Source organism: Bombina bombina, chromosome 4 (genome assembly GCF_027579735.1).
Source record: "Bombina bombina isolate aBomBom1 chromosome 4, aBomBom1.pri, whole genome shotgun sequence".
Lineage (NCBI taxonomy): Eukaryota > Metazoa > Chordata > Amphibia > Anura > Bombinatoridae > Bombina > Bombina bombina.
Window position 1 is genome coordinate 453,320,856 of NC_069502.1, and position 144,179 is coordinate 453,465,034.

A 144,179-nucleotide genomic window follows, 5' to 3' on the forward strand; every position below is an offset into this window, starting at 1 on the left:
ATCTAACCCAAACACCCTTAAAAAACCTAACACTAAGCCCCTGAAGATCTCCCTACCTTATCTTCACCACGCCGGGTATCACCGATCCGTCCAGAAGAGGGTTCGAAGTCTTCATCCTATCCGGCAAGAAGAGGTCCAGAAGAGGGTCTGAAGTCTTCATCCTATCCGGCAAGAAGAGGACATCTGGACCGGTAGAAATGTTCATCCAGGCGGCGTCTTCTATCTTCATCCATCCGGCGCGGAGCGGGACCATCTTGAAGCCGGCGCGGATCCATCCTCTTCTTCCGGCGACTCCCGACGACTGAAGGTTCCTTTAAGTGATGTCATCCAAGATGGCGTCCCTCGAATTCCGATTGGCTGATTCTATCAGCCAATCGGAATTAAGGTAGGAAAAATCTGATTGGCTGATTGAATCAGCCAATCAGATACAAGTTCAATCCGATTGGCTGATCCAATCAGCCAATCAGATTGAACTCGCATTCTATTGGCTGTTCCGATCAGCCAATAGAATGCGAGCTCAATCTGATTGGCTGATCCAATCAGCCAATCGGATTGAACTTGAATCTGATTGGCTGATTCAATCAGCCAATCAGATTTTTCATACCTTAATTCCGTTTGGCTGATAGAATGTCTACAGGTCCGGATGTCCTCTTCTTGCCGGGTAGGATGAAGACTTCGGACCCTCTTCTGGACCTCTTCTTGCCGAATAGGATGAAGACTTCGGACCCTCTTCTGGACGGATCGGTGATACCCGGCATTGTGAAGATAAGGTAGGGAGATCTTCAGGGGCTTAGTGTTAGGTTTTTTAAGGGGTGTTTGGGTTAGATTAGGGGTATGTGGGTGGTGGGTTGTAATGTTGGGGGGGTATTGTATGTTTATTTAAACGCAAAAGAGCTGTTTTCTTTGGGGCATGCCCCGCAAAAGGCCCTTTTAAGGGCTGGTAAGGTAAAAGAGCTGTTAACTTTTTATTTTAGAATAGGGTAGGGAATTTTTTTATTTTGGGGGGCTTTGTTATTTTTTTAGGGGGCTTAGAGTAGGTGTAATTAGTTTAAAATTCTTATAATTTTATTGTACCTAGTTAAAATAAATACAAAGTTGCCTGCAAAATAAATATAAATCCTAAAATAGCTACAATATAATTATTCGTTATATTATAACTATATTAGGGTTTATTTTACAGGTAAGTATTTAGCTTTAAATAGGATTAATTTATTTAATAAGAGTTAATTTATTTTGTTAGATAAAAATTATATTTAACTTAGGGGGGTGTTAGTATTAGGGTTAGACAGCTTTAGGGGTTAATACATTTTTTAGAGTAGCGGCGAGGTCCGGTCGGCAGATTAGGGGTTATTACTTGAAGTTAGGTGTCGAAAATGTTAGGGAGGGCAGATTAGGGGTTAATAATATTTATTATAGGATTTTTGAGGCGGGAGTGTGGCGGTTTAGGGTTTAATACATTTATTATAGTGGCGGCGAGGTCCGGTCGGCAGATTAGGGGTTAAAAAGTGTAGGTAGGTAGCGGCGACGTTGGGGGGGGGCAGATTAGGGTTAATAAATATAATATAGGGGTCGACGATGTTAGGGGCAGCAGAATAGGGGTACATAGCTATAATGTAGGTTGCGGCGGTGTCCGGAGCGGCAGATTAGGGGTTAATAATATAATGCAGGGGTCAGCGATAGGGGGGGCGGCAGATTAGGGGTTAATAAGTGTAAGGTTAGGGGTGTTTAGACTCGGGGTTCATGTTAGATTGTTAGGTGCAGACTTAGGAAGTGTTTCCCCATAGGAAAAAATGGGGCTGCGTTAGGAGCTGAACGCTGCTTTTTTCCAGGTGTTAGGTTTTTTTTCAGCTCAAACTGCCCCATTGTTTCCTATGGAGAAATCGTGCACGAGCACATTTTTGAAGATGGCCGCGTCCGTAAGCAACACTGGTATTGAGAGTTGAAGTGGCGGTAAATATGCCTGTACACTCCCTTTTTGGAGCCTAACGCAGCCCTTCAGAGAACTCTAAATACCAGCGTTGTTTAAAAGGTGTGGGGGGGAAAACACATGCGTAGCTAACGCACCCCTTCTAACGCAAAACTCTAAATCTAGGCGTTAGGTAGTTAAAGCATTTTTATTCATTTAAAGGGCCAGTCTACTCCAGAATTTTTATTGTTTGAAATTTATCACCCATTTCCCAGTTTTTCATAACTAACACGGTTATATTAATATATTTTTTATCTCTATGATTCCCTTGTATCTAAGCCTCTGCAGACTGCCCCCTTTAATTCAGTTCTTTTGGCAGACATGCATTTTAGCCAATCAGTGCCTTCTCTTAAGTAACTTCATGGGCATGAGCACAATATTCTCTATATGGCAAACATGAACTAACACCCTCTAGCTGTAAACTGCTTGTGCAATGCCGCTCCCTGCAGATAGCTAATCGGCCGCTAGCAGAGGGTGTCAATCAGCCTGATAGTTTAGGATCGGGTGGATTGAAGACCGCAGCCTCAGAGGCAGCGGACAAGTTATATAGAGCGGTGGTCTTTAGACCGCTGCTTCATAACTACTGTTTCCGGTGAGCCTGAAGGCTCGCAAGGAAACAGGGACATCAAGCTCCATTCGGAGCTTGATAATTCGGCTCCTTAGACTGAACTTCAAATGAGTAGTGGCAAATGTCAAAATTATGTATATTTCTACTCCTCCTGTATCATGTGACAACCATCATCCAATCACAAATGCATATACATATTATCTGTGAATTCTTGCACATGCTTAGTAGGAGCTGTTGACTCAAAAAGTGTAAATATAAAAAGACTGCACATTTTGTTAATGACTCAAGTATCCCTTTAAGGGCATTTCCTGCATGCTTCACATCAAAGAATAAAAAACAATCGGCTAGATTACGAGTTTTGCGTTAGAGGCTATGCGTTGCTAACAAGCAGTTTTCACTCATCGCTCACTTACCTACAGCGCTGGTTTTACGAGTTTTTACAAACCCGTCGTTAAAGGGCAAGAAGTGAGTGTTGAGCAAAATTTTGCTCTTTACCGCACTCCAATACCAGCACTGCTTAAGTCAGCGGTGAGCTGGTGTAACGTGCTCGTGCACGATTTCCTCATAGGAATCAACAGGGAGAGCTGGATGAAAAAAAGTCTAACACCTGCCAAAAAGCAGTGTAAAACTCCTTAACGCAGCCCCATTGATTCCTATGGGGAAATAAAATTTATGTCTACACCTAACACCCTAACATGAACCCCGAGTCTAAACACCCCGAATCTTACACTTATTAACCCCTAATCTGCCGCCCCCAAAATCGCCGACACCTATATTATAATTATTAACCCCTAATCTGCCGCTCCGGACACCACCGCCACCTACATTACACTTATGAACCCCTAATCTGCTGCCCCCAACATTGCCGACACCTACATTATATTTATTAACCCCTGATCTGCTGCCCCAATGTCGCCGCCACTATAATAAACATATTAACCCCTAAAACGCTGCACTCCCACCTCGCAAACATTAGTTAAATATTATTAACCCCTAATCTGCCGTCCCCAACATCTCCGCCACTATATTAAAGTTATTAACCCCTGAATCTAAGTCTAACCCTAACCCCCCCTAACTTAAATATAATTTAAATAAATCTAAATAAAATTCCTATCATTAACTAAATTATTCCTATTTAAAACTAAATACTTACCTATAAAATAAACCCTAAGCTAGCTACAATATAAAAAATAGTTACATTGTAGCTATCTTAGGGTTTATTTTTATTTTACAGGCAAGTTTGTATTTATTTTAACTAGGTAGAATAGTTACTAACTAGTTATTAACTATTTAATAACTACCTAGCTAAAATAAATACAAATTGACCTATGAAATAAAACCTAACCTAAGTTACAATTACACCTAACACTACACTATAATTAAATTAATTCCCTAAATTAAATACAATTAAATAAAATTATCTAAAGTACAAAAAAAACAAACACTAAATTACAGAAAATAATAAACAAATTACAAGATTTTTAAACTAATTACACCTAATCTAATCCCCCTAACAAAATAAAAAAGCCCCCCCAAAATAAAAAATAAAAGCCCTACCCTACACTAAATTACAAATAGCCCTTAAAAGGGCCTTTTGCGGGGCATTGCCTCAAAGTAATCAGCCCTTTTACCTGTAAAAAAAATTACAAATCCCCCCAAAATTAAAACCCACCACCCACACAACCAACCCTACTCTAAAACCCACCCAATACCCCCTTAAAAAAAACTAACACTAACCCCTTGAAGATCACCTTACCGGAGAAGTCTTCATCCAACCGGGCCGAAGTCCTCAACGAAGCCGGGAGAAGTCTTCATTTCAAGCCGGGTGAAGTGGTCCTCCAGACGGACAGAAGTCTTCATCCAGACAACATCTTCTATCTTCATCCATCCAGCACGGAGCAGGTCCATCTTCAAGACATCCTCTTTAAACAACGTCTTCTTCTACAATGAAGGTTCCTTTAAATGACATCATCGAAGATGGCGTCCCTTCAATTCCGATTGGCTGATAGAATTCTATCAGCCAATCGGAATTAAGGTAGAAAAAATGCATTCTATTGGCTGATTGGAACAGCCAATAGAATGCCAGCTCAATCCTATTGGCTGATTGGATCAGCCAATAGGATTGATCTTCAATCCTATTGGCTGATTGCATTAGCCAATAGGATTTTTTCTACCTTAATTCCGATTGGCTGATGGAATTCTATCAGCCAATCAGAATTGAAAGGACACCATCTTGGATGACGTCATTTAAAGGAACCTTCATTGTAGAAGAATACGTCGTTTAAAGAGGATGCTCCGCGTCGAATGTCTTGAAGATGGACCCGCTCCGCGCTGGATGGATGAAGATAGAAGATGCCGTCTGGATGAAGACTTCTGTCCGTCTGGAGGACCACCTCGCCCGGCTTGAAATGAAGACTTCTCCCGGCTTCGTTGAGGACTTCGGCCTGGTTGGATGAAGACTTCTCCCGGTAAGGTGATCTTCAAGGGGTTAGTGTTAGGTTTTTTTTAAGGGGGTATTGGGTGGGTTTTAGAGTAGGGTTGGTTGTGTGGGTGGTGGGTTTTAATGTTGGGGGGGGATTTGTAATTTTTTTTACAGGTAAAAGAACTGATTACTTTGGGGCAATGCCATTTTAAGGGCTATTTGTAATTTAGTGTAGGGTAGGGATTTTGTTTTTATTTGGGGGGGCTTTTTTATTTTGTTAGGGGGTTTAGATTAGGTGTAATTAGTTTAAAAATCTTGTAATTTCTTTATTATTTTCGGTAATTTTGAGGGGGGTTTTGTACTTTAGATAATTTTATTTAATTGTATTTAATTGTATTTAATTTAGGGAATTAATTTAATTATAGTGTAGTGTTAGGTGTAATTGTAACTTAGGTTAGTTTTTATTTTACAGGTCAATTTGTATTTATTTTAGCTAGGTAGTTAAATAGTTAATAACTATTTAGTAACTATTCTACCTAGTTAAAATAAATACAAACCTGCCTGTAAAATAAAAATAAACCCTAAGATAGCTACAATGTAACTATTAGTTATATTGTAGCTAGCTTAGGGTTTATTTTATAGGTAAGTATTTAGTTTTAAATAGGAATAATTTAGTTAATGATAGTGATTTTATGTAGATTTCTTTTAATTATATTTAAGTTAGCAGGGTTAGGGTTAGACTTAGATTTAGGGGTTAATAACTTTAGTATAGTGGCGGCGACGTTGGGGCGGCAGATTAGGGGTTAATAAATGTAGGTAGGTGTCGGCGATGTTAGGGATGGCAGATTAGGGATTAATAATATATAACTAATGTTTGCGAGGCGGGAGTGCGGCGGTTTAGGGGTTAATATATTTATTATAGTGTTGGCGATGTCCGGTTCGGCAGATTAGGGGTTAAAAAAAATTGTGTTTGCGATGCGTGAGCGCCTCGGTTTAAGGGTTAATAGATAGTTTATGGGTGTTAGTGTACTTTTTAGCACTTTAGTTAAGAGTTTTATGCTACGGCGTTGTAGTGTAAAACTCTTAACTACTGACTTTAGAATGCGTTACCAGTCTTGACAGGAGAGGGTCTACTGCTCACTTTTTGTAATACCAGCGCTATGTAAGTCCCATTGAAAAAAATAGGATACGCAATTGACGTAAGTGGATTTGCAGTATTTCCAAGTCTGGCCAAAAAAGTGAGTGGTACACCTGTACCTTCAAGACTCGTAATACCAGCAGGCGTTAAAAAGCAGCGTTAGGACCTCTTAACACTGCTTTTTAACCTAACGCACAACTCGTAATCTAGCCGAATGTAAAATAAGTTTATATTATAGGCACCCGTGAAGGTCTTAAAAACCATGGTTATCAGCTGATCCTAAGTGATATATTCCTTTCCATAACACATTATTATTGTTTAGCACTTGTATTATAAGGACATTATACACTTTAAGCTTATAATATAAAGGGCTAGATTACAAATGGAGCACAACCAATAGCGGAGGGGGAATTATACTCGGTTCAACCCTGAGTAAGAATAGCCTGTTAAAACCTTCAACTATTATGAAATTATGAATACTGTAGTATTCTCTGCAAATGCTATGTAAATAAGAAGCAGTAGCAGAAATCAAATTCCCAGTGGGTGGGAGAGAGACCATCCCATTTAAAAAGGTGTTCCTGTAGCTGCTTGAAATACAAAAACTCTAATCAGCTTCTATATCAACATAATATTCTTAGGCTTATATTTGCATTGAATACATCCTTAAAGGACAACTCAATGCAGTAGAATTATATAATTAACAAGTACATAATAAAAAGACAATGCAATAGCACTTACTGAATTTCAAATAAGCAGTAATTTTTTTCTGACAAATTTATTTTTTCTCCTATTTTCTAGCCCCCTGTATCATGTGATAGACATCAGCCAATCACAGACTAGTATATGTATACCCTGTGAGCTAGTTCCCAAGAAAGTGTGAATATAAAGAGATTGTGCAAAAATTGATAATGGAAGTAACTTGGACAGTGTCTTGAAACTGCATGCTCTTTCCGAGTGTCCCTTTAAATCTTGCATTTATTTATTGTTTAATGTTCATGTTAATTGGATTCAATGTAATTAGGGCCTACCATAATTAATGCCCCCAACCTTGAATACCCCAGTATATTTTAGATCATGCTAATTAGCCACTTACCACAAATACTACATTAGTTCCACATATGATATAACCATGCACTAATCTATATCCTATCGTAATCAACACTTACTAAAATTACTTTCCCTACCCTAATTACCCCTATTATAATAATAGCTAGGGATGTGCATTCGGAATATTCAGGCAAAAACTAATGCCAAAGATGGTGGCTGCAAGCCACATTTGGCAATTTCCGGAGATGTATTTATTCTTGTTAAAGTGCAACACACTAAGATCTGTGCAAATCCACACACAAGAATAAATCTTCACAAAAATTGCAGAATGTGTCTTGCAGCCACCATATTCGGAATTTGTTTTTTGCCAGATAATCTGAATGCACATTCTAATAATATCAATGTTTTAAAGGGACATTCTAGCCAAAATTGGAAAGCACATGGATGCATTTCAGTTTTGAAAAGAAGCATTTTTGCAGTATACACATATTAGCAAGGCAAAAGGCTGTTTCAAAAGTGTATTTAAATATGCTCTGTGCACCAGCATTTTAAACACAGCACTTGTACCATCCGGTACAAGCCTCACTGTCTTCCTGAGCAGCTGCAGCATTTAAAATGCTGGTGCACTGAGAATATCTAGCTATGCTTCACATGCACATGCAGAGAAAAATGTTAACAGTAAAACAGTTATAACTTTTACTAGAATTGCAAATATGTTTCTATTCAAAGATGTTATACATCTATGTGCATTTAAATTTTGAACGGAATATCCCACCTCTAATTCATTTTTAGTGCCCCTGCCTAAACTATTCATTCTCATGATTATTTCCATGTCATAGTTATACCCTTCTATATTTCCTAACCCTATATTAATTAATATCCACCTTAATTACACTACTATAAGAAAATGCTTCACTATTGTCACATTTAAACTATGCACTAGAGGGGGGCAGAGCCAACAGCCGAAGCAGCAAGACGTGCCATCTCAGAGCTCCTGGCGTTTGATCTTAAAAATTCCTCTTTAGAGCACGTTAAGAATTCTTATATCCCTATATTTGGCTCTCAACATGTATCAGAACACATGACTTGGGACAAGGATATCAAACAATCGATACCGTAATTGTATAAAGGCCTTCTAGCTTGCTGAGACTACGGCATGGTTTAAACCGCCATACTTGAGGACGCCTACGCATCATCTCTGTTACCAGAGACACAACTTCTACACTATTACTATCTTTTGAGCTTCCTAATGGAGAAGCACATTGTTTCTGCGCTGCACAAATTAATGCTTTCTTTGGATTCCCATCAGCAAGCTCTTATTGCAGATCTGAGAGCTACTGTGGACCCACCACAGACTACAACGCTGATAGGGGAAGTTACGGAGGTGGCCGGTTGGTGTGAACCTGACCCACCGCACTAGAATGAAGATCCGCCTCAAGATACAGAGGAGGTGTGCAAGACAGAAATTGGAGGTCCCAGTCTCGAGATAGTGGAACTGACAGACATAGGTGAACGGAACAGTGCCCTACAGCCCTTCTCCATTTACACAGGGCTGGTACAGCATAACACAGTTCAACTAGAACTAACACAGATACTGCTGATCAGGTCGAATCGGATGTGCAGCCTAAGAGCGACAGCCCATTCTCCTTTCAATACTACAATGGCTGACTTTCCTGGAAGCCCCCCTGCAGCTGCTGAGGCTCTGCCAAGTGTGATGTTAGAGTCAGTGGATGAGCGGAGCGCTATATGCCCAGGAAATACAGCACTACAGCCAGCAGTGAATAGCAGGTTTACCAAAAAAGGAGCTGCAGCGCGAACAGCTATGCACTATTTCCAGAGTTGGCGCAACACACTCAGAGTATGGAGCCCCATTAGGTACACAGTGAGTGATCCCAAATCATGCTTGCAAACACCTCCACAAAGATAGCTAAGTGGACTTATTCTTACCTGCATGTACCGGGAAGGTCGATATGGGATCCAGGGAGGTTTACCTACCATTGCTTGATCCACAGGCTACCCTGAGCTAACGAAACAAGAGGCTCACTACTGACCGGATCCTGCAAGCTACTAATAAACACCTAGTATGACTCATGTACTGACTGTTTATAGTTTGAACCCTTTTTTCTCTCTTTGTTTTTTAATATATATACTCTCAATCTGAGGCTAGTATTTCATATCTTCGTGCTATTGATAATTGGGCATGTATCCCAATTATAATGGGCCTGTTATTGCTTAGACAGGCTGACTACTATTGATCAGTCTTCTTTGCTAAGTTATGGATATTAGGTTGGGGTGACTGTTGTGTTACTAATACTATCTATAAGTTCTTTGTACCTCTTTGTTACTACTGGGGAGTGTGAGGGTTATATTATAATTGTAACATGTTCAGTTACATATATTTGATCCCAAATGTCCATGTGCCCATTAGTCTGTTACATGGGTATAGGGCTTATGCTAAATTTAAGTTTTCCTTGTGCCTCCCCCTGAGCTTACATCTTACCTCAGACATTTTGTCCCTTAATGTGCCAATGGAATTGATCATAGTGAGGTTATTTACAGTAACTCTGTGTAATAGCCCACGGGCCTCACATCATGTCATATTGTACCTGCTCTTGCACTGTTCAAAAATTATGGTCTCACACTGGTAGAGACTCTTTAAATATATTTTTAAGCATACATTACCTTAAGTCTATATACCTTCACAAACTCAGCTCTGTTTAAATTTGCTTCTAAATTACTAGAGATAGGTAAGCAATTAATCTCCTAATAATTTTGTGCCTGAGGATTACGTCACAATGCCCTTTATAAGCTTGCATATCTTGAACACTAATTCTAAACACAGAACACAAACACGCCGCCATTACTAATATGATCTTAACCTGCTCAAAGATTTATTACAATATTCTTAGAAGAGTAATCTGGTCTAACTCTAGGGTTAAATATGCACCCATCACTTGTGTTAAGCAGGGCTTAGGATAATATTATATACACTTTAAAACCTCTATAGACCCACATATAAGAATTTCCCCCTCAAGAAACAAAGACCAGTACTTATCCTAAGAATCCACCAAGCAGGGATGGGATAGTAGCATGCTCCTTTTAGCCCAAATACATAACTGTAGCTAGTTTGTAGGTGTGTTATACTAAGTCACCATAATAGTTTCACAAGCAGTACTGTTGTACGTTTCAAGGTCTGTGATAGCTATAAACGTTAACTAGCTTACAGTTTTATAGGGTTAGGCAGGAGTCTATTGAGTTATTACATCACTGTTAAAACATGAAAAGTGACAACGTCATAGTTAGACTATATCTATATGTTCACTTTTTATGTTTTCTTGAGGATGTTCAGCATTTTACCTTGTTTTGTTACCTCATATGTTTTCTTCTACAATTTTAGGAATATTGCACTAAATACTATTGTTATGTTGTTATGTTATGTTATTTAAAATACACAGGTATATAGCACCTCCTATTGGTTTATGTGTGGGGGCTACTGATAGGTTCATGTTGTTCATCCCTTTATATGTTTATACCACTTTTGGAGGGGTCATGTATGTATGCTTCCCCATACGATAGTGCCTGAACAATATTACTCCTGAGTGTGAATATCCCCAGATAGGGTTATCTGGAAGATTTACCTACATATATTAGGTACAAAATGTACTTATCCCTTCTGAGTAATGGGCTTGTTATACTTTAAAGAAAGCCTCTTCCTTAGACGCCCTACGTATTAAGCTTTGAGTCTCACTGGTGCCACAGGTCTATACACGGAGGCATTCCTACATGCTGCTTCCCAGTTTGAGGTGTATAACCCGCCGCTATATTAGTCTACACTCTCAATTACTCATGCTACTAACCAGTAAGAACAGTCTGCTATGTACATATCTATGTTCAGGACATTTTTCACTGTGGCAGCTAATTAACTGATGTGAGATAGTATACTTGGTCTCAGTTTATATAACCCTAGCTAGCGTTTTTCTAATAGACAGGTTCCAACTCATAACAATGAGTTGGCACAAGATCTGCTCAAGATGCAACAGGCTGAACATATACAACTAGTGTTTTTCTATTTTTCCATAGGCTTACCAAATAGTTTCATAAGGGTTACAACAATATACTATCATTTTTATACTCAAACGTTCAGAGGACCAAAAGTATTCACTTGTCTAACATCCTAACTGGCTCCGCCCTCCCATTCCCCCCCTTTTACCTTACTTAGAGCGGCTCTCGCCCGCTGAATTTTCCTTCCCCAAAAACCATAAAGTCAACCCCCCTTGTTCTAAACTTGTTTGTATAGTTACTCTAATGTGTGTTTTCCCACTGCAATGCGAGGACCATCTGTATTCTTCATATAATATAAAATCGAGGTTCCATTATTACCTATACAAAATTTCCACGGACATACTAGCCCAATTTATTCTAGACTGTTACTCCTACTTACTAGTTACATCGTGTAGATTACTACATCCTCTCACAGATAGTTGGAATAATAGACTAAGCTATATGCTATATAGGCATAGTGTTTTCCCTGTTTTAAAGATTTCCAGAATGTATGCCTAGAGTTATTATCGCTCTGCAGTTGTACTATGTTTATACGTTAAGAATGTATGTCTTATCACAATGTTATTATTGTATATTGATGATTCTTTATGTAATATTTTTCACAATCTCAATAAAAAATGTATTAAAAAAAAATACTAAACGCTACACGCACCTGAAGTAAGGAAGAATGGGCACCCCTATATCACAACCTAAGATCTATCAACCCCCGTAAGTAGTGGGCCGGTTGAGCCGTCACGCTGCAGGGAGTTAGGTACATTTTCTGATTTCAGCCATAAGATTCGGTCTCCCGATTGAGCCCTCATGTTTATTTGGGGTTAGCAGGGCCAGGAATAGAAGATCTGAAGCAAAGGCCCTCCTCATCCCAAAAATGGGGCTCCTAAATACAGCAGCTTTAATGTTTTGCCACTGCAGCATTTTCCCACTCGGGACTATGGTGCTTTGGGGGTTCTTTGGAGTATAACGGATTATTGTGTTTGCACACATAGGCCTCTATGTATGAAGCCGTCTACTTTCCTGCATTCGCCAGCCCAATACGCTCGCCTAAGCTCGCCTACCATTGCTGCCGCGGACCTGAATACGTTTGCCAAAGTTATCAAGAAAGCTGTCAAGAAGCTGCGCACCAAGTACGGGGCGATGAGCAGCAGACTGTTGTTAACTGATAGTCATCGATCTTGCTGCTCATCAGCTTCTTCGCAGCTTTCTTGCTAGCCTGTCACTAAGCACCCACACTAAACTATACTGTTTTACCCCCTAAACCGCCGCTCCCGGAGCCCCCCGCACCTAAAGTTATTACCCCTAAAGGATGAGAAAAGAAAGAGAGCGCAACCCACTCTAAGGGTAAAAATGTTTTAATATGACACACAATGCAAACAGTGCTGGTAATGCACGTACAAGATAAAAAATCAAACAGGCACAATCATATCACCACAGTCCGGTTTATCCGCGTCAGCATGTGTCTCGATGTTACAGCAGTCCGTGATCTCCTTCCTACACTCTCCGGAAAGTTTCAGGGTCTCACGGTAAATGCAGGACCGTAGCTGAATCGGGTGGTTTCTGACTGTGGCGGATGGAAGTGCTCACACCTCTACGCGTTTCGTCAAGCTCCGGCTTAACTTTCTCAAGAGGATATGTCAAAGTTTCAATAGTCCGTGATTTTAAATGTTCAGAGAAAAGCGCGCCCCTGAAATCTCAACTTCTCATTGGGCTGACGCTTCCCTTTGTGATTGGCTCATTGTCCAGACAACTCCCATGTGAAATGGGCCAATAGTAACAGTCCATTAACGTCACTGGAAAAATAGGAAAGAAATAGCACAACGAACAACTTAAAAAGGAGATTGATAACAATTTAAACGATACACAATTACATATATATATATTGAGAGTGCTCTGATGCAAAATATTGATATAAAATATCTAATCCTAAAATCTTTTGGTAAGTGGAAAAAGGAAGCACTTGAGAATTCACACACTCAAACAAAACGATACCTATATATGCTCATATCGAGAAGTTAGTGTAATTCTTTAAAATTCTATAAATTCATTTTGGACAAATAAATAAATATACACGTTAAATAGGTTAAAAATAAATAAATATCATTGCTAAAAATTATTTAGAGTTGCTATTAAAAATATTTTATATGTTCCTATTTGTGGATACAACTATATTAAAACTACGTTAAAAAATAGATAAAAATCACATGAATGCTTGTAGGTCCAAGTCAATATTTAGGCCTTTTCCGCTAATGTTATTTAAGGTCTGTAATTCGTGAATCCAAAAAGTTTCACGTTGTCTAAGACTTCTAAGTCTGTTCTTGGAGCTATTAGGAGGTATCCAATCAAGTATCATAATTTTTAATCCCAGTGGGTCTGCTCCATGATGATTTAGGAAATGAAGGGGGACACTGTGGTTTTCTATTTTATTCTTTATATTGTTAAAATGTTCATTGAACCTATTTCTCATAAGTCTTTTTGTACACCCTATGTAATAACATTGGCAATTACATTTAAGTAGATAGACTACAAAGGTGGATTTACACGTAAATTGGTGTATCTCCATTTTGTTTATTGGTTTTGGGCATTAACATTGTGGTTCTATCCATTTGGCTAACTTTTTCTTTTACAGAGGATAGAAGACTCTCTTTGTAACCTTTCTCTTTAAACCTGCAGTCTAGGTTTTCTGAATCTTTATTAAAGTTTTCCAGATATGTACAATTTCTTCTAATCCTTTGATATTGCCCAAGTGGAATATTATGTTTCCACCTGGGCAAATGGCCACTGTTGGCACTCAAAAAAACATTTTTGTCGGTTGGCTTTCTATAATTGCGTACAGCAATATTATTGTCTGTATCAATATATAGAATCAAATCTAAAAATTCAATACTTTCATTCTGTATATTACTGGTAAATTTGAGGTTCATGGGATTGTTATTAATGTGTTCTATAAAATTATGTACAGATTGTTCATTGACTTTCCAAATTATAATAATATCGTCAATATAACGAAAATAACTAATGATATTTTTTGCATAAGGATTATTAGACCAAATAAATTTATTCTCAAACGAACTCATAAATAAATTGGCATACGATGGGGCAAAAGTGGTCCCCATCGCTGTGCCTTGTAACTGTAAATAAAACTCAGAATTAAACTCAAAATAATTATGTTTTAGGATAAAATCTATTCCTTTTAAAATGAAATCTATTTGTAATGATGATAGACTACTATTATTATTTAGGCTTTCTGCCAAAGCTATAATGCCCAGATGGTGCGGGATGCAAGTATATAAGGAGGTGACATTGCATGTCACCCAAAGATAATCACACTCCCATTTTTTACCCCATTTTTTACCCTCAAATGTTGTAATAGTTTGAGTAGTATCCTTTAAAAATGATTTGGTGCTTTTGACCAGTGGTTGTAGAAAATGGTCAATATAACTAGAAAGGTTGCTGGTTAGTGAACCAATTCCTGAGATTATTGGCCTTCCTGGTGGATCCACCAAAGTCTTGTGGACTTTGGGGAGATGGTAGAATATAGGGATAGAAGGGTCTCTATCCACCAGGAAGTGATATTCATCGTTGTTGAGTATACCATTGGATTTGGCCTCTGTAAGAATGATGTTTAATTCTTTGACAAATTTATTTGTAGGATTGTATGTTAGCTTTTTATATGTTTCCTTACCATCTAATATTCTATTGGCTTCATTGAGGTAGTCAGCTTTGTCTTGCACTACCACTCCACTGCCTTTATCGGCAGATTTGATTATAATATCAGAGTTATTTCTTAATTCCTTAAGTGTTTTTCTTTCCTGGATAGATAAATTATCATTGTATCTGTTAACCCATTTGTCATTTTTCTCATTCCACAATTTGGATAGATCTGTACTCACCATTTTGTTAAAAAATTTTATGTGTTCCCCTTGTGTCCCAACTGGGAAAAAATTGGACGGTCTCTTAAAATTAGTATGTTCCATTAAATCTTGCTCAGTTGTATCCTATAGGCTGTAATTGGCTAGTGTATCTTCTTGAGACGAATATGTATTTGTTAATGATTCTAAATTATGTAAAGTATCTTTATCTTGTGAATCTAAGATATCTACAGTTCTAACTGGACTTGTTGTACTAGGCTGTTGTTTAAGAAAGTAACGTTTGAGAGTCATCTTTCTAATATATTTTTGGAGATCTATATAAGTCTCAAATTTATTGGGTGCTTTTTTGGGGGCAAAATTCAAACCTTTTGCAAGTAAATTAATTTCTTTGTCACCCAATTTTTTGGTCGTTAAATCAAAAACATTTTCTCTATTTTTAAGTGTATTTGTTTTTTGTTTTTTTAACTTCTGTACATATCTGCCCCCTCTCTTTCCTCGCTTATTCGTTTTCTTTTGGCGTTTGTATGTAATTCCTTTTCTTCTATGTGTCCTTGTACATGAGGTGGTATTGGGTCCAATGATCTGTCTGTTCTTGGATATAAAAAATGTGACCTCTGGTTGTAATTTGATTCTATTGTTTTTTCTTTTGGGGTTCTTCTATAGTGGTCTTGATTATATGAACCATTCTCTCTTGGTCTTGCTCCCTGTCTATAGTATTCATCCTCATTCTGATGATTGCTAAGCACTTGATATCTATTATTATGTATATGGAAATCCTCTCTGTGTGAGTGTCTTCTACTATGAGGATGTTGGTATGTGTAGTCAGTCTCTTTTTTATAGTTATAATTGTCTCTCGCGGGATAATATCTATCATTGTATATATAAGATCATTTCTCTTTATGTTGGTAGTTAGTCCTAGTATCACAATTGGGTCTTTGTTGTCTATCATTAGTCGTTCTCACTGTCCTATCTATATAGTTATCTCTATGTTTATTACTATTTGGATTATTATGTATATCCTTCTGTACCTGATGTTTATCAACAGTTATCCCCTTATTTTCATTAGTTTTGTTTGAGTTGTGAACTTCTCTCTCCTTCTGTTGGTTTGTTTGTCTTGATTTTTTATAGCTATAAACCCTGTTATTTTTATAATCATCCAAATCTCTCTGAAATTTTTGTTGTTTAGATCTAGCCAGGTCATCATTTAATTTATCATTACGAGCTTGTATACTGTTATTTAAAATTTTCCATTTTTCTTCTTCTTTATATGGTTGAATTTTAGGTAAGATAGTATCCAAAGCTATTTTAACTTTCTTGAGTTTCATTTCTCTATATCTAATGAGGATTTTAATCATAGTCATGGAGCAATCCTGAAGGGCTTTCTCCCAATCAGTAGTAAATTCGATTTCTTCCAAATCGAAAGCAGGGTATTCTTAAGCCCCTAGGGATGACTTCATGTAAGACATAATTGTCCAATAACAGAAGGTCTTGCCATTCTTTGGCATCACTGTTTAATAATTTTTCAAGATCTCTAAACAGTTCATTAGGATTATCAGCAGACTCACAAGTAGTATTTTTAATATCTAGATTTAGAATGTTTTGTGATCTTTGTCTGTTGTGTCTTGATTGAAAATCTCCAAAATTAAAAATCTTATCTTCACTAGATGTTTCCATATTAGGTCTAAAGTATTTGCAAACAATCTCTCTCAAATGATTTATAGTTGTAATCTCACAAATACCTCTTAGGTAATATAAAACCTTTTATTTACTTTCAGAGGAATACAATATGTCTAAAAATATATAATATATCAAAAACTCTGTGTAAGATTTGCTGCTTTAAAACACAGTTTAAAGGAAAAACATACCAGTAGCAAAGTATAAGCTGCGCTTCTTTGCACAGAGTAAAAAATTAATTTAATAAATACTTTTATGTTCAAACATAAAATATAGATATATAATGGAAAAACAAAGGTTCCCAAATGTGTGCTAAAATTATCTAGGTGAACACTTGTCATATATATGCATTGATATTCTGAGCACCAAATAACAGTTAAACACTATCTGGAATAAATGAAATACTTCCCAGGTGTAGTTGGTAGGTGGGTGCTGCTCTCAGAAAAACAATCAGGGCTGTGTTCCTGATATAACGATACACTGCAAGGATGAGAAAAGAAAGAGAGCGCAACCCACTCTAAGGGTAAAAATGTTTTAATATGACACACAATGCAAACAGTGCTGGTAATGCACGTACAAGATAAAAAATCAAACAGGCACAATCATATCACCACAGTCCGGTTTATCCGCATCAGCATGTGTCTCGATGTTACAGCAGTCCGTGATCTCCTTCCTACACTCTCCGGAAAGTTTCAGGAGAGTGTAGGTAAATGCAGGACCGTAGCTGAATTGGGTGGTTTCTGACTGTGGCGGATGGAAGTGCATACACCTCTACGCGTTTTTTCAAGCTCTGGCTTAACTTTCTCAAGAGGATATGTCAAAGTTTCAATAGTCCGTGATTTTAAATGTTCAGAGAAAAGCGCGCCCCTGAAATCTCAACTTCTCATTGGGCTGACGCTTCCCTTTGTGATTGGCTCATAGTCCAGACAACTCCCATGTGAAATGGGCCAATAGGAACAGTCCATTAACGTCACTGGAAAAATAGGAAAGAAATAGCACAACGAACAACTTAAAAAGGAGATTGATAACAACTTAAACAATACACAATTACATATATATATATATATAACACTAACTTCTCGATATGAGCATATATAGGTATCCTTTTGTTTAATAGCAACTCTAAATAATTTTTAGCAATGATATTTATTTATTTTTAACCTATTTGACGTGTATTTATTTATTTGTCCAAAATGAATTTATAGAATTTTAAAGAATAACACTAACTTCTCGATATGAGCATATATAGGAATTCTTTTGTTTGAGTGTGTGAATTCTCAAGTGCTTCCTTTTTCCACTTACCAAAAGATTTTAGGATTAGATATTTTATATCAATATTTAGCATCAGAGCACTCTCAATATATATAAATGAAATTGTGTATCGTTTAAGTTGTTATCAATTTCCTTTTTAAGTTGTTCGTTGTGCTATTTCTTTCCTATTTTTCCAGTGACGTTAATGGACTGTTCCTATTGGCCCATTTCACATGGGAGTTGTCTGGACAATGAGCCAATCACAAAGGGAAGCGTCAGCCCAATGAGAAGTTGAGATTTCAGGGGCGCGCTTTTCTCTGAACATTTAAAATCACGGACTATTGAAACTTTGACATATCCTCTTGAGAAAGTTAAGCCGGAGCTTGACGAAACGCGTAGAGGTGTATGCACTTCCATCCGCCACAGTCAGAAACCACCCGATTCAGCTACGGTCCTGCATTTACCGTGAGACCCTGAAACTTTCTGGAGAGTGTAGGAAGGAGATCACGGACTGCTGTAACATCGAGACACATGCTGACGCGGATAAACCGGACTGTGGTGATATGATTGTGCCTGTTTGATTTTTTATCTTGTACGTGCATTACCAGCACTGTTTGCATTGTGTGTCATATTTAAACATTTTTACCCTTAGAGTGGGTTGCGCTCTCTTTCTTTTCTCATCCTTGCAGTGTATCGTTATATCAGGAACACAGCCCTGATTGTTTTTCTGAGAGCAGCACCCATCGATCTACCAACTACACCTGGGAAGTATTTCATTTACTCCAGATAGTGTTTAACTGTTATTTGGTGCTCAGAATATCAATGCATATATATGACAAGTGTTCACCTAGATCATTTTAGCTCACATTTGGGAACCTTTGTTTTTCCATTATATATCTATATTTTATGTTTGAACATAAAAGTATTTATTAAATTAATTTTTTACTCTGTGCAAAGAAGCGCAGCTTATACTTTGCTACTTGTATGATTACCCCTAAACCGCCGCTCCTGGACCCCGCCACAACTATAATAAATATATTAACCCCTAAACCGCCGCTCCCAGACCCCGCCGCCACCTACATTATACCTATTAACCCCTAATCTGCCACCCCCTATACCACCGCCACCTATATTAAAGTTATTAACCCCTATCCTGCGGATCCCGGACCCCGCCGCAATGAAATAAATTGTTTAACCCCTAAACCGCCGCACCTGGAGCCCACCGCCATCTCCATTACATTTATTAACCCCTATCCTGCCCCCCACTACACTGCCGCCACCTACATTAAACTCATTAACCCCTAAACTGCCGCTCCCGGACCCCGCCTCCACCTATATTAAACTTATTAACCCGTATCCTGCCCCCCTATACCGCCGCCACCTATATTAAACTTATTAACCCCTAAACCTAAGTCTAACACTAACACCCCCCTAACTTTAATATTATTTTAATAAATCTAAATAAAACTTACTATTATTAACTAAATATTAAAACCAGGTACGCTGGGCCGGAAAAGTGCCGAGCGTACCTGCTAGCTCTTTGATAACTAGCAAAAATAGTCAGATTGTGCCGAACTTGCATTCGGCACATCTGGAGTGACGTAAGAATCGATCTGTGTCGGACTGAGACCGGCGGATCGTATCTTACGTCACTATATTCTACTTTTGCCGGTCTCTATCCTTTGATAACTAAGGCGAATCAGCCTCGCCACAAATACGCTGCGGAATTCCAGCGTATTTGCGGTTGACGGCTTGATAACTAGAGGCCCAATTCTCAATAAATCTCGGGAATAAATGAAATATTGACATAAAAATATAAAGTAAAAAAATGTATTCTTTAATTGCATTAAAACATTTAAAATTATTCTGAAAAAATAGTTTTTCATGGAAAAATTCAAATGAATTTAAAATTATGAAGGGTAAAAAAAACTATTTAAGGTACACAGCAGAAATTGTAATAAAACTACACAGCATATGCAAAAAAACATTGTGAAATTTGATTGACAGGCTGTTGCAAAAAGAGTGAATCAGTACATCAGGCATAGGCAGTGTCATGAGCCAAATCTGGTACCTTGCACAGGAGCTTTCTCTCACTTTTCCTGGATGAGGCTTGTAAATTGACTTGATTAAGGGCTAGATTACAAGTGAGGTGCAAGCGGTTGTGTGCAAGCAGTTTTAATTGCGCTGATATTAATGTTACGCTTTAATCCTTATCTCAGAGCTGTGGTTAACTGCTTTCCAAAACAAAAAGTGTCACAAAACACATCAAAAATACATTACAAAGTACAGTTTCACTCATAATAAGACCATCTAATAAAAATTATGTTAAAAAAATATTGCACAAAAAAGTTATAAGGGCTCAAACATATGAGATCTCGGGTGTTAGGGGAGAAAAAAATTTAACATAGAGATACATACAGATACATTGCTAAAGATGTATTTTTATGAATATAGATATGTTTAATTTTGTATTTTCTGTAAAATATTTGACATTCCAATGTTTAGCACATAGCAGAATATGTTCTACATATTTTTAAATAGATATTCCTATATAACACACAAATTGCTAATCAGCCAATCACATGGAAGCAACTCAATGCATTTAGGCATCTAGACGTGGTAAAGACAACTTGCTAAAGTTAAAATTGAGCATCAGAAATGGGAATAAAGGGGATTTAAGTGACTTTAAAAGTGGCATGGTTGTTGGTGCCAGACAGGCTGTTCTGAGTATTTAAAAAACTGTTGATCTACTTGGATTTTCATGCACAACCATCTCTAGGGTTTACAGAGAATGGTTAAAAAAAGAGAAAATATCCAGTGAGCAGCAGCTGTGTGGACGGCAATGCCTTGTTGATGTCAGAGGTCAGAGGAGAATGGGCAGACAGGTTCAAGATGATAGAAAGGCAACAGTAACTCAAATAACCACTCGTTACAACCGAGGTTTGCAGAATACCATCTTTGAACGCACAACACATGGAACCTTGAAGATGGGCTACAGCACTCCTGTCAGCTAAGAACAGGAAACTGAGGCTACAATTTGCAGAGTCTTACCAAAATTGGACAATAGAAGATTGGAAAAATGTTGTCTGGTCTGATGAGTCTCAATTTCAACTGTGACATTCAGATCATGGTAGGGTCAGAATTTGGTGTAAACAACATGAAAGCATGGATCCATCCTGCCTTGTATCAATGGTTCAGGCTGGTGGTGTAATGGTGTAGGGGATATTTTCTTGGCACACTTTGGGCCCCTTAGTACCAATTGAGCATTATTTAAATGCCACGACCTACCTGAGTATTGTTGCTGACCATGTCCATCCCTTTATGACTACAGTGTACCCATCTTCTGATGTCTACTCCCAGCAGGATAATTCACCATGTCACAAAGCTCAAATAATCTCAAACTGGTTTCTTGAACATGACAATGAGTTCACTGTACTCCAATGGCCTCCACAGTCACCAGATCTCAATCCAATGGAACACCTTTGGGATGTGGTGGAATGGGAGATTCGCATCATGGATGTGCAGCGGACAAATCTGCAGCAACTTGTGATGCTAAGATGTCAATATGGACCAAAATCTCTGAGGAATCTATGCCACAAAGAATTAAAGCAGTTCTGAAGGCAAAAGGGGGTCCAACCCGGTACTAGCAAGGTGTACCTAATAAAGTGGCCGGGGAGTATATATATATATATATATAAAATCCCATCAGTTGTACAGTGTTACCCTCCAATGGTCATCTGCCCGGGTGCCAACATGCAATTAATATTCCAGAAAAAAGGTCGCACTCTCAGGTCTTTTAGTGAAAAATCGTAGATAATTTTAATGAAACGTTTTCGGGGCATTCCTCCCCATCATCAGCATAAACATACAGTGCATCAAACAAACTTAAATAGAGGCATATTGCTCATCAAACAAATACGAAATACCTGTGTGTGAAAATTTTCTCAGTGTGGTGACGCCAAACAGTGTGTGTGTGGACCGCATATTCTGCGTTCCACTGTGAGGGCCGGAAGTGTTAAGTGCAGTATTATATCCGGTATCCTCAGTTTTACAGAAAAAACTTATAATAGTGTTTTATGCACACAAACTTGCGGTGTTCATTTATAGTTAAGTTACTAAGTATGCCATAGTGCTTCATTATCTGTGCCATTATTGACAGTGCATCACATTCTTTGTGAATTATTCCAATTACGTGAATTTATTTTACCAATGCATTATCCACTACTCGTAAACTCTTATATATGCACATTGTTCCCTATTATCTTAAATTACATCTCCCTTTCTGAAGTATTACTAATGTCCGTTACGATGATCTCTATGACTGGTTCTATAGGACTCGCTGTCATATTCTGGTTGTCATAGAAACCGTTTGTTATGCCGGTTCTACTTGGGCGGATTGATCTATTAATTTACCTTTATCAGATTCAACTCTATCCTATAACCAGTATAGGCTAACTTCGTGCCTTGCTATTAACATGGTTTTATGGTCTTCATTCATTTATGTATCTCTTTTGCTTGTCCTAGAATATGCCTGTTAGAGGTATATATAGGGGCTAATGAGTATTCTCTGGCACTTGTTATGTGTACTATCTATGTATCATCCCGGTTATCATACGTGTACTTCTAAGCTGTCAATGTGGATTGTGTGTTTGGTCCACACAAATGGACCTAGATTACAGTGACAATAAAAGCATCAAACAATCTAACACAAATAAAAAATAAATAGCAACCTAAACGCTGTTGCTACATTATACACTTAGCATTAGTAATGTATAATTGGTTTCGATTTTGTTCTAAATTATATCTATCCCTCTTATGCCTGTATACACTTTACGTATAATATACACATCTTGGCTCTCTTATTGTATATTAGAGAAAGCTATTGTTGCCCTATTAGTCCATATAGTTATTCTGTGTCACATTGCTATATAGTGACTTCCATCCGTGATTCAATCTTTGGTTTTATCATAGTTAGATAGTCCTAGTACAGTGTCCCTAGTTTTTGGTGTTAGCACAACCTGACCCTGGGGTGTATGGGGTGTCATCCTCAATTTAATGGTTAATGTCATCTCTGTCATGGTTGTATGTCCATGGTTCCTAGATCTGTGGCTTTTTTGGTGTTCCAGTCGGTTAATTTCTACACGTTGAGATTATCACCTTGGATTGGTGCAGATGGATGATCTCTATGTAGTTGCCATGTATTTAAAGGAGGCTCAGTATTTTAAGACTGCATGAGAACTTGTTGGCAATTGGCATTAATATACCGAGTGCTGCTGCATTGGAGGGAATCATTACCATGACTCCCCCAACAGCAGGTAGTGCGCCCTGCACTAGATAGTCTACCCCCCAAGAGGTCTGACCCTCAGTGCATTGTCACATATTACTCGAGGTGTATTTGCCATGCCCCAGTATGTATCTCTGCTTAAATGAGCGCTTTAAAATCTGGAGGTGAGTTTAACCCTCCTGGGGCTACAGTGCCCAATCTGTATATCCATTCAGCCTCTCTTTTAAGCAGGGCCTTGTTTCTATCACCACCCCTGTCAAGGGGGGGGATGTGATCAATCAGGATATACCTGATAGTGGACACCTGGTGTCTCATGTTGGCACAATGTCTAGCCACTGGTTGATCCGATCCTCCTTGATCCAATGCCAGCCGTATTGCCCGTCTATGGTTAGCCATCCTGTCGCGGAGTGTTCCGCTCGTCTTGCCCACATAGAACCGGGCACATGGACAGAATAACAGATAGACTACAAATGTTGTGGTGCAGGATATTGAGTGCTTGATCTTGAATACTTTATTCGTGTGAGGATGGTGAAAGTTCTTAGTTGTCATGAGACCATTACATGTTGTGCACCCTAGGCACCTGTATGAGCCTTTGATGTTAATATGGGCAGTGTCCATGTAGCTTGATTTAGGGTCTGTGCGTACCAGGCTGTCCTTAAGGTTAGTTCCCCTCCGGTATGCTATCATTGGTGTCAGGTTGTGCGTAAAGGTCAATTTAGGGTCAGACTGTACTATTGGCCAGTGTTCTCTTAGTATGTTACCAGCTTGTGTTGTGTTAGGTGAAAACGTTGTTGCCATTATCAATTTGTTCGGTTTCTCTGTCAGAGTCCCCTTATATATCAGACTGTCCTGGGTGTGTGGAAGGACTTCTCTTAGGGTACTATCAAGTATCTGTTGCTTGTATCCCCGCTGCAAGAATTTGTCCCGCATGAGCTGCAACTGTGAGACCCCTGTAGCTTTGTTGGAATTATTGCGCACAACTCTAGTCATCTGTGATTTGACTATCCCTTTTAATAAGGCTGGGGGGTGGCAGCTTGTTGCACTTAAAATGGAATTTTTATCAGTAGGCTTACTGTAGAGTGTGGTGCCTAAGGTATTTCCCTCTATGTAGATATTGAGGTCTAGAAATTGTATCTCCTTGTGATGGTGCGTGATCTTGAATCTCACTGGTGTAGGGGTATTGTTCCATTTCAAAAACCACTCTAACAGTGCCTGTTGTCCGCCACGCCACACCATGAACACATCATCGATGTATCTTGCGTAGAAAACAACCGGCGATGTGTCAGTGCTCCATAGGAATTGGTTTTCAAATTGAGACATATATATGTTGGCATACGATGGGGCCATATTTGACCCCATCGCAGTGCCCGTAAGTTGCAAATAAAAAGATGTCTCAAAGCGAAAGTAGTTCCTAGTGAGGCAGTATTCCATTAGTGTCAAAAAGTAGTCAATAGGGGGTCCCTCATATAGTGTGCTGTCTATGAGGTGTTGTTTGGTAGCCATGAGTCCTGTATCATGAGGGATGATAGTGTAGAGACTGTTGACATCCAGGGTGACCAGGATGTCCCCAGTCTCCACACGCACATCCCTCATCTTCCTAATTAGGTCATTGGTGTCTGAAATAAATGATCTGACTGTCTTAACAATGGGTTGAAGGAAAATATCTATTACTTGTGCCACTGGCTGTGTGAGTGACTGTACTGCGGAGACTATGGGCCGCCCTGGTGGGTGGTGTAGGGTTTTGTGTATTTTTGGGGTGGTGTATAGTATTGGGATTCTTGGATGTGTTGTGGTGCAGTACTCAAAGAGTTGTTCCGTTAGGTGTCCTTGTTCAAATCCTAGTTTAAGGATACCATCCAGTTCTTTTTTGTATTTGACCGTAGGGTCACCTAGTAGCTTTCTATAGGTGTTGTTGTCAGTCAATTGCATAAGTATATCTTCTTTATAATCCTCATAGTCCATTAGGACTATTGCCCCGCCTTTATCCGCTGGGCGGATGACCAGAGCATGGTCGTTTTGTAGGGTTTTAATTGCTGCTCTTTCTGTGTATGTGAGATTATGTCTCCATTTGTTGGACTTTCTATGTGTTTCCATGTCTTGTGCTACTAGCCTTATAAAGGTCTTAGTGCTAGCACTGCTGTTTGTCGGCTCAAATGTACTAGGCTTTTTGCACTTATAGATAGGATTAGTAAGTTCTGGTCTTATTGGGGCGTTTTGAAAATATTCTTTAATTTTCATTGTGCGGTTCAACTTATGCAAGTCTAACTTAAGGTCCATTTCATTAGTATTGTGACTAGGTATAAATGATAGACCTTTATTCAACATGGAGCTCTCTGCTGTTGTAAGGACATGCTTACTAAGGTTGATCACTATATCCTCCGTCTGTTGCGGCGTGTGGGTCTGTGCCTGCCCCCTTGCCCTCCTGATGTGTGGTCTAGAGTGCCTCCCCCTCCTCTGCGTGACCTCGTGGTAACCCCTAAAAAATGATGATCTGGGGTGGATTGTCCCCTATGTGTATATGGGGGATGGTATGGAGGTTGCGTCTGGTATGTATTTGGTGATGTGGGTGTGTGTCTTGTAATGCTAGTGTCTGTTTCTGACGAATCAGCACCGCTGGTGTCAACTGTTGTAAATTGTACTCTCCTAGGTCGGAAGGGTCTCCTAGCTCTACCTTCTAATGAATTGGTTAACCACTTGTAAACTCTACCATTAGTATAGTCTGCTTTCACTGACTCCAATTTTCTGTTTTTAAATACTGCTAGTTCAGTTTTATATTTGTCAACTTGTTGCTGTAGTTTGGTGAGCCAATTCTCTTGCTGATCTGTTACAAGTGTCTCATTATGTATTTGTTCAAATGCCACTATCTCATTTTTGACCTTATTAAGTACTGTAGTGACCTCCTCTGTTACTAGTAAGATAAGATCTAGGGAGCACTTATTTAATATATGACACCACTTCCTTCTAAATTCAGGGTTATCTCGACCTATTGTAGGGATGTTTTTTACCCTAAAACCCCTAGGGATATGATTCAATCTGTGATATTCTGAGAGATAGCTACCGTGTAGTGTTAGGTCTATCTCTCGCTTTTTAAGTTTCAATAGGTTATGGTATAGATTAACAGGGGTCTCACCAGTCGTTGCTCTGCTGATAGGGGCGAACAGGATTCTTGCCGCATCGTCTGGGGTGTATGTGACTGTGCCAATCTGGGCCCCGCGGGCTTGTGCTCCTGCATCCGGGTCTTGTTCAATGGTAGTTGTCCCAATAGGAGGAAGGGTCAAAGGAGTAAGAGATACTGGCTCCATACCTGTGCTTGCTGTTAGTTATAGAAGTGCACAGCGTAAATCCCAATATATTTTAGTGTATGCACTGACAGGGAAATTCAAAACCAATTCCAAAACTATAGTTCACTGAGTGAAAAAATCAGACTGAGGGGGTACACTTGTATATAAATATCAAATCCCATCAGTTGTACAGTGTTACCCTCCAATGGTCATCTGCCCGGGTGCCAACATGCAATTAATATTCCAGAAAAAAGGTCGCACTCTCAGGTCTTTTAGTGAAAAATCGTAGATCATTTTAATGAAACGTTTTCGGGGCATTCCTCCCCATCATCAGCATAAACATACAGTGCATCAAACAAACTTAAATAGAGGCATATTGCTCATCAAACAAATACGAAATACCTGTGTGTGAAAATTTTCTCAGTGTGGTGACGCCAAACAGTGTGTGTGTGGACCGCATATTCTGCGTTCCACTGTGAGGGCCGGAAGTGTTAAGTGCATTATTATATCCGGTATCCTCAGTTTTACAGAAAAAACTTATAATAGTGTTTTATGCACACAAACTTGCGGTGTTCATTTATAGTTAAGTTACTAAGTATGCCATAGTGCTTCATTATCTGTGCCATTATTGACAGTGCATCACATTCTTTGTGAATTATTCCAATTACGTGAATTTATTTTACCAATGCATTATCCACTACTCGTAAACTCTTATATATGCACATTGTTCCCTATTATCTTAAATTACATCTCCCTTTCTGAAGTATTACTAATGTCCGTTACGATGATCTCTATGACTGGTTCTATAGGACTCGCTGTCATATTCTGGTTGTCATAGAAACCGTTTGTTATGCCGGTTCTACTTGGGCGGATTGATCTATTAATTTACCTTTATCAGATTCAACTCTATCCTATAACCAGTATAGGCTAACTTCGTGCCTTGCTATTAACATGGTTTTATGGTCTTCATTCATTTATGTATCTCTTTTGCTTGTCCTAGAATATGCCTGTTAGAGGTATATATAGGGGCTAATGAGTATTCTCTGGCACTTGTTATGTGTACTATCTATGTATCATCCCGGTTATCATACGTGTACTTCTAAGCTGTCAATGTGGATTGTGTGTTTGGTCCACACAAATGGACCTAGATTACAGTGAAAATAAAAGCATCAAACAATCTAACACAAATAAAAAATAAATAGCAACCTAAACGCTGTTGCTACATTATACACTTAGCATTAGTAATGTATAATTGGTTTCGATATTGTTCTAAATTATATCTATCCCTCTTATGCCTGTATACACTTTACGTATAATATACACATCTTGGCTCTCTTATTGTATATTAGAGAAAGCTATTGTTGCCCTATTAGTCCATATAGTTATTCTGTGTCACATTGCTATATAGTGACTTCCATCCGTGATTCAATCTTTGGTTTTATCATAGTTAGATAGTCCTAGTACAGTGTCCCTAGTTTTTGGTGTTAGCACAACCTGACCCTGGGGTGTATGGGGTGTCATCCTCAATTTAATGGTTAATGTCATCTCTGTCATGGTTGTATGTCCATGGTTCCTAGATCTGTGGCTTTTTTGGTGTTCCAGTCGGTTAATTTCTACACGTTGAGATTATCACCTTGGATTGGTGCAGATGGATGATCTCTATGTAGTTGCCATGTATTTAAAGGAGGCTCAGTATTTTAAGACTGCATGAGAACTTGTTGGCAATTGGCATTAATATACCGAGTGCTGCTGCATTGGAGGGAATCATTACCATGACTCCCCCAACAGCAGGTAGTGCGCCCTGCACTAGATAGTCTACCCCCCAAGAGGTCTGACCCTCAGTGCATTGTCACATATTACTAGCGCTTTAAAATCTGGAGGTGAGTTTAACCCTCCTGGGGCTACAGTGCCCAATCTGTATATCCATTCAGCCTCTCTTCTAAGCAGGGCCTTGTTTCTATCACCACCCCTGTATCTCCTTGTGATGGTGCGTGATCTTGAATCTCACTGGTGTAGGGGTATTGTTCCATTTCAAAAACCACTCTAACAGTGCCTGTTGTCCGCCACGCCACACCATGAACACATCATCGATGTATCTTGCGTAGAAAACAACCGGCGATGTGTCAGTGCTCCATAGGAATTGGTTTTCAAATTGAGACATATATATGTTGGCATACGATGGGGCCATATTTGACCCCATCGCAGTGCCCGTAAGTTGCAAATAAAAAGATGTCTCAAAGCGAAAGTAGTTCCTAGTGAGGCATTGGATCAAGGAGGATCGGATCAACCAGTGGCTAGACATTGTGCCAACATGAGACACCAGGTGTCCACTATCAGGTATATCCTGATTGATCACATCCCCCCCCTTGACAGGGGTGGTGATAGAAAAAAAGGCCCTGCTTAGAAGAGAGGCTGAATGGATATACAGATTGGGCACTGTAGCCCCAGGAGGGTTAAACTCACCTCCAGATTTTAAAGCGCTCATTTAAGCAGAGATACATACTGGGGCATGGCAAATACACCTCGAGTAATATGTGACAATGCACTGAGGGTCAGACCTCTTGGGGGGTAGACTATCTAGTGCAGGGCGCACTACCTGCTGTTGGGGGAGTCATGGTAATGATTCCCTCCAATGCAGCAGCACTCGGTATATTAATGCCAATTGCCAACAAGTTCTCATGCAGTCTTAAAATACTGAGCCTCCTTTAAATACATGGCAACTACATAGAGATCATCCATCTGCACCAATCCAAGGTGATAATCTCAACGTGTAGAAATTAACCGACTGGAACACCAAAAAAGCCACAGATCTAGGAACCATGGACATACAACCATGACAGAGATGACATTAACCATTAAATTGAGGATGACACCCCATACACCCCAGGGTCAGGTTGTGCTAACACCAAAAACTAGGGACACTGTACTAGGACTATCTAACTATGATAAAACCAAAGATTGAATCACGGATGGAAGTCACTATATAGCAATGTGACACAGAATAACTATATGGACTAATAGGGCAACAATAGCTTTCTCTAATATACAATAAGAGAGCCAAGATGTGTATATTATACGTAAAGTGTATACAGGCATAAGAGGGATAGATATAATTTAGAACAAAATCGAAACCAATTATACATTACTAATGCTAAGTGTATAATGTAGCAACAGCGTTTAGGTTGCTATTTATTTTTTATTTGTGTTAGATTGTTTGATGCTTTTATTGTCACTGTAATCTAGGTCCATTTGTGTGGACCAAACACACAATCCACATTGACAGCTTAGAAGTACACGTATGATAACCGGGATGATACATAGATAGTACACATAACAAGTGCCAGAGAATACTCATTAGCCCCTATATATACCTCTAACAGGCATATTCTAGGACAAGCAAAAGAGATACATAAATGAATGAAGACCATAAAACCATGTTAATAGCAAGGCACGAAGTTAGCCTATACTGGTTATAGGATAGAGTTGAATCTGATAAAGGTAAATTAATAGATCAATCCGCCCAAGTAGAACCGGCATAACAAACGGTTTCTATGACAACCAGAATATGACAGCGAGTCCTATAGAACCGGTCATAGAGATCATCGTAACGGACATTAGTAATACTTCAGAAAGGGAGATGTAATTTAAGATAATAGGGAACAATGTGCATATATAAGAGTTTACGAGTAGTGGATAATGCATTGGTAAAATAAATTCACGTAATTGGAATAATTCACAAAGAATGTGATGCACTGTCAATAATGGCACAGATAATGAAGCACTATGGCATACTTAGTAACTTAACTATAAATGAACACCGCAAGTTTGTGTGCATAAAACACTATTATAAGTTTTTTCTGTAAAACTGAGGATACCGGATATAATACTGCACTTAACACTTCCGGCCCTCACAGTGGAACGCAGAATATGCGGTCCACACACACACTGTTTGGCGTCACCACACTGAGAAAATTTTCACACACAGGTATTTCGTATTTGTTTGATGAGCAATATGCCTCTATTTAAGTTTGTTTGATGCACTGTATGTTTATGCTGATGATGGGGAGGAATGCCCCGAAAACGTTTCATTAAAATTATCTACGATTTTTCACTAAAAGACCTGAGAGTGCGACCTTTTTTCTGGAATATTAATTGCATGTTGGCACCCGGGCAGATGACCATTGGAGGGTAACACTGTACAACTGATGGGATTTGATATTTATATACAAGTGTACCCCCTCAGCCTGATTTTTTCACTCAGTAAACTATAGTTTTGGAATTGGTTTTGAATTTCCCTGTCAGTGCATACACTAAAATATATTGGGATTTACGCTGTGCACTTCTATAACTAACAGCAAGCACAGGTATGGAGCCAGTATCTCTTACTCCTTTGACCCTTCCTCCTATTGGGACAACTACCATTGAACAAGACCCGGATGCAGGAGCACAAGCCCGCGGGGCCCAGATTGGCACAGTCACATACACCCCAGACGATGCGGCAAGAATCCTGTTCGCCCCTATCAGCAGAGCAACGACTGGTGAGACCCCTGTTAATCTATACCATAACCTATTGAAACTTAAAAAGCGAGAGATAGACCTAACACTACACGGTAGCTATCTCTCAGAATATCACAGATTGAATCATATCCCTAGGGGTTTTAGGGTAAAAAACATCCCTACAATAGGTCGAGATAACCCTGAATTTAGAAGGAAGTGGTGTCATATATTAAATAAGTGCTCCCTAGATCTTATCTTACTAGTAATAGAGGAGGTCACTACAGTACTTAATAAGGTCAAAAATGAGATAGTGGCATTTGAACAAATACATAATGAGACACTTGTAACAGATCAGCAAGAGAATTGGCTCACCAAACTACAGCAACAAGTTGACAAATATAAAACTGAACTAGCAGTATTTAAAAACAGAAAATTGGAGTCAGTGAAAGCAGACTATACTAATGGTAGAGTTTACAAGTGGTTAACCAATTCATTAGAAGGTAGAGCTAGGAGACCCTTCCGACCTAGGAGAGTACAATTTACAACAGTTGACACCAGCGGTGCTGATTCGTCAGAAACAGACACTAGCATTACAAGACACACACCCACATCACCAAATACATACCAGACGCAACCTCCATACCATCCCCCATATACACATAGGGGACAATCCACCCCAGATCATCATTTTTTAGGGGTTACCACGAGGTCACACAGAGGAGGGGGAGGCACTCTAGACCACACATCAGGAGGGCAAGGGGGCAGGCACAGACCCACACGCCGCAACAGACGGAGGATATAGTGATCAACCTTAGTAAGCATGTCCTTACAACAGCAGAGAGCTCCATGTTGAATAAAGGTCTATCATTTATACCTAGTCACAATACTAATGAAATGGACCTTAAGTTAGACTTGCATAAGTTGAACCGCACAATGAAAATTAAAGAATATTTTCAAAACGCCCCAATAAGACCAGAACTTACTAATCCTATCTATAAGTGCAAAAAGCCTAGTACATTTGAGCCGACAAACAGCAGTGCTAGCACTAAGACCTTTATAAGGCTAGTAGCACAAGACATGGAAACACATAGAAAGTCCAACAAATGGAGACATAATCTCACATACACAGAAAGAGCAGCAATTAAAACCCTACAAAACGACCATGCTCTGGTCATCCGCCCAGCGGATAAAGGCGGGGCAATAGTCCTAATGGACTATGAGGATTATAAAGAAGATATACTTATGCAATTGACTGACAACAACACCTATAGAAAGCTACTAGGTGACCCTACGGTCAAATACAAAAAAGAACTGGATGGTATCCTTAAACTAGGATTTGAACAAGGACACCTAACGGAACAACTCTTTGAGTACTGCACCACAACACATCCAAGAATCCCAATACTATACACCACCCCAAAAATACACAAAACCCTACACCACCCACCAGGGCGGCCCATAGTCTCCGCAGTACAGTCACTCACACAGCCAGTGGCACAAGTAATAGATATTTTCCTTCAACCCATTGTTAAGACAGTCAGATCATTTATTTCAGACACCAATGACCTAATTAGGAAGATGAGGGATGTGCGTGTGGAGACTGGGGACATCCTGGTCACCCTGGATGTCAACAGTCTCTACACTATCATCCCTCATGATACAGGACTCATGGCTACCAAACAACACCTCATAGACAGCACACTATATGAGGGACCCCCTATTGACTACTTTTTGACACTAATGGAATACTGCCTCACTAGGAACTACTTTCGCTTTGAGACATCTTTTTATTTGCAACTTACGGGCACTGCGATGGGGTCAAATATGGCCCCATCGTATGCCAACATATATATGTCTCAATTTGAAAACCAATTCCTATGGAGCACTGACACATCGCCGGTTGTTTTCTACGCAAGATACATCGATGATGTGTTCATGGTGTGGCGTGGCGGACAACAGGCACTGTTAGAGTGGTTTTTGAAATGGAACAATACCCCTACACCAGTGAGATTCAAGATCACGCACCATCACAAGGAGATACAATTTCTAGACCTCAATATCTACATAGAGGGAAATACCTTAGGCACCACACTCTACAGTAAGCCTACTGATAAAAATTCCATTTTAAGTGCAACAAGCTGCCACCCCCCAGCCTTATTAAAAGGGATAGTCAAATCACAGATGACTAGAGTTGTGCGCAATAATTCCAACAAAGCTACAGGGGTCTCACAGTTGCAGCTCATGCGGGACAAATTCTTGCAGCGGGGATACAAGCAACAGATACTTGATAGTACCCTAAGAGAAGTCCTTCCACACACCCAGGACAGTCTGATATATAAGGGGACTCTGACAGAGAAACCGAACAAATTGATAATGGCAACAACGTTTTCACCTAACACAACACAAGCTGGTAACATACTAAGAGAACACTGGCCAATAGTACAGTCTGACCCTAAATTGACCTTTACGCACAACCTGACACCAATGATAGCATACCGGAGGGGAACTAACCTTAAGGACAGCCTGGTACGCACAGACCCTAAATCAAGCTACATGGACACTGCCCATATTAACATCAAAGGCTCATACAGGTGCCTAGGGTGCACAACATGTAATGGTCTCATGACAACTAAGAACTTTCACCATCCTCACACGAATAAAGTATTCAAGATCAAGCACTCAATATCCTGCACCACAACATTTGTAGTCTATCTGTTATTCTGTCCATGTGCCCGGTTCTATGTGGGCAAGACGAGCGGAACACTCCGCGACAGGATGGCTAACCATAGACGGGCAATACGGCTGGCATTGGATCAAGGAGGATCGGATCAACCAGTGGCTAGACATTGTGCCAACATGAGACACCAGGTGTCCACTATCAGGTATATCCTGATTGATCACATCCCCCCCCTTGACAGGGGTGGTGATAGAAACAAGGCCCTGCTTAGAAGAGAGGCTGAATGGATATACAGATTGGGCACTGTAGCCCCAGGAGGGTTAAACTCACCTCCAGATTTTAAAGCGCTCATTTAAGCAGAGATACATACTGGGGCATGGCAAATACACCTCGAGTAATATGTGACAATGCACTGAGGGTCAGACCTCTTGGGGGGTAGACTATCTAGTGCAGGGCGCACTACCTGCTGTTGGGGGAGTCATGGTAATGATTCCCTCCAATGCAGCAGCACTCGGTATATTAATGCCAATTGCCAACAAGTTCTCATGCAGTCTTAAAATACTGAGCCTCCTTTAAATACATGGCAACTACATAGAGATCATCCATCTGCACCAATCCAAGGTGATAATCTCAACGTGTAGAAATTAACCGACTGGAACACCAAAAAAGCCACAGATCTAGGAACCATGGACATACAACCATGACAGAGATGACATTAACCATTAAATTGAGGATGACACCCCATACACCCCAGGGTCAGGTTGTGCTAACACCAAAAACTAGGGACACTGTACTAGGACTATCTAACTATGATAAAACCAAAGATTGAATCACGGATGGAAGTCACTATATAGCAATGTGACACAGAATAACTATATGGACTAATAGGGCAACAATAGCTTTCTCTAATATACAATAAGAGAGCCAAGATGTGTATATTACACGTAAAGTGTATACAGGCATAAGAGGGATAGATATAATTTAGAACAAAATCGAAACCAATTATACATTACTAATGCTAAGTGTATAATGTAGCAACAGCGTTTAGGTTGCTATTTATTTTTTATTTGTGTTAGATTGTTTGATGCTTTTATTTTCACTGTAATCTAGGTCCATTTGTGTGGACCAAACACACAATCCACATTGACAGCTTAGAAGTACACGTATGATAACCGGGATGATACATAGATAGTACACATAACAAGTGCCAGAGAATACTCATTAGCCCCTATATATACCTCTAACAGGCATATTCTAGGACAAGCAAAAGAGATACATAAATGAATGAAGACCATAAAACCATGTTAATAGCAAGGCACGAAGTTAGCCTATACTGGTTATAGGATAGAGTTGAATCTGATAAAGGTAAATTAATAGATCAATCCGCCCAAGTAGAACCGGCATAACAAACGGTTTCTATGACAACCAGAATATGACAGCGAGTCCTATAGAACCAGTCATAGAGATCATCGTAACGGACATTAGTAATACTTCAGAAAGGGAGATGTAATTTAAGATAATAGGGAACAATGTGCATATATAAGAGTTTACGAGTAGTGGATAATGCATTGGTAAAATAAATTCACGTAATTGGAATAATTCACAAAGAATGTGATGCACTGTCAATAATGGCACAGATAATGAAGCACTATGGCATACTTAGTAACTTAACTATAAATGAACACCGCAAGTTTGTGTGCATAAAACACTATTATAAGTTTTTTCTGTAAAACTGAGGATACCGGATATAATACTGCACTTAACACTTCCGGCCCTCACAGTGGAACGCAGAATATGCGGTCCACACACACACTGTTTGGCGTCACCACACTGAGAAAATTTTCACACACAGGTATTTCGTATTTGTTTGATGAGCAATATGCCTCTATTTAAGTTTGTTTGATGCACTGTATGTTTATGCTGATGATGGGGAGGAATGCCCCGAAAACGTTTCATTAAAATTATCTACGATTTTTCACTAAAAGACCTGAGAGTGCGACCTTTTTTCTGGAATATATATATATATATATATATATATATTGTGACACAGCCCTTGCAGGAATAGTCACTTCAGCATGAAATATAGTGGTTTAGGCTGTTTTATTTTTATCAGCAGTTTTAAACATGGGGTGTACTTCCCCTTTAAAACAAACATAAAACAAACAAAATCCTACTCCTTTTTAGGAGACTAACTATACATGCAATATTTCCCTACTAGCCAGTACTGTGCAGCTAAGCTGGTCCCAGTTAACAAAACAAATCAAAATAAGCAGAATAGAACAAAGTTTGCTCACCAGTCTCTTGTTTCTACAAGCTATAAATTCAGACATGCAAATCCTCCCTCTCTGGAGTAGCCTGCACAATGAGACAATGATTCCCTCTACAGAACTGCTTATAAAGGATCCAAATGATTTAACCAGAATCAGCTGTGGTGAGCTAACAAATTAACACTTTGTTAGAGTGGAAAAAGTGACATTTCCAATCTCCTGCTAACATACACTCCTTCTCTCACCCTGTCATACATCCCCCTCCCCAGCGCAACACCAGTGTGTGAAGTGACTGCTGCAAGAAGCCCATGCACACGAGACAGTGCATCAGTGTTACCATGGAGCAAACCAGCTCTGTGCTTCACTACAAAAGTAAATGGTTGCAAGCTCAAAAACCATCTAGTGACTCGTGAGTTTCTATCTCTGTTGGTGTGCATCCATTTTAACGGAGCATGGTCAGTGCCAAGGGTGAAGCGCCTTCCCAGTAAATAATACTTTAGAGTCTCAATAGCTTACTTAATAGCTAAGCACTCTTTTTCCATAACAGCATAGCGCTGTTCTCGAGGCAACAATGTCCTGCTTAGATATAGCACTGGATGTTCTTCCTCGCCTATGTATTGTGACAGTACAGCACCCAAACCGACCTCAGAGGCATCTGTCTGTAAGAAAAACTGTTTATCAAAGTCATCAAAAACATCCTGATTTCTCTCCACAATTTCCTTAACTTCATTTACTTGTTCAGGTGTTAGCTCTGGTGAAACAGTCACTACTTGTTCTGAGACTTGAGGCTCAGCCCCGTTATTATCTAACTGGGCTAGTAATGTTTCTCTATCCCTCCATGGCTTAAGAAGATTTATGTGGAATATGTGCTCTTACCTACGTTGGTCAGGCTGACTAACTTTATAATTCACAGGGCTTACCTTTTCTATAATTTCATAAGGTCCCTACCAATGAGCCAAAAGCTTACTCTCAGCTGTAGGAACTAAAACCATTACCCTGTCACCCTGTTTAAATTTCCTTACAGCAGCACTCTTATTATAATAACATTTTTGCATATCCTGAGCTTTTTCCATATATTGCTGAACCAGGGGGAAAACATGAGCCATTCTCTCCTGCATTTTCTCTAGATGCTGCACCACATTAGTACCTGGTACTCCCTGTTCCTCCCAAGTTTCCTTTAGTATGTCCAACATACCTCTCAGATGTCGACCATACAAAAGTTCAAAAGGAGAAAAACCAGTTAAGCTCTGGGGAATTTCACGGACTGCAAGCAATAAGTAAGGAAGCAGTTGATCCCAATCCTTACCATCTCTACTAACAACTTTCCTTAACATCCCCTTAAGTGTGAGGTTAAACCTCTCTACTAGCCCATCTTTCTGTGGGTGATATACCGAGGTTTTCAAACCTGTATTTTAAATAACTGGCACAACTCTTTCATGAGACGGGAAACAAAAGGAGTACCTTGGTCAGTTAAAATCTCCTTTGGGATCCCAACCTGTTGAAATACTTGTACCAATTATTTTGCTATATTTTTAGCATTAGCCTTACGTAGTGGAATAGCCTCAGGGTATCGAGTTGCATAATCTACAATAACAAGAATGTATTGGTGACCACGAGTTGATTTCTCTAATAGGCCTACCAAGTCCATCTCAATCCTATCAAATGGTATATCAATAATTGGGAGGGGTATAAGTGGAGCCCTTAACTTGGGTTTTGAGGATGACAGTTGGCATTCTGAGCAGGAAGCACAGTATCTGTTTATTTCTTTGTAAACCCCTGGCCAATAGAACCTCCTCAGGACCCTTTCCTGAGTTTTCTCTACCCCCAGATGTCCACCCAAAAGGTGTGAAGGTGCAAAATCTAATACCTTCCTAGTATGAGAGTATGGCACAACTAGCTGTTCTATCTCTTGACCTTCTTCTGATATTACTCGGTACAGAAGGCAATTTTTAACCATAAAATACGGGTATACACTTTTTGTTTGACCTTCTACAGATGCTCTATTAACCTCTACTACCCTGCTCCTTGCATGGTGTAGCAAGGGTTCATTAGCTTGTTCTCGCCCAAAGCTACTGCTAATAATGTCTAGTTCACAGGGAACATTTTCAGTAATTTCATTCCCTGATCTACTTTAGATTATGTGCACTGACTGGCCACGCCTTTATTACTACGTTTTCCCTGGTCATTTAACAAAACTTCATTAAGGGCTTTATTAAATCTGTATTTACTCTTCCTGCACTCTTTTCTAGATTTACCCCTTTTGGGACTGGATGCATACAAATCAGGGTGAATAAAAGGGAAAATTTCATGTAGACTCCTATCCCCTGCTTCAACCTCTGACTCTCCTTGTTTAGCAGTAAGTTGAGACTGCATTAGGGTGTGGAACTCTGGAAAGTTTCGACCTATAACCAAGGGATAGGGCAGCCTAGGTATCACTACAGCAGTTATTTGTATTAATTTCCCAAGTATAGAGACACTTATAACAGCAGTAGGATAAGTAACGGTACACCCATGAATACACAGTACCCCTATTGTCTTATTTGTTTGCAACTGTGATTGTTCCCCTAAATCTCCTGACACTAGAGTTAAGGCACTGCCAGAGTCCACCAAAGCCTCTGTGTCTCTTTTAATAAAGCATACTGACACCCGGAAGATGTGTATGTTTTCTCCCATGCCTGCTAGGCAAATAAGTCCACAAAAGTCTGATGGTTCTTCTCCTAGGGCACATTGGATTGGTTCTGGTAGGTTTGGGCATCCTGCCCTGACATGTCCTTTGGCATCACACTTAAAGCAGGTTAAAGGGTTCCTCCCCAAACAATCCACTCTTGGCAAAGTGTGGTTTATCTGATAGCGATCTGCTGGTTCAGCTTCAGTCTCACCCTTTTTGTTTCCTGGCCTCTGGGTCCTAAAAGTCTTTTGTTGTCTCAGAGATTCTGAAACAAATTTAGATGGCATCGGACAGGCTTTCTCAAGGTCCCTGACAGCAAGGTATCTTTCCACTTGAGCCACCATAGAATCATATGTAGTGGGGTTTCCTTGTCCTACCCACTCATGAAGGCCAAGGGGCAATTCTCGCAAGAATCTGTCAAGTACTAAGTGCATTTCAACAATTTGTGCAGGACTTTGGGCCTCTGGTCTAAGCCATTTTTGTGCCAGATGTATTAAATCAAACATCTGAGACCTGGGAGCTTTCCCCATGTTGAAATGACAGTTATAGAAACACTGGGCTCTCACTGTACATGTTACACCCAGTCTGGCGAGAATTTCAGCTTTTAACCATGTATATTCTCTAGCAGCTTCTTCTTCCAAGTCATAATAAGCCTTTTGGGCTTCACCGAGGAGAAAAGGAGCAATGATTCCTGCCCATTGGTCTTGTGGCCAGGCTTCCCGTATAGCTGTGCTTTCAAATGCCACCAAATATGCCTCCACATCATCCTCTGACGTAATTTTCTGTAAGAAGCCGCTTGCCGTATCCTATTCACACCTTCTGCTTGCGTAGGTGCTCCCTGAGCAGTAATACGCTGCACAACATCATAAAGCATGGCATGATCCTGTTTTTGGGCCTCAGCCAGGGTCCCAATTTGTAAAGCTAAAAGTCTGTTACACTCTTACTGAGCTGCAACTGATGCTGCAGCCTGACGATTAGTCTCTTGTTGTATAGACGCAGCCTGCAACAGGGCCTGTGAAACATCCTCCATATTTATGTGGGTCTGTACCTTTAAGGCTTCCAGAATAGTAAAGCAGGCACTAACAATCCCTCTTCTGACACCACTGTGACACAGCCCTTGCAGGAATAGTCACTTCAGCAAAAAATATAGTGGTTTAGGCTGTTTTATTTGTATCAGCAGTTTTAAACATGAGGTGTACTTCCCCTTTAAAACAAACATAAAACAAAAAAATTCCTACTCCTTTTTAGGAGACTAACTATACATGCAATATTTCCTTACTAGCCAGTACTGGGCAGCTAAGCTGGTCCCAGTTAACAAAACAAATCAAAATAAGCAGAATAGAAAAAAGTTTGCTCACCAGTTTCTTGTTTCTACCAGCTATAAATTATTATTAATATTATTATTATTCTTTATTTATAAAGCGCCAACAGATTCCGCAGCGCTGTCCATGGGTACAAAGATAAAAGTACAGTACAATACAATATAGAAGAAACCAAAGTTTAACAAAACAAATACAGGGGGAATTGAGGGCCCTGTTCCCGTGGGAACTTACAATCTAGATGGTAGGAGGGTGAGAAACAGGTGGTGGGGACTGCAAAGGTGAGAATGATGTTAGTGTGGAGTTAGATGGGGCAGCAGTTAGGCAGGTAGAATTAATTTTTTACTGTTTTAGAGCTAGGCTTCCATGAACAGAAAGGTCTTTAGGGAGCATTTAAAGGAGGAAAGGTTAGGGGAAAGTCTAACAGCTCTGGGAAGTGCATTCCAGATGGTTGGTGCTGCACAAGAGAAGTCCTGTAGCCTGGCATGGGAGGAGGTGATGGTAGAAGATGCAAGGAGCAGGTCATTGTTGGATCTTAGGGGGCGGGCTGGAGTATATTTCTTGATGAGTGAGGACAGGTAGGAGGGGGCTACGTTGGTAAGGGCTTTGTAGGTCAGGATGAGAATTTTGAATTTAATTCTGCTGTGGATGGGTAGCCAGTGAAGGGACTCGCAGAGAGGTGCAGCAGATACAGAGCGTCGGGAGAGGTGGATTAGCCTAGCAGAGGCATTTAGGATGGATAGAAGAGGGGAGAGGCGGGAGAGAGGGAGGCCAGTTAGAAGGTTATTACAGTAGTCAAGTCGGGAGATTACCAGGGAGTGGATTAGCTGTTTAGTAGTTTCAGCACTCAGAAATGGACGGATTTTGGAGATATTGCATAGATGGTTGCGACAGGAGGAAGAGAGCAATTGGATGTGGGGAATGAAGGACAGATTGGAGTCAAGTGTAACTCCTAGGACACGGACTTGGGGTGATGGGGAGATAGTGGTATCACCAACAGTGATTGAAAAGTTAGGAACCGGGGTAGAATTAGAGGGGGGGATTAGAAGGAGCTCAGTCTTGGACATATTGATTTTTAGGTGGTGAGAGGCCATCCAAGAAGAAATGCCAGATAAGCAGACACCGATGTGAGCAAGGACAGAAGGAGAGAGTGAAGGGGCGGATAGGTAGATCTGAGTATCATCAGCATAGAGGTGGTAGTTGAAGCCATAGCTACTGATAAGTTTTCCCAGTGAGGATGTATAAATAGAGAAGAGTAGGGGACCCAGAACAGAGCCTTGAGGTACTCCAACAGACAGAGGCAATAGAGAGGAGTCGCCACCAGCAAAGGAGACAGAAAAGGACCTATTAGAGAGATAAGAGTGGATCCAGGAAAGGGCGGTGTCAGAGAGCCCAAAGGAGCTGAGAGTCCGTAGGAGAAGGGGATGGTCAACTGTGTCAAAGGCAGCAGACAGATCAAGTAAGATAAGTATTGAGTAGTGGCCATTTTTTTTAGCAGAAAGAAGATCATTAGTAAATTCAGACAGCAACAGCCACAATCAAAGCACCCGGAGATTGACTCAAATTAAAGAGGAAAAATCCTTTACTCAGAGGTTTATAGAACTGCCATGTTTTTATTATTGTTCCATCAAAGCATACACACAGCATAGGCGATAATAAGGGGAAAAAGACAGGCTTACGGTCAAATGAGTTTCATCTAAACAGAAATTACTTCTTCAATGAATACAGGTATATAGAGAAACCACATCAATAGTTATAAATACAAATCCTTCTTTCCAAACTAGGCTTTCTATCTGTTTAATAACATCTGTGGTATCTCTAATATAACTCACAAGATTTAAAACAAAAGGTTGTAAATAGCCATCAATCAATTCTGAAAGAGGCTCATTCAGTGAACCTATTCCTGCTACAATTGGCCTACCTGAAGGGTTAAGGCTGTCTTTGTGAACTTTTGGTAGGTAATGAAAGATGGCAGTAACAGTTCATTGAAGAAGTCATGTCTGTTTAGATGAAACGCGTTTGACCGTAAGCCTGTCTTTTTTCCCTTATTATCGCCTATGCTGTGTGTATGCTTTGATGGAACAATAATAAAAACACGGCAGTTCTATAAACCTCTGAGTAAAGGACTTTTTCTCTTTAATTTGAGTCAATCACCGGGTGCTACGATTGTTGCTGTTGCTGTATTTTGTGGAGCGGAGGTGGAAAGCTCCGTTCTTAGCACCGGGCAGCTGATTTTGGAGGATGCGTCAGAGTGACGTCATGAAAGGGGGTGTGTAGCTTACGTGAAGTGCCGTTACCAGGTCCTTGAGTGTTTGAGCGCTTCCCTGAAGTTGTGTGTGTATAAATTCAGACATGCAGCAAGGTCTCAAATCCTCCCTCTCTGGAGTAATCTGCACAATGAGACACTGATTCCCTCTACAGAACTGCTTATAAAGGATCCAAATGATTTAACCAGAATCAGCTGTAGTGGGCTACTAACAAATTAACACTTTGTTAGAGGGGGAAAAGTGACCTTTCCAATCTCCTGCTAACATACACTGCTTCTCTCACCCTGTCTATATATATATATATATATGTAAAAATATATATTTGTTTAAAAAAACATCATATATAAGTAGAAATATTTATTTATGAATAAATAAAATATATTTCTTTATGCTAAGAACATTGGAATATGAAATATTAATATTTTCATGTTGGGTTAGCGCAATTGTGAAAATGCTATATTGTTTGTGCGAGAGAGTGGGTGGTTTTATTCTCCAATTTTTTCTCCATTGACTTCTAAGGGGAAATGCAAAAACCTGATTGCAATTTTCGACTTTAAGCGCAATTTGGGTTATTGCTAGCGCAAAATACGTTTTTTGAAACTTGTAATATGAACGCAACCCGACTAGTGCAAAAAGCTTAACTCTAGCGAAGTTTTGAAGATCGAAAAAAAAATACCGTGTCACTTGTAATCTTGCCCTAAATGTGGAGGGTGCACATCTACAGCAAAAATCAATGCTCTCTCAGATGCATAGTATCCTTTCCAATGTACAAGGTATTTCCTATCTCTACCTACAACAGTCCACAGTATAGCAATCTTTTAGTCTGTCCACAAACTTCTACTGGAGCTTATGACAGCTGAGAACCCATTACATCCTGCTTGGATTTAGAAATTATACGTTGAAGACTGGAGGTACTTTTAGAGAATATGAAAGGTTTAATTGATAAGAAACAATGTTTACATGTAAGCTGCATGATGTACTGTGGTAGATGCAGCCTGGTGGGTCAGGAATGTTTCTGAAAAAATGGGAACAGACTTTTTTTTTCTCGTTAAAGTTATTACAATCTTTAATAAAAGCTTGTACTACAGAAACGCCCACACACTCAGGGCCAGTAACGAGTGCAATCCCTCCCACAAAAGGCTGCTGGCTATAAAATTATTGCGGTCTCCTAAGTATTGTGTATATATACACAAAAGCACCCTACATATAAACATGCATATCTAAACCATGTAAACATATTTATACCTCAACAATCAAGCATAGTTAATAAATAAATACATACTTACAGCACCGCTATATCTTACAAAACAAACGGCCAGATTACGTGTTTTGCGTTATGAGGGGTGCGGTACTTACATGTTATTGTCACCGCTCACTTACCTACATCACTTGTATTACAGGTTTTTACAAACCCGGCGTTAAAAGGCAAGAAGTGAGCGTAGAGCAAAATTGTGCTCCATACCGCACTCCAATACCAGTGTCAGCGGTGAACTAGTTTTACATGCTTGTGCACGATTTCCCCCATAGGCATCAATGGGGAGAGCCGACTGAGAAAAAGTCTAACACCTGCCAAAAAGCAGCGTAAAGCTCAGTAACGCAGCCCCATTGATTCCTATGGGGAAACTAAATTTATGTTTACACCTAACACCCTAACATGAACCCCGAGTCTAAACACCCCTAATCTTACACTTATTAACCACTAATTTGCCGCCCCCAACATTGCCGACACCTACATTATACTTATTAACCCTTAATCTGCCGCTCCGGACACCTCCGCCACCTACATTATACTTATTAACCCCTAATCTGCTGCCCCCAACATCGCCGACACCTACATTATATTTATTAACCCCTATTCTCCCGCCCCCAATGTCACCGCAATTGACCTACACTTATTAACCCCTAATCTGTTGCCCCAATATAATAAACATATTAACCCCTAAACCGCTGCACACCCGCATCCTGTTTCTGTATCTGCAGATTCATTGTTTCCTATTTCCTGATTCACGGAGATCACACAAGTGTTTGAAAAGGAGCTGCATGGTGGAAATAGAAGATCGTGGATACTATATACAAGGACAGAATAAGTATTTGTTCCTTATACAAACTGTCTAAAAGACAACATAGTGTAAATCCTTTTTGGAATGGGTTTCCTATTTTTTTATTATTAGTCAGCTTTATTATCCTCTGTGTTTTTTTATATGCAAGGTGTCATCAGATTGCACTATTTATTGTTTTAAACTGTTGGTATCGAATATGTAATTATAATTATCATATATGTTACGATTGATGTGGCGCTGCTTTGATATTGTGTAATAGCAATAATTGTTACTTATTAAGAGCTTGTCTGTCTCCATTAATGGGATTTTATGCTGTACAACTCAACAAACTATAGACAGAACATAGAACACACAAAAAAAAAAAAAAAAAAAAAAAAAAGAGAAGCCCCTCTCTCTCACTAACACCCAATGCCCAGCCAAAAGTAAGTTGGGAAGATGTCCAGCGTAAATATTTATTTAATTGGACATAGGGGGATTTAACCAGAGGTTCAGCTAACACCATTTGTGCCGGTTCCTGTAATGACAGTATAAACACTTTCCATTTTTTTAAAAAATATGGCCAGTTGTTCATCAAAAGGATTCAGCAGATTGTTCTATCGTGCATTGAGTAATCATAGCATTTTTAAGCTCTGTAAGCTTAGGAGCAGAGTGAGATTTCCACAGTCTTAAAATGAGATTGTTATCGATTAATAAGATTGTGTTAATAAGCTTAAAGTTTTTAGCAGCACCTTGAAATTTAGCAAGAAAGAAAACCTCAACCGGTTTAATATCGAAATCTAGCAATAATACTGAATTCATCCAGTATGTCACTTTATTCCAAAACTGCATACTTTTTGGCTATCCCCAAAAACAATGAAAGAGATCAGCGTGAGTTGCATTACATCTAGAACAAAGAATATTTGATTTATACCATCTAGATAAAGTATCTGGAGTAAGATAAGTACTCAGATTTAACTTAATCTGTGACTCTCTCCATGACGTCAGAACCCAGGCTTGTCCAGTTACTTTAAAACTATCCACTATAGTTTGGACATTAATCGAAGGACAGTTTTTAGTCCACTTTGCCACTATGGGGGATATTTATAGAAGTCTCAACTATGCTGCATTCGCTGGCACCAATACGCTCGCCTAACATTGCCTAACATCGCGGCCACAAAGCTGAATATGATCTCCATATTTATAAAAAAAGCAGGCAAAAAGACGCGCAACAAGTACGGGGCGATAAGCATCGGACTGTTGTTAACTAGCAGTCATCAATCTCGCGTCTATTCAGCTTTTTACCAACTTTATTTATACCCTGTCACTAAATGCCGCCACTACAGGGAGTGCAGAATTATTAGGCAAATTAGTATTTTGACCACATCATCCTCTTTATGCATGTTGTCTTACTCCAAGCTGTATAGGCTCGAAAGCCTACTACCAATTAAGCATATTAGGTGATGTGCATCTCTGTAATGAGAAGGGGTGTGGTCTAAAGACATCAACACCCTATATCAGGTGTGCATAATTATTAGGCAACTTCCTTTTCTTTGGCAAAATAGGTCAAAAGAAGGACTTGACAGGCTCAGAAAAGTCAAAAATAGTGAGATATCTTGCAGAGGGATGCAGCACTCTTAAAATTGCAAAGCTTCTGAAGCGCGATCATCGAACAATCAAGCGTTTCATTCAAAATAGTCAACAGGGTCGCAAGAAGCGTGTGGAAAAACCAAGGCGCAAAATAACTGCCCATGAACTGAGAAAAGTCCAGCGTGCAGCTGCCAAGATGCCACTTGCCACCAGTTTGGCCATATTTCAGAGCTGCAACATCACTGGAGTGCCCAAAAGCACAAGGTGTGCAATACTCAGAGACATGGCCAAGGTAAGAAAGGCTGAAAGACGACCACCACTGAACAAGACACACAAGCTGAAACGTCAAGACTGGGCCAAGAAATATCTCAAGACTGATTTTTCTAAGGTTTGGACTGATGAAATGAGAGTGAGTCTTGATGGGCCAGATGGATGGGCCCGTGGCTGGATTGGTAAAGGGCAGAGAGCTCCAGTCCAACTCAGATGCCAGCAAGGTGGAGGTGGAGTACTGGTTTGGGCTAGTATCATCAAAGATGAGCTTGTGGGGCCTTTTCGGGTTGAGGATGGAGTCAAGCTCAACTCCCAGTCCTACTGCCAGTTTCTGGAAGACACCTTCTTCAAGCAGTGGTACAGGAAGAAGTCTGCATCCTTCAAGAAAAACATGATTTTCATGCAGGACAATGCTCCATCACACGCGTCCAAGTACTCCACAGCGTGGCTGGCAAGAAAGGGTATAAAAGAAGAAAATCTAATGACATGGCCTCCTTGTTCACCTGATCTGAACCCCATTGAGAACCTGTGGTCCATCATCAAATGTGAGATTTACAAGGAGGGAAAACAGTACACCTCTCTGAACAGTGTCTGGGAGGCTGTGGTTGCTGCTGCACGCAATGTTGATGGTGAACAGATCAAAACACTGACAGAATCCATGGATGGCAGGCTTTTGAGTGGCTATATTGGTCACTGATTTGTTTTTGTTTTGTTTTGTTTTTGAATGTCAGAAATGTCAGAAATGTATATTTGTGAATGTTGAGATGTTATATTGGTTTTCACTGGTAAAAATAAATAATTGAAATGTGTATATATTTGTTTTTTGTTAAGTTGCCTAATAATTATGCACAACAATAGTCACCTGCACACACAGATATCCCCCTAAAATAGCTAAAACTAAAAACAAACTAAAAACTTCTTCCAAAAATATTCAGCTTTGATATTAATGAGTTTTTTGGGTTCATTGAGAACATGGTTGTTGTTCAATAATAAAATTAATCCTCAAAAATACAACTTGCCTAATAATTCTGCACTCTCTGTATACTAAAATGTTTTACCCCTATCCCGCCGCTCCCGGACCCCACTGCAACCTAAATAAATCTATTAACCCCTATCCCGCCACCCCTGGACCCCGCTGCAACCTAAATAAAGTTATTAACCCCTATTCTGCCGTTCCTGGACCCCGCCGCAACCTAAATAAAGTTTTTAACCCCTATCCCGCCACTCCCGGACCCCGCCACCGCTAAATAAATGTATTAACCCCTAAACCTCTGGACCTCTGGCCTCCCACATCATTACCACTAACTAAACCTATTAACCCCTAAACCACCAGCCCCCACATTGCCATAAACTAAATTAAGCTATTAACCCCTAAACCTAACAAGCTGCTAACTTTAAATTAAAATTACAACATCCCTATCTTAAAATAAACTTAAACTTACCTGTAGAATTAAAATAAACTATTTTTAAACTATTTATTAACATACCCTAACTATTATACTACAATTAATATAAACTACCAATTAAATTAACTAAAATACATATAAAAAAAACTAACCCTACTCAAATTTTTTTAAATCTACTATTAAACATTATTAAAAATTACTAAATTAACAAAAAAAATAAACGCTGTTACAAAAATATAAAACACTAAATTACGGACCCCCCCCTTACAAGAATTACATCTAATCTAATAGCCCTATCAAAATAAAAAAGCCCCCCAAAATAAAAAAAAATAAAAAAATAGCCTACAATAAACTACCAATGGCCCTTAAAATGGCCTTTAGTGGGACCTTGCCCCAAAGAAATCAGCTCTTTTATCTGTAAAAAAAAAAAATACAAACACCCCCAACAGTAAAACCCACCACCCAACCAACCCCCCCCAAATAAAAAAACATATCTAAAATAACCTAAGCTCCACATTGCCCTGAAAAGGGCATTTGTATGGGCATTGCCCTTAAAAGGGCATTTAGCTCTTTTACCTGCCCAGACCATAATCTAAAAATAGAAACCCACCAAAAAACCCTTAAATAAACCTAACACTACCCCCGACGATCCACTTACAGTTATTGAAGTCCCGCTTGAAGGATCGGTCCAGCCAGAAAAAAGTCTTCATCCGGGCGGCCTCTTCCATCTTCATCCAGCCGGCGAAGTCCTCATCTAGGCGGCAAGAAGCCTTCATCCAGACAGCATCATCTATCTTCATCCATCCGGAGCAGAGCGGGTCCATCCTGAAGACATCCGGCTTGGGGCTCCTCTTCATACGGTCGCCGCCGTAACTGGAACTTCAATGCAAGTGATGTCATCCAAGATGGCGTCCCTTGCATTCCTATTGGCTGTAAGGTTCCAATCAGCCAATAGGATTAGAGCTACTAAAATCAGCGGCTCTCATCCTATTGGCTGTTCCAATCAATTGTTTCAATTTAATTGTAGGATAATAGTTAGGGTAGGTTAATTAATAGTTTAAAAATAGTTTATTTTAATTCTACAGGTAAGTTTAAATTCATTTTAAGATAGGGATGTTGTAATTTTAATTTAAAGTTACCGGATTGTTAGGTTTAGGGGTTAATAGCTTAATTTAGTTTATGGCAATGTAGGGGACTGGCGGTTTAGGGGTTAATAGGTTTAGTTAGTGGTAGTGATGTGGGAGGCCAGAGGTTTAGGGGTTAATACATTTATTTAGGTTGCGGCGGGGTCCGGGAGCAGCGGAATAGGGGTTAATAACATTATGTAGGTGGCGGCGATGTTGGGGCGGCATATTAGTGGTGTTTAGACTCTGGGCTTATATTTGGGTGTTAGGTGTAAACGTTACTTGTTTTCAACCATATAAATCAATGGGATATCTGGCAGCATCGAACATAAGCTTTCGGTGCTTTCAGACTCCAATTGCTTTCTATGGCATCCGCGGCCTCCAGGGTGGCGGATTGAAAACCAGGTACCCAGGGGGGCAGAGCCAACTGCTGAGCTAGCTGGACGTGTCTTGGTGTAGCTCCCGGTTCCAGGATCCTTAATTAGGGGTCTTTTCAAATAATACAACTACTTTCTGAATGACATTTATGTGGAAGGTCCCAAGAACTGTCATATATCACCCATATTATCGATGTGCGTGCTTTTTTAGGGACCTGAGAGATTGCACCGGGACACCACTATTGATCTACCCTGCTGTACCGCTGTGAAAGAGGTGACCGTAAACCTGAGCCAACGCCTTACACATGTTGGGATACAAACTATGCAGATAAATGTATTTTGGAGGAGGAGGATTATTTACAATTTCTGTTGCGGCTTTAGCGGTGATGGCTTAAGAGCGGCCATCTTTACACCCACGCGGCAGTCTAACAGCAGATGAGTGAAGGTACCCCTAAACTTAGGTATTTCATACAGCAGTCGCAAGAGACCGTTTTTGAAAATTATTGGGCAGCGCTTTTTGATGAGTGGCATGCTAGGCTATGTGAGATACTCTGCTTACAGTCTAACCAAAGTAAAAATAATGGAGAACAGGCAACAGAGGAATATCAAGCTTTGCAGCATGTGCCGATACTATTGCCAGACAATACTGTGGTGAGAGACATGGCTACTGATAATGCTAATCCCACACAGGAAGATATTTGCGGTGGAACGTGTAACTGCCTCAGCTGGAGACCAAGCTACAGTAATAGCGGGAGTCTTTTAACACAACAAGACAAAAAGAAGAGGCAGACGTATATCATAGATGGCAGGCTACGGAACGGATCCGGCGAGTGCAACCACATACACTCACATCTCTACATGAAGTGACTGATACACTATACCAGCTTATGACGGCTCACTCTCTCGCTGCCCCATATGTAGTTCCTAGGACAGCTCCAATCTATTCTACACTACAGGAGCGAGTAGAGCTGCGCACCTCCACATCACTGGTAGCTCTGTCTTCATGGTCCATCACACTCGCACGGAGATATGGACTATGGTCATTCACTGCTTCTACATCTGCGGTTCTGTCTCAAACCTGGCGAGCAGGCGTGGGATGAAGCCGACCAGCCAGTGAAAAAAGGACATTATGACTTATTGTCATGCCTTAGTTCCATGTTTTATTAGGTTTATCATGATGGCACGCAGAGGTTTATCATGATAGGACTGATGTTTATTTAATAAACTGTGTGCTTTTTTTAATTTACATGCTGGTTCTTAATCTTCATTATTATTATATATGTTATTAGCTTTTGTTGGATGTGAGCTAGATACTGTATGTCTAAATGCTTTTTTAACAGAGTGCTGTTTTCTATGTATTTTATGGTTTATACGGTTAGCCATTACTATGTTTGATATTAACAATCCGCAGACATGCAATTGTTATTGCACCTATAAATGCTAATGAATCTTATCTATGTCAGGTGCCAACAATTTGCTGCCACATGCCTTGTAAAATCATAGCTAGCTTAGCTATACATAGTACATGTTAAAAACTAATGTTTGGCTACCTCTTTTGGCATGACCATCTGCTGACTACATATAGACCCCTCAGCAATAGCTATCATCTTCGCATAGATCGTTCACCCAGACTATAATTGCACCATAACATGTTACCACTATATGGATTGGATGCCTATAGACCCTTGTGTATGTCCCTGGTCTTTAATCATGTCTTGGTGGGGGGCTAGACCGCCAGCGGCCGGGGCGGTTGGGCTCATCCGTCGTAGATAATTCACCCTCATTATCCTAGAGATCCTACACGCAGACATATTAGCTGAGAGTAACCTACACAAGCCATTAATCTATTGTTATAGCCGCAAATGACAGGCCTTCTATAAGGATATATACAGGTTGATCTTTGTTCAGCAATTATAGGCTGTTTATTTTCCTTACTTTAATCCCACTCTGGGATTCTGGCAACTACATTTGAAGCTAGGTTTCAGTTTGAACATAACCATTCTTGACTGGGATTGCATGTTTGTTCCTGAGGCTAGTCCATAATCCTACCTTCTGGCTCTTATATGTGGTATAACGTGTAAACTCAATAATCTGTCGATGTGGTCTCTGGCCTTGTAAGATGACACATAGTCTGGCTGTGAAACGCTTGCACCCATACTAAGGCGGGCTGGTCCCACTTTACTACCTCTCTACATACACTATTTCTAAACAAATGGCTTGAACTTTAAGGTCCCACTATGTCGAACTGGTCAATAGCCCAGCTGATAATTCTTCCATGTCCCCCTGTTAGCAACCCGAGCACTTAGGAGCCTAACATTGTAGTTGGACACCATCTGAGTCAAGATAAAATAACACACCTTTCGGTCTACCACAGTTAAACAACCACCTCCCCCCCCTCCCCTCTTCATATAATGTGCCTCCTTGTAGTTGTAGAGGACTAATCTAGTGGTTTATCTCTCCTATACCGCAGCCGCAATAATAATAGCTTTTTCTCTTTTAGCCCAGAACCAGAAGGCTTAAGCTCATTTTTACTTGAGATTGTCATTTCTACATATTATAAGCTACACATTATTACCTACCTATGGTGTCACTCTGGGCTCTAGAATGATATTATATACACCCATTGTTTACCCTGTTATTATAGTTCCCCATACAATCTCTATAATAATAATTAGACCCGAGCGGTCTTAGACGTTTTTTGGGGAAAAGAGTTATATGACAATAATAGAAAATATGAGGTTCATTTTTTCTTTTGAACATTCAAATGTTTTGATATTGCATCAGATTGGATTGTAAATATTTCTTTAGACACATGACACATTTATATTCTCCACTCTTGTTATCCCATGGGAGCGGGTACAGTCATTGTATGGATGATTTTAAGGTTTGCTCTAAATTCTATTGTTTTCTATTGTGTGAAGTGTCCTGTAACTTGATGATGACAATTGTTTGTATGATTCTTTGAGAACCTTAATAAAAATTTACTTTAAAAAAAGCATCGATTTGCGTCGGATTGTGACCGGCGGATCGTATGTTACGTCACAAATGTCAACTTTGGCCGGTCTGTAACTAGGTCGTATCAAGCATGAAACAATTACGCTGCAGAATTCTGCGGTTGACAGCTTGATAAATATCCCCCTATATCATTAGTTTGTTTAGATGAGGGGCATTGATTTAATAAGGAATTAAAACGGGGAGATGGAATACATATCGGATTGATACCCATTAATTCTGCTACGCAGTTCACCTAGGGGCCAGTCTGTGCCAAAGTTTTGTTTTAATTCATAAGTAAAATGTCTTAGTTGTCAATACGCATAGAAATCTTGTTTTAAGGGACCAAATTTATTAGCTAGGACACAAAATGCTTCTGGAGAAGAGTCAGGACCTAGAATTTGATTAGTCCACTTAAAGGCCTCTATTTATCAAAGTCTGGCGGACCTGATCCGACAGTGCGGATCAGGTCCACCAGACCTTGCTGAATACGGAGAGCAATACGTATTCAGCATTGCACCAGCAGCTCACAAGAGCTGCTGGTGCAACGCCGCCCCCTGCAGAATCGCGGCCAATCGGCCGCCAGCAGGGGGGTGTCAATCAACCCGATCGTACTCGATCGGGTTGAATTGCGGCGATGTCTGTCCGCCTGCTCAGAGCAGTCTTTAGAACGCTGCTTCATAACTGGTGTTTCTGGCGAGCCTGCACAGGGCCTCAAGATCTATCCGGAGCTTGATACATATGCCCCTAAGCCTTTAATCTCCCATTGCCTAAACACCGGATTAGACAGTCCTGGTGTAAAATTAGGGTTACCTCTGATGGGGTAGAAACTTCGAGACATAAGGGGAGCATCCTATCTCAGAGCAGAACTTCTGCAATGCCACTATGATATTTTTAATGGTCATCAAAGAAAAAACAGTCGAAGGTAATGATGTTATTGGGCAATGCAATAATGCATTCAGGTAAAAAGGAGAAACAAGATTAGATTTGCATAAGAGCAAGGTAACCTGTTCTTATTCAGTGATCCAATCAATCGCTATTTTAGATAAAGCCGCGAGATTATAGAATTCAATATTAGGCAGAGCCAGCCCTGCGGAAAGCTTAGAGTTCATAAGCCGATGTATAGCTATCCGAGCTTTAACACCCTTCCATAGGAAGCTGGCACAATATTCATTATATCTAAGGATATCTGCTTTTAAGGGAATCAAAATCAGGATATTTTGAATTATATAGAATAATTTAAGAAAAAGTATAGTTTTAATCAATGTGGCTCGAGCTGACAGTGATATAGGGAGGTTAGACCAACCTCTAATGTTTTTATGCAGTTATTAAAGCATTGGGGGCAATTTAAATTGTACCACTCATCTGGATTTATACTCAGTCTTATCCCGAGATAGTTAATCTGAGCTGTCTCAATAAACGGGGGTGTAGTAGTATTGCCCTGCTCCTTATGTAGCCAAAGAAGTTCTGATTTCAGAAGATTAATTTTATAACCTGAAATCAGTCCAAACATATAAATAATATTGGGTCACCTTTTTAATGGGATAAATTTAAAGGGATATAATACTCATATGCTAAATCACTTGAAAGTGATGCAACAAGGGATGAGCCAATTAGCATCTGCAGTGCTAAGGTAATGCTTTGTCCTTGCTGTAATCATGAGATTTCATAGAACTTACTTAAAGGGACATAATACACAAATGCTAAATCACTTGAAAGTGATGCAGCATAACTAACGAGCTGCCAAGAAAATATCACCTGAGCATCTCTATGTAAAAAAGGAAGATATTTTACCTCAAATTTTCTTCAGCTCACCAAAGTATTGTGTAAACAGTTATACTTAGGATGCTGTCCAGCTGCCAATCAGCATCAGCAGTGTGCCGAGGCAATGTTTTGCCTTTGCTGTGAACTCATGAGATTTCACTGAAATCTCATGAGATTTCATAGAACTTAATTAAACTGAATAGGAAAATAACATGACTGTGCCTGCACATGCCAGATGCAGTTTCCCTGGGACAAGCATCCTGACTTGCTGCTTAAAGTCTCTTTGCAGCGGGTGTGAATAATTAGGAAATTTGAGGTAAAATATCTTCCTTTTTTACATAGAGATGTTCAGGTGATATTTTTCTAGTCAGCTTTTTAAAGCTATGCTGCATCAGTTTCATGTGCTTCAACATTTGGGTATTGTGATTAGAGTGGGAGAGTGACGTCCCCGGATGGGGGCATGACCTATAGCCGTTTTAGTCTATGTCGCAGTTACTAAGTCTGATGTGTTGTGCAGTCTGTATACTTCTATGCTCTGCAATAAAATAGCGTTGAACCTTCTATGCTGTGTCCTGCATCTCATGACATGGTGTCAGAAGTTCTTGCCTGCGCTTCTGTTTCCTGATTAATGACAATGTCGAAGTTTACCCCACCTGAGCCTTTTGATTTCTCTCAGCCTGCCACTTGGCCCACATGGCGTCAGAGGTTTCAGCGCTTCCAGATTGCTTCCAAGCTGGACAAGGAGAGTGGTGAAGTACAAGTTAATTCTCATTTATACTCTATGGGAAAGATGTGGAGCCGATGTTTAATGCCTTTACATTCCAAGAAGGGGAAGAGTTTGACTTTGAAATAGTCATGAACAAACTTAGTGCTCACTTTGCACCCAAATATATTGTGATTCATGAGAGGGTCTGTTTCCATAAATGCACTCAGTGTGTGGGAGAATCTGTGGAGTCATTTGTGCACAGCCTGTATGAACTAGCTAGAATCCTGTGAGTTTGGTGTTGCTAAAGAAGAGCAAATCAGAGACAGAATAGTCACAGGAATTGCAGATGCTGAGGTCTCACTGAAGCTACAGTTGGAGGCTGAATTGAAGTTAGTTGGGGCTATTAGGATGGCCTGCCAGAGTGAACTGGTGAAAAAACAAAGTGCTGACATGAGGTCTGAGAGTATTGTGGATGAAGTGGAGCAGTTCAGGAGAGCTGCAGGTGAAAGGCACAGTATGAGCGGTAGACCAAGGACAACAGATAGGCCCAGAAGCGGATGGGTGCAGCAGGTTCGCTGCAGGTGGTGTAACCGTACCCATGATCAGAATGTCATATGCCCCGCTAAAGATAAAAGATGTAGAAAGTACAACCGGATGGGCCATTTTGAAGTAGTGTGTAAAACTGAGTCCATTAAGGAGATGCAGGTGGATAGTGACCAGGAGGCTCAAGAAGTGTCCTTTGTAGGGTCTGTTGTTGAACGGTCTGGTTCAGACGAAGATTGGAGGGTTACCCTTACTGTAATGGGAGCCAAGGTTGCTTTAAAGATTGACACAGTAGCAGACATCACTGTTATGTCCCTTGCAGCATTCAGCTTCAGCTGGCAAAATTTACAACGAAAGTTCATAGTCCTGGTGGCCTCATCGATTGTGCAGGGAAATTTCTTTCCAGCTGTGTCACCAGAGTAAACGAGATTACGGAAGACATGTTTGGTGAATTGGGCCTGCTAAATTACAACCCAATCCGAATATCACTTAAAGTTTATGAAGTCCCATACAGCATTAATACTCCTCGTAGAATTCCATTCCCGCTAATGCCTCAAGTGGAGAAGGAACTTCTGCGTATAAGGAATATGGGAGTTATTGAAGAGGTTGTCGAAGCAACTGACTGGTGTGCCCCCATTGTGCCCGTTGCAAAGAAGAACAGGAAGGTACCTATCTGCATGGACTTGAAACGACTGAATGAGGTGGTGAAAAAAGAGATATACATGCTGCCAACGCTTGAAGACATAGCTCCGAAACTGGCTGGGGCGAAATTCTTCTCTACACTGGATGCTTCCAGTGGCTTCTGGCAGATACCTCTAGACCCAAAGTGCCACAAACTGACTACCTTCACTACACCGGTAGGTCGGTTTTGCTTCTGCAGACTCCCCTTCAGGATATCATCTGCTCCTGAAATCTTTCAAAGACAGATAAGTTCTCTCTAAAGGGACCACGAGGGCACGACAGTCATCAAGGATGACATTGTGGTGTATGGATCTACACAGGAAAAACATGATCAGTGATTGAGCTGTGTACTGCAGACCATTAGATAGTCAGAGCTGAAATTTAATAAAGAGAAATGCCATTTTGGAAAATCTGAGTTATGTTATTATGGGCATATCATCAAGGGAGATGGCATCAAGCTGGACCCTGATAAAATCCTTGCTATTGAACAGATGAAAAGTCCTTCTGATGTACACAAGCTGAGACAAATATTGGGCCTTTTGAATTATGTGGGCAGGTTCCTACCAGATTTATCCACAGTACTCCACCCTATCACTGAGTTGTTGAAGAAAGATGTTGCCTGAGTTTGGGGACCTCCACAGGAAGAAGCTTTTATACAAGTCAAGTTTCTGTTGGGGTCTGCCCCAATGTTGGGGCTCTATAACCCTTCTAAAAAGACCATGGTTAGTGCTAATGCAAGCAGTTATGGGATAGAGGCCGCCCTCCTGCAGCTGAATGAGAACTAACAACAGCCTACTGTTCCCATACACTGACGGCTGCAGAATCGTAACACGCCCAAATTGAGAAAGAGTACCTGGCTGCAGTTTGGGCCTGTGAGCGCTTCCAGCATTACCTAGTGGGTTTAGAGAAATTTAGTCTTGAAACTGGCTATACACCACTAGTCCCTCTAATCAATTCCTATGATATTGACAAGACACCCCTAAGATGCCAGAGATTTCTGATGAGGCTGCTCAGGTTCAAAGTTCAGGCAGTGCATGTCCCGGGGGAAACAACTGTAGTGGCAGATACACTTTCCAGGCTCCCGTTGGCTGCTGCTGAAGGATCTTCAACTAAATCAGATGTGAGAATGTACGTGGATTCAGTTCTGGCATCTAACTCCATCTCGTCAAGGAAGCTAGAGCAAATAAGAAAGGAGACATGTTTAGATACAGATCTTCAAGAATTTATTAAGTACATAAAGAAAGGTTATCCCGAGAGCCGAGCAGCCTGGATGCTCTTACCAGTCAGAGAGGTCACAGGTCATGGAGCTGTTCCAAGACTGCATTGTTATTCCTTTTAGCATGCGGCAGGAAATGTTAATCAGGATTCACGATGGCCACTTGGGCTTTGCAAAATGCAGAGAAAGGGCAGCTATGGCGGTATGGTGGCCTGGGATCAGTACCGACATTACAAGCCACGTGTCAAAATGTGCCTTTTGCTGGGAATGCCGGCCTACTCAGAGAAGAGAGTCTATAATTTCTATCCCGCTGCCTGCAGGCCCATGGCAGTAGATAGCCGCAGATATGTGTGAACTTCATGGGAAGAAGTACCTGGTTGTGATCGACTACTATTCCAGGTATTTGAAAATTGCACCCCTGAATGAGACCACCAGTCTGGCCATTATCATTCGTCTTAAAAGCTTGTTCACCCGGTGGGGCATACCGATGAAGCTAGTGAGTGATAACGGAATGCAGTTTGCTTCCATGGAGCTCAGTTCTTTCAGCAGTGAATATGATTTTGTCCATTCTACGTCAAGTCTGCATTACCCGCTGGCCAATGGAATAGCCGAAAGGGCAGTTCAAACAACCAAGTTCATTTTGAAGCAATCTGAGCCGTACCTAGCTCTCTTGGCCTATAGGGCAACTCCCATCCAAGCCACTGGTTTTAGCCCAGCACAGTTGATGCTAGAAAACACTCTGGCCTAGATTTGGAGTTTTGTCGATAACGACCCGAAAAACTAACGCCGGCTTTTTTCTGGCCGCACCATAAAAATAACTCTGGTATCGAGAGTCCACATAAAGGCTGTGTTAGGCTCCAAAAAAGGAGCGTAGAGCATTTTTAACGCAGCTTCAACTCTCGATACCAGAGTTGCTTACGGACGCGGCCAGCCTCAAAAACGTGCTCGTGCACGATTCTCCCATAGGAAACAATGGGGCTGAAAAAAAACCTAACACCTGCAAAAAAGCCGCGTTCAGCTCCTAACGCAGCCCCATTGTTTGCTATGCGGTAACCCTTCCTACGTCTGCACTTAACACTCTAACATGTACCCCGAGTCTAAACACCCCTAACCTTACACTTATTAACCCCTAATCTGCTGCCCCCGCTATCGCTGACCCCTGCATATTATTTTTAACCCCTAATCTGCCGCTCCGTAAACCGCCGCTACTTACATTATCCCTATGTACCCCTAATCTGGTTCTCTAACATCGCCGACCCCTATATTATATTTATTAACCCCTAATCTGCCCCCCACAACGTCGCCTCCACCTACCTACAATAATTAACCCCTAATCTGCCGACCGGACCTGAGCGCTACTATAATAAAGTTATTAACCCCTAATCCGCCTCACTAACCCTATATTAAATAGTATTAACCCCTAATCTGCCCTCCCTAACATCGCCGACACCTAACCTCAATTATTTACCCCTAATCTGCCGACCGGAGCTCACCGCTATTCTAATAAATGGATTAACCCCTAAAGCTAAATCTAACCCTAACACTAACACCCCCCTAAATTAAATATAATTTAAATCTAACGAAATAAATTAACTCTTATTAAATAAATTATTCCTATTTAAAGCTAAATACTTACCTGTAAAATAAATCCTAATATAGCTACAATATAAATTATAATTATATTGTAGCTATTTTAGGATTAATATTTATTTTACAGGTAACTTTGTATTTATTTTAACCAGGTACAATAGCTATTAAATAGTTAAGAACTATTTAATAGCTAAAATAGTTAAAATAATTACAAATTTACCTGTAAAATAAATCCTAACCTAAGTTACAATTAAAACTAACACTATACTATCAATAAATTAATTAAATAAAATACCTACAATTACCTACAATTAACCTAACACTACACTATCAATAAATTAATTAAACTACCTACAATTAACTTAACACTACACTATCAATAAATGAATTAAATACAATTCCTACAAATAAATACAAATAAACTTGCTAAAGTACAAAAAATAAAAAAGAACTAAGTTACAAAAAATAAAAAAATATCTACAAACATAAGAAAAATATTACAACAATTTTAAACTAATTACACCTACTCTAAGCCCCCTAATAAAACAACAAAGCCCCCCAAAATAAAAAATGCCCTACCTTATTCTAAATTACTAAAGTTAAAAGCTCTTTTACCTTACCAGCCCTGAACAGGGCCCTTTGCGGGGCATGCCCCAAGAAGTTCAGCTCTTTTGCCTGTAAAAAAAAAACATACAATACCCACCCCAACATTACAAGCCACCACCCACATACCCCTAATCTAACCCAAACCCCCCTTAAATAAACCTAACACTAAGCCCCTGAAGATCATCCTACCTTGTCTTCACCTCACCAGGTATCACCGATCCGTCCTGGCTCCAAAATCTTCATCCAACCCAAGCGGGGGTTGGCGATCCATCATCCGGTGCCTGAAGAGGTCCAGAAGAGGCTCCAAAGTCTTCATCCTATCCGGGAAGAAGAGGCGATCCGGACCGGCAACCATCTTAATCCAAGCCGCATCTTCTATCTTCATCCGATGACGACCGGCTCCATCCTGAAGACCTCCACCGCGGACCCATCTTCTTCCGGCGACGTCCAACTGCAGAATGACGGTTCCTTTAAGGGACGTCATCCAAGATGGCGTCCCTCGAATTCCGATTGGCTGATAGGATTCTATCAGCCAATTGGAATTAAGGTAGGAATATTCTGATTGGGCTCGCATTCTATTGGCTGATCGGAACAGCCAATAGAATGCGAGCGTAATAGGACACTCTCCAGTACCAGGCACATGTCAATATAGAACACATCTTCAGCCAGTACCTGAGAGTTTGGGACTGGATGCCTCAGAGCCACAGCCGGTGGGATCCCCTGCTTTAAGAGGGATGACTTCCCCTCATGAAGACAACAGCTGGGATATTTCTGTGCTTCCATCAGACTCTCAATCACTTTCTTCTGTATCAGAGGATAGTTCATGTAAAATGATGTCAAGTGGAAGAGTGGTGAAACTTCCAGCCCACTACCGGGATTAGTATTGTAGTTAGAGCAGTGACCAGAAGAATGGGCAGAATAATCCCATAGTCACTGTGGACTACCCCAATGTCAAAGACAGGATTGTATTTTTTGTTGTACACAGTATACAACAGAAGTGAGTACACCCCTGGGCAATATCACTTAAATATAACATTATTAAAAATTGTATTACCTCTCAATAATTGTTTTATTTCTAAGTGGACAAGTAGAGTATTTCCTATTATAAACCATCAAAAATAAATACTTTCGAAAGATTATATTGAAAATACAGGCCCCAAAGTAGAAACTTAATCCAACAAAAGTGAAAACACCTGTGGTCACTGGCACACAATTTAGATCACTGAAACAAAATTGAGTATACTCATGATTTCCAATTAGCCTAATTGCATGAGCATAGTTACCAGAACAGTCTATTTTTTAGACCAATGGGCTGTGTCTATCTGCAAGTCTGCATCATGTCTCCACATGGAAAAGAATTGTCAGAGGAATTGAAAAATCTGATTGTGAGACTTCACAAAGATGGAAAAGGATACAGGAAGATTGGTGACCAACTAAAAATCAGTCAAAATATAGATCGATACACAGTGCCAAAAATCATAGCCGCAGTGGCTGTCCTCCTAAAATGACGCCACGGACAGTGAGCTACTTGCACAATCTAGCTCTGAAAAACAGGCAAGTGTTTCAGATTTGCATCAAGGCAATTGCTTCAGATTTGGCTCAGGGATTAACGATAGAAATTGGAGTTTCTGTGACAGCTCAGACAGTGCTAAGAACATTGCATAATGTCAACTTCTATGGACAGCATCCAATGAAAAAAACCTTGTTTGCTTTTCAGCACAAAACTGCAAGATTAAACTTTGCTAAACAACATGAAAAGCCTGATGAATAGTGGGAGCAGATTATTTGGTAAATTGGTCAAGACCAAGATACAATTTTTCGGCTCAGATGGGGTGCAGCATGTTTGGTGTGAACCTGGTCAGAATTATTACAGTAAATGCATAGTCCCAACAGTGAATCATGGAGGTGGGAGTGTGACGATATGGGGCTGCATGACTGCAAAAGGTGTTGGGGAGATGACATTTATAGATGGCACCATGAATGCCTGGGATATACCAAAATACTGGCTGACAAGATGACTCCCAGTCTCCAGAAGTTTGTCAAAGGACGAATATTCCAGCATGATAACGATCCAAAGCACACTGCCAAAATCACAAAGGAGTTTCTAAAGGAGAGAAACAAGTGAAAACTATGACCTGGCCAAGTATTGTCACCTGACTTAAATCCAGTAGAACACCTTTGGGGTATTTTAAAGAGAATGGTAGAGCAACACAACCCCTCCAGCAAAGAGCAGCTGAAAAAAATGATCTCTGAAGAAGGGCAGAACATCTCTCCAGAAATGTGTACGACACTGGTTTCCTCCATGCCAAGGAGGATTGAGTCTGTCATCAAAAATAAAGGCATGCAAAGTATTACAAAAAATAAAAGATTTGAATCTCAGTAATCAAAGGTGCACAGGGGTGCGGTGCTAACGAGCCTTTTTTTTCACTGCTCCCTTAAGACAACGCTTAAGTCAGCGGTAAGCTGGCTAAACGTGCTTGTGCACGATTTCCCCATAGGAAACAATGGGGCAGATTCAGCTGGAAAAAAGTCTAACACCTGCATAAAAGCAGCGTTCAGCTCCTAACGCAGCCCCATTGATTCCTATGGGGAAATAAAATTTATGTCTACACCTAACACCACTAACATGAACCCCGAGTCTAAACACCCCTAATCTGCCGCCCCCGACATTGCCGACACCTGCATTATATTATTAACCCCTAATCTGCCGCTCCAGACACCGCCACCACCTACATTATACTTATGAGCCCCTAATCTGCCTCCCCCAACATCGCCGAACCCTACATTATAGTTATTAACTCCTAATCTGCCCCCCACGTCGCCGCAACCTAACTACACTTATTAACCCCTAATCTGCCGCCCCCATCGTCGCTGCTACTATTTTAAATTTATTAACCCCTAAACCTAAGTCTAAACCTAAGTCTAACCCCCCCAACTTAAATATAATTTAAATATATCTAAATAAAATAACTATAATTAAATAAATTAATCCTATTTAAAACTAAATACCTATAAAATAAACCATAAGATAGCTACAATATAACTAATAGTTACATTTGTATCTATCTTAGGGTTTATATTTATTTTACAGGCAAGTTTGAATTTATTTTAACTAGGTACAATAGTTATTAAATAGTTATTAACTATTTAATAACTACCTAGTTAAAATAAGTACAAATTTACCTGTAAAATAAATCCTAACCTAAATTACAATTACAGCTAACACTACACTATCATTAAATTAATTACATAAACTAACTACAATTAACTACAATAAAATTAAATAAACTAAATTACGAAAAACAACAAACACTAAATTACAGAAAATAAAAAATAATTACAATTTTTTAAACTAATTACACCTACTTTAATCCCCCAAATAAAATAAAAAAGCACCCCAAAATAAAAAAAGTTCCCTACCCTATAGTAAATTACAAATAGCCCTTAAAGGGCCTTTTGCGGGGCATTGCCCCAAAATAATCAGCTCTATTACCTGTAAAAAAAAAAAATACCCCCCCAACATTAAAACCCACCACCCACACACCCAACCCTACTCTAAAAGCCACCCAATCCCCCCTTAATAAAACACTACCCCCCTGAAGATCACCCTACCTTGAGATGTCTTCACCCAGCCGGGCACAAGTGGACCTCCAGAGGGGCAGAAGTCTTCATCCGATCCGGGCAGAAGAGGTCCTCCAAGCTGCAGAAGTCTTCATCCAGGCGGCATCTTCTATCTTCATCCATCTTAAATCCATCCTCTTCAAACGAAGTCCAAGCGAAGAATTAAGGTTCCTTTAAATGACGTCATCCAAGATGGCGTCCCTTTAATTCCGATTGGCTGATAGGATTCTATCAGCCAATTGGAATTAAGGTAGGAAAAATCCTATTGGCTGATCCAATCAGCCAATAGGATTGAGCTTGCATTCTATTGGCTGTTCCAATCAGCCAATAGAATGCGACCTCAATCCTATTGGCTGATTGCATCAGCCAACAGGATTTTTCCTACCTTAATTCCAATTGGCTGATAGAATCCTATCAGCCAATCGGAATTCAAGGGACGCCATCTTGGATGACGTCATTTAAAGGAACCGTCATTCTTCGCTTGGACTTCGTTTGAAGAGGATGCTCCGCGTTGGCTGGATTGAAGATGGACCCGCTCCGGATGGATGAAGATAGAAGATGCCCCCTGGATGAAGACTTCTGCCGCTTGGAGGACCTCTTCTGCCCGGATTGGATGAAGACTTCTGCCCAGCTGGGTGAAGACGTCTCAAGGTAGGGTGATCTTCAAGGAGTTAGTGTTAGGTTTTATTAAGGGGGGATTGGGTGGGTTTTAGAGTAGGGTTGGGTGTGTGGGTGGTGGGTTGTAATGTTGGGGGGGGTATTGTATTTTTTTTACAGGTAAAAGAGCTGATTACTTTGGGGCAATGCACCACAAAAGGTCCTTTTAAGGGCTATTTGTAATTTAGTATAGGGTAGGGAATTTTTTGATAGTTTTTGATAATTTTTTTGGAATTTAATGATAGTGTAGTGTTAGGTGTTATTGTAATTTAGGTTAGGATTTATTTTACAGGTAAATTTGTACTTATTTTAACTAGGTAGTTATTAAATAGTTAATAACTATTTAATAACTATTCTACCTAGTTAAAATAAATACAAAGTTACCTGTAAAATAAATATAAACCCTAAGATAGATACAAATGTAACTATTAGTTATATTGTAGCTATCTTATGGTTTATTTTATAGGTAAGTATTTAGTTTTAAATAGGATTAATTTATTTAAATGTAGTTATTTTATTTTGTTTTATTTAAATTATATTTAAGTTAGGGGTGGTTAGACTTAGGGTTAGACGTTGGGGGTGGCAGATTAGGGGTTAATAAATGTAGATAGGTGTCGGCGATGTTAGGGACGGTAGATTACGGGTTAATAAAATTTAAGTAGTGTTTGCGAGGCGGGAGTGCGGCGGTTTAGGGGTTAATATATTTATTATAGTGGCGGCGACATCCAGTGGGCAGATAAGGGGTTACAATTTTTATTTAAGTGTTTCCGATGTGGGGGGGGGGCTTGGTTTAGGGGTTAATAGGTAGTTTATGGGTGTTAGGGAACTTTTGAGTACTTTAGTTAAGAGCTTTATGTTACGGCGTTAGCCCATAAAACTCTTAACTACTGACTTTTAAATGCGGTAGGAGTCTGGACAGGAGAGGGTCTACCCCTCACTTCTTCCAAGACTTGTAATGCCAGCGTTAGGCAAATCCCATTAAAAAGATAGGATACGCAATTGACGTAAGGGGATTTGCGGTATGCTCGAGTCGCTGAAGAAAAGTGAGCAGTACACCTGTACCTACCAGCGGGTGTTAAAAAGCAGCGTTGGGACCTCTCAACACTGCTTTTTAAGGCTAACGCAAGACTCGTAATCTAGCAGTTTGTTTTTATTTTTACATAAGAGCAAATACCCTACTGTAAAACTTAGACGTAATGCAGTTACTGTTAGGTTATACACTTTTTAATCATTTGACATTTAAGTGATTTTGCACTGGGGTGCACTCACTTCTGTTGTATACTATATATTCTCTTATAACTTGTTATTTGTTGTACACTAAAAAAAAAAAGGATGCTTCTTGTATACCTTGTTATTTGTTGTACTAAAAAAAAACGAAGGTATGCTTTATCCTTTAAAAAAGGGGAAGATGTGATGAGAGTGGAAGTGTGACGTCTCCGGATGGGGGCATGACCTATAACCGTTACAGTCTATGTCGCAGTTACTAAGTCTGATGTGTCGGTCTGTTTACTTCTATGCTCTGCAATAAAATAGCGTTGTACCTTCTATGCTGTGTCCTGCATCTCATGACAGGTATCATGTCCCTTTAAGCTCAACTGGAGCTTTTTACGATTTGTATAGGTTGAACTAGATGGACTTCTGTCTTTTTTCTACCTCATTTACTATGTTACTATATTACTATGTTACTGCATTACTATGTTACTATGCTACTGTATTACTATGTTACTATATTACTATGTTACTGTATTACTATGTTACTGTATTACTAAGTTACAATATTACTATGTTACTATATTACTATGTTACTGCATTACTATGTTACTGCATTACTATGTTAATATATTACTATGTTACTATGTTACTGTTTTACTATGTTACTATATTACTATGTTACTGTATTGCTATGTTACTATATTACTATGTTACTATATTACTATGTTACTGTATTACTATGTTACTATATTACTATGTTACTGCATTACTATGTTACTATATTACTATGTTACTATGTTACTGTATTACTATGTTACTATATTACTATGTTATTGTATTACTATGTTACTGTATTACTATGTTACAATATTACTATGTTACTGCATTACTATATTACTATGTTACTGTATTACTATGTTACTACATTACTATGTTACTATATTACTATTTTACTATGTTACTGTATTACTATGTTACTGTATTACTATGTTACAATAAGGCAAATAAATAATGAATAAATATTGCAGTGATGTTGCATTGCCCATTATTAAACATTTTAATGAAAAAGAAATGAGTTGAATGTCCTTTCATCCGCTTTGATAATGTTGACATTACAAACAGTAACATTTTGTACTTATTGTTTGTACTGTTGACATTTAGTTAATCATAATAGAATAAATTTGTTTGTGCATTTTTATACTGCAGGTTATACATTGCCCAATATGTGACTGGCTTGTGTTTACATACTATCTAGGATGTGACTGACAATATGTCAGAACTGTTCCATATTTAAAGAGACATTGTACTGTAAAATGATTTTCCCATTAATGTGTCCCCAGTGACTTGTTACAGTACATGGAAAGTATAACATTTTTGGGAAATTGCTCCTTTAGTTTTATTTATTTTTTACATGAAAAACTGTTTTTGCTGATTGAAGCCTCAATCCATTGTTTTCAAGAACATTCCCAAATAAGGCTAGATTATGAGTGGTGCTAACTGTTGCATGTAAGTGTAAAAGGGTTTTATCGTGGCTCTTTGAAAGTAAACTCATTCACTGAAGCGCAATTGAATTCAATCCACATCAGGATCGCTACACTTCAGAGATCTGATTAACTGTTTATGCTCGAATAGAAAGTTGCACAAAACACATCAAAATACATTTAAAAGTACAGTTACACTCATAATAAACTAAAAGGTGGGAAAGAAGCGCCACACCAGGAATGAATCTGTGTAGATTATAAACTTCACAATAACCCCTTAAATGGACACTGAACCCAATTTTTTTTCTTTTGTGATTCAGATAGAGCATGCAATTTTAAACAACTTTTTATTTACTCCTATTATCAATTTTTCTTCATTCTCTTGCTTTCTTTATTTGAAAAAGAAGGCATCTAAGCTATTTTTTTTTGTTCAGCATCATGGAAAGCACTTGTTTATTGGTAGGTGAATTTACCCACCAATCAGCAAGAACAACAGTGTGTTCACCAAAAATGGGCCGGCATCTAAACTTACATTCTTGCATTTCAAATAAAGATACCAAGAGAATGAAAATAATTTGATAATAGGAGTAAATTAGAAAGTTGCTTAAAATTCCATGCTCTCATTTTCTTACTGAAAAAGAAATTCAAGAGAAGGAAGAAATACCCTGAAAATAGCATGACAATAAAGAGGGAATGAAGGGGCGGAGCCGGCCGAGGTTGAGAATGGCCGCACACCTTTAGAGCTCCTGCTTAACCGTCCTCTTAGTGGCAAAAAAATGAAGCATTATCTATGTACCAAGAGAAAGCAATGGCTAAGGAGTAATTAAACTACACCCTGTTAATAAACCACGCTGCTTGGCAGCTGCAGAGGCGTACCAGAGATCAGGCAGACCTTTTACCTGAGCATAGGTAACCGGCATGCTCTCACAGACTTAACGCGGTTGGAGGTGGAGTGGAACAGAGAGCACCCTGTATGCTGCACAGAGGAAGACGTGAGGGGAAGCTTACACTGTAAAGAGCGGCTTTGGATATCTGTTATAGCCCGTGCACAAGCACCTGTGGAGTATGAAGTAGCAGGAAAGGTAAATACAAAGGCACGAACTGGAGGCTTACCGTTTGTGAAGCGGGCCGGCGGCAAACAGCTTACTGCCGCCTGGGAAGCTGACGAGCCGGGAGATCTGTGAAGCGGTCCCGGGGGAGTGAGGCAGAAGGCTCTCTGCAGCAGCCGGTGAGAAATCCTGGGCCTAATCCCTCGAGTGCCGGGCAGCAGAGGAGGTCGTGTGAAGAAATTTGTATCTGGGGTAAGGAGCGGAGACCGAGCGGCGGATGCCGAGTATCGCCTGTGGCGAGTTGAGCCCTCAGTTTGAAAGGAAGGAGCAACCTGTAAGGGGGTATTCTGTCATATTGGAATAGGTGCTTAAGACCCAGGATAAATAGGTGGCCATCTTACTTTTCGCCTGGGATTGTAAGGTGGGAGAGCAGGCATCAAGGCTCTTAGTAGCAGTACAAGACTATCTCAGCCGTACAAGAAGCATAGCTCTTCAAAAGGCTCTGGAGGGGAGAGAGTAAAGTGAAAACCGGGAAGAAGAAGAGTGTGAAAGAGAAGAAAGGTAAAGCTTCTTTGTTCCTTTCCCTTTTTCTTACCTGTTTTATGAGAAACATAAAAGACTGTTATAAGCATTATACTATAAATATGGGATACTGTGGGCAATAGAGGTATACACAAAAGGGATTAAACAAGATTATAAAGCCCGTTGATCAATTTAGGAGGGGGTTTTTATATCCTTCTTTTTTGCCACATTGGTGCTAATATTTCCCCAGCTGGTTAACATTGCCACAGTACACCACACTTTACGCTGACTACAGCACATAAGTTACAGGTGAAATAATCTTATACATCCCCAAAGAGAAAAAGAAAGAGAAGGGAAGCGAAAAAGAAAAGAAAAAGAAAAGAAAAGAAAAAAAGAGGATTTTTTTTTTCTATAATGGCTTCAAAGAAATCAGCCAAACAGGACAAAATTGGTAAATCCAACTCATCCCATGGGTCAAAGGTAGATTCCTTTTTTAAAGCCACAGATTGTTCTCCACTGAATCAATCCTCAGAATGGGCCTCACCTAATAAAACCATAAGGTCCCCTGAACCCAGTACCCCCGCCTTTAACTAAAGCAGATCTGCAGTGTCTACCTACAAAAGCTGACATTCAAATTTTGCTGGAAGAAATCAGCCAACTGAAATCATGTATTAAAAATGAATTCACTGCAATAAAAAAAGATATAGGGGAGATAGGGAACAGAGTGGCCCAACTGGAGGAAGACAAAGAAGTTCTGGTCAGTCATACAGACACTATGTCCCAACAGATCCATCAGCAGGAAGAGATTATAATGTCATTACAAAACCAGATAGATGATATGGAGAATAGGCAGAGGAGGTCAAATATAAGGATAAGGGGGATAACAGAGGACATCTCTTCAGAAAATCTGGAAAAATGTATCCTAAAATTCTTTACTTCCCTAACAGGGGTGGAAACGTATTCTGATAAGACTTTGGAAAGGTGTCACAGAGCCCTAAAACCAAGGCAAAATAAAGGTGATCCCCCTAGAGACGTAATAATAAAGTTTGCCCACTTTAAAGATAAGGAGGCCATTGCACAGGCAGCAAGGCAACACCAAAACCTGAAGTATGATGGACAGTATATTCAAATTTTCACTGACATTTGTCCAAGGACTTTACAAAAAAGAAAAGAGCTCAGATTCCTCACCCTGCACCTCAATAAATTGAAAATTCCCTATAGATGGGGATTCCCCTTTAGTTTAAGAGCTACAGTAGATGGGAAGTCTGCGTCTTTACACTCTCTGCAGGATACCAAAACATTTTGTGACACTTTATGGATTCGTATTCCTGCTTCATACACATTAAATAATCAAGAGAGAAGGGGGAATAACCATCCATCTACCCTGTTTGCAACACAGGGTGTAAGAGGTCAGCAATGGATTAAAGTCCCAGTCAGGAAAAAACAGCAGGAAAAGACTAATACTCAGGAAGAGTTAATTTCTAATGATAGTGAAGAGTTAGCTTCAATCTCTAACATCTGATGTCATGTATAAGTTTTCATTTATCTGCTGTGTATAATTTTTTTTAAAAATTCCTTCCTTCTATATCTTTTCTTTCCCTATTTCCCTTTCCTTCCCCCTTTTTTTTTTTTTTTCTCTCTCACTTATATAAGATATGGTTATTTGCACATATATCTTTTCTGGGTATATAAGCCTATAAATAGCCTAATATAGATATGGGGTATTGGTTGAGACACTGATTGCACAATTGTTTGGTACACCATTTTCTTTCTTTACACACCTTTTTTTCTTTATTTCTTCTTTCCCCTTAGTTTTCTTTCCCCCCCCCTTTTTTTTAATTATTATAAGGTATGGTATTTGCACATATATTTCTTATGGGTACCTAAGCCTATAAGTGGTTTGTTACAAACTGCTATTTGTAACTGGCCCTTTAAATGGAAAATTGCCCTGCTTCCCTGGATTTTTGAGAAGCCTATTTGCCAGCCTCCTTCCTCATGACTATGGCCCCTGGAAGATTGTGCCCCTGAGAGTATATTAACTTTTATTGGGTGTGTATGGCCCTTTAAGAACCGTCTGGGGACATATTGTGACTTTGGTGAACAATGCCCCTTTAAGACTATGTCCCCAGACCTGTGAAATGACTTGTCCCTGGCTTTCTCCCACTTGGTTCAGTTTCATTGTGTGCCATTAAGAGTTAATTTTGTTCAATTCTAAATACAAGTTTGCTGGGATCAGCTCTAATTAGGTTTAGTGATAAACCTTACCATTGTCTAATTAGACTGCTAGTGATAAGGTGGACTGCATTGTTTTATTGTGTGTAACTTGTTATCTGCTGAAGTAATGTTGTGGCCTGTCAAAGGGAGTGTCTCTCTATCTAATATCAAATGTGTGATGGGGGATTTTATGCCTCCCCCTGAGAGTGTCCTGTTTGCATGTAACCTCAATAAAAAGCAGGCTGTGTGTCCAGCACATCAGACCTATTCTGTCCCTCTAACTTGCAGCTTTGACTCATGTTTGTAGGGGCCAGCTATAATCACTACAGGGATTGCTATGCTCTATATACTCCCTTAGCTACTGAGCTCCTGTAAGAGCTCTTGTTCCTGGGTTCACCTACTGGAGCCTGGTCGTAGGTCCAGGGCGCAGAGCAGACGGTGAGATACCAGCCCAGCAGCGGTGGTACGTAGAGTCTGCATTACTTATGGTGGCTATGCAGCAGTTAGAGTGTCTACGGTGCTGCTGATCCTTTGGGGAGCGCTAGGAGCATCCTTTTCTACGGTCCAACCTCCAGCCAGCCTGGAGGCAACCGTAACATTTGGCGGCAGTGGTGGGATGGCGTCCTAGCGCAAGGAGCAGCACCCCAACAGCACTGGTATCGTAGGAGAGTTATTGAGGGCAACGCTAGCCACTGCGCAGTGTCCCTACCTACAGCAGCATGGAGCTGACAAGACACTGGTCAGAACCCTGTGAAGAGCACCTCAACCTGATCCGTCGCTATGAGGGCGCTGATTTCGTTCCAGAGGTAAAGAGGCGGCTAGTCCGATATGGTCCAGACCCTGCGCAGGAGGTAGTCAGTCGAATCATCCGAAAATTGGCTACTGAGAACGAAGCGGCACGAGCCTTTGAGCGCCAACTGTGGAGTTTGGGGGTATGGACACCTGCTCTCCAGTGAGAAAATTAGTTACAGGGGGCAGAGACAGTTGGTCCTGTCCCCCAGCAGCAGAGGAATATGCAGGGAATTGGGAGCCCAGACTCCATTCCCCAGCGGCAGGCTGAGTTACAGGGGGCAGAGACAGTTGGTCCTGTCCCCCAGCAGCAGAGTGAATTGCAGGGAATTGGGAGCCCAGACTCCATTCCCCAGCGACAGGCTGAGTTACAGGGGGCAGAGACAGTTGGTCCTGTCCCCCAGCAGCAGAGGAATATGCAGGGAATTGGGAGCCCAGACTCCATTCCCCAGCGGCAGGCTGAGTTACAGGGGGCAGAGACAGTTGGTCCTGTCCCCCAGCAGCAGAGGAATATGCAGGGAATTGTGAGCCCAGACTCCATTCCCCAGCGGCTGGAAGTATGTATGGGAGAGGAGCTTGTTACCCCCTCTCCCCAGCGGCAGCTTAACGCACCAGGGGGAGACAGTAAGCCCCACAACCGTGCAGATGGGACCGTGGTCTCTGCACTTACAGCACAGGGGGCAGAGACAGTTGCTCCTGTCCCCCAGCAGCAGAGTGAATTGCAGGGAATTGGGAGCCCAGACTCCATTCCCCAGCGGCAGGCTGAGTTACAGGGGGCAGAGACAGTTGGTCCTGTCCCCCAGCAGCAGAGTGAATTGCAGGGAATTGGGAGCCCAGACTCCATTCCCCAGCGGCAGGCTGAGTTACAGGGGGCAGAGAAAGTTGGTCCTGTCCCCCAGCAGCAGAGGAATATGCAGGGAATTGGGAGCCCAGACTCCATTCCCCAGCGGCTGGAAGTATGTATGGGAGAGGAGCTAAGCTTGTAACCCCCTCTCCCCAGCGGCAGCTTAACGCACCAGGGGGAGACAGTAAGCCCCACAACCGTGCAGATGGGACAGTGGTCTCTGCACTTACAGCACAGGGGGCAGAGAAAGTTGGTCCTTTCCCCCATCAGCAGAGTGAGATGCAGTGGATTGGGAGCCCAGTCTCCATTCTCAAGCTTACTCCTAACTTGGGCCCAGGGTTAACAGTGGAGATGTTAACCCCCACTGACCCCCACGTTCCCTTTGCCACCGGGCAGGACTATGCCCCAATGCCCCCAGCAGAAGAGCTGGCATTAGGACAGAGCGCTGCTGGCCTCTGCCCTACAGACCCCCTTGTTACAGGGCTGGCCTGCAAACCCCTCACCCCAGCAGAAGCGCTGGCACCAGGGCAGAGTGCCGCTGGCCTCTGCCCCCCAAGTACCACCAGCTATTTTCCCAGCTGCGCCAGGAAGGCCGAGGATGCTACACTTTCATCCTACAACCTGGAACCTACAGGCCAGTACTACTTATTGTGGGGGGGGCTACTTTGCTGCTAATGTTTATTTGTGGGTGGGTTACGAGACTAACTTAGGCACTGACCGACAGAAGGTCAGGTGCCTGGTTAGTCTCCCTCCAAAAGGGGAGATATGTTACAAACTGCTATTTGTAACTGGCCCTTTAAATGGAAAATTGCCCTGCTTCCCTGGATTTTGGAGAAGCCTATTTGCCAGCCTCCTTCCTCATGACTATGGCCCCTGGAAGATTGTGCCCCTGAGAGTATATTAACTTTTATTGGGTGTGTATGGCCCTTTAAGAACCGTCTGGGGACATATTGTGACTTTGGTGAACAATGCCCCTTTAAGACTATGTCCACAGACCTGTGAAATGACTTGTCCCTGGCTTTCTCCCACTTGGTTCAGTTTCATTGTGTGCCATTAAGAGTTAATTTTGTTCAATTCTAAATACAAGTTTGCTGGGATCAGCTCTAATTAGGTTTAGTGATAAACCTTACCATTGTCTAATCAGACTGCTAGTGATAAGGTGGACTGCATTGTTTTATTGTGTGTAACTTGTTATCTGCTGAAGTAATGTTGTGGCCTGTCAAAGGGAGTGTCTCTCTATCTAATATCAAATGTGTGATGGGGGATTTTATGCCTCCCCCTGAGAGTGTCCTGTTTGCATGTAACCTCAATAAAAAGCAGGCTGTGTGTCCAGCACATCAGACCTATTCTGTCCCTCTAACTTGCAGCTTTGACTCATGTTTGTAGGGGCCAGCTATAATCACTACAGGGATTGCTATGCTCTATATACTCCCTTAGCTACTGAGCTCCTGTAAGAGCTCTTGTTCCTGGGTTCACCTACTGGAGCCTGGTCGTAGGTCCAGGGCACAGAGCAGACGGCGAGATACCAGCCCAGCAGCGGTGGTTCGTAGAGTCTGCGTTACTTATAGTGGCTACGCAGTAGTTAAGTGTCTACGGTGCTGCTGATCCTTTGGGGAGCGCTAGGAGCATCCTTTTCTACGGTCCAACCTCCAGCCAGCCTGGAGGCAACCGTAACATGGTTTAATATAGAAATGTGGATTATGTTTATAGTTTTTTGTACACAGGAAAAGGGTAAGAGGAGGGGAGTAGAACAAAGAAAGGAAAACATTTTTTTTTTGTTTGATGGATTTTGCTTATATAACATATGGAATTTGCACATTAACTTTTTAATAAGCACTTAGGTTTATAAGTGGTAATAAGCTAACAGAATAACACATAAGTAATAAAAGTTGTTTTTTTTTTTATTATAAGGCATGGTATTTGCACATATATTTCTTATGGGTACCTAAGCCTATAAGTGGTCCAATATAGACATGTGGATTATGTTTATAGTTTTTTTGCACACAGAAAAAGGGTAAGAAGAGGGGAGTAGAATAAAGAAAGGAAAAAAAATTGTTTAATAGATTTTGCTTATATAACATATGGAGGCCTAGATTTGGAGTTTGGCGGTAGCCGTGAAAACCAGCGTTAGAGGCTCCTAACGCTGGTTTTAGGCTACCGCCGGTATTTGGAGTCACTCAAAAAAGGTACTAATGCTCACTTTTCAGCCGCGACTTTTCCATACCGCAGATCCCCTTACGTCAGGAGTTAAGAGCTTTCTGGGCTAACGCCGGTTCATAAAGCTCTTAACTACTGTGCTCTAAAGTACACTAACACCCATAAACTACCGATGTACCCTTAAACCGAGGTCCCCCCACATCGCCGCCACTCGATTACATTTTTTTAACCCCTAATCTGCCGATAGAATGCGAGCTCAATCTGATTGGCTGATTGAATCAGCCAATCGGATTGAACTTGATTCTGATTGGCTGATTCCATCAGCCAATCAGAATATTCCTACCTTAATTCCGATTGGCTGATAGAATCCTATCAGCCAATCGGAATTCGAGGGACGCCATCTTGGATGACGTCATTTAAAGGAACCGTCATTCGGCTAGTAGGCGTCGGGAGAAGAGGATGTTCCGCGTCGGATGGAAGATGATGGCTCCCGAAGAAAGAAGATTGAAGATGCCGTTGATAGAAGACTTCATCCGGATCATTGACCTCTTCAGCTCCCGCTTGGATGAAGACTTCAGCCGGATCATGGACCTCTTCAGCCCCCCGCTTGGGCTTGGATCAGGACATCGGAGGAGCTCTTCTGGATCGATCGGTGAACCTGGTATGGTGAAGATAAGGTAGGAAGATCTTCAGGGGCTTAGTGTTAGGTTTATTTAAGGGGGGTTTGGGTTAGATTAGGTGTATGTGGGTGGTGGGTTGTAATGTTGGGGGGGGGGTATTGTATGTGTTTTTTTACAGGAAAAAGAGCTGAACTTCTTGGGGCATGCCCCGCAAAGGGCCCTGTTCAAGGCTGGTAAGGTAAAAGAGCTTTGAACTTTAGTAATTTAGAATAGGGTAGGGCATTTTTTTTATTTTGGGGGGCTTTGTTATTTTATTAGGGGGCTTAGAGTAGGTGTAATTAGTTTAAAATTGTTGTAATATTTTTCTTATGTTTGTAAATATTTTTTTATTTTTTTGTAACTTAGTTCTTTTTTATTTTTTGTACTTTAGTTAGTTTATTTCATTGTAGTTATTTGTAGGAATTGTATTTAATTAATTTATTGCTAGTGTAGTGTTAGGTTTAATTGTAACTTAGGTTAGGATTTATTTTACAGGTAAATTTGTAATTATTTTAACTATTTTAGCTATTAAATAGTTCTTAACTATTTAATAGCTATTGTACCTGGTTAAAATAAATACAAAGTTACCTGTAAAATAAATATTAATCCTAAAATAGCTATAATATAATTATAATTTATATTGTAGCTATATTAGGATTTATTTTACAGGTAAGTATTTAGCTTTAAATAGGAATAATTTATTTAATAAGAGTTAATTAATTTCGTTAGATTAAAATTATATTTAATTTAGGGGGGTGTTAGTGTTAGGGTTAGACTTAGCTTTAGGGGTTAATACATTTATTAGAATAGCGGTGAGCTCCAGTCGGCAGATTAGGGGTTAATAATTGAAGTTAGGTGTTGGCGATGTTAGGGAGGGCAGATTAGGGGTTAATACTATTTATTATAGGGTTAGTGAGGCGGATTAGGGGTTAATAACTTTATAATAATAGCGGTGCGGTCCGGTCGGCAGATTAGGGGCTAATAAGTGTAGGCAGGTGGAGGTGACGTTGTGGGGGGCAGATTAGGGGTTAATAAATATAATATAGGGGTCGGCGGTGTTAGGGGCAGCAGATTAGGGGTACATAGGGATAATGTAAGTAGCGGCGGTTTACGGAGCAGCAGATTAGGGGTTAAAAATAATATGCAGGGGTCAGCGATAGCGGGGGCGGCAGAATAGGGGTTAATAAGTGTAAGGTTAGGGGTGTTTAGACTCGGGGTACATGTTAGAGTGTTAGGTGCAGACGTAGGAAGTGTTTCCCCATAGGAAACAATGGGGCTGCGTTAGGAGCTGAACGCGGCTTTTTTGCAGGTGTTAGGTTTTTTTTCAGCTCAAACAGCCCCAATGTTTCCTATGGGGGAATCGTGCACGAGCACGTTTTTGAGGCTGGCCGCGTCCGTAAGCAACTCTGGTATCGAGAGTTGCAGTGGCGTTAAATATGCTGTACGCTCCTTTTTTGGAGCCTAACGCAGCCATTCTGTGGACTCTCAATACCAGAGTTATTTTAAAGGTGCGGCCAGAAAAAAGCCAGCGTTAGCTACGCGGGTCGTTACCGACAAAACTCTAAATCTAGCCGGGAATTTGCACATTAACTTTTTAATAAGCACTTTGGTTTATAAGTGGTAACAAGCTAACAGAATAACACATAAGTAATAAAGGAAATTTTTTTTTTTTTTTTTTATTTTTTTTTAGATAGGGAGGAAGGTGTCTGTAACAGTATAGTAAACCTATTAGATGAAAGCTATTTGCACAAGCTGATACTTAGGAGTTTGGTAATTGTATTTATTAGTGTAAATTAGAAATTTAGTAAGGAATTATTACGTTTTTCCTTAGAAAGGTAGCGTGAGGAGTAGCCGATTCTATAATATAGGGGTATCTTAAGGACATAGATTAATTTAATAAGGTTAATATTAAGCATATTTTGCCACAAGGGGAAAACCATCAGTCGGTTTAATTTTCCCTAAATTCTTGTCTTGGGTAGGTTATGAATGGATTGTATGTATCGGATGGGGGGGGTTTGGGTTTTTTTTTGGGGTTTTTTTTCGTTCCCCTTTTATAGCAACCGACACCCATTTAAAGAATGAAGACAGATAAAAGAGAGATACATTTTCTATCACAAAATGCTAAGGGATTAAATAGTCCACAGAAACGAAATAAGGACTTACATAGTTTTTATAAAGAAAAAGGGGATATTATTTTCGTGCAAGAAACTCACTTTAAAAGAAATAAAGAACCTACTTTCATAAATAATCATTTTCCAACTATATACCAGAGTTCTAGTAATATAAAGAAAAATGGAGTTGTTATATTGATACATAGAGATTCCCCATTCCAACTTATACAGTTGGATAAGGATGAAGAAGGGAGATTTATCTGCCTCGTGGGTCTATTGTATAATAGACCAGTCACATTAGTGAATATATATGCCCCAAACAGAGGTCAGAAATTATTCTTTAAGAAAATCTATAATCGGATACTAGACGTGCAAAAAGGTACATTAATAATTGGGGGTGATTTTAATATACCAATGGAACCCGGTGAGGATTGTTCTAAATTTAAAAGTAATACCACTAAACACACTATTAACTCAGTTAAGTTGAACCTTCTCTCTCTATCTTTAATAGATGTCTGGAGAACTCTCCATCCAACGATTAGAGATTATACTTATTATTCTCCACCTCAAAAATCCTATACACATATTGACTACTTTTGGATAGACCAAAATAGTTATACCTTAGTCCAAGAGGCCAAAATACATAACATTACTTGGTCGGATCATTCTCTTATCTCTATGCGGATAAGTTGGCCTCAAAAACCGACAGTACCTTACCAATGGCGTTTAGATGATACTCTTTTAAAAGATCTCCAAATCAGACAGTCCATATTCAAATCTATAGAAACCTATTTTGACACCAATGCTATTGAAGATACCTCACCAAGTACTTGGTGGGTAGCACATAAAGCGGTAGTAAGGGGTGAATTTATAAAACATAAATCCAGACTAAATAGACAAATTAGAGAATAATATGCACATTTAATGGATTCACTCTCTAAGGCAGAATATAGACATAAGAAGGACCAATACAATAAACAACTAACAGACTCCCTCAAAAAAGAGCGAGAAAATCTTATTAGTTTCCTGGATAAGGGAGTGCAACGTAGAACCCTACAACTTAAAAAGATGTTTTTTAATGGCGGAAATAAAGCCGGTAGATTGCTAGCACGAGCGCTAAAAAAAAGAATACTACAAACATATGTAGCCAAAATAACAGACGGGCTGGGCATCTTTAAAACAGGGAGTCAGGATATAGCCAAAGTATTCCAGGAATATTACCAACAACTATATAATTTGGATATACAAAAAAAATCTAAGAAGTTCCTAATAGATAAAGCTAACTATATAAATGGAACAGAGGTTCCCACCATAACAGATTCCCAAAAAGATATGTTAGAAGAACCCTTTTCTCTACAGGAAATTACTCAGACCATTAAAAAATTTGCCCTGGGGAAAAGTCCTGGAATAGACGGATTTACTTCCAATTATTATAAAACATTCAACGAGATTCTGGCTCCAAAACTTCTATGTTACTTTAATTCAGTAAGTTCAGTACCCATCTTAGCAAAAGAAATGCTTGAAGCTAAGATAATTGTTCTACATAAACCTGGCAAAGACCCCACATTACCAGCAAGCTATAGACCTATCTCATTATTGAACAATGATGTTAAAATTTATGCTAAACTCATAGCGAATAGAATTAACAAAATATTACTGGATATTATAAATTTAGATCAAGTAGATTTCGTGCCACGTAGGGAAGCGAGAGACAACACCATCAAAGCCTTATATTTAATTAAGTATGCAAAAATGTATAAGATCCCTATGGTCACACTCTCGTTAGACGCAGAAAAGGCATTTGACCGTCTGGACTGGTCCTTTCTACAATTAACACTTAGCAAATTTGGTTTGGAGAAAAAATTATACAATGCATTTTTCACCTTTATTCATTACCGTCGGCAAAAGTAAAGATTAATGGAGTGCTCTCGGAGTGTTTCAAGATTTCAAACGGTACTAGGCAGGGATGCCCCCTATCCCCTTTATTATTTGTTTTATCAATGGAAATTTTAGCTGCGAAAATCCGTTCAGACGTAAATATTAAGGGTATAAAAATAGGGGTTCAAGAATACAAGATTTCTCTGTACGCGGACGACGTGCTATTAACATTAACGGACCCAGTAAGGTCCATTAAAAAATTAGACCTGGGGCAGCGGAGCTAAGCCAGCCATGATGGTGGACGCATGAAGGAAGAGCTCCCTGTGTAGTTGAAGCAAGATATGAGTGTAAGCTACATATAGGATACAGAGAACGGCACTAAAAGCAATTTAAGTTAGCCCTCAGTGGTTGCCTAATATTATTTGAACACATCACCCATGCTTATAAGCAGAAAAGGTGCGGCACAATGGCGCTGTGAGAGAGGGGCCTGCAACCAAATAAGTTACCGGACAGCAGGGGAGCCACGCAGTAAGCAAAACAGAGACCTCTGAGAAGGGAGACTTCAGCTAAAAGCTCCGGTAAGATAAATAGCATCTGCACGAACGACACACTTTAACACAGAGGGTGCCAGGATCAGCAACGCAGTTGGAAGCCATAAGTGTTTGGGAGCCACGTGGGTAGCGAAGTTAACAGTTGGGGCTACTTAAACAACAAGGATACAACTATATTGGTTCAGAAATATCTGCAAGATATGAACACAGAAGATATAGCCAAGATGGGGAAACACTTCTAGGCACATGGCGAACAGACAGATGGAAAAGAGCGCTACATACATAATGGTTTAACTTTTCCTCACAGACCACAGGTTTGTGTAAGTATGAAAGAAGGGGACTCCTCATAAACAGCAAAAATAATAAAAGCTACTATATGATGCTAAAGAACTTTGCATGTTATTAAAGAAAGAAAAGGAACATACATATTAAAGAATATTACGTGCATCACTTTCTCCACTACAGACTCTGGCTGCTGAGGTGAAAGTGAAAAGACAGAATTAAAAAGTGTGTGTTTTTGTTTTTACACGAAAACTTTGCAAATCTCGGCATGGCAGCTAGGAGACACAATAAAATGACAACACCAAGTAAGCTGGGGGCTGCTCATGATTTCTTTAAACCAACTAAAGGAGATAAAACAAAAGAAAAGGGAGAGGTAGTGCTAGAGGAGGAAACGGAATCTGATGGGGAATCAATTAAAAATGATGGATCTGATACTCCAGTCACTAAGGCTGATATCAAACACACATTTGATAAAATGTGGGAGAAAATGGACGCACTCCAAAATACAGTAACAAACAGCTTATCTGAGATTAAGCAAGATATCTCTGAATTAGGCACTAGGGTTGAAACCTTAGAGGAGAAAGAAGAGTCCATGGAGGAAGATATAACAACAGTTAGGCAACAACTCTCTGATCAGCAGCAAGAATTAGCGGAAGTAAAGGATAAATTGGAAGACCTAGAGAACAGGAGCAGGAGATGTAATATTCGCCTGAAAGGTATTCCTGAGTCCATAGCAACACCAGACCTAACCGCTTATTTACTACAATTGTTTCAAACAATCACAGGATCCTCAGAAGAGGGGAAATACCAAATGGAAAGAGCTCATAGAGCTCTGAGAGCAAAGCCCAAAGATACAGACCCTCCAAGGGATGTGATCACTAAACTACTACGATTTCCTGAAAAAGAGGAGATCATGATGGCGGCGAGGAATAACCCAACTTTCAAATTTAAAGGATCTGTTATACAGTTATATCAGGACTTATGTGTAAAAACACTACAAAAAAGATTTGCCCTACGCCTTCTGACTCAGCTGCTAAGGAAGAACCAGATCATATATAGATGGGGATTCCCCTTTGCTCTCCACATACACCACGAAGGGAAAACCATTACGCTCAGGGAAGCACAAGATGTTCCTGGAGTGTGCCAGATACTCAAATTGGAATGTCCAGACAAGACAACAATAAAAGGCCTTTTCAACCACAAAGAGGAGTCCAGCAAACGGAGAGATGGACAAAAGTGTCCAAAAGAAAACAAAAGACCTGATGGACTAATTAGAGACAAGGACTTGATATGTTATTTATGCTGACTTCTATCTCTTTGCCTTCTCCTGTGGGGGAAATGAGAAAATATGGCTTGGAGGCTATTTGCTTCCAATTTAGTGTGAGTAAGCGATGGAGGATGGTGGGATTAGCCGCCACTTCTCTGTCAAGATAACAAGTTTAGAATTAGTAATTGCGAAATGCTTAATAAATGTTGACTGACCTAATTGAAACACCTCATAGATAGTTAGGAGTGTAATCCTGTTTTAAAAATTTTATTTTTAGATTAACCTGTTCACGTTATGAGCAAGATGAACCAGGTCGTTCAGAAGTTAAAACACTCAAGTCCCATTCTATAATGGGAAAAAGCTAGAATATTCTTATTATAACTACATGTTTAACCAGAGTAAGATGTTTTTACGGGAGTTACAAAAATTGCACATTGTTCATGATGCATACAATTGTTTAACCATAGTTAAAATTTGGTTCTTTATTTTTATTTTAAGTACCGTCGAGCAGTATTGTGACAAAATTTTCCTTCAGAGAGTTGAAAATCAGAGAATGGAAAACAGGTGTGAGAGCGTGATGGAAAGGCTAAGCAGGTACAGAGGGGAGAGGAGGGGGGAAACTACAAATGGTAGCTAAATTACAGATAATATCTCACAATGTAAGAGGTCTAAATACAGATATAAAGAGAAAGACAGCACTTGCACAATACCACAATCTAGGGGCCAAAATCATATTTCTACAGGAGACACACTTCGTACATCAACAAATACCCAAGTACTGGTCTAAACATTTTCAGCAACATTTTCCTGCCACAACTGACAGCAAAAAGAGGGGGGTCTCTATCCTAATACATAACTCACTCCAATTTACCAAGAAGGTAATAAAAGACAAGGGAGGCAGGTATCTAATAGTTAGGGGTATTATACAGGGAATGCAGGTTACACTCTGTAACATATACGCTCCAAATGAGCAGCAACACACCTTTTTTAACAATCTTTCACATATGTTAACCCAATGGTCGCAAACAAGAATTATCTTGGCAGGAGACTTTAATATCAACTTAAACACATATAAAACAGACGCTTCGCCCAAAGTTACAAGCAAACAACTAAGACTCCAATCTATCTCTAAATCAGTTAGGGAAACTCTAGAGAGTCATAACATTTTAGATACATGGACAGAGCTATATGGCCAGACAGTAGACCACACCTACTATTCTCCTGCACATAAAAAGTACACCAAGATCGATTATATATATATTAGTCAGACACTGCTCCCTGGTTTAGTATCATCGAGTATCCATGCCTCGGTGTGGTCGGACCATTCTATAATTCAAATACAAATGGAAGGGATAATAAACATAAACAGACAGAGATCCTGGACCTATGATCCAGTATTATTAAAACAGCCGGATATACACTCCAGCATTCTTAAAAATCTTGATGAATACTGGAGAACGAATTCAAATCCTCTAAGTGGCCCGACAATTACATGGGCAGCTCACAAACCTTATATGAGAGGGATGTTGATAAAAGAAAAAACAAAATATACAAAAAAAATTAGAGCAGCAGTTGATTCACTGCAACAAGAAATAGAAGATCTAGAGAGAGTACATAGATCCACAATGTCGCAGGCAACCCTAGATAATCTGGCTCAAAAAAGAAAATCACTTAATAAAATCCTTAATAAAAACTCCCTTAGATCAATGCACAAATTAAAAACATTTTATTTTTTATACGCAAATAAACCGGACAGATATCTTGCTTACAAGTTGAGGGAAAGAACGAAAGACATGACAATTAGGAAAATCCAAAAGCCAGATGGGAAGGTAATCTCACACCCACAAGAAATTGCAGATTGTTTTGCTCATTATTATGAGACCCTTTATAATGGGCACACAGCCCAACACACCACACAAACAGAGGTTCTTAAGTCCCAATTATTAGAGAGGGTGGATATACCCAAATTAGAAAAAGAAGGAGCAGAAGCAATAGACGCAGAAATTACTAGGGAGGAAATCAATTTAGCAATACGAGACCTGAAAAATGGTAAAGCTCTGGGACCAGATGGTTTTCCGGGGAAGTACTACAAATTGTTTAAAACAAATTTGATTTCTCCAACATAGGTGTGTCCGGTCCACGGCGTCATCCTTACTTGTGGGATATTCTCTTCCCCAACAGGAATTCTCTTTGCCGTTGCACAGGCAACATCTCCACGGAGATGGTTAAGAGTTTTTTGGTGTTTAAATGTAGTTTTTATTCTTCTATCAAGTGTTTGTTATTTTAAAATAGTGCTGGTATGTACTATTTACTCTGAAACAGAAAAAAGATGAAGATTTCTGTTTGTAAGAGGAAGATGATTTTAGCAGACGTTACTAAAATCGATTGCTGTTTCCACACAGGACTGTTGAGATGAAGTAACTTCAGTTGGGGGAAACAGTTAGCAGACTTTTATGACTGGCCATATTTCTAACAAGACCATGTAATGCTGGAAGGCTGTCATTTCCCCTCATGGGGACCGGTAAGCCATTTTCTTAGTTAAATAAAAGAATAAAGGGCTTCAAAAGGGCTTAAAAAACTGGTAGACATTTTTCTGGGCTAAAACTATTGCTTTACTAGGCATATTATGCAGATTCTAACTATTAATGGTTATTATAATCTTGGGGATTGTTTAGAAAAACGGCAGGCACTGTGTTGGACACCTTTTTCAGATGGGGGCCTTTTCTAGTTATAGACAGAGCCTCATTTTCGCGCCACTAATGCGCAGTTGTTTTTGGAGGCATGCAGATGCATGTGTGAGGAGCTAAGAATCACTGAAAAAGCTTATAGAAGGAATCATTTGGTATCGTATTCCCCTCTGGGCTTGGTTGGGTCTCAGCAAAGCAGATAGCTGGGACTGTATAGGGGTTAAATGTAAAAACGGCTCCGGTTCCGTTAATTTAAGGGTTAAAGCTCTGAAATTTGGTGTGCAATACTTTTAATGCTTTAAGACACTGTGGTGAAATTTTGGTGAATTTTGAACAATTCCTTCATACTTTTTCACATATTCAGTAATAAAGTGTTTTCAGTTTGAAATTTAAAGTGACAGTAACGGTTTTATTTTAAAACGTTTTTTTGTGCTTTGTTGACAAGTTTAAGCCTGTTTAACATGTCTGTACCATCAGATAAGCTATGTTCTATATGTATGAAAGCCAAGGTGTCTCCCCATTTAAATTTATGTGATAATTGTGCCATAGTGTCCAAACAAAGTAAGGACAGTAATGCCACAGATAATGATATTGCCCAAGATGATTCCTCTAATGAGGGGAGTAAACATGATACTACATCATCCCCTTCTGTGTCTACACCAGTTTTGCCCACACAGGAGGCCCCTAGTACATCTAGTGCGCCAATTCTTATTACCATGCAACAATTAACGGCTGTAATGGATAACTCTATAGCAAATATTTTATCCAAAATGCCTACTTATCAGAGAAAGCGCGATTGCTCTGTTTTAAACACTGAAGAGCAAGAGGACGCTGATGATAATTGTTCTGACATACCCTCACACCAATCTGAAAGGGCCATGAGGGAGGTTTTGTCTGAGGGAGAAATTTCAGATTCAGGAAAAATTTCTCAACAAGCTGAACCTGATGTTGTGACATTTAAATTTAAATTAGAACATCTCCGCGCACTGCTTAAGGAGGTATTATCTACTCTGGATGATTGTGACAATTTGGTCATTCCAGAAAAGTTATGTAAGATGGACAAGTTCCTAGAGGTTCCGGTGCCCCCCGACGCTTTTCCTATACCCAAGCGGGTGGCGGACATAGTAAATAAGGAGTGGGAAAGGCCCGGCATACCTTTTGTCCCCCCCCCCCTATATTTAAGAAATTATTTCCTATAGTCGACCCCAGAAAGGACTTATGGCAGACAGTCCCCAAGGTCGAGGGGGCGGTTTCTACTCTAAACAAACGCACTACTATTCCTATCGAAGATAGTTGTGCTTTCAAAGATCCTATGGATAAAAAATTAGAGGGTTTGCTTAAAAAGATTTTTGTTCAGCAGGGTTACCTTCTACAACCAATTTCATGCATTGTTCCTGTCACTACGGCAGCGTGTTTCTGGTTCGAGGAACTAGAAAAGTCGCTCAATAAAGAATCTTCGTATGAGGAGGTTATGGACAGAGTTCAAGCACTTAAATTGGCTAACTCTTTTATTTTAGATGCCGCTTTGCAATTAGCTAGATTAGCGGCGAAAAATTCAGGGTTTGCTATCGTGGCGCGCAGAGCGCTTTGGCTAAAGTCTTGGTCAGCGGATGTGTCTTCCAAGACAAAATTGCTTTACATTCCTTTCAAGGGTAAAACATTATTTGGACCTGATTTGAAAGAGATTATTTCAGACATCACTGGGGGAAAGGGCCACGCCCTCCCACAGGATAGGTCTTTTAAGGCTAAAAATAAGCCTAATTTTCGTCCCTTTCGCAGAAACGGACCAGCCTCTAATTCTACATCCTCTAAGCAAGAGGGTAATACTTCACAACCCAAACCAGCCTGGAGACCAATGCAAGGCTGGAACAAGGGTAAGCAGGCCAAGAAGCCTACCACTGCTACCAAAACAGCATGAAGGGATGGCCCCCGATCCGGGACTGGATCTGGTGGGGGGCAGACTTTCTCTCTTTGCTCAGGCTTGGGCAAGAGATGTTCAGGATCCTTGGGCGCTAGAAATAGTTTCTCAAGGTTATCTCCTGGAATTCAAGGAACTACCCCCAAGGGGAAGGTTCCACAGGTCTCAATTATCTTCAAACCAAATAAAAAGACAGGCATTCTTACATTGTGTAGAAGACCTGTTAAAAATGGGAGTGATTCATCCAGTTCCAATAAGAGAACAAGGGATGGGTTTTTATTCCAATCTGTTCATAGTTCCAAAAAAAGAGGGAACATTCAGACCAATTTTGGATCTCAAGATCCTAAACAAATTTCTCAAGGTTCCATTGTTCAAAATGGAAACTATTCGAACGATCCTACCTACTATCCAGGAAAATCAATTTATGACTACCGTGGATTTAAAGGATGCGTACCTACATATTCCTATCCACAAGGAACATCATCAGTTCCTAAGGTTCGCTTTTCTAGACAAGCATTACCAGTTTGTGGCACTTCCATTCGGATTAGCCACTGCTCCAAGGATTTTCGCAAAGGTACTAGGGTCCCTTCTAGCGGTTCTAAGACCAAGGGGCATTGCAGTAGTACCTTACTTGGACGACATCCTGATTCAAGCGTCGTCTCTGTCAAAAGCAAAGGCTCATACGGACATCGTCCTAGCCTTTCTCAGATCTCACGGATGGAAGGTGAACAAAGAAAAAAGTTCTCTGTCCCCGTCAACAAGAGTTCCCTTCTTGGGAACAATAATAGATTCCTTAGAAATGAGGATTTTTCTGACAGAGGTCAGAAAATCAAAAATTCTAAGCTCTTGTCAAGTGCTTCATTCTGTTCTTCGTCCTTCCATAGCGCAGTGCATGGAAGTAATAGGATTGATGGTTGCAGCAATGGACATAGTTCCTTTTGCACGAATTCATCTAAGACCATTACAACTGTGCATGCTCAGACAGTGGAATGGGGATTATACAGACTTGTCTCCGACGTTTCAAGTAGATCAAAAGACCAGAGATTCACTCCGTTGGTGGCTGACCCTGGACAATCTGTCACAGGGAATGAGCTTCCGCAGACCAGAGTGGGTCATTGTCACGACCGACGCCAGCCTGGTGGGCTGGGGCGCGGTCTGGGAACCCCTGAAAGCTCAGGGTCTATGGTCTCGGGAAGAATCTCTTCTCCCGATAAACATTCTGGAACTGAGAGCGATATAAAATGCTCTCAAAGCTTGGCCTCAACTAGCAAAGGCCAAATTCATAAGGTTTCAATCAGACAACATGACGACTGTTGCATATATCAATCATCAGGGGGGAACAAGGAGTTCCCTGGCGATGGAAGAAGTGACCAAAATAATTCAATGGGCGGAGGATCACTCCTGCCACTTGTCTGCAATCCACATCCCAGGAGTGGAAAATTGGGAAGCGGATTTTCTGAGTCGTCAGACATTCCATCCGGGGGAGTGGGAACTCCATCCGGAAATCTTTGCCCAAATAACTCAATTATGGGGCATTCCAGACATGGATCTGATGGCGTCCCGTCAGAACTTCAAGGTTCCTTGCTACGGGTCCAGATCCAGGGATCCAAAGGCGACTCTAGTAGATGCACTAGTAGCACCTTGGACCTTCAACCTAGCTTATGTATTCCCACCGTTTCCTCTCATTCCCAGGCTGGTAGCCAGGATCAATCAAGAGAGGGCCTCGGTGATCTTGATAGCTCCTGCGTGGCCACGCAGGACTTGGTATGCAGACCTGGTGAATATGTCATCGGCTCCACCATGGAAGCTACCTTTGAGACAGGACCTTCTTGTTCAGGGTCCATTCGAACATCCGAATCTGGTTTCCCTCCAACTGACGGCTTGGAGATTGAACGCTTGATTTTATCAAAGCGTGGATTTTCAGATTCTGTAATAGATACTCTGATTCAGGCTAGAAAGCCTGTAACTAGAAAAATTTACCATAAAATATGGAAAAAATATATCTGTTGGTGTGAATCTAAAGGATTCCCATGGAACAAGATAAAAATTCCTAAGATTCTATCCTTTCTACAAGAAGGTTTGGAGAAAGGATTATCTGCAAGTTCTCTGAAGGGACAGTTCTCTGCTTTATCTGTTTTACTTCACAAAAGACTGGCAGCTGTGCCAGATGTTCAAGCATTTGTTCAGGCTCTGGTTAGGATCAAGCCTGTTTACAGACCTTTGACTCCTCCCTGGAGTCTAAATCTAGTTCTTTCAGTTCTTCAAGGGGTTCCGTTTGAACCCTTACATTCCGTAGATATTAAGTTATTATCTTGGAAAGTTTTGTTTTTGGTTGCAATTTCTTCTGCTAGAAGAGTTTCAGAGTTATCTGCTCTGCAGTGTTCTCCGCCCTATCTGGTGTTCCATGCAGATAAGGTGGTTTTGCGTACTAAGCCTGGTTTTCTTCCGAAAGTTGTTTCCAACAAAAATATTAACCAGGAGATAGTTGTACCTTCTTTGTGTCCGAATCCAGTTTCAAAGAAGGAACGTTTGTTACACAATTTGGACGTAGTCCGTGCTCTAAAATTCTATTTAGAGGCTACTAAAGATTTCAGACAAACATCTTCCTTGTTTGTTGTTTATTCTGGTAAAAGGAGAGGTCAAAAAGCGACTTCTACCTCTCTTTCCTTTTGGCTTAAAAGCATTATCAGATTGGCTTATGAGACTGCCGGACGGCAGCCTCCTGAAAGAATCACAGCTCACTCCACTAGGGCTGTGGCTTCCACATGGGCCTTCAAGAACGAGGCTTCTGTTGACCAGATATGTAAGGCAGCGACTTGGTCTTCACTGCATACTTTTGCCAAATTTTACAAATTTGATACTTTTGCTTCTTCGGAGGCTATTTTTGGGAGAAAGGTTTTGCAAGCCGTGGTGCCTTCCATTTAGGTGACCTGATTTGCTCCCTCCCTTCATCCGTGTCCTAAAGCTTTGGTATTGGTTCCCACAAGTAAGGATGACGCCGTGGACCGGACACACCTATGTTGGAGAAAACAGAATTTATGCTTACCTGATAAATTACTTTCTCCAACGGTGTGTCCGGTCCACGGCCCGCCCTGGTTTTTTAATCAGGTCTGATGAATTATTTTCTCTAACTACAGTCACCACGGTATCATATGGTTTCTCCTATATATATTTCCTCCTGTCCGTCGGTCGAATGACTGGGGTGGGCGGAGCCTAGGAGGGATCATGTGACCAGCTTTGCTGGGACTCTTTGCCATTTCCTGTTGGAGAAGAGAATATCCCACAAGTAAGGATGACGCCGTGGACCGGACACACCGTTGGAGAAAGTAATTTATCAGGTAAGCATAAATTCTGTTTTCTCACTTGCACAAATTTTGTAATGATATTATGCAGGGTGCTCAGATCCCCCCAGACTTACTCCGAGCGAAGATAGTGGTAATTCCAAAACCAGGAAAAAACCCTAAACTACCTCAAAACTACAGACCAATTTCGTTAATTAATCAAGATGTAAAAATCTTTACGAAAATATTAGCAAATAGGCTTAAACTACATTTACCATCTTTGATCCACCCCGACCAAGTAGGTTTCATAAAAGATAGGGAGGCCCCAGATAATGTACGCCGCACAATAGCCATGGTAGAGTATATGGGGGGAACAGAAACGCCTTCTCTGCTTCTATCGCTGGATGCGGAGAAGGCATTTGATAGGGTGGATTGGTCATATATGTTAGATGTCCTAAAACATGTGGGATTTGGGGAGAAATTCATCAAGGCTATAGGGAATCTTTACTCGGCCCCATCGGCCATAGTAAGAGCAGCAGGATACCAATCAAGGCCCATTAACATATTAAATGGTACCCACCAGGGATGTCTGCTATCACCACTCTTATTTGCCCTATGTGTGGAACCACTAGCTGCCTGTATACGGAACACAAAGGATATTAAGGGTATACAATTAATTAAGGAGAACATAAATTAACACTATTTGCGGACGATATTTTATTAACGCTCACCCAACCTATGGTGTCCCTTCCCAATCTCTATAAATTATTAGACAAATTTTCTAGTATATCAGGATTTAAAATTAACTCAGACAAATGTGAGGCTCTCCCAATATCACTCCAAACCCACACACAAAAATTAATAGAAGCCAACTTTGATTTCAAATGGGCTAGACATTCTATCAAATATTTAGGGATCTATATTACTACCACATTGGAAACCTTATTCCAGGCAAACTATTCTCCACTTTTTAAAATTATTAGGAAGGACATAATGAAATGGAAGAAGGGAAGCTTTTCGTGGTACGGGAGACTTTCAGCAGTAAAAATGAATGTCCTACCAAGATTATTGTACCTATTCAGGGCCCTCCCTATTAAAGTTCCACAAAGGGAATTAGAAGATCTCCAATCAGACATAATTAGATTCATAAGAGGTAATAAAACGGCTAGAATAGCCGCAGATACCCTTAAACAACATAAAAATATGGGGGGCATGGGAGTATCCAACCTGGTGGACTACTATCAGGCAGCTAGGCTAGCACAGGCTACATTGCTAGCTAAAGACTGTAGAGATCTCACTTGGCCCTCTATTGAAGCAGATATATGGGGAATGAACAATGCAACCAATATTATTTGGAATCCCACTGCCATAACACACAGGCCACTAAGAAAGTTAAGGGTTACCGAAGACACTAAACAGATCTGGCTCACTCTCACAAAGGCGCTGAAGTTAATCCCAGCGCAATCTCTGACAACTCCAATAAGAACACTATTACACACTGATTTCCAGAGACAGATAACGAAATGGGAGAATAAGGGACTGTACAGGGTGGCAGATTTTTTGGACAAGGGGAAAATGATGACATACACACAGCTAAGGGACAAAATACACCCAATTGATCTTCAATGGTTTTTATATCTACAAGTCTCTAGTGCTATCAATAAATTCAGACAAGGCAATGCATCCACCACATACACCACTTTAGAACAGCTCATAATGTCACCTAATAGGAAAAATAAAATGATCTCACAGATTTATTTAGCAATACAGGAAGCTAAGAATCAAAACAAGCTAAAACTACATGAAAGATGGGAACAAGACCTAGGGGAAATACACGAAAAGGAAGAATGGCAAAATATTTTTTCCAAGATTAGTAGAGGACTGGTAGGAGCGGTCCTTATAGAAAACGCACTTAAGACTTCATATAGATGGTACCTCACACCATTAAAGTCGTCACATTATACTCCCCAGAGAAACAGGCTATGTTACAGAGGCTGTACAGAGATCGGATCTTATATTCACATGTGGTGGGAGTGCCCAAAAATAAAACCTACATGGGATAACCTTGCAAAGCTTCTGGAGACAATACTGGGAGACACATGTAGGCTGACAGCATCCCAAGCTCTACTACACATTCCACAGGAATCTTTCAACACATCCACTAACACATTAATCAATATTCTCTGCACTGCTACAAGAACATGCATAGCTAGGTACTGGAAAGTGGGGGCTCCAAGATGGTCTGAAGTAATAGACAAAATAGAGGATATTTATACGATGTCCGAATCCGCAGCGTGGATGCAGGACACATCAGGCCATTTTTAAAACCGATGGATACATTGGATAATGAATAAACATAAAATAGATAGACTTAATAACTTGGATATCACTGAAACAGAGCCTGCTGAAAGGGAATCCAGTATATAATTACAAAGTCTCTCACACGTAGGAACAACGACTAGAGGAAAGAAATAAATTATTAAGGTAAAATGCCAAGAAAAGGAAATAAAAGATATAAACTAAGGTAGTATAAAGATAACTCTACTGCTCGACGAGAACAGTTCATGTTTTAATTTTGTTAATAATTGGTTCAAATTTCTTTTAAAAATATTGTTTTTTGTTTTGTTTTTCTCTTTATGGGAGGGAAAGAAAAAGGGGATAAAACAAAGTACAAGATAAAGAAAGGAATAGTACTGTTATTATGTCTAATGTTAATGTCCTGTATGATCTGATATGATTTGTACCAATAAAAATTATTTCAACTAAAAAATTAGACCTGAGTCTACAGGAATTTGGGAGTTACTCCAATTTCCTAATTAATAAGAACAAATCAGAAGCACTTAAGTCTGCTATCTCACCTAGAGAATATCAGGAATGTAAAGCATGTAGTACATTCACATGGAAAGGAACCTCTTTAAAATATCTTGGGGTTCAAATATCAGCTAATGATGCTTGCCTGTTTTCGGAAAACTATTCTAAGTTAGCTATTAATCTTCAATCGGACCTTAGTTCTTGGAGATCCAAAATGATATCATGGTTAGGACGAATTCACACAGTTAAAATGAATGTCCTCCCCCGTATTTTATATTTGTTTCAGACTATCCCCATTAATATCCCTTATTCGTATTGTCTTAACATCCAGAAAAGTATAAACTCCTTTATATGGAATCAAACTAAACCAAGAATTAAAGCTTCTATTCTTTATAAATCAAGGACAGAGGGGGGGCTAGGCGTACCAAATATTAGAAACTACCATAGAGCAATCACTCTACAAAGGATAATAGATTGGCATACAAACTATAAGAATAAAGCCTGGGTTCAGTTAGAAAATAATTTAATACCGTCCCAACCAATGAATAAATTAATATGGACCCCAAGCAAGGGTAGGCCCCTAACAATTATGCAGTTCCCAATGATTAAGCATACTTTTTTTAACTGGGAAAAAATTATAACAGAATATCCTTCTATTTCAACTATTCCCTCACCTCTTATCCCGATCATAAATAACGTAGAATTTCAGGGTGGTCATATTGCCAGTTATTCTAGTCAACAAAACTTACATCATTCCTTCCCGTTATATTTATGTATAGAAAATGGAAGGATTAAACCTCAACAGGATCTGCTGAATTTGGCTAATGGCACTTTCGGCAAGTGGTTAAAATATTTACAACTACAATGCTTTGTGATATCCCACCCAGAAAAAACAAATTTAACTAGGCAATTAACCAATTTTGAAAAAATTTGCTATAATGAAATTCCGATAAGAGGTACCGTATCATTTAGTTATAAACTTCATAATACGTCAGTAGAATTCATAAAACACAATTACATGCAAAAATGGGAATCAGAGACAGGGCTACAACTAACAGAGTCAGAAAGGCAGTCCATATGTAGTAATGTAGCTAAATCATCTGCCTCGTCTAATATCCAGGAACAAAATTATAAAATACTCACTAGATGGTACTTGACGCCAGCCAGATTGCATAGTATATATCCTATCGCCTCCAACCAATGTTGGAGAGGATGCGGCGGGATCGGTAATATGCAACATATATGGTGGGAGTGTCCTAGGGTGAAAAATGCATGGGGAATAATTGCAGGATACATCCAACAGATAAGTGGGAAGGCAGATTTTCAGTTAGATGTATTTACAGCTCTACTAAATAAACCTATCAAAGGTATTTGTAAAACAAGAGCCAAATTGATAATGTTTGTATTAAATGGAATAAAATCTCTACTGGCTAGAAATTGGAAAAAATCAAATGTTCCGGACGATGAAATGTTACTTACAAGAATCAGTGAATTATTATTGTTAGAAGAATATACTTATTTAAGATCTAATAGAGAAGAAGTGTTCCAGACGATACGTTTTCATTGGGAAGAATTTAAAAATACAAATTAAAATTAGGGCAGTAAGATATCAAGGTGTTGAGGGGACGAGGGGGGGAAGGGGTCAGACCCCCCCCCCCCTTTTCTTCCTTTTCTTTCTTTCTTTCTTTTATTTCTTTTTTTTTTTTTCTGGATGAGGAGTAGTTGAGTCGGGTGCTTGTTGTAATTGTTGTTCTGTCAGGTATTAAAATGTACTTAGGCTTCTATGGAGACTATCCGTTGGTTAAGATATTTTGCAAATGGGTAATAGTTGAGTCTCCTTTTGTATATGCACCATGTAAATGTATTAGTGAATGTTTGGTATTTTTTTTCTGTATGGTGTTCATTTATATAAAATAAAAGATTATAAAAAAAAAATAAAAAAAATTAAAAAATTGCATGCTCTATCTGAATCACGATAGAAAAAAAATTTGGGTTCAGTGTCCCTTTAAGGACAGGGCATTTTAGATAACTTCCCCAAAAGACCAGAGCATTTTTAGCATTTTTGCCATCACTACATTTAAACAGAAATAGAGCATTTTGTTATATTTACCTATCAAAACTATATATTTAGACAACCCAAAGCATTGATCTAGGCCCATTTTGGTATTTTTCATGCCACCATTTCACCGCCAAATGCGATCAAATTAAAAAAATCGTTAACTTTTTCACACTGAAATTATTTACAAACAGCTTGTGCATTCATGGCACAAATGGTTGTAAATGCTTCTCTGGGATGCCCTTTGTTCAGAAATAGCAGACATATATGGCTTTGGCATTGCTTTTTAGTAATTAGAAGGCCGCTAAATGTTGCTGCGCACCACACTTGTATTATGCCCAGCAGTGAAGGGGTTATTTAGGTAGCCTGTAGGGTTAATTTTAGCTTTGGTGTTTAGGTTACCCTCCCACTAGACACATCCCACCCCCTGATCCCTCCCTGACCCCTCTCAAACAGCTCTCTTCCCTCCCCCACCTCACAATTGTCACCACCATCTTAAGTACTGGCAGAAAGTCTGCCAGTACTAAAATAAAAGGCTGTGTAGCATCCCCCTTAGCTCCCAACCTCCATGATCCCACCAAACAGCTCTCTAACCCTCTCCCCTCTACCTATTTGCAGCCATCTTTGGTACTGGCAGTTGTCTGCCAGAACCCAGTTTGCTGCAAAATAGGCAATTGTTTTACAAAAAAAATTAAAATATCCTTTTTTTCTGTAGTGTAGCTGCCCCCCCCCCCCTCAATATCCTCCCCCTCCCAGATCCCTTTATGGCAAAGGATCCCACATAGGATCCTCCTAATTGCCCCTACCTCCCTCCTTCCTCCTCAATGACGCAGGTGTTTTTTTTATTTTGGGCTTCTCTGTAGCATGACGTAGAGGACCCACCCACTCCCACCCGCTTCCTACAGCGATAGGCTGCCCACCTGCTTCCCTGCTTAGCCTCCCACCAACGATCGGCACTACCGCTGTCCGATGAAGAGAGGGCCACAGAGTGGCCCTCTCTGCATCGGTAACTCTGCTAATCTATTTATGCAGTGCCCCACTCATGGGGCATGCAGAAATAGCACAATCTCGCAATTTTGAGCGCGATCGCGGCAGAGAGAAGCAGGGTACAGTACGGCGCTGGTCATTAAGGGGTTAATGTTGTAATAAACAAGTCAAATGCTCACTCACAATAAAAAACCTTGCTCTGAGCCGAGGTGTACTGCAATCACATAACAGGTATAAAATACCAGATTCACAGGCATTGTCCTCCCAATGGAATGATGCTTCATGAACAAGTCTCCCTCTAGATCAGCTCCAGATATCCATCTCCAAGGTACACGGACATGGAAGAATGACCCAGTCCCGAGAGGTAGCTGACCGCTTCTGTCTATATGTCCAAAGCACTCAGGGGAGTTTAAACAAGCAGTCCTGTAATTCAAACACCACAGGATTATGGGAGTTAAAACTAGTGCTGTTATAACTGGTAGACATTAATAATTATTAAAACTTTGCTACTAGTAGCTACATAGTCTCACACTGAGATGCTGCAGTAAGTGGGTGTGGTTTTACCTGTTTTGTGGGTCCGATCCCGCTTTGTCATATTAGACCCATGTTTTTAGTGCTGCGGAATCTGTTGGCGCTCTAAAAATAACTGATAATAATGATAATAATATATAGGTAAAGATAAATATTTTACCAAAATAAACATCAGAAATATGCATTTATGAATAAACAGAACATATTCCTCTATGTGAAGAACATTGGCATGTGAAATATTAATATTTAGCGCATTTGATTAAACGTGATTGGATTTGCCGGACTTGTTGGGTGTTAGTTTTTTTTCCACTTTTCGCGCTCCATTGACGTCTATGGGGAATACTATATTCTAGCATAAATCTCTATTACGCTTACCTAATCGCGTTTACTTTTAACTTGTAATACGAGCGGTAGGTCCGATGAGTGCAAACCCTCACAATATAAATCCATTGCTAGGGTGCAAACGATTGCACTCCACTTGTAATCTTGCCCATAATGTATTATTGTGTTAATACTAAGGGGTCGATTATCTGTAGTTTGCAATGATTTTTTTTAAGATGTATTTTGCCGGTCTCATACGTTTTTAATTTTGCAAAATTAATTAAATAAGTTTTGTTAACCTCGTTGATAAGGCGATATTTGAATTGTTTTTCTTTGTAAAGAATAAGTTTCGTTTTCAGATTTCAGGGTCTATATAGAGGCCTCTTTTTTTAATGTATTTTTTAATTTATTGAATTGTCGTAATTTTTTTATTTTACGCAGTGTATTTTTTTTTACATTCATAATATGTAAAAATACATTTATTTTTCATATTTTTGAATCTATGTGTCTATGCCAATTTCAGTTTATCGATGGGTTTTATTAAAAAAAGATTGCCTTTACTTTCGAGTTCACAGTTTATAATTGTGAATTGTGAATTGATGTTTGATCTTTTGTGAATGTTTCTCTCTATAATATTGGTTACGCCTATAAAAACACCCTTATTGGGGGTGGAGCTAGCAGCCCATCATGGTGGATGTGCTGCTGTGAGCTCCGTAGCCGACAGGATTTGAAAGCAATCATTAGAGGGGTCTGATCTATGCCAATCGACCCCGTGAGCAATCCTACACATCTGTTGGACCACTGGACATAACACCGGATTGCCAGAAAAGCTGAATCAAGCCACCCTGTAGGAAAAGCTTAAGTGTGTCATTGCGGCCTGCAGCTCCAGCCGGATGCGGTCCTACTCTGCCTGAGCTGAGATACTCAACCCAATCTGGTAAAGTAGAAACACCCAGCAACACTATATCGCCACGCACATGTAAGGCACTATTAGTCAAGCCTCACATTATTAGCAGAGCCCACCAGCCAGGTAGACGGATAAACGGATAATCTTACACGGATAGCCCGGGCTGCCATAAACAGTTTACAAACAGTTTATAATAATATGCAGAGCAAGAGCAAGATAGCGATGAAAGACAAACCCAACAGTATACTTTAAAATTTAGCACATCAGACCGTAACTGTGAGTGGGCCCACAACCTGCCATAAGAGGGTTGGAAATTAACCTGTTAAAAGCGAAGGTATGGCTTTTGGCCTATTTATGCACTTATACATCTAAGCAAATCAATACCATTGTTGAAGTAACTATCTGACCTACAGCAGACGCCCTAGCTATCTACTACAGTATGGCCAACAGCCATAAAGCTACGTAATATTCAGAGCAATAACTGCTTGATTTCGGCAAAATTCCACACAGCTTCAAAGAATGTCAGTCAGAAAAGCTGCAAAAGCACTAAAAAGAGCTAAAATGGATAAAGGGAAATAAAACCCCAGAAACAGCAGTTATGTAGCAGCGGTCTAAAGACCGCTGCTCCATAACCCTGTCCGCCTGCTCTGATGAGGTGGACAGGAATTGCCGGAATTCATCCCGATCGAGTATGATTGGGTTGATTGACACCCCCTGCTGGCGGCCGATTGGCTGTGAGTCTGCAGGGTGTGGCGTTGCACCAGCAGCTCACAAGAACTGCTGGGGCAATGCTGAATATGGAGAGCGAATTGCTCTCCGCATTCAGCGATGTCTGTCAGACCTGATCCACACTGTCGGATCAGGTCTGACAGACATTTCATAAATAGGCCTCTTCACCTCAACTTCTAGAAGAATACTTGCAAAAACTATTCAACTCACTCCTGTGACCAGACTCGACTGGCGGCTTGCCACTAGACAGAGCACATAGGGTCCTTTGCCACAGCCAAGAGACTCTGATCCACCAAGAGACGTAATTCTAAAGTTCCAATGATATAAAGCTAAAGAAAAAATTCTAGCCACTGCTAGGGAGTGCAATTGCAAATATATGCAGGCCTCAGTCCACTCACACTTTCAAAAAGAAGAGAGGCAAGATGCCTAACCCAGCACCTCCGATCCTTGAAGATCCCATACAGGTGGGGGTTCCCTTTTTGTTTGAAAGTCCTTAGGGGATCACAAACCTTCATGTACATAACACCAGAAGATCTGGGGACATTCTGTAAAAATCTAAATATTCCATCACCATCTCTTTGTAAGCTCAAGAAGACCAAGAAAGTGGGAAACAATTTGACGATACATTGCCCAAACCTCACAGGACTAAAGTCAATAGGAAAAGGAACTGGTTTACCTCAGATCCCTCGAAGGGGTCCCCATCTTCTCAGCCGGATACTTGAAAAATCAATAAATTATGTAGAAATGGTGCCACTTTACTTTTCAGGTGAAGCTGAGACTCGTACAGAGACTTGCACAGAGGCTTGCACAAAGACTTGTACACTTCCAGACATCTTTAGAAAGAAAACAGAGGCACCACAATGGCCTAGTACCACCAAAACAAGTTGTTATATATATGAGACAATAATGTACTCACAAACTTGACGCACCCAATGGTGCTATTGGGGCAAGCTGGGACTTCCCAGTAGTCCAGCTCACTATATCCTACCGACTGTAGTGCAAGGCCAGGATTTCCTGAGGAATCACCACCAACACCTATATAGGGATGGAAATGGAACAGCCATGGCCCAGTACAGTAATAACAAGGACAAAAAATATGGAGTGATTGCACTTACAAGAAGGAAAGCACCTCCAGGAGCAATACAAGCAGACTGGACTTCGCAGCCACCCAGCTGACTGAGCTCCACAGCAATGAACTGAATAAACTCCAAATTCCCAGGAATAATATGACATATAAAAAAACTATTTCTTTATTAAAAAGCAACGAGTTTCTCAGCCTCTGTGGGGCTGTTTCCTCAGGCTATTCTAAAAACATTGAAAAATGCACTTGCTATATAAAGGGTAACAAACCCTCTGATAAGTTAATTAATTAATTAATTAATTGGTATCATCTGTATGTGCTGACATAGTTGAATGTTAGTTGATATAGTAACAACAATAAACAATGATACTTAATACAGAAGTTAACAATAATACTTAAAACACACAGACCAATGCATAACCATATATGCATATAATCCCCCTAAATGCTAATATGTATTATGATATGCAACCCCAATATGCAAGATCAAATTGTATAGGTCCATTTTTTCATATATATATATATATATATATATATATATATATATATATAAACAAAAAAGGGGGGTTGTCTGCGCTTAGGAATATTATAGCTGAACTTTCAACAATGTGCCAGGATCTCAGGAAATATACCAAAATGTTACAAATTAGTGAAGAAATAATGTATGAGAATGATCAGATACAGTATTGACAATGTATAAATCTCTGTGCGTGCACTGAACAATACACAATTCTGATTACTCAAACACAGTGATGAATTACTCACATTGGAAAATGTGTATATATATATATATATATATATATATATATATATATATATATATGTATATATATACACTAGTATCACTGAGACACATCCATAGTCCAACTAGCCTGTAAGTGAATATAAGTTGGCTGTTGATTATATAGTCAGTTGTGGACTTATATATAAAAACAGTTCCCTTGTGCCAGTAAATCTTTGCTGCTTCGTCTGGAGGTTAGGAGTATCCTCTTGAACAAGCGGATTCTCGTGGATGTCTGGAAAAGAAGATGTGAAGAAGCGCACAAGAAAGGCACCCCTAGTGAAGACTGTAGGTACAGTTGCTCAAATAGTAAGGTGAAATAAAACCACTCACATCAACCTCAATTCGTATGAGGTATCAATAGGACCCAGGTTATAGCTGATTCCTAATAAATAATTGTAAATAGACTTACAAGTAGGAATAGGTCACTTAAATCTGTGAGAAATGAAATTTCACCAACTGAGCCCTATCAATGTCAAAGATAGATTTGGAGAGAAATTATGTCTTATCCATACATACACTAAAGTTTATTGAGTAAATATATTTAACCACACATACATTTAGCAAGAGCTAAAAACAATACACCCAGGTTGAGCTGTGATTTAAAATAATCTGAAATCAGCATATAGAGTATCTTGCAGCATGAATATAAATATAGGCTAAGCCCTTACAATCCGAGGGCTAAATTAAGTTTAATTTTACCAATTATATTTTTAAACTGCAATTACCAGACCAACTAGGGTGAGCAAGTTAAAAAAGGAAAAAACAAAGCTTATCCCAGAGGACCCCTGACGTACGTTTCACAAAAAACGCTTCCTCAGAGGGGTGGTGAGCCGCTGCAAAATGCCATATTTATGAGTCTATAAGACCCTCCTCAAGTATTGGTTGGATATGCCTGATTGCCAATTGTAAGGTTGTCATTGGCTTCTACATATGTCAATCCCAGAGATGGAAAGGGATAGGGTAAGAAGGGGGGTAGTGGTTCCTGACGTGAACACAATGTCTAAAATGGGCGTGTTTGTATACATTTGCTTCACTAGTATAGCCCTCATTGGACGATCCCCTTAAACATATGTTCCAGGATTACACTAAGTCCGACAATAGATATATCACCAGAAATGCAAAATCATTGCTGCCGACTGAAATTACATCCTTAGGTAAATAGGTTCAATGCGTCCATATTGCATGACACTAGGGAAGTAGCACCGAGCAGTCAATATTAGTCAGTAGACACAATTCACTCCTAACCGTATTAACTTATAAGTCTGGAAAGTAAGATATGGAGGTGCAACAATTTCTACATAATTAAAGACAGTATTTTTAAATTACGCCAACGGATCATATTTATCGCTGTCATCCAGGGACATGTCATGATGTAAAGGGATCAATTCGATTGGATGCTAAGCTACCATTTGTTTATATTAGTCATAGGAGGCGTGCCAGAGCGAGATGTATTACGCTCTAATTGGGCAATACTATTTGTCATATGTTATGCTGTGAAAGCGTTGGTAAAACTATTTAGTATAGTTCCTTTATGAATGATCTGGTAGTGACATAAGTCCATGTTGTAATCTACTTATAAAGTAGGGAATACTGACAGTAAAAAGAGAAATATGTGCCACACTTAACCCTTCCGATATAGAAATAAATAAGATTTATTACAAGTGTCTAAATACTGATGAGTGTTACAAAAACTATCACAATCATTATTGGGATATAGTGCATATGGCGCTGCTTAGGTTTATTTGAATGGGCAGCCCCTGAGTTTAACCAGTCCTTCGCACTAATTATACAGAGATCAGGGTTACCTATTGTGATTAAAAATACGTAAGGTGTCATATGCATCGTTTTTGATTGGATGATCCTGCTCGACATATGGTGCGCAAGGCCATTAATAGGATGTCAATGAAAATGGCATGAATTAAATATGCCAGATATTATATGGTATCGTAACAATCAGTTATTAGGATTTAACGTATATAATCCAACCTCCATTACTATAAACGTACTTGTAATGCATTTCCTCTGATTGCAAACAAAATGAGCAAACAGACCATGTTTACTTATGGAAATGAGGGGGAGTAAAAGATTGCAGTAAACGCATTGGATTGGATAAACTATCCAAGCACAGAATGTGTGCTATAAGGATTGGGAAACACTTCACTTAACCCTCTCATTACTCATATTCCATCAAGTGATCATATTCATATATAATACATCCATGACAGTCACATCAGTAGCATAAAAGTTTGTTAAAGAGTGCGTTGATATCTGAGATGATTTTTAGTGATATGAATATCACTCTCTGTGCAGCTGTAATGTAGTATATATCATTGGAGTATATGTGTAGAAAGTAACCATATATTGATGATGTCTTATTCATATGGGAAGGGACATCACAGGAACTGGATCAGTTCATGATGAAAGTAAACATGAATAATAAAAACATCAAACTAACCTATTCAGCCGATCAGCACAAAATCTCCTTTCTAGACATAACCATATTCAAGAAAGATGATGGTTTTATTAATACCACTATCTATCGAAAGGATACAGCGACTAATACTCTGTTACATAGATCTAGTGCTCATCCACCCTGCACCCTTAAGGCTATCCCGTTTGGGGAATTCCTGCGTCTCAGACGTAATTGCTCTAGTGTTGACATATATCTCACAGAAAGCAAAGCCCTAATGGACAGACTAATAGCACGAGGCTACAGTAGGAAAGCAGTCAAACGAGCCAAATACAAGGCCCTGAATATTAACAGAGATAATTTGCTTGTCCCAAGGGTCAAAAATGCAAGTGAATCCAATCCAAGACTAATCACCACGTACAATTCACAAATGTCAGAAGTAACCAAAATAATTAATCAACATTGGAAAATATTACTAAATGACCCCTCTTTGAAAGAAACCATAGGCGACAGAATCTCGATTGGGTACAAAAGGCCTACAAACCTAAGGGACAGACTTGTATCAAGCCATTATGTGAGATCATTTAAGAAAAAAGATACTAACCCAGGGATGTATCCTTGTGGTACTTATTCTGCCTGTCCATACGTAATGAAGTCCAAAACCATCCAAGATAAAGATGGTCATTTATATAATCTAGCCTCCCATTTTTCCTGTAGAACCATTGCAGTTGTATATGCCCTCTTTTGCCAATGCAAAATGATCTACGTAGGCATGACAACCCGTGAGATCAGGGTGCGTATTCTTGAACATGCCAATAATATAAAAAATGCTAATAAAGATGAAGCATGTGGCAAAAAGTTAACATCAGTCGCTAAACACTTTCAAATACATCATAAGTGTTCTACTACTAACTTGAAATACACGGTCATTCAAAAAGCCTCGCTAGGAATACGAGGAGGCAATCTTGAGAAAACATTACTTAAACTTGAATGCAAATGGATCTATCGTTTAAATTCAGTAAAACCTAATGGCATGAATGATTTTAATAATTATTTTGTATATCTGTAAGTGTATCACTTTGTCACTCATGGCAATAATCTTCCTTTACTTTCATCACTCCTTAATAATCTATGGCTCACATTATTATTATTATTTACTCATACTCACTTAGAGCTCACATTATCATTCACCTATACTCAATTTAATTCACAATTTTAATTTTCAGGAAATTATATCCTTCACCTCATTATTTAGTTTTATTCCTTTTTCCTTTTAATAAATTTTGTATATATGAAATTCATTATACTTTTATAATCCCATTGTTATAAATGTTTATACACTAATAAGCGTATGTATCACATATCGTTATTTTCACTTTTCATATGTATCATTTTTGATTATTCACTAGCACATCACTAATTATATGTCTCATTATATTCATCACCATTTTCACCAATTTTAGAATCACACCACTCATATGTAAGATATACATGTGATTTATATAGCATTCATTTAATAAACCTGCCATTCAAGAGCATCTATAGTATCCAGTTAGAGCACATTGTAATTTGAAATAGGTATACCGTTTATGACAAGTACAACAATAATGTATTTAAAAAACTGGTTGGCACTTAATAGCGAGGAAATATGGTTACTTTCTACACATATACTCCAATGATATATACTACATTACAGCTGCACAGAGAGTGATATTCATATCACTAAAAATCATCTCAGATATCAACGCACTCTTTAACAAACCTTTATGCTACTGATGTGACTGTCATGGATGTATTATATATGAATATGATCACTTTATATAAATATATTCAAGGCCCATATACAGAGATGGCAGAAGCTCTTTTTATTCCAAGAAAATTGGTTCTGACAAGAGGTCATAATTTAAGGTTGGAGGAAAGGAGATTTAATCTCCTGCAACGGAAACGTTTTTTCACTGTAAGAGCAATAAAATTGTGGAACTCATTACCAAAGGAGGTAGTGAATGCCAATACCATAGATACATTTAAAAATAGTCTGGATAAATTTCTGTATATAAACAAAATTTATGGATATGATTGCTAGTATTAAATGGGTCACATTTTAATGGGGTTATTTAAGCGTAACTGGAGCTTTTTGTAAGTATTTTAGATTTGTATAGGTTGAACTCGATGGACTTCAGTCTTTTTTCAACCTTATCTACTATGTTACTATGTTACTATGTTACTTGATGGAATATGAGTAATGAGAGGGTTAAGTGAAGTGTTTCCCAATCCTTATAGCACACATTCTGTGCTTGGATAGTTTATCCAATCCAATGCGTTTACTGCAATCTTTTACTCCCCCTCATTTCCATAAGTAAACATGGTCTGTTTGCTCATTTTGTTTGCAATCAGAGGAAATGCATTACAAGTACGTTTATAGTAATGGAGGTTGGAGTATATACGTTAAATCCTAATAACTGATTGTTACGATACCATATAATATCTGGCATATTTAATTCATGCCATTTTCATTGACATCCTATTAATGGCCTTGCGCACCATATGTCGAGCAGGATCATCCAATCAAAAACGATGCATATGACACCTTACGTATTTTTAATCACAATAGGTAACCCGGATCTCTGTATAATCGGTGCGAAGGACTGGTTAAACTCAGGGGCTGCCCATTCAAATAAACCTAAGCAGCGCCATATATGCACTATATCCCAATAATGATTGTGATAGTTTTTGTAACACTCATCAGTATTTAGACACTTGTAATAAATCTTATTTATTTCTATATCGGAAGGGTTAAGTGTGGCACATATTTCTCTTTTTATTGTCAGTATTCACTACTTTATAAGTAGATTACAACATGGACTTATGTCACTACCAGATCATTCATAAAGGAACTATACTAAATAGTTTTACCAACGCTTTCACAGCATAACATATGACAAATAGTATTGCCCAATTAGAGCGTAATACATCTCGCTCTGGCACGCCTCCTATGACTAATATAAACAAATGGTAGCTTAGCATCCAATCGAATTGATCCCTTTACATCATGACATGTCCCTGGATAACAGCGATAAATATGATCCGTTGGCGTAATTTAAAAATACTGTCTTTAATTATGTAGAAATTGTTGCACCTCCATATCTTACTTTCCAGACTTATAAGTTAATACGGTTAGGAGTGAATTGTGTCTACTGACTAATATTGACTGCTCGGTGCTACTTCCCTAGTGTCATGCAATATGGACACATTGAACCTATTTACCTAAGGATGTAATTTCAGTCTGCAGCAATGATTTTGCATTTCTGGTGATATATCTATTGTCGGACTTAGTGTAATCCTGGAACATATGTTTAAGGGGATCGTCCAATGAGGGCTATACTAGTTAAGCAAATGTATACAAACACGCCCATTTTAGACATTGTGTTCACGTCAGTAACCACTACCCCCCTTCTTACCCTATCCCTTTCCATCTCTGGGATTGACATATGTAGAAGCCAATGACAACCTTACAATTGGCAATCAGGCATATCCAACCAATACTTGAGGAGGGTCTTATAGACTCATAAATATGGCATTTTGCAGCGGCTCACCACCCCTCTGAGGAAGCGTTTTTTGTGAAACGTACGTCAGGGGTCCTCTGGGATAAGCTTTGTCTTTCCCTTTTTTAACTCACCCTAGTTGGTCTGGTAATTGCAGTTTAAAAATATAATTGGTAAAATTAAACTTAATTTAGCCCTCGGATTGTAAGGGCTTAGCCTATATTTATATTCATGCTGCAAGATACTCTATATGCTGATTTCAGATTATTTTAAATCACAGCTCAACCTGGGTGTAGTGTTTTTAATTTTTAGCTCTTGCTAAATGTATGTGTGGTTAAATATATTTACTCAATAAACTTTAGTGTATGTATGGATAAGACATAATTTCTCTCCAAATCTATCTTTGACATTGATAGGGCTCAGTTGGTGAAATTTCATTTCTCACAAATTTGTTACCTATTCTTACTTGTAAGTCTATTTACAATTATTTATTAGTTGTACCTTGCTTTTAACTTAAAATCTGTGGCAGGAGGTACTAGTGGTTAGGAGATTATAATACTCTAATTTGGCTATTTGCCTTTAACTACTAACCTCTTGTATATATTATACTCTGCCCTACCCCCACCCACCCTTACTTTAAACTATAGCTGATTCCTCCCTGATTATTCCTTTTTGCTGGTTTCCACACAATATCTCTGTGCTACTGGGCTGTGTAGAAATAGTCTCTGAAGTTTCAGGACAGCGGTGTTAAGCTGCATCCAATGCACCTCCAAACACTTCCGGTTCCGGGTTAGATCACAGCGTCTTGGCTATTCGGTCTTTCGAGTTCCGACGAAAGAACTCGAAAGACCGAATAGCCAAGAGGCTGTGATCTAACCCGGAACCAGAAGTGTTTGGAGGTGCATTGGATGCAGCTTAACACCGCTGTCCTGAAACTTCAGAGACTATTTCTACACAGCCCAGGAGCACAGAGATATCGTGTGGAAACCAGCAAAAAGGAATAATCAGGGAGGAATCAGCTATAACCTGGGTCCTATTGATACCTCATACGAATTGAGGTTGAATCAAAGAGCTGATTACTTTGGGGCAATGCCCCGCAAAAGGCCCTTTTAAGGGCTGGTAAAAGAGCTGATTACTTTGTAATTTAGTTTAGGGTAGGGAATTTTTTTATTTTGGGGGCTTTTTTATTTTATTAGGGGGCTTAGATTAGGTGTAATTAGATTACAATTCTTGTAATATTTTTTTATTTTTTGTAATTTAGTGTTGTTTGTTTTTTTATTATATTTTAGTTTATTGAATTGTATTTTAGTTTAAATAATTTTAGTTAATTTATTTACGGCTAGATTTAGAGTTGGGCGGTAGCCGTCAAAACCAGCGTTAGAGGGTCCTAACGCTGGTTTTTACCGCCCTCTGGTATTTGGAGTCAGTCAGGAAAGGGTCTAACGCTCACTTTGCAGCCGCGACTTTTCCATACCGCAGATCCCCCTACGCCATTTGCGTATCCTATCCTTTCAATGGGATCTTTCTAACGCCGGTATTTAGAGTCGTGGCTGAAGTGAGCGTTAGAAATCTAACGACAAAACTCCAGCCGCAGAAAAAAGTCAGTAGTTAAGAGCTTTCTGGGCTAACGCCGGTTTATAAAGCTCTTAACTACTGTGCTCTAAAGTACACTAACACCCATAAACTACCTATGTACCCCTAAACCGAGGTCCCCCCACATCGCCGCCACTCTATTAAATTTTTTAACCCCTAATCTGCCGCTCCGTACACCGCAGCCAGCTAAGTTATCCCTATGTACCCCTAATCTGCTGCCCCTAATACCGCCGACACCTATATTATATTTATTAACCCCTAATCTGCCCCCCCCCCAACGTCGCCGCCACCTACCTACACTTATTAACCCCTAATCTGCCGAGCGGACCGCGCCGCTATTATAATAAAGTTATTAACCCCTAATCCACCTCACTCCCGCCTCAATAACCCTATAATAAATAGTATTAACCCCTAATCTGCCCTCCCTAACATCGCCGACACCTAACTTCAAGCATTAACCCCTAATCTGCCGACCGGAGCTCACCGCTACTATAATAAATTTTTTAACCCCTAAAGCTAAGTCTAACCCTAACACTAACATCCCCCTAAATTAAATATAATTTAAATCTAACGAAATAAATTAACTCTTATTATATAAATTATTCCTATTTAAAGCTAAATACTTACCTGTAAAATAAACCCTAATATAGCTACAATATAAATTATAATTATATTGTAGCTATTTTAGGATTTATATTTATTTTACAGGCAACTTTGTAATTATTTTAAACAGGTACAATAGCTATTAAATAGTTAATAACTATTTAATAGCTAAAATAGTTAAAATAATTACAAAATTACCTGTAAAATAAATCCTAACTTAAGTTACAATTAAACCTAACACTACACTATCAATAAATTAATTAAATAAAATACCTACAAATAACTACAATGAAATAAACTAACTAAAGTACAAAAACTAAAAAAGAACTAAGTTACAAAAAATAAAAAAATATTTACAAACATTAGAAAAATATTACAACAATTTTAAACTAATAACACCTACTCTAAGCCCCCTAATAAAATAACAAAGCCCCCCAAAATAAAAAAAATGCCCTACCCTATTCTAAATTAAAAAAGTTCAAAGCTCTTTTACCTTACCAGCCCTGAAAAGGGCCCTTTGCGGGGCATGCCCCAAAGAATTCAGCTCTTTTGCCTGTAAAAAAAAAACATGCAATACCCCCCCCAACATTACAACCCACCACCCACATACCCCTAATCTAACCCAAACCCCCCTTAAATAAACCTAACACTAAGCCCCTGAAGATCTCCCTACCTTGTCTTCACCTCACCGGGCTCAGCGATCGGTCCAGAAGAGGGTCCGAAGTCTTGATCCAAGCGGCGCCTGAAGAACTCCATCATGGGGCTGAAGTCGAAAGTCCATCATCGGGATGAAGTCTTCTATCAAGCCGCATCTTCAATCTTCTTTCTTCCGGAGCGGAGCGGAGCCATCTTCTTCCCAGCCGACGCGGATCCAACCTCTTCAAGCGACGCCTACTCGCCGAATGACGGTTCCTTTAAATGACGTCATCCAAGATGGCGTCCCTCAAATTCTGATTGGCTGATAGGATTCTATCAGCCAATCGGAATTAAGGTAGGAATATTCTGATTGGCTGATGTAATCAGCCAATCAGATTCAAGTTCAATCCGATTGGCTGATCCAATCAGCCAATCAGATTGAGTTCGCATTCTATTGGCTGATCGGAACAGCCAATAGAATGCGAGCTCAATCTGATTGGCTGATTGGATCAGCCAATCGGATTGAACTTGAATCTGATTGGCTGATTCCATCAGCCAATCAGAATATTCCCTACCTTAATTCCGATTGTCTGATAGAATCCTATCAGCCAATCGGAATTCGAGGGACGCCATCTTGGATGACGTCATTTAAAGGAACCGTCATTCGGCGAGTAGGCGTCGCTTGAAGAGGTTGGATCCGCGTTGGCTGGGAAGAAGATGGCTCCGCTCCGGAAGAAAGAAGATTGAAGATGCAGCTTGATAGAAGACTTCATCCCGATGATGGACTTCCGAATTCAGCCCGATGATGGAGTTCTTCAGCCGCCGCTTGGATCAAGACTTCGGACCCTCTTCTGGACCGATCGCTGAACCCGGTGAGGTGAAGACAAGGTAGGGAGATCTTCAGGGGCTTAGTGTTAGGTTTATTTAAGGGGGGTTTGGGTTAGATTAGGGGTATGTGGGTGGTGGGTTGTAATGTTGGTGGGGGTATTGTATGGGTTTTTTTTTACAGGCAAAAGAGCTGAATTCTTTGGGGCATGCCCCGCAAAGGGCCCTTTTCAGGGCTGGTAAGATAAAAGAGCTTTGAACTTTAGTAATTTAGAATAGGGTAGGGCATTTTTTTTATTTTGGGGGGCTTTGTTATTTTATTAGGGGGCTTAGAGTAGGTGTAATTAGTTTAAAATTGTTGTAATATTTTTCTAATGTTTGTAAATATTTTTTTATTTTTTGTAACTTAGTTCTTTTTTATTTTTTGTACTTTAGTTAGTTTGGCTGATCGGAACAGCCAATAGAATGCGAGCTCAATCTGATTGGCTGATTGGATCAGCCAATCGGATTGAACTTGAATCTGATTGGCTGATTCCATCAGCCAATCAGAATATTCCTACCTTAATTCCGATTGGCTGATAGATTAGGGGTACATAGGTATAATGTAGGTTGCGGTGGAATACGGAGAGGCAGATTAGGGGTTAAAAAAATATGCAGGTGTCAGCGATAGCAGATTAGGGATTAATAAGTGTAAGGTTAGGGGTGTTTAGACTCGGGGTACATGTTAGGGTGTTAGGTGCAGACTTAGGAAGTGTTTCCCCATAGTAAACAATGGGGCTGCGTTAGGAGCTGAACGCTGCTTTTTTGCAGGTGTTAGGTTTTTTTTTCAGCTCAAACTACCCCATTGTTTTCTATGGGGGAATCGTGCACGAGCACGTTTTTGAAGCTGGCCGCGTCTGTAAGCAACGCTGGTATTTAGAGTTGCAGTGGCGGTAAATATGCTCTACGCTCCTTTTTTGGAGCCTAACGCAGCCATTCTGTGAATTCTAAATACCAGCGGTATTTAAAAGGTGCGGGGGGAAAAAAGCACGCGTAGCTAACGCACCCCTTTGGCCGCAGAACTCTAAATCTAGCCGTTAATTAATTTATTGATAGTGTAGTGTTAGGTGTATTTGTAACTAAGGTTAGGATTTATTTTACAGGTAATTTTGTAATTATTTTAACTAGGTAGCTATTAAATAGTTATTAACTATTTAATAGCTATTGTACCTAGTTAAAATAAATACAAACTTGCCTGTAAAATAAATATAAATCCTAAAATAGCTACAATGTAACTAATAGTTATATTGTAGCTATATTAGGGTTTATTTTATAGGTAAGTATTTCGTTTTAAATAGGATTATTTTAATAATGATAGTAATTTTAGTTCGTTCTATTTAAATTATATTTAAGTTAGGGGGTTGTTAGGGTTAGGGTTAGACCCAGGTTTAGGGATTAATAACTTTATTATAGTAGCGGCGAAGTTGGGGGCGGGAGATTAGGGGTTAATAATTGTAGGTAGGTGGCGGCGATGTTAGGGAGGGCAGATTAGGGGTTAATAAAATTTATTATAGTGTTTGCGAGGCCGGGAGTGCGGCGGTTTAGGGGTTAATACATTTATTATAGTGGCGGCGATGTCCGGTCAGCAGATTAGGGGTTAATACATGTTGGTAGGTGGCGGCGACGTTGGGGGGGCAGATTAGGGGTTAATAAATATAATATAGGTGTCGGCAATGTTAGGGGCAGCAGATTAGGAGTTCATAGCTATAATGTAGGTGGCGGCGGTGTCCGGTCGGAAGATTATGGGTTAAATATTTTTATTATAGGGTTTGTGATCTGGGGGGGCCTCGGTTTAGGGGTTCATAGGTAGTTTATTGGTGTTAGTGTACTTTGTAGCACTGTAGTTAAGAGCTTTATGTTCCGGCGTTAGCCCATAAAACTCTTAACTACTGACTTTTTTTTTTGCGGTTGGAGTCTTGGCGGTAGAGGGTCTACCGCTCACTTCTTCCAAGACTCATAATACCAGCGTTAGGCAAATCCCATAGAAAAGATAGGATACGCAATTGACGTAAGGGGATTTGCGGTAGCCTCGAGTCGCGGAAAAAAAGTGAGCGGTAGACCCTTTCCTGTCTGACTCGTAATACCAGCGTTAGATAGAAAGCAGCGTTAGGACCCCTTTTTTTTATAGTGCTATTTTATTTCCATTTGTTTCATTATCCATCCCGCAACTTTTTTGAGCTGTTACTGACAGCACAAGCCGACGGAACAGCAGCCGGGTGCCTTCAGCCTCAGAAGCTCTCACACCAAAAGCCCTGAGGAGACCATAATAAAAGCGGAGCCTGTCTTTGCCACCATTCCACATTTCTTGGCTTACCCCTAAGTTATTCTCCGCTCCAAACTACGGATGAGCTAAAGTATCGCTCCGTGACCACAAGCCACCCGGAGGCGGCGCCATTTTGTCTCTTCATTGCAAGCCACATGGATCGTACAAGGAACTCTTAGCGGAGCAGCAGCTCTTCAGTTATTTCTTCCCCGGTCTGCCAAACCATCTCTCGTGAGCAGAGAAATCCTCCACGGAGAACAGTGATCAAAGAGGTGAGCTACTATCCTGGTTACAAGCTCCACGGTCACGCTCAGACATAGCAGCATACTTTAGTGAGGCTTAGACCCGGGCTGACACTGCCACACTGACTCCCAATTTATAAACATTTATTGTAGTGCGGGCCACCAACTTTCACAAACTTTACTGCTGCTAGGAAGCTGTGTATTGGCCTCACACGAAACGTACACCATATAAAGTTTTGGACACACAAGCCTATTTGAGATTGCATTGTCTGTCTGAAAGGCCTTCATTTAACTGCAGGCACTGCTTCATCAGCAAGTCAAAATAATATTTTTTCAGTGAACTCCACCTACGTTATACTTAGGCATTTTGGATTCTAAGCCTACCAGCCAACATAAGGCTCACACAGTAAAATCTTACAATCACCCAGAACAGGAGATTAGCCCCTACTTGAAACATTAATAACTAAAGGCCAAATACCACCGGGGCTTAGAGTTGAGGGAAAAGTCTAGCACTATACATAGCTAGAAGGAGGGGAATGATGTGTTCTTAAGAGTTACCACATCCTGATTTGAGAAAACTTTATTCAGTAAATCAGTGTGCTCCCACGTATAGTCTCATCCTGCAAAAAAAAAAGCTGTTGTTTACATCTGGCCTTATATTTCTACACTAACCATAACTCTCTCATTATGGAATAAGTTACTCCTATAAGGCCTTAAAAAAAGCCCACCAAATAACCAGTGTTTTACACAGCTCAGTTAAGTTTATATTTTCAACTTAGGAAGGTAGTCCCTTTGGAGAAAACAAAATAAAAACAGGAGATAAGAAAAAGCAGGAAAAGAGGAAGGAACAGGAAAAGAAAAGGAAGAGGGGAAAAAGAAAGAAGGTATAAAGGTGGAGAAAGGAAAAGAAAAAACAAAAGAAATAAAAACTCTCCTATTACAACTTAAATTTGGGGACATAATTTACGTTAAATAAATAGAAAAGGGGGGAAAAAAAAGGGAAAAAAAGCAAGCAAGAAGAAAGAAAGAAACCTCAAGGTGAGAATTGCGCTTTACCGCATACACTTAACTATGTCGCAATCTCAGAGGAGGAAAAATAAGCCGCAATACCCCCCTAAAAAGACTGTAATGGATCATTTCAGTCCCATACCATCTGATTCTAATACTATACCTGAGCTCCCCGACTCCCCTGGCTCTGACTCAGCCGAATCCCCTCTTTCTTTAAAAAATATTCAACAAGGCCCTGGGGAAACTGTGACACCTACATTCATACTAGATTCCTTAAAAAGTATGTTGGATGACCATCATTCATCATTTGCTGCTAAGTTATCTGCCTCCACAGTAGAACTCAAGCAGAAAATCTCTTCTACTAATGAACGCATTGATATGCTTGAGAGGCGCTATGAAGACTTAGCAACTGAACAATCCAATTGCCTGACATATGCCCAAAATCTCTCGGAATACATGGACTCTGTTGAAGACAAGATCGCAGACCTTGAGGACAGATCCCGGCGCAACAACCTAAGGATCCCGGGGTGCCGGAGTCTGTCTTTACCAATGCTCTTCAGATCTTTTTGAAAGACCTCTTCCAACAATTGGCCCCAGTGTCCTCGGAGTCAGAAAATTTAATAGACAGAGCTCATTGCTCTCTAAGACCTAAAGGCCTATCCGAAGATCAGCCACGCGATGTTATTGTACTGTTACAGAAGCATTAGTTATTTTGTTGTGAAGAGCTTATTTCCCAGCAGCAATGCCTGAACCAGCAAGCCAGCGCCTAAGAAGGGCTCCAAGAAAACCGTAACAAGTATCATTTCATAAAGAGTTAACTCTTTTTTTTCAGCTTTTAGAAACTATTGTCTAATCACCTCTGGAGCCAGACTGCTAATTGATAAGATGAACTTGTAAACTTGTTATCTTAAGTACTGTAATCCTATTGTGGCCTGTCAAAGGACAGTGCTCTCTATCTAAATGTGTGATGGGGGATTTTGTGCTTCCCCCCCTCTCCCCCTGGGAGTGCCCTGTGTGCATGTAACCTTAATAAAAAGCAGGCTGGGCATCCCAGTCCTGAGTTCTTGTTTGACCCTCAATCGCAGCGTTGACTCGTTTTTGTGGGCAGAAGGGTATCCTAGCGGTACTGCAGCTAAGGGAGATTATTCTATATTTGCGAGACTCATATAGAATACTATGGAAAGCAGCTTCTCCCCTCTTTAGCAATAGGGATCCAGGCTACTAAGCGGTCCATCTCTCAGCGAGACTAAGGGTAACCGTAACATTTGGCGGCAGCGGCGGGATTTTCCTGGATTTCCTAGGAGAGGTACAGAACGGATGGAGAGCGCTTACGAAAAATTGAAGCGTACAACCCAAAAGGATTTACTTGAAAGCAGAGGGGGGTACGCCAGCAACCGGCCGAGGAGAGAGCTGATCGCAGAATTGACCGAACTGGATCAGAGCTTCACAATGGCGGAAACACCGACCACGATTAGTGACGAAAAAACCAGGATTGTTCGGGAAAGGCTCTCATTATACGGGCCGAACCCCTCCATGGAATTGGTACAGCAGTTGATGGCGGAGGCGGACGAGGATATACGAGAGACTCGAGCCCACGAACTCAACCTAGCGAATGCACACCGCAATGCTGAAGCCCCGCAGGTAATCATCCCTGTCGAAAATGCTGGGAGGCCCAAGATACCCTATGCGGCATTTCGACCCTTCCTAGAGAGCGAGACAGGGATTGATGAATATTTGGCGGACTTCGAAAGGCAATGTGCCCTGCACCAGATTCCCAACAGAGAGTGGCCCACGATATTGTCTGGGAAACTATCCGGGCGAGCCCTGGAAGCCTTTCGTACTCTGGGTGCTGAGGAAGTGACACAGTATGAGCTAGTTAAGGAGACACTGTTGCGACGGTACGCTGTAACTCCGGACACGTATCGCCGACAGTTTCGGGGCACGGAAAAGAAGCCTAACGATACCCATATGGAATGGGCGCACCGAATGCGGAGAGCGGCAAATCACTGGCTGAGCGGAAGTAAAGCGGTGACTGGGGAGGAAATTTTACAATTGTTTCTCTTAGAACATTTTTATAATGGCATGGAACAGCAAGGGAAGGAATGGCTGCGAGACAGGCGGCCTTCTACCTTAGAAGAAGCAGCCAAATTGGCCGATGAACATTATGACTCCCGTCTTCACGAACCCATGAACTACCGAGCTCCAGCACGGGTCGAACCCAGAGAGGTTTACCGTGCACCCCCTCGTACTGAATTCCGAGCCCCGGTGCCCACAAGGCCCGTCCGACACTCAGGACCACCCAATAACAGCTCTGAGCGTCCCAGACCGACTTGCCACCGATGCAAGCAACCAGGGCATTTCATGGCTAGCTGCCCCCTTAATACGCACCAGACACCCAGGAATTACAATTACCCCTCTGGGTCCTATCGTCCGGCCCGGGCCCTCTGTGTTAACCAAGAGGCCCCTATGGAGGGATATGTGGGGCCGCTTCACGAGGCAGACCCTGTATATGCTGCCTCAGATAACCTCCAGCACCATCGGCAGAGGGTATGGCTCGAGGGGCGATCTACCGAGGGATTGCGAGACACAGGGGCTACTATCACGCTGGTACAGAGTCATTTGGTGCCAGAGCACAAGCGATCCGGACAGACTGTGGCCGTTAGAGTGGCGGGGGGGGGGATGTGTACAAAATTCCAACAGCTAAAGTGCATCTTGATTGGGGAGCGGGAAAGGGGGCTGTGAACGTGGGCCTAATGGATAATTTACCTGCCGAAGTACTACTGGGCAACGATTTGGGCCCCATGACTTCTGCCTATGCTCCAGTATGCCACAACGAGGCGGACCCAGTGACTACACGGGCCCAAGCCCGGACGGAGCGAGAGCTCTCACCAGTGCGGGAGACACAGGTAAGACCTACCCCGACCTTGCCTGACAGGTTAGGCCCCATACCCTGGGACACCCCAGATGCTTTCGAGGCAGAGTCTAAGACTGACCCGACCTTACAAAAGTACCGGGAACGAGCAGAGACCGGAGGGGGCGGGGCAGATAACGAAACATTCTTATGGGAAAAAGGGAAACTATACCGCTGGACAGAGAAAAGGGGACAGCGTAGGCGACAGCTGGTAGTGCCCCACAAATACCGTCAAGAAATCCTCAAAATAGGCCACGACATCCCCTTAGCAGGCCACCTAGCCGTTACCCGTACCCTACACCGCATTACTCACACGTTCTTTTGGCCAGGGGTGCATGCTGACGTTAGAACTTACTGTAACACCTGCGATGTGTGTCAACGAGTAGGAAGGCGAGGCGATCACCCTAAAGCCCAGCTAGTAAATATGCCCATTGTAGAGGAACCCTTCAGCCGGGTTGCTATTGACCTAGTGGGACCACTGGCTACCCCTAGTCCCTCCGGTAAGCGATACATTCTTACCGTAGTGGACTACGCTACCAGGTACCCAGAGGCTGTCGCCCTATCCAACATACAAGCGGATACGGTAGCGAATGCACTAGTACAGGTGTTCTCCCGGGTAGGATTTCCAAAAGAAATCCTATCCGACCGAGGCACCCAATTTACGGCTGAATTGACCCAACAACTCTGGCAGGTTTGCAAAATTAAGTCCCTCCTGAGCTCCCCATACCACCCCCAGACGAACGGGCTGTGTGAGAGGTTCAATGGGACCCTCAAGCAAATGCTCAAGACGTTCACTCAGGAATACCGAGACTGGGAACGCTTCCTGCCGCACCTCCTATTTGCTTATCGGGAGGTGCCCCAGGAAACGACAGGGTTCTCTCCCTTCGAGTTGCTCTACGGAAGAAAGGTACGGGGACCCCTAAACCTGATCCGGGAGCACTGGGAGGGAGAGATGGAGGCTGACGGTGTCCCCATTGTGCCATACGTGCTGGAACTCAGGGACCGAATGGAGCAATTAGCCAAATCCGTGCGGGCTAATCTCCAGTTGGCCCAGAGAAGACAGAAAGTATGGTACGATCGGGGGGCCCGAAAGAGAATCTTCACCATAGGACAAAAGGTGTTAGTACTTAAGCCGGTGAAGACAGACAAATTGCAGGCATCCTGGCAGGGTCCCTACCAGATCGTAGAGAAAAGGGGAGACACCACTTATGTGATAGCTAGCTGCCACGACAACAATCTTAGAAAGACATTCCATGTAAACATGCTCAAGGAATATTTTGAGCGACCAGAGAACGTGACGGCCGTATGTTGTTCCCCTCAGGAAGACCCCGACAGTTTACCCATTCCAGACCTATTAGAAAAGAGCCTCCCCACAGGTATAGTGGCGCAGGTTCAGATAGGGGACCGACTTAGCCCCACTGAAAGGGAGCAGCTCAACCAACTCCTCCAGTCTAAACACCTCACCTTCTCCCCGAAGCCAGGGTACACTACTTTAACCACCCACCAGGTAGATACTCCGGGACAAGCTCCCTTGCGCCAGGCTCCGTACCGAATCCCCGAAGCAGTTAGGACAGGAATGAAGAAGGAGATCGATGAGATGCTCCAGCTCAGGGTAATTGAGCCCTCCGATAGTCCCTGGGCCTCCCCAGTTGTCTTGGTGCCCAAGAAAGATGGGACCACCCGGTTCTGCGTAGACTATCGGAGGCTCAATGAAAATACCGTGATGGACGCTTACCCTATGCCCAGGGTAGACGAGCTACTCGATCGTATAGCCAGGGGAAATTACCTGACCACTATTGACCTCTGCAAAGGTTACTGGCAGATTCCCCTGGCCCCGGAGGCTATCCCCAAGTCGGCATTCGTCACCCCATTCGGCTTATATCAGTTTAGGGTAATGCCGTTTGGGATGAAGAATGCCCCAGCTACATTCCAGCGCTTGGTGGATAGGCTCCTGGATGGCTTCCAGAGTTTTGCTTGCGCCTACCTGGATGACATAGCGATCCACAGTGAGTCCTGGGAGGACCACTTAGCTCATGTGGGAATGGTTCTGGATCAGATCCGGGCTGCTGGCCTGACTCTGAAGCCAGAAAAATGCCACTTTGGGATGGCCGAGGTACAGTACCTGGGTCACCGGGTGGGGTGTGGAAAGCAGCGACCAGAGCCGGCCAAAATAGAAGCTGTCGCCAATTGGCCCACCCCCATCACTAAGACTCAGGTCCTAGCCTTCCTGGGCACGGCAGGGTACTATAGACGGTTCGTACCAGACTACAGCACACTTGCCAAACCCCTGACTGACTTGACCAAGAAGAACTTACCTCGACAGGTCCTGTGGTCTCCCCACTGTGAAACGGCTTTCCAGGCTCTCAAAAATGCTCTAATTAACGCTCCTGTCTTGGCGGCCCCAGCCCTTAACAAACGTTTTATCGTCCATACAGATGCTTCCATGTTCGGGCTGGGAGCCGTCCTCAGCCAAGTAGGCGAAGATGGAGGGGAGCATCCAGTTGCCTACATCAGCCGGAAGCTCCTGCCCCGCGAAGTCAGCTATGCAGCGGTCGAAAAGGAGTGTTTGGCTTTGGTGTGGGCATTAAAGAAATTGACTCCCTATTTATATGGTCAGGAGTTCACTCTGGTCACCGACCATAACCCGTTGGTGTGGCTGAACCGGGTCTCTGGAGATAACGGCAGGCTATTACGTTGGAGCTTATCGTTGCAACCCTTCAATTTCACCATTACTTACAGACCTGGGAAACAGAATGGCAACGCTGACGGGTTGTCCAGACAAACCGACCTCAGCCCCGCATAATCAGCGGTCTGGACAGCCTTAGTCTGCCCCGAAAAGGGGTCAGACCGTGTCTGCCAGAGTGTTCCACAGAAAGGGAGCACTGTTACAGAAGCATTAGTTATTTTGTTGTGAAGAGCTTATTTCCCAGCAGCAATGCCTGAACCAGCAAGCCAGCGCCTAAGAAGGGCTCCAAGAAAACCGTAACAAGTATCATTTCATAAAGAGTTAACTCTTTTTTTTCAGCTTTTAGAAACTATTGTCTAATCACCTCTGGAGCCAGACTGCTAATTGATAAGATGAACTTGTAAACTTGTTATCTTAAGTACTGTAATCCTATTGTGGCCTGTCAAAGGACAGTGCTCTCTATCTAAATGTGTGATGGGGGATTTTGTGCTTCCCCCCCTCTCCCCCTGGGAGTGCCCTGTGTGCATGTAACCTTAATAAAAAGCAGGCTGGGCATCCCAGTCCTGAGTTCTTGTTTGACCCTCAATCGCAGCGTTGACTCGTTTTTGTGGGCAGAAGGGTATCCTAGCGGTACTGCAGCTAAGGGAGATTATTCTATATTTGCGAGACTCATATAGAATACTATGGAAAGCAGCTTCTCCCCTCTTTAGCAATAGGGATCCAGGCTACTAAGCGGTCCATCTCTCAGTGAGACTAAGGGTAACCGTAACATGTACGATTACATTATTTCACCTATAAAGAAAGAGTACAAAGAGCACATTTCCAGAAGCCTTCATTACCAGAAAAATTCCGCAATTTGCAGATATTTCCAGACCTCTCTGCCAGAACTCTCCAACAAAGAAGAACTTATTCAGATGTGACTACCATGCTGAGAAAAAAGAATATTCGTTACCAATGGGGGTACCCGATTAAGTTATTGGTATTTAAAGACAACCAAACATTCACTATTCACAATGTCACTCAGGGCCTGGCCCTGCTCAAATCCTGGAATTTAGCCAAGGCCCTGACGATGATACTACCAACGCACCCAATGGGTCTCGGCAACTGAATGCCAGGGCACCTGAGTGGGCATCCCCTCTACCTAGGAGGCCCACCCCAAATGAATCTTGAACTTGGCCCGGCTGGACTCACTCCTGACATTCTCCTAGACTTTCTAATTTCTGAGAGTCTATCAACAGAATAGTGTTGCTCTTTCGGGTAGCACTCTTCTATGGACTTTGCCTCTTTCCCTAGGACAGTGCTTCACCGATGGACTGATAAGTATTTGTTGAACTGTATGATTTTCTTATTTGTAATATAATGTTACTTTTACTGTTTAGCTTTGTGGTGACTTATGTATGCCCACCTCGGTCCCTTAGCTTATGTCAACCCTTCTCTAACATATTACTTACTTGAGTAGTTACCATAGATACCAGATAGCCCCATACTTGTTCGCTAAGTCGAACCTTAAGAGGGAGAATACTCTACACACACTGGTTCCACTCCCTCCCCCCACACAACTGTCAAAGAGTATACCTTGCCTTTATACAAACATATAGTCACCCTAAAACTCTCACTTAATTTCACATTTAAAAACCCCAACACATACTCATGTATTACATCTTGCGGTGACATTTGAGGTGGGCCTGCATTTATATTATAGTTCTTTGTATTGCATGTCTGTTCAATATGGTGTTTAATTCAAAATAGGTATGGTTTATTTCCTATTATATACCTACAAAAACACGCCAAGGTTCCTCTGACTTTACTAATCCTTAACTCACATGCTACTCATTTATATAATCACCAGGCTTTTAACAGAAAATGGGCCGCTTATCAACTCTATGCTACGTCAGATTACACCTGACTTTTAAACTTGATAATTAGAGATTGCGCTCTATCATGCAACAAAAGACTCACACACCGAGTTTTTACACACACATAGTTCATTTAGGTAACAATCATGCCTTCCACAGACTCCAGGTGATCTCTAGTTTCTACATCCTACCACACATTAAAAGATATGAGATCTTGTTATATCTTGGTCACATCCTATCACCACACACACTAAAAAGTGCGCCTCACCTTGATATAGCCATATGATTTCCCTAAAATTTCATTTGTCATTGCAGAAAGAAGCCTCTTTACCTATCATTACTCAGAGATGAGCTTGCCTTTATCACGTGCAACTTAGAACTGTTTATTGTTTGTTTTGTAGATTTATTTAAAATGTATAAATGTGTTGTAATCCTTAAAAAAGGGCACCTTAAACACCTTAGTCCTCATTAACTCTTACCATATGGGTCATTTGTATTGGGGTCCACTACACTTTTAACAGGTACCGGGTTATCCTAGCCTCCTTGTTTCACTGGTTCACACACAACTTATAAATTAACCGAACAATGAATACACCTCATTATACATTCTAAAGAGGGACATACCTTTCCATCTTGGCTTTACACTTCATTTTACATTTCACTCAACGTTATAGAAAACAGATCTTATGCTAACAAGCAAAAAACATCCTGAAATGCCACAGCAGGTGGATATCCACCGTTCTTTAGTAGACCTATTTTAGTTAATACACCTTATCCTCTTACATTGGTCCTGCTTATAACACTGAGGGTATCTCAATAGGCACCTAATACATATATTTGAGCAAGGTCCCTTCCCATTAGCACAACCCTACTCATCCAAGTCCTATCTACACAATTTGTACACTTATAGTCTTAGGCATTTTTGCCCCCCCCCCCCCTTTATATACATTGATTCCTAACCTCCTCAACTTAAGCCCCATACACGATCACACCCAACTTTTGAGACTACCTTTTATTTACTCTCCACTTAAAACACTGCACAATTTTGCCAATGTGGTCTGTGACCACATCTCATACTGACCATAGGTGGGCGATCCCTTACAGCCACTCACCCTCTTTCATCTTTCTAATACTCAAACTTCTCATTTTAATTCCAATCTTTCTCACTTGCGACTACTCTCCCGGTAGAATATCTCTCACAGACACTTAGTGCCCCTACCTAATTTTAACATAACCCCCCCCCCCCCACATAAAGTGCTCCTCTTTGAGAGGAGACTACCTAAGCGGTTTATCTTGCCTATACCACAACCCTATTAATCTAATACAAGAACTGCCTCTTTGGTTGAGCGCTGAGTATCCCCCATTTTTTTTTCTCTCTCGCCTTGCTTCTCTCCCCCCTCTTTCTCTCCATTACTCCCTTACCTTTGCCTCCACATTTTTCCCCGTTTCTCTTATTTCTCAATAGCATAAAACATGGCTCTATCATTCACTTCCCATAATGTTAGAGGCCTTAACACCCCTAACAAACGAAGTAGATTACTACGCTTCCTAAATCATGCAAAATCCAAGATAGCATTCCTACAGGAGACCCACTGAGTGGGATGCAACCCAGTTCCCCTCAAATCTAAACATTATCCAGTTGTTGAGACTGCATGTTTCACATTCAAATCTAGAGGGGTAGCGATACTAATACATAAAAGCGTTCTCTTTGAAATGCTGGATGTACATGCGGATCCCCAGGGGCAATTCCTGATTTTAAAATGTAAGCTTGAGGGCACCTTATACACACTAGCATCGTACTACGGACCTAACATTGGTGAAAACCAATACCTTAGAAAGTTCCTACGTCTCTTGGACCTACACAGGACAGGCAACCTGTTACTTGCTGGGGACTTTAACATAGTCCTAGATACTCTAGATACTCTAGATAGATGCTCCCCTAGAAATAGAGCTTGCGATCCTACCCTACTTAAAATTACAAAGCAATTCAATACTTTGATCGATCACCAAAATTTATATGATATTTGGCGGTCACTACATCCTACTTCTAGAGACTATTCATACTTTTCCACAGTGCACAACTCCTACTCGTGCATTGACTTCATTTTCTGTGATCCCCGTCTACTAGACTATATACAGTCTGCATAAATCTTGGACTGTGTCTGGTCAGATCATTCTCCCATCCACATAACAATGCGAATCCCTGCCTCCCCGACCTTCAGATCCTCTTGGAAGTTACCTAAACATTTGTTTACTGAGACTGATAAAGTTAACCTAATAAAGGAAGAAATCAAACAATTTATGTCCATTAATGACAATGGGGCGGTTAATGATCACTGTCTCTGGGGCTCTCTCAAGGCCTATATCAGGGGCATCTTTATCAAGTTAGCTTCCAAACACAAAAAAACAAGGAGAAACACTTGCACAACTACATATAAAACTCCGCTCTCTGGTCCTTCAACATAAAGACACACTTGACCCTAATTCCTTGATTCAATTGGAAGAAGTGAAGGCCCAAATCACCAATATAGAAAACATCAGATTACAATGGCAGGTACAAAAATTTAAACAAATGTACTATGCAAAAGGGAATAAGGCAGACCGTCTACTGGCCAATAAATTGAAGCAGAGAGCAGCAAATGTCCGAATACCGTATCTAAAAACACAAAACGGCCCAATCCGTCTTCCTGCAGATATTGGCAAAGCATTTGCTAATTATTACCAAGATCTCTATAACTTGAAAGATTCCCCTGATTGCCCTACCCCTACATCTGAAAAAATGAAAGCCTTCCTCGACCCATTGTCCTTCCCAACACTCACGGAGGACCAGAGAGCATATATTGATGCAACTCTTTCCACGCGAGAAATAAAATTAGCTATTAAAACATTAAAGCATCACAAGGCACCGGGGCCGGACGGCTCCACGGCTAATTTTTACAAACAGTTTAGCCCCCTCATTGTTCCCATTCTTGCTAGAGTCTTTTCACTGGTGGGTGAAAAAGGATCTCTCCCCCCTGAATTTCTGGCTGCAACAATAGTTACCATCCCAAAACCGGGTAAGGACTCTAATACTTGCGAAAATTTTCGCCCCATATCCCTTTTGAATCTAGACACAAAGTTATTTGCTAAAGTATTGGTCAATCGGCTTAACTGTATCCTTCCCTCCTTAATCAATTGGGATCAGGTGGGGTTCACGCCGGGTAGAGAGGCCCAACAACACTAGACGTCTTCTAAATATATTTCTGGATGCCAAAAGACAGAAAATACCGTGTACCACTTTGGCCCTCGATGCGGAAAAGGCCTTCGACTGCGTGAATTGGCTTTATCTTTTTGAAACCCTTAACAAATTTGGCTTTCCGTCTCACTATCTCACTTGGGTAAAAGCTCTTTATACATTTCCCTCAGTGTCAGTTAGAGGCTTGGGGTTTCTTTCCCCCTCCTTCCCAATTACTAACGGCACGAGACAAGGATGTCCCTTGTCTCCTCTGATTTTCACATTGGCAATTGAACCATTGGCTACGGCGCTTCGTTCCAACGTTGACATTAAAGGAGTAAAAATAGCTGGGGCCTTCAAAAAGGCTGCACTATTTGTGGACGATCTCACAGTACTCTTAAGCGATCCCACTCACTCTCTCCCGGCCCTGTTAGACCTCCTGCAAACCTTTGGAACAGTTAGCTACTACAAACTTAATGTAAACAATTGGCTAATTGGCTAAAGTACCACCAACTACAACATCTGTTGAAATTATCTCCGCACAGGTCAACACTACTGAGACCTATCACATGCTTTGAGGGGCTGTGTAAGCAGCACACTGTCCTGAAGGGCTCTCTGCCCATAGCCAGGAGGACAATTGATGGCCTTGTTTATAAGGCATTAAATGACTACATCAGGGGACGGCAGAGGGAAGTATCAATGGAACTACAGCCAAAAGTATGGGCTAAATGTTTCGAGTACACATATAAATCCTCTACATCCACACAGAAATTATTATTAGGAATGAACTACAAAATTTTATTGAGATGGTACCTCACACCTGCTAGGTTAAAACTAATTTATCGTAATGCATCCCACCAATGCGGGAGAGGATGTGGGGTGGCTGGAATATTTTCACACATCTGGTGGTCATGTCCCCTCCTGAAAGATTTCTGGATATCTGTAGAAGGTATACTTGCTAAATTAGTGGAACCCACATTTAAACTTACCCCTACGATAGTGTTATTTAATGACAGACCCACGTGTAGATGAAAAATTAGAAAGATTCTCATTCAAATTTGCTTAAATGGATCAAAATCCCTCATAGCGAGAAGGTGGAAATCTACGGTAGTCCCCACTGTGGAAGAATGGAAAAACTCGAACTCAAGAATTGTTATCACTAGAGGAAAACTCTTACCTCAAAACAAATAGGATAGGCATGTTTCATAATGCTACGTTTTATTGGGACACGATTATTTCACAAGCTACAGTAACATCCTGATAAGAAGCTAGGTCTTTTGTAACATCTAGACACATGTGGGCACTTCACCCCATCCTTCCCTTTCCCCTTGTCCCTGCCCTCCCTCATCTTTCTTATGCTTTCAGCCGGTTACTGTCATTATTTCTTCTTTTCCTTCCCTTCTTTCTTCTTCTCTCTCCTTTTTCCTTTTCTTTCTCAATTTTCTCGTAACCATCAAATCCCTTTCTGATGATATATTATTTAAATTAGATGACACTTTATGATCTCATGCTGTGTCCAACAGCATACCCAAACTGTTTTATGCTCTCTATGATTCAGTCAATGGAGTTGGAAAGATCTGAATTTTGGAGACCCTTATCACAGAAGAGCCAGAGGGATGATATGATTAATACTTATATGATTTTCTTTTGTCTTTTCTGAATAAACTGTTATTAATGCTTTTAAAAAGACAATACAAATCTATAAATACAAAAAAAACACCCTTATTGCGCTAATGTTTTAGGAAATTCAATAAAAATTTCTAAAGGTATTTTGTTGTATAATTTTGTACTTAAAAATTTAAAGTAATACTCATACTCAAAAATTAAATTTTTTATAACATACCATTTTATTATACGTAATTATTTTTTTGAAAACACATTTCTATCATATAAATATTGATCATTATTTTTGTAATAAAAAACATATTTTTTTTAAAAAATGTATTATGTAAATTTCAAACATCATTTTGCATTGTTTGTGTTTCAATATTTTCAGAAATATTACTTGGTAATTGTTAGTTGTTTTCTTTAAATTATATTGTCAAATGTTTGAATACCCTGTTATGTGCACAGCATTTCCCTAATGGGACTACCCTCAGGCGTCACAGTAACTCGTCCATAGCTTCCTCCTGAGGCACTCTGGTATTTCTTATTGCAATCCTCTGTGGTACTCGATACCTGCACTGGATTGGCTCTTTACTGGAAACTGCTTCAGCTGCATTAACATTGAAATGCCTGGTAAGTCAGCACAGACACAGCACCGGGGCTATTTGTAGGTACTCTGACACAGGCACAGCATAGCCAGGGGACTTCCCCTCATGACACAATTTTTTCTCCATATCACAACCCTAACAGTTCTACTAGCATTGGGAATGTTATTATTAGGGAAACCTCTGACCCTTTTTAACCCTTTGGCAGCTTTAGGGTTTTTTATTTGAGCACCTTTAAGAATTATGTGTATGGCCCTTTAAGAGAACTGACAATAGCTTATTGCATGATGTGATTCAGTTAGGCTGGGGAACATATTTTGACAGGGTTTATAGGATTATTATGCCTGGTGCACTATGTTTTATTCACAAGCAACCAAAAGTGTTTTTTTTTTCATTATTTAAAGGCACCAACTTTACTCCTGACTGTAACTTCACTTCCTCAGTGTTTCCAGGCCTTTCTTTCTCAATCCAGAGCCTCTGTGACTAGGTTTCAGCCACAACAGTTGGGGCCTAGTTCTAAACATATTCGGCTAGATTTAGAGTTCTGCGGCCAAAGGGGTGCGTTAGCTACGCGTGCTTTTTTTCCCCCCGCACCTTTTAAATACCGCTGGTATTTAGAGTTCACAGAAGGGCTACGTTAGGCTCCAAAAAGGGAGTGTATAGCATAATTTACCGCCACTGCAACTCTAAATACCAGCGGTGCTTACGGACGCGGCCAGCTTAAAAAACGTGCTCGTGCACGATTCCCCCATAGGAAACAATGGGGCAGTTTGAGCTGAAAAAAAACCTAACACCTGCAAAAAAGCAGCGTTCAGCTCCTAACGCAGCCCCATTGTTTCCTATGGGGAAACACTTCCTACGTCTGCACCTAACACCCTAACATGTACCCCGAGTCTAAACACCCCTAGCCTTACACTTATTAAACCCTAATCTGCCGACCCCGCTATCGCTGACCCCTGCATTTTATTATTAGCCCCTAATCTGCCGCTACCTACACCGCCGCAACCTACGTTATCCCTATGTACCCCTAATCTGCTGCCCCTAACACCGTCGACCCCTATATTATATTTATTAACCCCTAATCTGCCGCCCCTAACGTCGCCGCCACCTACCTACAATTATTAACCCCTAATCTGCCGACCGGACCTCACCGCTACAATAATAAAGTTATTAACCCCTAATCCTCCTCACTCCCGCCTCAATAACCCTATAATAAATAGTATTAACCCCTAATCTGCCCTCCCTAACATCACCAACACCTAACTTCAAGTATTAACCCCTAATCTGCCGACCGGACCTCACCGCTACTCTAATAAATGTATTAACCCCTAAAGCTAAGTCTAACCCTAACACTAACACCCCCCTAAATTAAATATAATTTTTATCTAACAAAATAAATTATTTCTCATTAAATAAACTATTCCTATTTAAAGCTACATACTTACCTGTAAAATAAACCCTAATATAGCTACAATATAAATTATAATTATATTGTAGCTATTTTAGGATTAATATTTATTTTACAGGCAACTTTGTATTTATTTTAACCAGGTACAATAGCTATTAAATAGTTAATAACTATTTAATAGCTACCTAGTTAAAATAATTACAAAATTACCTGTAAAATAAATCCTAACCTAAGTTACAATTAAACCTAACACTACACTATCAATAAATTAATTAAATAAAATACCTACAATTATCTACAATTAAACCTAATACTACACTATCAATAAATTAATTACATACAAATACCTACAAATAAATACAATTAAATAAACTAACTAAAGAACAAAAAATTAAAAAAGAACTAAGTTACAAAAAATAAAAAAAATAATTTACAAACATTATAAAAATATTACAACAATTTTAAGCTAATTACACCTACTCTAAGCCCCCTAATAAAATAACAAAGCCCCCCAAAATAAAAAAATGCCCTACCCTATTCTAAAATAAAAATTGAAAAGCTCTTTTACCTTACCAGCCCTTAAAAGGGCCTTTAGCGGGGCATGCCCCAAAGAATTCTGCTCTTTTGCCTGTAAAAAAAACATTCAATACCCCCCCAACATTACAACCCACCACCCACATACCCCTAATCTAACCCAAACCCCCCTTAAATAAACCTAACACTACCCCCCTGAAGATCTTCCTACCTTATCTTCACCACTCTGGGTATCACTGATCCATCCAGAAGAGGCTCCAAAGTCTTCATCCGATCCGGGGCTGAAGAGGTCCATCATCCGGCTGAAGTCTTGATCCAAGCGGGGGCTGAAGAGATCCATCATCCAGGCTGAAGTCTTGATCCAAGCGGGGGCTGAAGAGGTCCATCATCCGGCTGAAGTCTTCTATCAAGCGGCATCTTCAATCTTCTTTCTTCCGGATCCATTTCTTACGGGTAAATCAAATCTGTAAGTATTGTATACTTCAAATTTTGCATACATATCAGCCGCAACAGTCTAATGTTCATAGGGAATTCTCCCTGTACTTGACAATCATGGGGATGACTACTGTTTTTACTCTTGAAGCTAAAAATAAAATATATGTAATAGTGACTGTTTTTTTAATGGTTGTCCCCAAACTAAGTAAGTGTAAGCGAAACTCTGGGGTTTAAACTCAGTTGTCTGAGGTAAATGTGCAAAATATTTCTTCTGCTGATAGCCTAAGGTTCAGAATGCATAACATCCTCTCTAAAATGTTTTTATCTATGAAGACCTTAGGCAGTTGTACATCATTACAGCTGGCTGAGCCTCATGGGAAATGTAGTTCCAAAACCTCTGGAGGGCCACAATTGATTACCCCTGTCTTAGCACATTCTTATGTGAGCTGCAGTGTACCAAATTTATTATAATATGTGCAATTTTATATTGTACTAAACATAATAACATATGGTGCCATTAACATTTATTATAACTATCAGACACCTAGATTACAAGTTTTGCGTTCGGGTTTTAACACTGAAAAAATGGTAATTTCAGCTTTAAAATAGCACCACAGCCATTACAAGTCTTGTCGGTATAGCTGTACCGCAAGCCTTTTAGCCTGTAACGCAACGTCAGTCCCGCACTTGTAAAAATTACGTTTTTTTCATGGGACTTCCATAGCGCAGCCATTACGAGCTGTGCGGTGAGGCTAAAAAGCTTGCTTTCCAGCCTATACCAACATGATCCGTTTTGCAATCTGAGACCAGTAGTTATGAGTTTTACGCAACAAAACTGTTACACAAAACTCATAACTAAACTGTTACAAAGTAACACCCATAAACTACCTATTAGCCCCTAAACCGAGGCCCTCCCACATCGCAAACACTATATTAAACTTATTAACTCCTAATCTGCCGCTCCCGACATTGCCGTCACTAATAAAATGTATTAACCCCTATTCTGCCGCACCCCAACATCGCCCACACTATAATAAAGATATTAACCCCTATTCCAACGCTCCCCGACACCTCCGCCACTATAATAAAGCTATAAACCCCTAAACCGCAAGCCCCTCACAATGAAATATACTAAATTAAACTATTGATCCCTAAACCGGACGCCCCCCACAACAAAATATACTTAATTAAACTATTAACCCCTAAAACGAAAGCCCCCACATCGCAATAAACTAATTTAAATTAGTAACCCCTAAACCTAACGCCCCCCTTACTTTATATTAAAATTACAATTTCCCTGGGGGCGGAGCTTTGCCGTGCTGGTGCATGGACGCACAGTAAAGGAGCTCCGGAGCTGTTTGGGGCCTTTGGGTAACTAGAATGGCATTTCAGCCATCAACTACCACTTTTATTTTGCCTTAACCAGTGCCATACTATCCTGGCACATCGCTCACTATGCGGATCTAGAAGGAGAGCCCTAGGCGGAGATTTCCCGAAGTCACTAACACAGAAGTTATGGCCACCATCTTGCCGTCACACAGACCCCTCTCGCAGAGCCTCAGTCAGCGAAACTCATCGCCTACTCTGTTAGACCTGAAAGACTTTTCTTCAGACCCCACACAGGATCCGATCTTCACAGAATACCGGGCGGTTCCGGAGGCTTACCTGCTATCTCCTCCGCAAGCAGCCATACTCGCAACGGCCTCCCACGTGGCACCAGGTATCAAACAAAAGTGAACCCAGCCTGAGCCCTGTATTATCCCTGGGGACAGACCTTACTCTCCTAAACCCCTTTACCACCGGGGGCAATCTTATCTCACCCACACATACAACGTTTACATAACGTTTTAAAACGGAACTGTTTCCTTTTTCATTCTCCCAGTGTGGCCAGCATACTTTGACTCTCTCTGGGGACACGCCACATCCTATTGCTACCAAGACCATCTATATACCTGTGAAGCATTACGGCACCGCATTTGACTATTACACATGTTGTAGCCTTTGTTTGTTGGGTCCCTGCGTCAGACCTTTGCTTACACTAAACGGGCCTGTGCCGCGGCCTGCGGCCCACCTGACACCCTAACACAAAAGGCTGCTCCTATTTGCAGATAGCGGGTACTAGATATTGCTGATTAAAAAGGCACCTACTTTGGTGAGGCCACACTATCCCCATCTACCTAACATCTAAACCGTGCTCTGTTGTTCTGTGTGGGAGCTACCAGGAAAACGCTCTCTCATGCCAAGCCTATACTACTATAGACTCTCCATCATTACACTAACCTCTCTCAATATGGCAAGCAGGAAAGGGAGTAAATCTGATAAACCTATAAAACCACTACCTCTGGGCCCCTCAGTAACATCGTATTTCCACCCTCATGAGGCTGTGACTATGGACAATACACAATCTCTAGAGCCACCCTCCACCAACCTTAATCCCACCTCATCCCAAGATCCTCTGCAATCTATTCAATCCCAGAAAGCGGGACTCGCCTCTAAATCTGACATAGAGTCCTTGAAGAAATTTATTAAGGATGAGATTAAGGATCTTAAAAAAGACCTTAATGAATTAGGCTCCAGAATGGAATTTCTAGAAGATGGACAGGATCATCTAAACAACATGGTCAGCACCAACACTCAACAATTATCACTGCATGACTCTATGATCCAGAACCTAAACGACAAAATTGAAGACCTCGAAAATCGAGGAAGAAGGAATAACCTACGTCTGAGAGGGATCCCAGAGGATATCTCTGCTGAACAACTCAGGGCCTACGTTACAGAGTTTTTCCATTTCCTCTTGCCACAAGCCCCACCACTCCAGAATGAGGAAATTGAGAGAGTCCACAGGGCTCTGAGACCCCCAGCTAAACCTCCCGCCCACCCAGGGACGTTATCCTTCGATTCCTTAAATACACCACGAAAGAAGAGATCTGGCAATCCGCCAGAACCAGACGGTCCATTCAATTCCACATTCACTCCCTGCAGGTATACCAAGATCTTTGCCCACAGACGATCCAACGCAGGAGAGAGGTCCGCTTTATCACCAAAACATTGCAAGAAAACAACATCAGGTACCGTTGGGGCTTCCCATTCAGCCTTGTCATCTCTCATAATGGTGGCCAAATTGTTTATAAAAATTTTTCGGATCTGGATCACATCTCCAAGAAACTCAACCTTACATTTGAACATCCTCCTGAGAAGATCATCAATGCCCCACATCACCTGATGCAATCGGATGAAGAGACACCAAAAGAACAAAGACCTGGATGGTCCAAAGTGGACTCTAAGAGACGCAAAACAGGCCCAGCCTCCACATCTTCCGGATCCTGATCTGTCCACCTAATTATGCATCACCGAAATCCTCCTATTTGCCCCATTCCCAGGTTCACCGAACCTTGGACACTCTCCTTGCCATGTAGCCTTTGAGGTGTTCTTTTTGAGTCCTCTCCTTCGAAGACAATCCGCAAGTGACTTTCACAGTGGACTGGTACAGTATAGCCCCATTACACCAGGGCTTTTAGTTATCTGCCCTTCAGCTTTTCATCATATGCTGATTAGCCCATGTGTGTTATGTCTATGTTATAATATGCCATCAATTTATGATTACATATTGAAGTTTCTCCCCTTAGGTTCCCTAACATCATTCCACCCCCCTGGATGATGTGTTTAACACCCTCCCCAGGCCACGAGGTTTACTGCTGTGGCCTGAGTCAGGTTGTTTGTTTTTTCTTCCTGATGTTTACTCAGTTTACTTCTCCAAGATTTACTGTAAATGTTTATGTCTGTTTTTGCATGCCTTGTTCTAGAAGTATTATGTTCAATTCCACATGCATTAACTGCATTACTATGGGTCATTATGGTTGTGTCATTGTCACCTCTATCCAAGTTCCTACCAGGTACACCAGGGTGGTGGAAGTTCACACATATCATTCTGTTTTACAATGTAAACCTAACCCCTCTTTCACAACCTTCCCCTCCTTACGTCATCGGCTCTTTGTAGTCTTCCTATATTGCTTTTACAACAGACTTGTCCCCCTGGGCCCAATTCTCCTACTTTTGACTTCAGCACATATCTTTACTCATAGACATGGATAAGACCCCCAGATCCATTACTATCATTTCCCACAATGTCAAGGGCCTTAATATCCCCCAGAAAAGGTCAAGGGCTATGAGGGAATTTCAAAAACTCAAATATGATATCATCTTGCTCCAAGAAACCCACTTCAGGAAGGGTAGGGAACCCTTGCTATCCCTCAGGAAATTTGGCCAGGTATATTTATCCTCACACACGACAAAACATAACGGGGTGGGCAAATTGATAAGAAAACAAATCCCTTTTACCACCTCCAATGTCTACAGGGATAAAAAAGGTAGATTGGTGATTATCACTGGTCAGCTCTTTAATAAGGTTGTCACCATAGCCAACATGTATGCCCCCAACTCCAACCCTACCAGGTTTTTCCATCAGTCCTGCAACATCATATCAGAACTATCCAGAGGCACCTTGATAGTGGGAGGTGATTTTAATGTAGCTTTTGACCCTGGTCTTGATTGCTCGTCTGGCCTCTCATCAGTCCCCCAGAAAACCCTAAAATCTGTGAAGTCCTCCCTGTCAAAACTTAACTTACATGATACGTGGAGGATCTACCACCCCCAAGAAAAGGATTTCTCATTTTATTCATACCCCCATCAAAGCTACTCACGTATCGACTATATAATGATTGACGTCTCTAGTTTGGCATTAGTGCAATCCACTAAAATCTCCCCTATAACTTGGTCCGATCATGCTATGATTAGCTGCACATTGTCATGGCCCACCTCCCAGAGACAAGACCACACTTGGAAAATAGATGAGTCCCTATTGTCCGACCCTATGGCTAAATTACAAATACAAGATAAACTTGAAACTTATTTCAGATTAAATTCCACACCAGGGGTCTCCCCCCTTACTATCTGGGAGGCACATAAGTGCGTCATCAGAGGTGACCTTATTGCGCTCAAAGCAGACAAAAAGAGACAACACTCACTAATTCTCAAGAATTTTACTAGAGGAGCTGACAAAGCTTCAAGACTCCCATAAGAGACACCCCAAATCCCACTCCCTTCTCAAACATATCCAACATAAACAAAAACAGCTAGACCTTCTTTTGGGAGGTGAGGCTAAACGTAGGGCCCTCTTCCTTAGGAGGAGATTCTATGAGGGTGGGAATAAGCAAGGTAGACTGTTAGCGAGGCTCCTTCGTAATAAATCCTCTAAGAAATATATCATGCACATAAAAGATTCTAGAGGACGTACTTGGCACGCCACTTCTGACATAGCTGACAAATTTAGAGCCTACTATGAGGAGCTATACAATCTACATAGAGGGACTGAGACCCCTCCACAGGAAGCCATCACAGAGTATTTAATATCCATTGGTCTCCCCTCCCTTTCTACAGACCAAAAATCTGACCTAGACTCCCCTTTTACTTTGAAAGAACTACAGTCGGCCATTCGCTCCTTCCCTTCCGGTAAGGCTCCTGGCCCAGATGGATTTACACACTCATACTACTCTAAATTTATAGATATCCTGGCCCCTCCCCTTCTGGCTCACTTCTTAGATATCGACAACGACGTCTCCTTCCCACCCCTGTCCCTCCAGGCCCACATCTCTGTTATCCCAAAACCTAATAAGTCCCCTGACAGCATTTCCAACTATAGACCAATATCCCTATTGAATGCAGATATTAAAATCTATGCGAAGTTGATAGCCACTAGATTAAATCACTATCTCCCAGATCTAATCCACCAGGATCAGGTTGGCTTCATCCCCCACAGAGAGGCAAGAGACAATACTGTCCGTAACCTCTTCCTCCTTTGGCACGCTAAAAAACAAAATCTCCCCTCAATATTTCTCTCCACCGACGCGGAGAAAGCATTTGACCGCGTCGGTTGGCCGTTTCTCAGAGCCACCCTCCAATCCCTGGGCATTGGAGATTCTATGCTTCATAGAATCTTTGCCCTATACAACCTCCCAAGTGCCCGAATATCCGTCAACGGTACCCTCTCCTCCCCCTTCCAGATTTCAAACGGTACCAGACAAGGGTGCCCCTTGTCCCCCTTATTATTTGTTTGCCTCTTTGAAACATTTGCAACCAGAATTCGGCAGAATCCCAATATCCAGGGTATTACGATCAGGGATGAATCCTACAAACTTTCCCTGTTTGCGGATGATGTGCTATTCACCCTCACTAATCCTATAAAATCCATCCCCGCCCTCCTAGAGGAACTTACACTCTTTAATAATCTGTCCAACTTCCTGATTAATCACTCCAAATCGGAATATATAGGTGTAGCCCTCCCACCGGTCCTTAGTCAACAACTTAGCTCGTCCTGTCCCTTCCGCCACTGCACAACTCACCTAAAATATTTAGGCACCTTCCTCACCGATGAGATAGACTCCATATATGACTTAAATTTCGCCCCTTTAAAGCTCTCCCTAGAACGTGAACTATCATCCTGGCACTCCAGACACCTCTCCTGGATAGGTAGAATCAATGCAATAAAAATGACTGCCTTCCCCAAAATTCTTTATTTACTGCAAACCCTTCCTATCCCTCTCCCTCCCCGATTTCTCACCAACCTACAAAAATTATTTACTTTCTTCATCTGGGGGGGAAAACATTGAAGAATTAATGAGAAAGTCATGTTGAATCCCCGTATTCACGGCGGCCTGGGCGTTCCAGACTTAAGTCTATATAATCATGCCATTTTTATCCAGAGAATTTTAGACTGGAGACTCCACAGATCCCAGAAAAGATGGGTTATTCTGGAGGAACTCATTAATACCGGGCTTAACTTGCGGTCTTGTTGCTGGGACCCGGGCGGCGGGGTCGGGCTGGGGGGGATTGATAACCCAATTACCAATGAGACCCTGACCCAATGGGAAAAGGTCAATAGACTCAACCCCTACCTCTCTTCTAGGCCTTCTCCGCTGACCTCCCTACTTTTTAATCATGAGTTTTCTCTGACAAATTGTGAAAGGCTCTCAGTGACCCCCCTTTCCCCCGGCAGATGTTTCCATACACCACATTTCTGAAAACAAACACCTTCTGTCACAAGCACAACTTATTGATTTAGGTTACACCTGGGCCCTGAACTGGTTCTCCTACAGGAGACTCCAGCACTACATTATGACTCACAACCACCACCTTAATATGCTGAGACCCCTGACCAACTTAGAAAAATTATTCTCTGCTACTTCTACACTCAGTCACACCCTCTGTAAAATATACTCCATTTTAACCTATCCCCCCCCGGGCAGCTTGCCTCCCTCTGTGGAATCCTGGGAGAGGGAGTTGGGGGTCATTATCCTCCCACAGATGGCCTCCTCTATGTTTATTAATACTAAATCCTCCTCCTCATCTGCCGGCTTATTAGAACTGAATTATAAAGTACTTCATAATTGGTATCTCACGCCACGTAGACTGCATAAACTGTACAGTGTACGGTGCAGTGCTATCAACTCCTTTTGGAGATCTATCATTGGGGAAATAGAGTCAGTTTTCCAAAAAGTACTACCCTGCGACCCATTACTATTTCTCTTAAATAAAAATATCAAGCTTCCCTCCAAATCACACATTACCCTGTTTCGCATCTTCACGAACAGTGCCAAATCCCTTATTGCTAAAAATTGGAAGTCCCCAGACCCACCCACTCGTATACAATGGAGAGCTAAAGTTTCAGACCTTTTAGAACTAGAGGAATACAGGGCATACATACTAGACAACAGAGACCATTTTATAATCGCTCAGAACATGTGGGAACAGTACCTTAATCCCATTTTTGACACAACAGTTGCACACGATGACACGGCTCTACCACCCTCCAACAATCCATCTATTGAGACCTAACCATGATTTTACATTTTTGACCCAGACACAATCTTAACCCCGACCCCAACAACTTTGTATGACCTTTGCTGATACAGATGTGAACTAATAACATCTATATCTTATTTTATTTAATCTTGTGTATACTTTTCCTCCCCCCCCCTCTCCTCCCCCTCTCTATTTTCGTTTTTTAACCATCTAACCCCCTCTCTTTTTTGCCAGCCTTACATGTATATTGGCTATTTGTAATCTGATATTGTCCATGATCCAGACTGTTTGTACCAATTTTATATTGGCTGATTATGTTATGTAAGTTTTTTCTAATTTCCTTAATAAAAAAGAACTTGGAATAAAATTACAATTTCAACTATCTTAAATCAATTTAAAACTTACCTGTCGAATTAAAAAAACACACGGCTACATTACGAGTCTTGCGTTATGAGTAAAAAAGCAGCATTACGCCTCATAATGCCACTTTTTTACTACCGCTACTATTACGAGTCTTGTAGGTACAGCTGTCCCGCACACTTTTTTGGCCTTACCGCAAATCAACTTACGCAATTTGCGTATAGTCTATTTTCAATGGGACTTTCATAGCGCCGGTATTACACGCTTTTTTTTTAGGCCAAAAAGTGAGCGGTACAGCCTATCCCGCAAGATTCATAACACATTCTAAAGTCAGTAGTTATGAGTTTTACACTACAAAGCTGTAGCATAAAACTCATAACTAAAGTGCTAAAAAGTACACTAACACCCATAAACTACCTATTAACCCCTAAACCGAGGCCCTACCGCATCGCAAACACTAAAATACAATTATTAACCCCTAATCTGCCGCTCCCGATATCGCCACCACTATAATAAACATATTAACCCCTAAACCGCAGCAATCCTGCATTTCGCAAACATTAGTTAAATATTACTAACCCCTAATCTACTGTCCTTAACATCACCGCCACCTACCTACATTTATTAACCCCTAATCTGACGCCCCCAATGTCGCTGCTACTATACTATATTTATTAACCCCTAAACCTAAGTCTAACCCTAACTCTAACACCCCCTAACTTAAATATAATTAAAATAAATCTAAATAAAACCTATAATTAATAACTAAATAATTCCTCTTTAAAACTAAATACTTACCTGTAAAATAAACCCTAAGCTAGCTACAATATAACTAATAGTTACATTGTAGCTAGCTTAGGGTTTATTTTTATTTTACAGGCAAGTTGGGGTTGGGGTTGAGCATGATGTAGATCTATGTTATACAGTAAGATAGGCTATGTACTGCATGACGTAGATCTATGTTATACAGTAAGATAGGCTATGTACTGCATGACGTAGATCTATGTTATACAGTAAGATAGGCTATGTACTGCATGACGTAGATCTATGTTATACAGTAAGATAGGCTATGTACTGCATGACGTAGATCTATGTTATACAGTAAGATAGGCTATGTACTGCATGACGTAGATCTATGTTATACAGTAAGATAGGCTATGTACTGCATGACGTAGATCTATGTTATACAGTAAGATAGGCTATGTACTGCATGACGTAGATCTATTTATACAGTAAGATGGGCTATGTACTGCATGATGTAGATCTATCTGATACAGTATGATGGGCTATTTACTGCATGATGTAGATCTATGTTATACAGTAAGATAGGCTATGTACTGCATGACGTAGATCTACATTATACGGTACGATGGGCTATGTACTCCATGACGTAGATCTATGTTATACAGTACGATGGGCTATGTACTGCATGATGTAGATCTATTTATACAGTAAGATGGGCTATGTACTGCATTATGTAGATCTATGTTATACGGTACGATGGGCTATTTACTGCATGATGTAGATCTATGTTATACAGTAAGATGGGCTATGTACTGCATGATGTAGATCTACGTTATACAGTAAGATGGGCTATGTACTGCATGACAGATCTATGTTATACAATAAGATGGGCTATGTACTGCATAATGTAGATCTACGTTATACTGTACGTTGGACAATGTACTGCATGACGTAGATCACCGTTATACGGTACAATGGGCTATGTACTGCATGACGTAGATCTATGTTATACTGTACGATGGGTTATGTACTGCATGATGTAGATCTACGTTATACAGTAAGATGGGCTATGTACTGCATGACATAGATCTATGTTATACAATAAGATGGGCTATGTACGGCATAATGTAGATCTACGTTATACTGTACATTGGACTATGTACTGCATGATGTAGATCACCATTATACGGTACAATGGGCTATGTACTGCATGATGTAGATCTATGTTATACTGTACGATGGGTTATGTACAGCATGATGTAGATCTACGTTATACAGTAAGATGGGCTATGTACTGCATGATGTAGATCACCATTATACGGTACAATGGGCTATGTACTGCATGATGTAGATCTATGTTATACTGTACGATGGGTTATGTACAGCATGCTCTAGATCTACGTTATACAGTACGATGGGCTATGTACTGCATGATGTAGATCTACGTTATACAGTAAGATGGGCTATGTACTGCATGACAGATCTATGTTATACAATAAGATGGGCTATGTACGGCATTATGTAGATCTACGTTATACTGTACGTTGGACTATGTACTGCATGATGTAGATCTATGTTATACTGTACGTTGGACTATGTACTGCATGATGTAGATCTACGTTATACAGTACGATGGGCTATGTACTGCATGACGTAGATCTATGTCATTTAGGCACAAGGGGTTATTAAGAGAACTAGGTGTTTAACCTCTGCAAATGGGTAGCTGCCAAGCACTGCTGATCCTGAGATAAACAGAGCTGGTGATCAGAATCTCCAGACCGTAGTGCATTGCCTGTCTGGACATGACTTTAACTATATGTTTAATCCATTTACAGGGGTTAAAAACTTATTTATTTTCAAACAATAGTACAATAATAGTGTATGTAACACCAATATTTTATTGCCAGACCAAGTAAAAAGAACACTCCAGGGATTGTAAGCAAGCTCTGTCCTTCAAGAAAACAAGAAGTACAGTAATTATTAAAGCTTTGAATAGGTAAATAATTCACTAAATATTGGTCCTATGTGTATAAAGTTTACCATCCAGGAGGCTACAATGTGTGCAGTAAACATTGGAACCAGAAATACTGGAATAATGCAGCATAAGTCCCAGAGCAAAACCCATTTCCAATTCTATACTGTTGTAATATGAAACACTACCAAGAAAAAAGTCATGGGAGAACTCTTCTATGTTCCCAATCACAAAATATGCATTAACCACGATTTGTGATCAATCTAAAGGAGCATCTGACAATCATGAAAACAGTGCCTGTTTAAACATCCATGTGCTTTGGCCAACACAAAAAAACAAACTTTTACAGCACACTTCAGCAAACTATCCAATGCATTTCCTGCCAACATGGCCGTTCATCATTCCTGAACATAAGACATTCAGCCTCTTTCGACTGATTACTAGCTTGGTCCATAGTACAATAATAAAATGCTCTAGTAACATTGTAACATTTTAATAATGTTCATTTATGTCCATTTAAATTAGTTTTTTTTAAAGTTATAAATTCTTCAACTGCTCCTTTTCCATTGTATTCAATATATTGCCATTGGTGATGTTAAACTAATGAAAACCCACACAATAATGGATTTTTACAGGTTGGAATGCTCTCAAATTGCAAAACGTAAGATATTTTACACAATCACAATACTCAGTGCTATGTGAATGGTTATTCTTCAGCTACTGTCAGCTTGAATGTTTGAAAAAAAATAAAAATAAACAGACAATCCGCTTAATCAGTACTGATGTCACATGCCGCTTTACTGTGATCTCACAGAAATTCACTAAAATCTCGCAAGATTTAATGAGGGAAATAACATGCCATATGCACGCTCTCTTGCAAGTCCTGGGACTAGCAGCTTGATTTATGTTACTACTGAGGTAATACATATATATATGGAAAAGTATAGAAAGAGACAGGCGCACAGGGGCACACTTTGTGTAATACGTTCACAATCAGTACATAAATAACAGTATCAAGTAGTGAGGTACTAAAAATGCACTTCTATGGTTGTACTCTGTTCCTTTGCTCCCTTTTCGTTTGTCCACGCTCCTCCAGTGTTTGGTGTATCTCCAATGGGTCACCGTTGTCCGTTTCCAGTGGTATGGGGAGTAAGGGGATATTATATGTATAGATGTGTGTGTCTAATCTATATATCTCAATTGACCACACTGTACACTATAATATAGCAGAGTTATAAAACCATAGATTTATTTTGGTGGTTTAAAAAGACACACTTGTCTTGTAAAAGTTCAGATATACAAATATATTTACAAATAGACAAACATGTATATACACAATAATGAGCCGTAGTGCAGACAAGTATTAGATCCTTATACAAAAGGTCCGTTTCCAAGTGCATACACTAAATTGCTCCACAAGTACTTAACGGTAAAAAATCCAAGATACACAGTTAGGGAGCACCAAAGGCTTAAATCGGAGCTTTCTGGCTGTTTGTGTAGCGTAGCAACCGATTACCTTATGCAGCTCCGTGTATGTTATGCACTCAATGCGTGCAAATGTGACGTGTGGTGGGGGGCGGAGCCTAACGCGTTTCGTAACACATACGCGTTTCGTACACACACATATATATATATATATATATATACACACATATATATATATATATATATATATATATATATATATATATATATGTGAGAGAGAAATAGAGAATGAAAAAGAGAGAGAGAGAGAGAGAGAGAGAGAGAGAGAGAAAGAAAAAGAGAGAGAGCTTTTTAAGTGCTTCAATATTTGGGTATCATGTACCTTTACTTTGAATATTGACATTTTAGTCATATAACATAAACTCTCTTCTGTTTCGCTGTTTTATTATTGAAATCATTTCTATTAAATGTAAAATCTCTTTTTTTAAAAATTTAAAGCAGGAGTTATAGGGCCATAATAGTAAAAAAAAATGCATGCTCTAATTTGTAAGCGCAAGTCATTTTACGACTATTGACCCTACACTACTGTGTACTCATGCAAAGGGTTTAAACACATAGTATAAGTGCTGCTCAGGACCCACAGAGCACTGCTGGTCCTGACCGAAACTTGCCGCTGATACAATCATCAACACTAGTCCCATTACTCAAATGTGCAACTAGCACTTGTCCTAAGTGGCTCTTCTACTGGGTTTTTAACCACGTGTGGGGGTTAAACAAACAGTACAGGGTACATAGTAATTAAATTAAATGCTCTAATGCAGGGGTCGCCAACCTTTTGGACCATAGGGACCACTAAACTCACAATTTGGAATCCCGTGGACCACTAACATTATTTTTTTTTTTTTTTAAAAAGGTACAAACCTCTATAATGTGTGTGTGTGTGTATATACATACATATATATATATATATACATACACACACATTATGTACATAACTAGTATAACCATAACTTAGTTTACATTTTGTATATATTTACACATTTTTAAGAATTATTATTTGGAATTAACTAATTGAATGACAGAACTGAGAGAATACTTCCAAATGACAGATTTTTGAGCTGGAAACAAAGAGGCAGAAAGTGGGAAAAATAGAATTATGTTTAAAATGACCACAATACTTCCAAGTCACCTCCCCAGTAATAAATTATTTAAAATTACTTATGATCATGGACAGACATTGGAGTAATAAATTAAGTTTATATCAGAAATATGGATGTGAGCTAAGCACGACTGATGTTACTGGCAATTACTATAAAACTGGTGGGAAATGGCTGATCCGTTGGATGACAATTACTGGAATTCAGGTGGAATGGCTTTGTGCGCGGGAAAATTATTAGAAGGAAGAATTATTAATATTTAATAAATTTGGAAAAGGGTCAAATATAGTCGAATCTGAATTCGAAACATCTGTAATGATGCAAGCATCGATCTGCGTCGGATTGAGATCACGGGAGCGTATATTTCGCCACAAATTTCAACATTTGATGATCTTGACGCTTTGATAACTACGGCCGATCAATCTCGCGACAAATACGAAGCAGGATTCAAGCGTATTTTCAGTTGACGCTTTGATAAATATCCCCTAAGAGTTCAAATCAGCATGATTTTATGATTTTATAATCTGACTGAGGAAACAGTGCCAGATGCACTGAGAAACGCTTTGCAGTTTGTTTTTGTGTTTGTTTGTTTTTTAATAAACTGCCCCTTTGCATATAGGGGTGATATTCATTTTATATGGTTTAGTGCGTTTTTAATTCAGACCACAATACCATCTACTTGGCCACATACCATCTTCTGGATATTTGATTTTGATCATCTGACCTGGACTACCGGAGTGAGTCAGCTAGGGGGCTCTGATCCATCCAGCCTGCGTGACTTGTACTGTATGATAGTGCATTCTCCTTGTGATGGTAGTGGGGTTTATCTGGGTCTGTTGGTATCTGACATTTGTTGGATTATCTACGCCATTTGAGTACCTTCTTTTCTTTTCTGCATTTTAGTATTCCATCCTGTTTGTTTCAAGAAGAGCTGATCCTGGTGCCATTCTACTGCCAACAGCAGCCTCAAGGGGGCGCCTTTGTTTATTGGGACCATTGCTTATGGACTTAATTTGGTGAAAGATTAACAAGACGTGCAATATGAGCAAAAAATAGAAGTGCTATTTTATTGATTGTTCTGAGCGATGTTAACACACAATAGAGCAAATATTATTGTGCTCTATTTTTAATCTAAAGAAATAGAGCTCTCAACTCACCTCAAAAATAGATATAATGCCTATATATTAAAGCTAAAAAAGAATGGGAGATTGCTAATGATCAAAGAAGTGTAGTTAAAGATCTTAGAGAGAGAGCACATTTTTTATAGATTTGGTGACAAAATAGGGAAAAATTTGACTATGTGTGTTAAAGTTAAAGAAAAGCAGAACTATATTTCGGTAATCCAGAAAGAGGGAGTTAAACTAACGAATTCTGATGAAATTAGTTAATTTAAAAAAAAAAAGTTAATTCTCTACTTTTTCAAAGGAATTTATTTATACAAATTTGAACAAAGCCACAGGCCCTGATTTATTACACTGATAATTTTATAAATTATTAAAGCCAGAAATTGCTCAAACTTTAACTAAACTATTTAAAAGGACAGTCTAGTCAAAATTAAAGGGACACTGAACCCAATTTTTCATGATTTAGATAGAGCAGGCAATTTTAAACAACTTTCTAATTTACTATTATCAATTTTTCTTCGTTCTCTTGCTATCTTTATTTGAAAAATAAGGCATCTAAACTTTTTTGGGTTCAGAACTCTGGACAGCAGTTTTTGATTGGTGGATGAATTTATCCACCAATCAGCAAGGATAACCTAGGTTGTTCACCAAAAATGGGCCAGCATCTAAACTTACATTCTTGCATTTCAAATAAAGATACCAAGAGAATGAAGAAAAATTGATAATAGGAGTAAATTAGAAAGTTGCTTAAAATGCCATGCTCTATCTGAATCACGAAAGAAAAAATTTGGGTTCTGTGTCCCTTTAAACTTTCATGATTCAGATAGGGCATGCAATTTTAAACAACTTTCCAATTTACTTCTATTATCTAATTTGCTCAATTCTTTAGATATCCTTTGTTGAAGAAATAGCAATGCACATGTGTGAGCCAATCACACAAGGCTTCTATGTGCAGCAACCAATCAGCAGCTACTGAGCATATCTAGATATGCTTTTCAGCAAGTGATATCAAGAGAATGAAGCAAATTAGATAATAGAAGTAAATTAGGCCTAGATTTGGAGTTTTGTCGGTAACGACCCGAAAAACTAACGCCGGCTTTTTTCTGGCCGCACCATAAAAATAACTCTGGTATCGAGAGTCCACATAAAGGCTGCGTTAGGCTCCAAAAAAGGAGCGTAGAGCACTTTTAACGCAGCTTCAACTCTCGATACCAGAGTTGCTTACGGACGCGACCAGCCTCAAAAACGTGCTCGTGCACGATTCTCCCATAGGAAACAATGGGGCTGTTTGAGCTGAAAAAAAACCAAACACCTGCAAAAAAGCCGCGTTCAGCTCCTAACGCAGCCCCATTGTTTGCTATGCGGTAACCCTTCCTACGTCTGCACTTAACACTCTAACATGTACCCCGAGTCTAAACACCCCTAACCTTACACTTATTAACCCCTAATCTGCCGCCCCCGCTATCGCTGACCCCTGCATATTATTATTAACCCCTAATCTGCCGCTCCGTAAACCGCCGCTACTTACATTATCCCTTTGTACCCCTAATCTGCTGCCCCTAACACCGCCGACCCCTATATTATATTTATTAACCCCTAATCTGCCCCCCACAACGTCGCCTCCACCTGCCTACACTTATTAACCCCTAATCTGCCGACAGGACCTGAGCGCTACTATAATAAAGTTATTAACCCCTAATCCGCCTCACTAACCCTATCATAAATAGTATTAACCCCTAATCTGCCCTCCCTAACATCGCCGACACCTAACTTCAATTATTAACCCCTAATCTGCCGACCGAATCTCGCCGCTATTCTAATAAATGTATTAACCCCTAAAGCTAAGTCTAACCCTAATACTAACACCCCCCCTAAATTAAATATAATTTAAATCTAACGAAATTAATTATCTCTTATTAAATAAATTATTCCTATTTAAAGCTAAATACTTACCTGTAAAATAAATCCTAATATAGCTACAATATAAATTATAATTATATTATAGCTATTTTAGGATTTATATTTATTTTACAGGTAACTTTGTATTTATTTTAACCAGGTACAATAGCTATGAAATAGTTAAGAACTATTTAATAGCTAAAATAGTTAAAATAATTACAAATTTACCTGTAAAAGAAATCCTAACCTAAGTTACAAATAAACCTAACACTAGACTATCAATAAATTAATTAAATAAACTACCTACAATTACCTACAATTAACCTAACACTACACTATCAATAAATTAATTAAATACAATTGCTACAAATAAATACAATTAAATAAACTAGCTAAAGTACAAAAAATAAAAAAGAACTAAGTTACAAAAAATAAAAAAATATTTACAAACATTAGAAATATATTACAACAATTTTAAACTAATTACACCTACTCTAAGCCCCCTAATAAAATAACAAAGCCCCCCAAAATAAAAAAAAATGCCCTACCCTATTCTAAATTACTAAAGTTCAAAGCTCTTTTACCTTACCAGCCCTGAACAGGGCCCTTTGCGGGGCATGCCCCAAGAAGTTCAGCTCTTTTGCCTGTAAAAGAAAAAATACGATACCCCCCCCCCCAACAT